At 40.5% G+C, this 144,179-nt stretch overlaps 1 protein-coding gene and 1 non-coding gene across 3 annotated transcripts; both read left to right on the plus strand.

Moving 5' to 3' along the window:
* Positions 1-18,784: 18,784 nt before the first annotated feature.
* Positions 18,785-91,249, plus strand: Smad1 (SMAD family member 1). 2 transcript variants are annotated; one of them, XM_047566539.1, is made up of 7 exons: positions 18,785-19,062; positions 48,704-49,285; positions 73,686-73,943; positions 77,084-77,200; positions 80,492-80,713; positions 86,133-86,389; positions 89,891-91,249. In XM_047566539.1, the coding sequence occupies exons 2-7, from the start codon at positions 48,886-48,888 to the stop codon at positions 90,032-90,034; spliced, it is 1,398 nt and encodes a 465-aa protein (XP_047422495.1). In that variant the 5' UTR covers positions 18,785-19,062; positions 48,704-48,885; the 3' UTR covers positions 90,035-91,249. The 2 variants fall into 2 exon arrangements, with proteins under 2 accessions (XP_047422495.1, XP_047422493.1); XM_047566537.1 differs by lacking the exon at positions 18,785-19,062 and adding an exon at positions 19,843-20,100.
* On the plus strand, positions 76,446-76,575 carry LOC124995166 (small nucleolar RNA SNORA33). The gene has a single exon (XR_007110641.1). It is a non-coding gene; the product is annotated as a small nucleolar RNA SNORA33 (small nucleolar RNA).
* Positions 91,250-144,179: the final 52,930 nt, after the last annotated feature.

The raw sequence follows: 144,179 nt of genomic DNA on the forward strand, positions 1-144,179 counted from the left end.
GCCAAGTTTTAGAAAGATTGTTGCACAGAGAAGGACTTGAACAGAGAGAGTTCCAGATGCCTGCAAAGGATTCCCCTGGAGTCTTCATGTACATTTTGATCAGTGCAGGCATATGCTGACAGCCAGAGAAAGCATAACCAGGAAGGAACAGAAGGATAATCCCCAGAGATCACGTGCGAGACTAAGGCAGCCGGATGGGAAAACCTTTCACTACATAGGGCAGCAGATAGAGTTCTCTGAAAAGCACCGCTTCAGTAACGGGCCATAGTAACACTGGACTAAACGCTACTCTGGTCCTACCTACACAAGCATAAAAGCAAGCTTTAAAAGGGTCACCCATTCCCAAGTTGTTCGACTGCATTCCAGAACAAAGTCCAAGAATATTTAAGGAAATAAAGAAATATCCAGCATGCAACAATATGAATTTCAGTGCCTGGTATACAATTAAAATTTCTAGGAGAAAAATATGCCAAAGAAAAAGCAAAATAGGATCTACGATGTGGAGGAATACAATGAAATTGATTATAGAATTAGTGGATAAGGATGTTAATCCATTATTACAAATATCCTCCAGATGAAGAAGATAGTGAAAAACAAACATGTTAAGAAGAGACTCAAAAGAGATTAAAAAAAAAACTACTAGAGATGAATAACACAATGACTGAGGTTAAAAAATACACTTGAGAATAGTAGAAGAGCTGACTGTGCAGAAAACTCTGAAAACATCTCAGTGCAACGTATTCCAACAGAAACACAAAGGTAAAAATGTTAAGACAAATGAACAAGAAGAATGGGTCATTTAATATGTGATGATTCATTAAAGACCCTGAAAAAAGAGATATGACTAAAAATTTTCTATACTTCATGAAATGTATTAGAAATGTATTCCAAAATTAAACAAAACTACCTACTGACTCAAGAGACTCAAGAAAGGTCTAGTGGGTTTTTTCTCAAAACCATTTCAAGACTGCAGAGAACCTGATTTGTATGCACTCACAAGAAGGTAGCAGTTTATGGTTAACTTAGAGGGAGATAGAGAGAAAATATAAAAGATTGTAAGTGACAAGTATAAGTATTTCCTACTTCTTCAGAATAGATGACAAGTGATTTAATTCCAACTCCCTGGTGGTTTTAGAGCTGGAACAATTCCCTGAAAACATTGTATTTATTTATTTATTTATTTATTGTAAACAAATGGGATACATGTAACATTGTATTTAATTTCTTCTGCTTATAAATACAAGCACCAAGAACCAAGACATTAAATGATTTGTCCAAGGTAGCATAAAAAGTTAGTTATGGAATTATCATTAAGCATTTGAGTTCCTTGATTCACAGTGCTGACTACTTTCTGGTAAATCAGAGGAAATTTCTCATTTTTTTTTCCCACTAAATTTCTATGTCCTGGACATACCATACTGAACTCCCAATATACAAGTAGAATTGTTTGATTGTGGTACTTAATTCATAGGATAGCTATGAAAATGTGAATATGCTAATGGGATAGATATCTAAAAAGCGATAGGTGGTCTGATTTAATTGGAGTGTGAAGTTTGTAAGGAGCATTGAGAGAGAAGGGTATAGCAGTAATTCTCAAGAGGTGGAATCCTTTCAAAGGCTCCATGTGATCAAAACTATTTACCCAATAATTGGAAGACATTCTTTGACTTTTTGTTCTCCTTCTCTTGTAAACATACAAGGGAATTTTTCTAGGGGTTACAAAGCATGTAATTTCACAGTGAATTGAGTACAGATGCAGATAAAAGCTATGTAGCTGTCTTCTATTAAGTCACAGGGAGAGATTTCTAAAAGTGCAAAGCCATGGCAACTCCTGACTGAATTTTTTTTGGAAAATAGTAATTTTCTTCATAAAATATTGTATTTATCTTCACATGCAATTGGTCTGTTACTTTATTTTAATATACATAAATATATATTTTTAAGGTTTCCTCAGTCTTAAGTTCTAACAGAGTGATAGGTATAGCCCATATAAATAAAATCTCTCAATTTCTTTCTTTCTTTCTTTCTTTCTTTCTTTCTTTCTTTCTTTCTTTCTTTCTTTCTTTCTTTCTTTCTTCTTTTTTTGCAGTATTGGGGATTGAAAGGATGCAATATCACTGACTAATATTCCCAGTTCTTCTTATTTTTTATTTTGAGATAGAATCTTGCTAAGTTGCTGAGGGTCTCACTAAGTTCCTGAGGCTGGCCTCAAACTTGCAATCCTCCTGCTTCAGCCTCCCAACTCACTGGGATTGCAGGTTTACCCTACCATGCTCAGCTTCCTTACTAATTTTTGAAAGTAAACATGGATCCTAACCAAAAACTGTTTAAGAATGGTTGTATAAGGGTTTCCAAAACCATGTCATGGAATTTGTCTGTCACTCCCATACAGGGTCTTGTCACTGGAGAATTTGAGCAGGGAAATAATCATGGTAAGAGCCAGGCTTTGTGGAAGACTTACCTGGAGATTTGCAGGTGTATAGACAATGAAGGGGAATGAAGATGAGAGAAGTGGAATGAAGATGAGTGAAGTGGAGGGCTATAAAAGCGTGATCAAGAAGCTGGAAGCTGGATGGAACTAGATAGACCAAGGAAGAAAACACGAGGTGGCAGTAGAATTCAAAGAGCGATGGAGAGAAAAATGACCCATACACTGCCCTGTTGGGCCAAAGAGTGGCAGTGCCATTAGAAATAAAGATGTGAGGAGGATGTCTGTTGAGTTTTGTCATCTTGCCTGTGCAGTAACATTGTGAAAATGTCCAGCAGATAGTTGGAAGTGGGAAACTGGCTTTGAGCAAGGTTGGTTCATGTTGGACAGTTGGAGTTAGAGGTATCCAAGGGCAAGACAGAGGCAGGGAACAAAGGACCCTGGAGGGCAGCAGTGGGGTAGGGGAGGTGCTGATCCTAAAGACAGGAAGAGTTAGGAGTTTGCAATGTCTCTAAGTCCAGGAAGAGAGTGACTTTTGAAGAAAAGAAATTTCATGGTACCAACAGCTCAGACGGTAGAGGGCTAAGGGAATTTCTGCGATGAAGGGATGCCTCAGGAATTTTAAATGTAATTTTATTGGAATGGTGGGTGTGTGTCAGATCACAACAGGCTAAGGAATGAGTGTGGGTTGAGAAATTCAAAAAAGAAGTTTGAAAGCAAGAGGTAGAGTCTAGGGAAGATGGCGGCCCACTTAGAGAATGAATCAACTTTTTGAAGATGAAAAGATTTAGAGGGAAAAAAACTCAGAAATTTCAGATATGTCACTGTTTGGGGTTAGAAAGAAAAAACCTAAAAAAGAAGAAAGTGATTGGTTAGTGTCTAGAAAACAAGGTTAGCTAGAATGTGGAAAAAAAGAATGGCAGCATCAAAGGCAGTAGAGGTCTAGGAATACCTGGGCACTTCAGGCCACAAAGTAGGCCAAGAGTCTACTTCTGCCACAAACAAACAAAAGTTGAGAAAACTTCTCCAGGTTTTGTAACTTTCACAGAGGTTTCTTCTAGGAAGGGGACCTTAGTGAGGTTCTATTTTTGTATTTATTCTTCTGTGTTATGGTGTGGATGTGAGGCATCCCCCAAAAGCTCACGTGTGAGACAATGCAAGAAGGTTCAGGGGAGGAATGATTGGGTTGTGAGAGTTTTAACCCAATCAGTGATAATCTCCTGATAGGGATTAACTGAGTGGTAACTGAAATGGTAGGGTGTGGCAGGAGGAGGTGGGAATTGGGACGTGGATTTGGGGTATATATTTTGTATCTGGAGAGTGGAGACTCTCTCTGCTTCCTGATGATGTGAGCTGCTTCCCTCTGCCACACTCTTCCGCCATGATATTCAGCCTCACCTCGAGCCCTGAGGAATGGAGCCAGCCTTCTATGGATTAGGTCCTCTGAAACTGGGAGCCCTCAAATACACTTTTCCTCCTTCAAAATTGTTCTGGTCAGATCTTTTTGTCACAACCGTGAAAAAGCTGACTGAACATTCTGCATAATTGGAAAGTTTTAAAATTTGTTGTTGCTTTGTTTTGTTTGAACTTGGGTCTCACTGTGTTACCCAGGCTGATCTTGAACTCCTGGGTTCAAGTAGTCATCAAGCCTCAGCCTCCTGAGCAGCTGGGACTACAGGCATGCAACAATGCACCCAATTTTCAGCTGAAAACTTTTAAAATCATGAATCTTATATTTTGTTTTATAATTAAAAGTATTTATAATTTTAAATATTCTATGCCAGGGCCACATTTTAAAGCAATCTGTCCTTGAGGAATGGGTAGGAAAAAAAATAAAAGAAGGTGTTTTTCACTTTACATATTTATGTTTGAATTTCTTAATGAGCATAAACTTCTTTTATAATTTAAAAAAATTTTGGCCATCAATGGAAACAACCTAAGTGTCCACCAACTGATGATTGGATAAAGAAAATGTTTTACAGGTACACAGTGGAACACTATTCAGTTTTTAAAAAGGATGAAATCCTGACATTAGCAACAAATGGATGGAATTGGAGGGCATTATAGGGAGTAAAGTCAATTACGGAAAGACTAGTATTACATGAGCTTACTAATGTGGAATGTAATTACTAAAAGTAATGATCTCCTAGAATTTGAAGGTAGAATACTGGTTGCCAGAGACCCTGGTTTGAATATTACACAAAGTATACATGCATCAAAATATCATAGTACCCCATCAATATATACAAATTTTATGTGTCAATTTAAGTAAATAAAAATGTCAGACTTTGAAAATACCATCACAAAGAGAAAAACAATAATGGTTGTTGTGTTCTATAATGTTCAAGTTTTAATGCTCAGCACAAGGATGCAAAGTCCCTGCCAACAGAAAGAAGAGAGAAAGGACACAATGAAAAATAGCTTCCAAATCCCAAACCGATGTACAGAGTAAAAATGTCACAGGACAAATTATAAGGACAATGGAACTGGTAAGAAGAAAGTAATTGAAACTTTCAAGAATGGTATCAGTGGAGCCGGAGAGGTTGTGCATGCCTATATTCCCAGCAGCTCGGGAAGCTGAGGCAAGAGGATCCCAAGTTCAAGGCCAGTCTCAGCAACTTAGTGAGGCCCTGTCTCAAAATAAAACATAAAAAGGACTGGGGATGTGGCTTAATTAAGTGCACCTGGGTCAATCTCTGGTACCAAAAAAAAAAAAAGAATGGCATCTTTTGGCTACTGGGGATACTAGGTATTCAGCGTTAAAGACAGGCTAGATTGTATTGAATGGAGGCCGCGAGTGTAGACTAATGACTTGAAATCTCTGCTGGGGCAAAAAGCACTTTGTGTAGTAAAGGAATTTGTGTGCTCTGGAGTCATAATGCTTGAGTAGGATCTCTGGGTTCAACTCTTTCTTATTGTGTAGTCTTGGGCAAATGACTTACCCTAAATGGGGCTCATTGTAATATTTGCCATGTAAAATTTCAAAAGAATCAGCTACAGTGCTACATGTAATATGTCTGACATATGGTAGATGCTCAATAAATATTTGTTATTATAACTTGTCAAGTTATATTTATATTTCTTTTGTTATAAACCATAAATGTGGTTACCTTGGGCCCCTATGATTCAATGAATAGTTCTAGAACTTTGTGCCAGGGATAAGAAAATGAATGAGGGATTATCTTTTCCTTAAGAGATAATTGGAAAACAAATATAAACAAGGTACATAATAATGCAGGTCAGTGTATGCCACACTCCAAATATATGATCCAGACCAGAGTGCTCTGGGGTTTAAAGATCAGAGAACACACTGAGGACAGGAACAAGACACTGCAGAGACGTGGCACAATGGACTTTGGAGAATAGGTCAGAAAAGGAAGGAGCACCTGGGGGCTGGGACAATGTGATGACAAGGACTAGAAATAGATGGTACCTGGTCTAACTGCAGTGTGGTACCCTGGGTTGGATCCCGGAACATCATTGAACATCAATGATGTTTTCTTAATTGTAACAAATGTGCCCTGATCATATAAGATGCTAACATTAGGGGAAACTGTGTGAAGAGGTATTCTAGGAACTCTGTATCATCTTTGCAGCTTTTCTGTAAGTCTGAAATTATTCTGAAATAAAGTTTTTCATTAAAAATGTGCATGTGGGGCTGGGGTTGTGGCTCATTGGGAGAGCGCTTGCCTAGCATGGGCGAGGCACTGGGTTCGATTCTCAGCACTGCATATTAATAAATGAATAAAATAAAGGTCCATCAACAACTGAAAAAATATTTTTAAAAATGTGCAATATTTTAAAAATGTTCATGAAATGAGGAATGAAAAAACTATAGCAGAAAGAAAATATGGTTCAAAAAAACCAGGTGGATAAGGCCCAGAGAGTGGAAGACTTTGAATGCCTGTCTAAGGATTTTAGATTTAATTCTGCAGTCCATATAGTGTTGAAACTAGAACCGTTGAGGTATGCGGAGGAGAAAGGAGCAGAGCTGAGCCTTCAGATGAGTGCTGCACCACCAGAGAGTATGGAATGCCACCAACACCACTGCTTTGTATTTGTTCAACCACGCTCCCTTACGAGCGACTCAGATGACTCACTAACATATTCACTCTAGTATTTTCCTTAGTTATTAAGATGAGGCTACTCCTCCTACCAGATGAGAGGAGGAAAAGCAAACAACCTGCCTACGAGTTCTTGACCTCCCTTAAAACTAATAGTCCTAGAAGTGGAGCTTTCTTTATGACAAGTCAGAGTTGTAATGAATGAGCTACCACTTCTTTTATCACTTAGCCCGAAACAGTCCTTTCAAGGATATCAAACAATCTTCATTGTAAGGAATCATCTCAAAGACCCTCTAAGTTCTGAAAATCCTTTCCTACGAGTTTGCGTAGGTACAGGTGTCCCTGTATGTGTGTAAAATAGGCCTGTGTGTTGCTTGGCAACATCTACCCTTTACCTTTGCATGCAACAGGGAGATTTCTGGTTGGGATGTGCCAAGGTGGTCTAACAGCAGGAAAAGACGCTAAGGCTTTATGGGAGTACTTATTCTAGCATGACAGGCACTGGGGCTGAGTTCTTTCCTAGCCTGGGCACAGATGGCACAGTACTAGATGACTTAGTACCGTGTACATTGAGGAATGACTGAGGGTATGAATGCAATCTAAAATAGATGTGGCCTCAGAGCGCAGGGGTGGGAAAGGATGCTGCTGGGATGATGGGAAGAGACGGGCAGAATCCAAGGCAGTATCATAGTGACCACCAGCAAATGTCCTGTGATCAGAATGTACAGGGTTCATCTTTAACTTCCTGTGGCGCAAACCCAAGCCGAGCTGCTAGTGGACCCGTCATGCTTCCCAGTTCTCTCTCTTTTCCCGCCTTTGGCAGTGGGACTGGTCTCCTTTGAACTGGATGAGTCCTTGATGGTCTTACCAAACGAGGGAGGTTGGGGGAGGTATCAGGAAATAAGTAAATTTCCTGTCACTTAGGGCAGGTGGGTGCTCAAGTAATAAATGGAATGAATAAAAGTGGGGTGATTGTGTTTGCACTCCAAACTAGTAAAAGGGATCATTCCAGATACACTATTGAAGTGAATTTCTCCAAAGTGAGTCATTTCCCTTCTGGTCGTTCTTAAAATTTCTTACATGTATTCCCACAACACCTGCAGTTAGTTCAGTGCATATTTTCTGGGAATATGAGAAACAGAGCACACAGCTTATCTATGAGAAAAATGGACCCAGAGGACAGGAGCCAGAGCTCTAGAAGAAATCTGCCTGCAGGAGTCTGGTTCTTTGTGCTGCTTCTTCCCAACACTAGCAGGCTGCCTGTTTGGAGATACCTCACCAGATATTTCCCGTATTCTCTAGAACATCAGTTCCATGGAAGCAGGAGCAAGTCTTGCATTACTTATTAGTCTCTAACAGGGCCTGGTAATGCTCAGTCAATATTGATTGGACAAACAGATGAATCTAGTGAGCTAACGGACATGAGTATCCAATTATGACAAAGTAGGATTGAAGATTGATACTGGTTAATGTCTATCCATTGAAAACACTACTAGGAAGGGAGATGTAATCTGGGAGAAGTCTGGAGAGAGAAAGCAACATAGAGTACTCATTCTCTGGGGAGAAAGCTTGTGTGAGGGAGGAATTCACTCTAGGTTCCTTAGAGCTCAGTTGAGAACATTTCCTTGGTGAAAGTAACCCTACCTAGAGGAAACAGAGAGCTTCGAAAGAAGTGGAAGTAAATCTCAGTTTTCTGGGTCTGATGCCATGTATTCTGGCACATTAAAGATGACAGATAAAAGAGATGATACCTTATCAAGACTTATTCCAGATCACATTCCTCCTCTGTGAGTTAGCCAGTATTGTCTGGGAAGTAATAGAGAAATGTAGGGAAAGTTTTTTATTTTTGTTTTATTTATTTATATTTTTGTCTTTTTTGTTTGTTTTCTGTTCTCTTTTTAATTTTAGGAGCCAGGCTATCAGGGAGACTTGAGGTCTACTACTGTGATGTCCACACTAAGTGAGAGGAAATGAATGTATGTCCAGGTAAAGGAAGGTGGTAAGATGGCGAGATTTCTGCTTGAAGATTCCTGTGATTGACCATGCACTTACAGTTTGCTTTCACCAAAAAGTAACTTAAAAGAGTCAGGGTAGTTCTACTACCCGGAAAGAGAATTGTTTTCTATTCTATTAAAAAAACAAGTTGTTGTACTATCAGAGAACTCTATTGATACAGATTTTGGGGGATCCCATACCACATTTCTCATACATTTCTCTCAATATCTTAATATTGAGAACCATCTATTATACCAACCATATTTTGCTACCTCAACAGAGTGGGAAGAGTTTTAAAAACATAGAATTTGAAAAACAACACAGGGTCTGTCTGGACTAAAAATATTTAGACCTAATTTTTTTGAAAATGGAGATTTTCTGCAATTTTCTTGTGTGAGAAAATAAACTCAATTACTCCTGCAGGTCTGGGTTCTCACTATGTGGAAAGTAGAGGTTAAATTTAGTAGGTTATAAGGTTTCACAATTTGTGTGCATTTCCTTGTCAGTGGAAGGACCTTTTAGGTGTCCGAAAAGCAATTTTGCCAAAGGAATAAGCAGGTAGTAAGATTGTTTTACATCATAGCATAATTGACATTAAGAAAAATGTAGACAGGTAGGAAAAAAGTCAACTAAATTACAACATGTGCTTAGCTCACTTATTTGTATGTAATTGTATACAGATATAATATATAAACAATATAAAACTTATAAACTTATTATAATTATATTTTATTATTATAACAGTGTAACTTATATAAACAATATCATTAAGTTCTTTACAACAGAAACGTAGTCACAACTATTTGAATGTATTTGAATTAAAATTAACATGAAGGAAATTAATTCATTTAAAAATATTTACTGAACACTTCATATGTGGCAGAAATTGTGTTAGGCATTTTGAACACATGACCACCCTTCATCAGCTCTTGTGAGGAGGAGGTACACATAGAGATCATTCATAAAAGTAGTTCACGGTGAGCTCTGTCCAAGAGCCAGCACTACATGAACTGCATGACATGTAATTCTCAAAAGCTTAAGATATAGGGACTCTTAATCTTTTTCTATAGATGAGGAAGCAGTAGGAGTTGGTTGGTCAAATTCACATGGCTAATCTGGCTCCAGAGCCCTGGGACTATTCCAATCTTGGTTGTAACAATGTTAAAAGAATTACTTTTTTTTAACATATATTTGATAATTTCAAATTTAAAATGCTATATTAATAATAACATGACTACTGAAACAGCTTCTTTTCTCACTCTCTCTCTCTTTTTTTTAAAGTACTTTCTGTCCTTAAATGATATCCTATTAGGGCTTGATAGTCAGATCACTGCCTTTTTAAAGACATTTGAAATTATTCTTCTCTGGGTTACTGACCTGATTCACAGTTAGGTTGATTTGGTTCATTTTTATTTTAGTTTGTATTGATTCTTATTAAAAATAACTTTTTCTTTATAATTAGGTCAAATATATCCATGATTCCAAGTCAAATCCACAAAACTTTGTTTATTCAGAAAATTCGAGTCTCCATCCTGTTTTCTCTACCTCACTCTCTTCAACATGGACTTTTAAAAAAAGTTTTAGTTTATCCTTCTATTGTCATTTTGTTACAAGTGAGTATGTACATATTCATATCCCTCCACCATTTAAAATAAGTTAAAACATACATGTTTTTCTCCACTTAATATATCCTGGAGATTATTCCCTGGAGCATATAGAAAACAGTCCTAATTCCTTATTCAAGCTCAAAAATACTCCGTTTTAGCTAGTCCTCTAGGAGGTTGATTTGATCCCAGTTGTTTAGAGAGTCCACCTTTTTGAGAATGGAAGACTGACTGGTGGTGTCCAGTGAATCTGTGGCACCCCACAGAAGGAAAACAGGAAGGTACTCATTACATTCCGCAACGAGGTCAATGAATTTTTATAACCAGGGATAAATCACATATACACAACCTACACAGCAGTGTGCAGTGGTCCTGGCTGAGCCAATGACTGGGTGCAAGCAGAAGTTGGATGAAGCAGAGTGGGTGTTGTGGCCAATGGGATTTATGCAAATGAGATAGCCAGGGGTGCAGCTACTCTTTGGGGGAAATGCAGATGATAGAGGTACCGAGAAAATGGATGTAACTAGAGAAACATTTAGGGCCAGGAGTGGCTCTATTTTTGTGTCTCTATATGTTTATGAATATTCATGTGTACTTTTAGGATGGAAGATATTGGAGCAAATTCGTCGTTTGGGTGACAAAACCAACTGTAGTTAGGACCACAGGAAACAAAGGTACTGCTGATGGAGAAATTCCGCGATTCTTCATTTTTGAAGATTCCTGCCATTGTTGAGAGCAGCGTCGAGAAATGTAAACGCGAGACAAGCATGTTTTAAAATACATGTTTCCCGAAATTCACGGGAGCTCAGTACTATAGGAAGGGGACCACCCTTCCCTTGGCCAATCCCCTTGAAACTCACGGCCAAAGAATCGTCCTTTCCTCTTTGTTCATCCTCTCACTACCAGCTCTGTCCAAGTCGCCGTCTTCTCTTGTGACCACTGTAGCCACCTCCTCCCTGGTCCACCTGCTTTCCCTCTAGATCCTTCTGTAGCTCCCACTTTTCCACTGAGAAGCGAGGAAAAGATAACCCCCATCCTGTCTTTGCCCCACTTCCATTCAATGACTTTCTATTGCACTTAGAATAAAATGTGAAGTCCTGGAGAGAGTTACAAATGGGACCTAATCCTCAGCATCCTTCCTATTGTCCTCATCTCAGCTCAAAGGCTTCCTCAGAGATGCCGTCTGTGGCCATCTGGTCTAAAACAGAACCCTGCCAGGTCCCTACCATCCCTGTCACCTTTCCCTATTTTACTGTTTTCACAGCTTCAATGATCACATGTTATCCTGCGCTCCTGTGTTCATTGTCTCCCCAATGAAAATGTAAATACTAACCTAAAATGAAAGGTCCTATTGGCTACAGTCATCTTAGTCCCAAGAACTGTGCCCAGCACACTGTAGGTGCTCAATAAATACTGGCTAAGTTAATATTTTTTTTCCACTTGTCAATACCTTGTGTAGCTACTGTTCCATGTTCTCGGTCCTGTGGTTTTTCAGGAAGTACTCTCATTTAATAACCATGGGTTGGGGGAGCAGGGTGTCAACATAACTGCAAATTTGAAATGAATAAAACTTAGTTTCTGCTGGGCACAGTGGTGCATGCCTGTAATCCCAGTAGCTCGAGAGGCTGAGGCTGGAGGATCATGAGTTCAAAGCTAGTTTCAGCAAAAGTGAGGTGCTAAGCAACTTGGTGAGATCCTGTCTCTAAATAAAGTATAAAGTAGGGCAGGGGATGTGGTTCAGTGGTCGAGTACCCCTGAGTTCAATCCCTGGTACCTCGCCCCCCCCCCAAAAGTTTTAACTCCTTAAAAACATAATACAAACTTGAGGGGAGTTTTATTAGGCAAAGTGACGCATCCCTTTGTTAACTAGGGGAGAAGAGAAAACCTGATCACCTTGTCTCCAGTGGACAAGTGCAACATTAGCTTTGCTTTTGAAAGATGAGCTAACTTAGGGCACATGCTGATGCAGAGTGGAAGAATCCTTCAGGAAACCAGAAGGACATTCTCTTGAGAGTGAGATGTTCTGTTTTTTGTTTTTTGTTTTTTTAAAGAGGGACTGAATCCAGGGGTGCTTTACCACTGAGCCACATCCCCAGCCCTTTTTTACATTTTATTTAGAGACAGGGTCTTGCTGAGTTGCTTAGGGCCTTGCTAAGTTGCTGAGGCTGGCTTTGAACTCACCATCCTCTAGCCTCAGCTTCCCAAGCCGCTAGAATTACAGGCGGGCACCACTGCACCCTGGGAGATGTCCTGTTTGATCCACAGTTAAACAAGTAAATTGCAGCTGTGACTCTTCCTTTATACTAGTGCCAGCAAGTTTCAGAGGGTTGCTAATTTGTATTGTATTTGCAAGTACAATATTGGCAAGCTAATTTGGCCACAGATCTAAGACCAAACCTTCCAATACACTTTATAGCTAATAAAGATCATATTTAGACTTCCATCTCTCTGATTTCTAATTGGTTCTTATATGATCTCGTACTTAGGAGAAGAAGTAGATGTTATTTATTGACCATCCTCCAAAAACCCCCAACAGACGTGCAGGAGTCAGTTGGATAGCTAAACCTTTTAGGCTGGTCACTATTGATCATTGCTTTATTTTCAAATAAGAATCTTCATCATTATGGTTAAAGTCTGATAACATTAACAGTCAGTCACACAGAGCAAGATTTTTAAAAGAAAGTACATGTTGCAACTCTGATCCGTGTGGCTTGGTTTCAGGCGCTCATTTCTAAATACCCTAAGTACACTTTTAGTTTGGGAGCGGAACCTTCTAGGTGGAGTTGGACCGTGTTCACAGAACCTGGAGGCCTACTTCTTAGTTTCTGGTTCAGCTCCTGAAATCACTCGTATTGCCTCTTCTCAAGCTGAAGGGAAGACATTCTTTGTCCTTGTCAGCGCTGTGTCTGAAGCACATGTTTGTATCCCAAAGGGAAAGGGGAAAGAACTCTCTCCTTGAGCGACAATCCAGCAGGCAGAGGTGGCCCAGTGGTAGAACACCTGCTTTTTCCAGAATAAAGCTATTTCAAAGGATGTTTTATATTTTTATTAAAATTACATCTTAGAAAAGTTGATTGTTGCAGCAACAGCTTGAAGTAACAATTGCTTCAAACTCAAACCGAGAAGTTGTTTATGGGCATGTCTGATTCTTACTAGGACAGATATTTTTCCTAATGTTTAAAAATAAAAAAAATTTTACATCTTGAAAAGAAATTTACAGTAGTTTCATGGCACTCCTAACTTATCACCAAAGAACTTGTACATTCTCTAAAGAAAGAAGAGCTAATATAAATGGATATCCTAGCACCTTTCTATAATTAAAAGAGGGAGATTTTTATTACACCAGGTACTTCAAAAGATATCTGCTTCATTGTTAATAAGTCTCACCGATTACAGTCAGAAATAACCAACAGAATGTAATAAGACTAAATGAAAAGCCTTCTGTAGCAAGGACAACCTTACCTATCCAGTATTCAGTGGTATGCTGGTAATGTTAAACTGGTTACTTATGGTACTCATCAGTTTTTGTGTTGTAGGTACACCCACCGTGGCCAATTTTTAAAAGAAAGTACATGTTGCAACTCTGATCCGTGTGGCTTGGTTTCAGGCGCTCATTTCTAAATACCCTACCAACCGTTGGTCAGGAGACCAACGTGTTGAACAGCAAGCTTTCAGAAACCCTGAGGATTAAGCCATTAGCTCTCCCAAGCCAGGGCTAGCCGGCTGGAGCACACTACTGTACTCAGCCTTTCCCTTCTTCCTCACTGCCTCATTTTGTCAGAATGACATTTGTTGGGGTGACAGTTTGTCCATATTAAACAATTTACAATGATATTTCCCAGCCATCCTTGCAAATAGGAAAGACTGCAGGAGTGTTTTCACCCATGAAACAGATGTGGGCAGATGTGGTAGTAGTGGTCAACGCTTGCCACAGGTGGTGAGGTGAGTGGTACCTTCCTCCCAGGGGCTTCAGACTATTCGCTTCTTTGGCCTTACCCTTTTCTTTTTTCTATCTGGAATGCAGATAGGACAACTGAAGCTGCAGCAGGCATTTTATAATCAACAATGAGGTAGAAGCAAAGAGAATAGCACAGACCTTGGCCCTTGGTGTTATCTTATCACCCCTGGAATGATCATTTCTGACCTTCTTTTTATAAGAGATTAAATAAGTTCCTATTTTGCTTAATCAATATTATTTAGGTTCTATATTAAATGCAGCCAAAGCCAGTCCTTCACTGTGAGAGATTTGCCAATGGATGCCTGTCTAGCAGGGAGAACTTGCTACTGGAAGCAAAACAACTGAAGAATTTTTTTTCCTGGAAATCATGTAGTCACTTTCAAAAACTGACAACCCCATTAATTATTCTGTTAGTATGAGTTTACCTAAGACATTTGACTTGAAAACAAATTGTATTCTCAGCATAGCACGACAAACATTCAGTGAGAAGAATATTGGTGACCTTCATGACACATACAAGATGCCAGGTACCACGTCCAGTACTGTATAGGCACCAGCATACTTGCTGTGCGACCTTGGGCAAGTCAATTAGCATGTTGGTGCTTCCATTTCTGCATCTATAGAGAAAACAGTGTCTATCTCATAGTGTTTTTTTTTTATCAGTGTATATTAATTATACAGAATAATGGGTTTCATGGTGGCATATCTGTACATGCATATAACATACTTTGATTATATCCATGCCCTCCCAATGACTCTCCCTTAGTCTCCCCTCCCTCTCCCCAGGTTCTCCCTCTTTTCTAATCCCTCATAGGATTGTTTTGAAGGATAAAGAGGTTAATTTTATATATATATATAAAATACCAGCACCACCACCACCACCACCATCCCATAGAAGCCCTAATTCAATAGGCATTACTATCGTCTAAAGATGAGGATGATGGTGTCTACCTTACTGAAAGGTTCTGAGACTATAAGCAGAAGATGCCTCTCAGGTGTTTAGCATTGTGCCAGGTAAATGCTTAGTAAACTCAAGTCATTGTGAATTTCAAGTATCCCATTCATAGATTGCTCCCCAGCTTTTGGGAATGGCTCCCAACTCTACCAATTCAGGGACTGTACTAGGACCTTCAACCCCTTGGATCCTGCCATCTTTTCAACATCTCGCATTCCTTTATGTCCTCACCTCTCTCCTTATCACCATCTCCCACAGTCACAACCTTCCATTCCCTGACACTCTTTCCCTCCACCACACTCACCTGCAAAACCCAAGCCCCAGGTAGACCCAGCTCTGACCCCTCAGTCTGACTGAGGCTGGAGAACAATTCACAGCCACGCTGGTTGGGCTGGCTTTACGTTCGTGACTGCTAACCTCACACGGGCACTTCATAGGTGGCCTGACTGGAGTCCAGCCCTTTCCCTGATTCATGTGCTCTCAAACCCTCCCAGAGGATAACTGCTTCACAGTGCCCTGCTCTCTTCCAGCTTCCAACATCTCTTCACCCTCTGCGGTTCTCCGGAAGCAGGTCCTTGGTTGTTTCTTCCCGACTGGAGAGCAGTGAGAAGAGACCACCCTGGGGTCCCGCCCCAGGCCCATGGCCTGTGTGCATCTGGGCCCCACACCCGGCCTTCCCTCCAGGAACTCACTTCTCCTGGCAGCACTGCAATGGCCCTTGGGTCTTTCACAAACAGATGAAGTCCACTCAGCAATCTGGACTCTGCACTGGCTCTGTTCTTTGCTTAGGAAGTCAGAAACCTATCCCTCAGATTGCGTACTGGGCTTCCTTTTCTTTCTGAATAACCTCCTGCCAGGGGTTTTCCCCTGCCCCTGTAGAGAGAACCACCACCCCCACTTTTCCAGATCCCCCTTACTTTGCTTTTTCTGTCCCTTTATTATGTCTCCCTTGATGAGGGCAGGGATTTTCATCTGTCTTGTTTGCCATCATGTCCCCTGAAACTAACAAGGCTTGATTGATTGATTCATTCACTCCATTCATTCGTTCATCCAGCAGATGTTTAATGAAGTTCTGTTATGTGCCAGGCACAGTTTCAGGCACTGAGGCAATAGTAATGAACATAACAGGCCAAGAATTTAGCTTTTTTAGATAAGTAATTAGGCCATGCTAGAGTTGGAATTTGGAATATCCCCCAAAGACCTCAGTGACTTGGGAAGTGTAGGAAACTTTAACAGGTGGGTCCTGGTGGGAGGTTTTAGGTCATTGGGGGCATGCTCTCAATGCAATTGTGGGTAGTTAGTCTCTCTCTCTCTCTCTCTCTCTCGCTCTCTCTTCTCCCCTTCCCCACCTTCCTCACTTTCAGCTCTCATGGGGTGAGCAACTTGCTCCACCACAGACCTCCTGCCATGATGTGCTGCCTCACCAACAGGTCCAAAAACGATAGGGCCAACCAACCGCGGACTGAACCCTCTGAATCTGTGAGCCAAAATGAACTTTTTCTCTTTATAAGCTGATTATCTCAGGTAATTGTTGCAGTAATGGAAAGCTAACCAATGCAGGTACATATTGCCTCAAGAAATAGATATAACTAAATATGGAGAGAGGATATAAGGTGTATGTGTAAGAGAAATTGTAAATGGTGGCCTTGTTGAGATGCAGATTAAAGACATGAGAGAGGAATGGAGTGAGTCATGTGGACCTCCTTCCAAAGCGGGAATGCCTAATACATAAGAACTGAGGTGGGAATGTGCCTGGATTGTTCCAGAAGAGTGATGAGGCCAGGGCAACTTGAGGAAGGAAGGAAGAGAGAATGTGGGAGACTAAGTTGGAGTGGTAGAAGAGGGTGGGCAGGGAAGATCATGTAGGGTCTCCACACATTGGGAGAACTTTTATTCTGAATGAAATGGGGAGTTAAAGAAGGATAATTTTACTACTTTAAAACAATGATATTAACATATAGTCCATATTCAGGTTCTTATAACTGTCTCAATGATATTTTAAAAAGAACATCCAAATTTTTATTACCATTTAAAGAAATAACTTGCACAAGGGGTGAAATCAAATTTCATAGTGTGTATAATATTAATAATTACCATTTGAGGCTACTAGGACTGCACTAAGAAAGACCACGTATAGATTTAGAAAAATTAACAGTTTTATAATGCCATTTTATAGCTTTTCTCTCATCAGGATCTAATCAAGGATCATATACCGCATTTAGTTATATCTTCCTTTTTTCCTTTAATGACTTTGTTGAGATAAAATTCACATGCCATATAATCTACTCATTTAAGGCATAAAATTCAATGGCTATACCTGCAAAGTTGTACAACCATTACTGGGAACTGTGTTAGAATAACTGCATCATCCCACAACCTTTGGCTATCACCCCCAGGTCCCTCCATCTCCCAATTACTTTCTATTTCTATAGATTTGTCTCCTCTGGACATTTCATATAAATGAAGCAAACAAAACGTGGTCTTTTATGTTTGCTTTCTTTCACTTGCATAATATTTAAAGGGTCATCCAAGTAGCATATGTCAGTATTTTGGTCCTTTTTATGACTGAATAATGTTCCCTTGTCTGGATATATATCTTATGTCATTTATCAAAGGAGGGTTCTGAACAGGAGAGTGACTTGATCTTAATGACATTTTACAAGGTTAACTCCAGGTTTTGCTCCAAGAGGCAGAAAATGAGAGACTCTGATAAATGTTACTTTTAGGAAAAATAAGATGAGGTCCAAGAATTGACCAGTAAGTGCTCAAATAGCTTAACAAAGAAGGGATTTAATTAGCAGAAATATTCTGATATATAACTTATAAATGACATTTTATGGGTTTTATGAGATTTGTTGCATTTCCTTTAAATAACTAAATATGAAATATATAATAATTAATTAATAAGCAGGAATTTTAAATGGGATGCTTGATGCATAAAGGTGCAGGAATAATTGCAGTACCATTCATTTTCCATGGTTTTTGATGTTAATGTTGCTGGCCATGATTCTTTTGGTTCATATGAAAACTACTCCTCAGAATAATTCTTCTCTAAACACAACTCAACATTATGGTAATCATTCGCGATTCCATTCCAGCTTTCAGAGACTGGCCAAGAAAAAAGTTGATTCTTGGAAAAACATGTTTTCAATGTCTATGCAAATCAGGTAGAAATAAGTTGTTTGTTTTTGTTTTGAGGACGTTTGTGACATCTAAAAGATTGTAAAAATTGGACCAAAAACTAGAGTATAAAGAGCTATCTCCTTGTGGCTTCTGTCATTATTTGGAGCAACAGGGCCCTATTCAAATCACTGAATTCTGAGTTGGAAATGCATCTTTGGACTCGCGGTTTGCAATAGTTAATAGAAATCCAATTCTGGACACAAGCAACTTTTGGGGCTGCAAATCTTTGTGGAGAGAATGAGCGGCAATGAAAATTAGACATAAAAAGGTGAGTCAAAAAATGCGCTCTGCGTTCTAAGGACGATCCCGTGCGTGCAGTGGATGTGTTAATGAACGTGCCAGAAATAAACACACAGCACGGCGAACCTGACTTACAATAATGCACCAGGCCTGCTCCACCGGGACTAGAGGCAGGGCTGGGAAAGCCAGAAAGCCGGTGTGCTTTTTCTCCTGCTTCGAACGAACTGGGCGTGGGGCTGGGGACTGGGGGCGGTGGCTCGCGCCGCTCCCCTGCGCTGTCCGCCGGCTGGGCCCGGAATTTGGAGAGGATCCCTGGTCGCGCGGCGGCGGCGGCGGCGCGCGCGAGTGCGCGTGTGAACGAGCGGGCGGGCGAGCGAGTGCGCCGGGTATTGGCAGCCGAGGAGTGGAGGCTGGGCGGCTCCGACTCCCTGACGCCAGCGCGACCAGATCAATCCAGGCTCCGGGAGCGAGCGGGCGGAGGAAGGAGAGGCCGCGCGGCGGAGCCCGGGCCGAGGCGCGGGGAGGGACCCTGCGAGCGGAGCGCGGCGCCGCGCCCGGCCGGCCGCACTGGGGCCGCGGGACCCCGCTCGCCCGGCCACTCGTGCGTCCGCGCGGATGGGCGCGCCGCCAAGCCGGTAAAACGAAACAGACCCGCACCCAACTTTCCCCTGCGCGCGTCCCCGCCCTCTGCTCGGCGGCCCGGGTTGCCCAGCGCCGCGGTCTCCGCCCGGGCGGGCGCGGGCTGCGCGGGAGGGGGGCTTCCCCGCGTGGGGCCGCGGACCCCCCCCATGATGGCGCCTCCCGGCCGCTCCGGGTGCGAACCTGCCGGCTCGTCCTCCCCTCGTGCCCGCCGGCCGGCTCCCCGCGCCGCTTTGTTGGGTGTGCGGCGCGCAGCCTCGCCCCCGGCCGCCCTCCCGCTCCGCGTTTCTCTTTCCCTTTCCGCAGCCCGGCAGAGGCCCGTGCGCGCGGCCCGCGGGCCCATTGTGTCCCGCGCCGGCCGGGCGACCCTCGCGGTGGTCGGAGGACCGCCGCGGGCGCTGCCCTTTCCGCACCCGGCCGAGCGGGGCGCCCAGGAGGGGGACGCCCGTCGCCCCGGGCCCCCGGGCATCCTGCGCGGGCTCCCTTCCGCGCCCCACCGGCCTCTTTGGGGTCGAGGTCAGGGAAAGTTCGCACCGAAATTCCCTCTTGATTTATTCAAAGGGTTGGCGGCGGCGCGTAGTTTTTCCCCCCTCTTCCGCCTACACCCCCTGCGTCTCCGAGAGTCGTCTCATTCCTTTCCCTTTACCGGATTCCATTGCCTCACTGCATGTGTATTCGGGAGTTCTCCGGGAACAACTGTTCCTTCACTCTGCGCCCTGTCTTTGTTAGTGTTTCTCGGGGGTGTTTCGGGAGGAAGGTGGGGGCGGTGGGTGTGAGACCGACGTGGGCTTGTTTTTCTAGTTGCTGAATGCATGTGCAGGCTTAAAGGGAGGACGCTTCCTTGACGTCCTTCGGGGAGGCAGCAGGAACAAATGCCGGCCAGATCTCACAACTGCTGTAGCGGAGGCTTTTGTTTATTTTGAGGCACATGCGATTTTTAAAAAATACTCCTTGCAAGGTAACTAGCGAGGCGCTTTCCGTCTCTGAAAATCGAGGCGGTTCAGAGCAGCATCTCCCGAGAAAGCATCATTTTCGTGAGTACTGACAGCCTGCCTTTTCTCTCTCTCCTTGGTCCCACCCGCCCCCCAAAGTATGGAATGGTACAAAAGTTGTGCAGGATTTCTGTTCTGGCTCCCTGTTGCGGAAGCTCTCAGCGGCTACACAGAATGCCCTTTTTTCAGAACGAACATCTTTGGCTCAGATTGCCTGTCGTGGATAAGGTACCCACACCCCAGGAACAACAGGAGAAAACTGTTCCTGGCCCACGTTGATTTTACGTGATTATAACTACAACTTGACATTGTTTTGGAGGCAGGTGAGCTGTATTGGAACGAGTGTTTTTACAGAAATCGAGGCAGAGCCTGTGTTCACTGCCCCCAGCATTTTCAATGGGTGTAAATGTTTTTTGCATCAGCATTGCTCTGATGTAGGTGCCAGGCCTAAATATGCTGTACTGATTAAAGTGTTTGTCCTCCACTCTCCCTCCCTCGGCCCCATTTGCAGTTATTTGATATTTCTGTGCAGGTGGTGTACCATTTGTGTAATAGTGCAATTCTTAGGAAACTGTAACCAGGGTCTTGAGAGATGATTTTCTGGAGATGGTGATGCCAAAGCCTCCAGAGGATCTAGACAGGATCAGGTTTCTTCTGAGGGTAGGGATTTGTCCTTGATTTAGTTTTGACCCCTACTACCATAGGTATGTAACCAGATACATTTTTCCTTTTGCATTATCCTTTCCTTGCAGAGCTGATGACCTTTGTGTTTTAGAGAAATGACAGTTTTTAGGCAATTAAGAATGTTAACCTCTCATACCTCTTGGGATATAAGTAAATTTTTTTCCTGCTAAGTTCATTAAAGCATTAAGAGGAAGTAAGCCTCATTTTTCCAGCTACATTTACTACATTTTTTAGTTAAAAACAAAAATTCAGTGTGTAATTTTATTTTTAGCAATTCTAGGTTCGAGATAAAATTTAATAACTTGGTAGATTGGAAAAAGAATAAATTTGAGTGTAATTAGAGGAGCATATTTAAGCTGCAGTAGCCTACATAATTAAGGCCAAGTTGTGTGTGTATAAAAGAACTCATTTGTGTAGTCTTACAAGGCTAATGGAGGCTTCGCTGAGGCTTTATAAATAATGTAAGTTGTGTATAATGTAGAGTCTCCAGAGATGGCAGAGAAAGCATCATTACCAGCCTTTTCAACCTGCTCGAGATCTTAAATTGATTTACAGCACTGAACTGGTGCAAAATGATACATCAGGATGACATGGGGTCAGCCTGTAAAAGTCTATGATGTCAGCCTATTAGTTCAGTCATCATAATTAAACCATATTACAGGGGCAGCTAAGCAGAAGTCTGGCGTTATACTTCAGATATGGGTGGTACATGGATTTTGTTCAGAGTGGAAAGACCAAGATAGTCAAGAACACTAGTGTTTCTAAAGCAGGGAAAGCCTTTCAGAACTATGAATTTCTGAGGGAAAAAAATTGATAAATGCAGAGATGTTCAGTGTGCGTTGACCAAGTAGCTTCCCACATGGTAGCGTAGAAACAAGTGCTTTGGTGCTGGCCCTTTGCACATCTGGTCTGTGTATTGACTCATGCTTCACATGAACTTGAATTTAACTTGGCCTTACGGACCTTCTAAAATATCAGAGGACCACATACTTCTTTATCTCTGATCCTTTCATTAGCACTGAATTTGCACTGTATTGATGTGTGAGTTGACATGTTATTCCTTTGGTCAGTTACCAGATTTCCACTAAACACAAAAGATATTTGCATTGAACATATGAGCAATTCAGGAAAAGAAGACCCTTGATTTTGCTTAAATTTCTTAGGTTCATTTTTTAGTTTATGGATCATCTGTGACCATGTAGTCCAGTAAAGTAGCCCTATAGCCACATCTGGCTATTTGTTTAAATGAATTAAAATTAAATTAGACATTTTTTTCTCAGCACTGCCCACATTTTCAGTGCTCAATAGCCTCACGTGGCTAGTGGCTTCCATATTGAACAGTGTGTATATAGAACAGTTCCATCATCCTAGAAAGGTCTAGATAGTGCTGCCCCAGGACCTTCTCCCTCTTCTCACTTGTCTCTTCTACTAGTGAATTTGGGAGGTCAAAGAGAGGCATACATATATTGGTTAATTTTACAACTTACTGCCCTAGTTAAAATGTAGTTTGGAAGTGACAGTCGAAGCTATTGGATAAAATGAGGTTGACTTTTCTGTAGATCTTATTTGTCATTAATGTCATGGATTCTAATTTGGTTTACAGCATGGTGTAAGAGAAATAATTGTACCTTTTTTTCCCAGAATTTTTACCATGTGTCAGGCATTATTTGTAATACTTTTTAAGTCTCAAAACTTTCCTAAGGACTGTTGTCACATTTTACAGGTAAACTGAGGCCGGAGTGGTTGTCTTCCCTTGGGCTCAAAACTAGTGAGTGAGTGATTATGATCGTAGCTGGGATACTAACAGACCTGCATTCTTAGCTGTGCTTTTTGGTTTTCATCTAGAGCACCCAGACAGGCATTGTGTGGTGGTGCTTTACTATGCCAGTGTAGACATGACTTGACTTACTTTTTAGGCCTTTAGACATAGTTGCCTTCTGTTCTTTATTGGGGCTGTCTTCTATTGTCCCCTTGTAAATGTTTAAAAGGGAAAAGTACTGCTAATACATATACTTATCTAAGCAGCACATAATTTGAAGAGTAAATCTGACATAGAAGTAATACATTTCAAAGCCCAATTAGTTTTATCTCAGCTTTTCTATATAATTCCTGCCACTTTTCTTGTGTTTTATTGTATAATCACAAGATAATGGGTACTGATGAAGAAAGTTCTAATAGTTCAGTTTATCTCATCAAATTACTCTGTTTTCCCCAAGTGGTTAAACACGCATCTTGAGATAAGATTAGTTCATTGCAAATTCCTTGGGGATTTTTTTTTTTTTTTTTTTTTTTTTTGGGTAAATGTTTGAGTATTCTTTTGTATAATGACTTCCCTTTTCACTTGTTCTCAACTTTTTGAATGGAGTAATGGTCTGTTTAAGAATCTGATAAAACCATGGGTCCTGTATCTTCTCTTCTATCCTCCCATCCAAAAATGTTTCTGTGTCCTGGTGAGTTTGTGAGTACGCTTACGCAGCCCCAGTGCGTGATCCTTCAGGTGAAGTACGTCCATGGGACTGCTTGCCAGGCGCTTTCATAAACACTGACTTGTGACTGCCTATTTAGAAATGTTTAATGTTTAAAGCTGCTTAAAGGCTTTGTAATACAGATGGTTCATGTCGAGATGAGCAGTGTGAGATGACCTGCTTGTCTGAAGTACCCACCAAGGGATTGCAAGTGGGAAAGCCAGCCCTGCATCCTCCTAGTGTAGTTGAGTGTTCTTTATTATTATTAGTATTATTTACATGACAGTAGAGTATATTTTGAAATATTATACATACGTAGAATAACTTGTTCCAGGTAGGGTTCCATGATTGCAGTTGTATGATATGGAGTTAAATTGGTGGTGTATTTATATATGAAGATAGTGTATTCTTTTGTTTGTTTTTTCCTTCTCACTACATTTCTGAAGCTTTGGGTTGAGCCTGTCCAGTAGAGTTTGAGGGGAGGGAGGGGAGATGAGTTTTTTTGGCATGATACTGACATTTTATATCTAATGTTTGAGCAAAATAGGAATCAAGTCTGACAACCATAGAGAGATGTTTGTTTTCTCCAGGTTGAAATTGATTTTTTTCTTTCATTCTAGAAATGGAAAGGAAAAACCCTATGTCTAATTTAATCAGTGGGACCTTATTAGAAAATGGGAGATCCAAGATTGTACAAAGTTCAGATTAAACCCGACAGTTCTGACATAGGAGTACACAAAACTCCTGTTGTGACCCTCAAAAGCAGATCATATTCTTCACCAAAAGCTGATCTTTAGAGAAGGACTAGGGAGAGAGTTAGAAATGTCTGAGAAGAAAAGGGATAATTTAAATGTAAAATGGTGGAGAAAATTGGTATTAAGTCCTAAAGCAACTCTGAGGCAGAAGAGCTCTGGTATTTCTGTATGTGATTGTAATTGTTGGCACCACGATGGCAGGATGTGCTTGGGAAACAGGGGCATTGCTTCTGGGCCTCAAACTGAAATCTCTTGACTCTACTATCTTCCTTTTCTACTGTTATCTGGTAGACAAATACTCAGTCTAACATGGTGATCTCTTATTTGATTTGCAGCAAAGATACCTGAAGTATTTAACACTTAACACTTATAGCATCCTTTAAAAAGAAAAGAAAGGTAAAGCTAAATAGCATGTACTACTTAAAAATCTAAGTTAAACTCTTCATTGATGTCTGCATTAAGGTAATGTCAGTTTTATAGCAGTTAGTTTTATTGGCTAAAAGGTAGCAGTTACCTTTGTTCCTAGCTGACTTGCAGAAATGAGCAGGCTCTAGGACAGTCCTTTGCATAAGGGACTGATTTCTTTTGGATAGAAAAAACAAAAACTTTCATAAATGGTTCCACTCCAGTGACTACCTTGGAGTTTTAGGAAGGCACTAGAAGTGCAGTGTTCCAAAAGTTTAGCATCTCTTCCATTTTTGTCATCAGTTAAAAACAACTTTAGAGAAGACTCTCTTGAAAATAAAGCTTCCCTATCCTCTTAACATCTGAGGAGTCTTTACCTGGTATGATTTTCCCAAAGCTCTTCTGCTTGGTTCTTGGTGTTTGGAAAAGGAACCTTATTCTTTTATAAGAACCCAGGTCTGTGGTGTGGTGGATTGATTTCTTAACTTTTTTTGGACAACAAACTTGAATTTAAAGAAAAAACACATATGCATACAACTATAAATTATGCATGTATAAGTTTTTGAGCTCAAGATGTAAGTGAATATTCACTGTCATGTTTGAGAAGTGGGATGTAAGGGTCTGCCTATTGATTTGAAAATATATTTTTACACATAATTTTTAAAGCTTTATTTGTAGTTTCCCCTAATTTTAGGGCTGCTCTACTATAGACATTTTTTCCTACAATCTCAGATTGTTAGGGTATAGTTACTCAGACTATTCATTCATTTTCCTGTCCTTGTCTATCTTTTGTGGTTTCTTTGTGGTACACTTATGCAAAGTGGAAGTATTTCAGACCTTGTATAACTTTTTCCTTTCAATTTCAAACACCACAAAGAAAAAAAAAAGGGAACTAATTATCTGAACTCTTATAATTAGGCATTAAATTAAGTCATTCATCTAGCTAAATGCAAGATCTTTTGTAAGTTTAGATCGAAAGAAAACATCTTTTTTAATGGAGGATGAATATTAAATACACCCATACTTGGTAATTTTGGTGTGGTATTGTAAAAAGTACATGTTCTTCATTTATTCCATGAGTATGTGTTAGTTCTAAGAGGCACAATAATTTAAGACACAATAATGAAAAATTAAATGCAACAACATTATAAGGATTATAACCAGGTAACATAGGAGTAAGCTGTGCTGGCGGCTCCTGAGAAGACCTCTGTAGGATGGAGGGACACACTACTGGGCATGGGTGCTTGAGAGATCAGCACCAGTGTTAAATAGTAGCTCTGGAGCAGCACTGCCCGATAGAAGCTGATGTTCTGTGCCTGTGCTAACCCAACAGCCATAGCTACAGGCGGCTACCAAGCACTTAAAAAGTGGCCAGGACATCTGAGAGCTGTGTATTTTTTGTCCTAACTTCTGTTTCAGTAGCCACAATGGCTGGCATGGAGCAGCACAGGTCTGGTGACTGGTGAGCATCTCCACCTGACCCCTGTGGTGTTCCCAGTGGAACCCAGCAGGGTGAGGCGGAGGAGATGTTCAGAAAGGATAGGTTGGGGTGACAATTTGAAGGGCTTGGTGTGTTTGAATAGGAAGCACTGGAGAGTCACTGAAGCTGTTTGGGCATGCAGTTGGGATTGGAGGGGGCAGAAAGATGCCAGGAGATACATAAGAAAGCTGTTGAATTATCTGTGTGATGGTAAATTTCTAGTGAAAGTAGAAGTGGAAAAAGAAGGAGTTTTGCAGGCAAAATGCCAGAGACGCACGACTGGCTGTAGAGTAACAAGAGAAGTCAGAGGTGAATCTTAAATTTCCAGCCTTAGTAGTGGAGATAATGGTTGGAGAAGGAGAAAAGATTGTATGAATGGTAAGTTAGGGTTGGCTAGACATGTTGAATTTAAGGTAGAGTGTCTGAGTGTTCTACAGGTACATTGCAGGGCCATACCTGAAGTTTAGGGAAGAGTTTAGTTCTGAGCTTTGCATGCATACCCTAGCAGATGCTTCCTATTCTGAGGGACCCAGGAAGAGAGCACTGGCTAGTGATTTGGCTGCATTGGAGCCCTCAGTTAGGAGAAGGAAGAGGCATGTTTGAAATAGACAAAAGAAGTAACTGGAAGAAAGGTAGAGGGGTCAGAGGAGAGGTGAAACCAGGAAGCTGTGGGAAGAAAATCCAGAAGTAGGTCTGGAGAGGGAAATTTGAGGTTCTGGGTGAAAGAGAGAAGGTCACATGATCGAATGAATGCATTGGCAGTCTGCAAAAGCAGCAGAATGGGGGTCCAGGTTAGAGGAAAGCGCACTGTGGGACTCACGCCAGCTACTACTATCCTAGGAGGCAAGTCGGTCCCTGTGTCAGGGTGGTGAGGTGAGGCAATCAGCAAAAGGCAGGGGAGGTTTAAGAATACTGGAGAAGTCTAGAAGAACCATTGTAGATAGTATGCCAGAGAGTTGATAGAGGATTCAAATTCTCAATGGAGGATGAAAATCCTGGGGTGAGCAGAGGTAATCACTACCTTCTAGTATGACTCTGACATGGTGGGCCTGGGGATAGCAAACAGGCTAGAGGTGGGGCCCTGCAGCCAGGTTGCCTGGTTTTAATCCAAGCCCAGCACTGATTTGCTTTTGCAAAACTCCGATTAACTTTTGATTCTCCCTTAGTGATTATTACCTTAGAGATAATAGTATCAGTCTCAGGATTGCTACAGAGAGGAAATGAGTTATTCTCCCATTTTTCATCTAATCTGAGATGGTGCGAATTGTGAGACATTATTTCCTATACCACTGAGGAGAAAAACTGTCAGTAAACACGAGTGTACCATGAATTACAAGCTTTCCTGGCCTCGGTGTTGTTAAAGTGTAAGAGGTGCATCTCACAGTCAGGTGCAGAATACATAAAGACTTAGCATAGATCTTGGCACATGATAAGCATTCACATATGTTAACTATTTTAAAAATCAATGTTTTTTAGAGTGTAGAATGTTAATGAAGGCAATATTGAGTCCACCTAGATAAGGGAGCCTAATGGACTAAATGAATTGAGAGGAGTTACACAGTGGGTGTCCTGGTAATGAAACTGAGATATCAAGTTTGGGAATTTGTAGCTAGAGCATTTCCCTGAAAGTTCTAGATAAAGGTCTTAAAGAAAAGTATAGTAATTGAACTAAGGGAAGAATCCCTTTTATGATTTAAAGAAATTATTTAAATTTTCAGGGCTTTTAAAATAAGTATTTCAAATTTTTTTATTGCTTTTCTTGCTGTATTAATTTTTTTTTCATTATAGCAATACATGCTTAGTGCAGGAAAATCCTGATGTGAATTCTTACCCTAGTGGGAGATGGAAAGGTTGATTTCCGTCAGTTTGTGGCATTATCATTATTATTATTATTATTATTATTATTATTATTATTATTAGTGGTGCTGGGGATTGAACTCAGGGCCTTGTGCATGCTAGGCAAGCACTCTACCAACTGAGCTATCCCCCCAGCCCCTGGGGGGTATCATTGATAGCCAGCTACAGAGCACTTCTGTGTGGCTCCAAGGGCAGAAACCATAAAGGAAAATTTTTATAGATTTGACAACTTTTATTTGACCAGACGCTCAAACACAGCCTGAAAGATAGCAGATTTCAACCAGTTAATTGTTCTTTGGAAGAAACTTTTTAAATTAATAGGAAATACCACCCTAATAGAAAAATATAGGAAAGGGATACCAAGTAATTCAAGAATAAATAAAATGCAAACTAATAAACATAAATTGTTCTGCTGTGTTCCGGATAAGACTGGAATGGGAATGATATCTTCTCTTTTATTGAGTTTTTCTTTATGGACCAGAAGGTGTCAATCTGGGAACGCTGGGCTTTCCTCATTGAAGAAAAGGAGAATCCTAAGAGATTCTGGAATTACAAGGAGGGACAAGACATATCTATATCTATACCTATCTAACCACGTATCTATATCCATATGTATGCATGTACACACACACACACAGATTGTGTATATAGTTGTGTGCATGTATACATATTGGACTTACATAATTCTGAGAAGCAGGACTTCTCCATCTCGTTTCCTTGATATTACCCTGCTTCCCTCATGACATGATTTTGGACTTGAAATGTCCTTATTAGAATGCGAGGTGTTTCTAGCCCTTTCTGGGCTATCAGTTATATGCATATTTCTCAATCAGCCGGCATTATTGATGAGCCTTAAAGACACCAGTCCTCCCTAGAGCATTTTGAAACATGTCTCTTTCCCATTTACCTGTGTTGCAGTATGAGATTTTATGGTGGCTTTTTCTGATTCATGTGAGACACGGCGCTGTCTTGGAATATGGTTTTGATTATTGAGATGGACTAGGTTTATGAGGTATTAAAATAAAGTGAGAAAAGTTCCCCCATGCAGTAAAACCTCTTATAAAGTTAAAGAAAGTTAGGCATCAGCATTTAATTTTCCAGATTTTTCTCTCATGGGTAATAGTTAGTGGTCATGGGTTTAAAAGTCTTTTCATGTGCTGCCCATAGGAAGAAGTCTGCTGGTGACTAGTAGGGTCCTTACCTGAGTCACTTTGTCTTACCTCAGCATTAAGTGGTCTCTTAGCTCACTACTAGACAGAATCGGAATTTGTCTGCATCTTCAGCCTCACCACTTCGCCTTTCTTTTAAATGACCTGCAAATATTTTAAAGTTGTGGGGATGGTGGGTAGGGGAGCTTGAAAATCTCACCTACTGGCTCATCACTGCCGCTACCGAACTTCAGTGTTTCCTGAGCGATGAGTGGCAGGGAGTGCAGGCCCTGAACTGGTGTGCACTGGTCCAGCCTGTCACTCAAACTCTTAAAGCCCAGTTGGAGAGGGAGGGTAGGTGTTAGGATCTGAAGTTTATTATAGACAGTAACTTTGTGTGAAAGGGAGTAACAGTGCAGGGAATGTGGCCGTAGAAATCGCACATTTAGCCCTTATTGAAACTCAGGACAGCTGATGGTGTATAGCTCACCACGTCCTCTGTTACAGCTTCCTGTTTTGCTTTTTGCCCGCTGCTGGCTTTGCAGTCTGGCATAATTAATAACAACCTCCTTATTTTCCCTGTATTCAGGTTCGTGTGCTCAGGACTTTAGTTAGTTCAAGCTTGAAGGAACATTTGATTGATTTTAAATGTTTTTCTGCTAACTGAACAGAATTGATTATCATTTGAATGATTGGCACCAAAAGAAAAAAAAAAATGGTATAGCATTTATTTGCATTTAAATAGTGGCTAGTGGTCAAATGGTGTGGCCCACATGTCGCTCTGTGTTCTAGGAAAGTCTTTAAAAAGAGCACATCCTGAGCGGGGTCTTGGTTTTGCAGCCAGTAGTAAACAATTCAGCATGTGTTTGTACCATGCAGGACTGTGGTTGCAGAGGGAAGGACACCATGATGCTAGCTTCTACTTTAAAGATGCATTCTAACTGGTAGGAAGAGATGACAGCAATATAAAAGGTAAATAGCAAACCTTTGTTGTAATGGTACTTAATCTTAGACTGAAGGTAAATCCCTTGCGGGTGGGATAGCGTCTCCAGATCGAGGGACTGGGAAATAGGTTTGATATAATTGGTAGAACTTTCTCTTCCTGCCTACTTTTTTACCTTAGTTCATTCTCAGCCCATTTTTGAGGGTCTGAATTTGTATTTATACCTGTATTCATAGTGTATTGAGCATACAGCTTGATAAAGTTGGGATCCGGGATTGTAAACGTAGGATCTTGTAACTTTGAGGAACAGTACAAACCTGCTTGTCTAGTCTGGCTTCTGTTGGGACACCTTGATTTCAGTTATCTCACTAACTCTGGACTGAGTCCCTTGAGGGTATGGGCAGCGTCTTCTGACCCTGGCGTTGGCACTGCGTGGAGCACAGTGCTGCCCACATCTGCACGTCAGAGTCTCATGAACAGTTCTCCCCCACCCAGGGGACCCTATTCCAGGGTTATATTGGGAAACTTTTAATAAGTACCCCCAGGACTCCACTACCGTAGGTGCCCATGGAGTGCATTTTTCCATTTTGATGTTTTTAAAAATATGCCGGGAAATGTGCTCTGGTGCCTTGTGAGTGCCCATGGGTACGAGCCGCTCAGGTCTTTTGCTCACGGTAGCACTTGACAGACAGAGGAGCCTGTCGTAGGTGCCATCTGAAAGCCAGGACTGACTTTTGCTCCCCTTTTTTCCTTTGAGGAGAAAAGAGAACAGATGTGTGTCTTTGACATGTCCCCCTTTTCCCTTGAAGCCACCAGCAGTTCTTTGATTCTGAGAGTCTAGAGGTGCAGCTACATAAAGCTGCTGAGGTTCCAAAGAGAGGAGGTGAGGGAGCGTGTGGAGTAGAGCGGTGTTTCGCAGCAGAGCCTGGGAAAGTTACTGGCTGTCACACCTGGGGGGTGAGTGGGTGGGAGGAGGGGCCCCGCAACTGGCATCTGGTAGGTAGAGGCCCATGAGGCTCATAATGCTGAAGCTGGGGTGGAGGGTGGAGAAGGGACGGGGAGGCAGATGGACAGCCGGACGTCGTGGCTGTCGTACCTTACAGGTTTGCTTTCTCTCCCTTCCGCTCCTTACCCCTCAACCTCCATCCTCCAGAGTCCCAGGAGCACCGGGCATGGCAGTGAATGTTGTGGTGTTTTACTTTATTGAAACAGAATATTTGATAAGTATTACCCAAAGGAAAGAAATGAACCATTAATTTTTTGGGGTATTATTTTGTTTGTTTTCTGTAAAGGACCTTAAAAATAATCAGGGAGAATGTAAAGAAATTGAATTTCTTTCTTTCTTTCTTTTTTTCTTTTTTTAATCTTTTACCCACTGAATTATTTTTATTTTCTTTATTTTTTAAATTTTATTTTTACGGACTGCAGTTTGATTCATTGTACACAAATGGGGTACACCATGTAGATGCACACCGTTCACGTAATCACACATGTACATGGGGTCATCGTGTCTGTCTCATTCCACCGTCTTTCCTTCAAGAAATTGAACTTCTTAAAAGGAGTGTAGTTTTAGTATTCCACAGACTCATCATAAGAAAAGGATATTAAGAGTTGAACACATGCATGGGCTGTTGATGTGAAGTCATGGTCTAATTTGGAATTAAGTTTAGTCTGAGCTCTTTAGATGAAAATGAATTTAATTTTGTCATTACTGCCCAAGTAAAACTCTTCGTTTTTACATGTTCAACCATGTGGAACATGGAAAGTGGGAAGGTATCAAAGAAGGAAAGCAATAAAAAATAAAAATGAGTTGGAAAGGGAAGCACTGGAGGGATGAAAAGAAAATGAGAAGTGAATCTTTGCTCGTGGACCCTTCAACTTATCTGTCCCTCACTTTTGTCATTCTAAAATAGTGCTTACGCCTCATCAGGATGGAGAGAGTTGGTCCAGGTCAAGGGCTTGCATGTAGTGGCGATGGTGGTGATGACGTGGGGGCATTTTTCATTCTTTTTGAATACTCGAACTGTGTTGAAGGTTGATGGGGTCCGTCACTGGCCCTCATGGTGTTTCCTGTAGATCCATCTGCACTTTCCCTTTGAAATTGGTGGCAAGAGTGACTAAAGTGTTTTGTTAAGCTGGGATATTTCATGTGTCCTCTAGAAAGGCTTGTTTCTTGCTGATACTTTAAATTCTGAGAGGAGGATAGAGTGATTCACGTGTTAAAAGTTTTCATAGTATGTGAAAACTGTGATGTTGGTTAACTGTCATCCGCTTACATATTTTCCACAGCAAGTTTTGAATCTCCAATAGGCAGTTCTTTCAAATTTACTATGTTCTCAGGCTACGTAATAGCTTTATCATCATTCTAAGAAAAATAGAAGGAATTAAAAGATTTCTTGGTTAAATCATAAGGCATTCCAAAGCAGCATTTGATTTTTACTAAGACTGCTTTCGAATATCCTTCCATTTTTCATGTCCCATGGGGTGACTGGTTGACAATTAATTGAACTCATTTAGCTTTCCATTGCAAGGTGAGCAACGTGAAGCTTGGGATGCATAGGACATGCAGTGGTGGCAAAGAAAATGGTGCAGTTGGTCATTGTACCTGAACATGTGTTCTTCCTTGGATGAGCAGCCCAGTCATACTGCCCTGTGAGTCTTACCACAGTGCTCCCTATTAGATGTTTCCCCAGCCCTCTCACGCGTACTTTGTTTCTGTAAGCGTGGTGGTGGTGGTGCATTCTGCTGCATCTTTATGTTGGTAGTAAGTACTTAAGGAACGTTTTCAGTTGTAGTTGGTATCTTTCAACTACAAGGGGAGAACTTGGGTTCTCAGGCCTTTGCGGAGCAGTCCGTTGGTTTTTCAGTTCTGATTGGTAAGTCTGTCTCTGTAGGGAAGTTGTGGGATAGGATTGGACTGAACTTTTCATCAAAGGCACAGAAGACCTAGATTTCTGGTACAGGTCCACCTGGTTCCGTGGACAGTGCTTACCTATATCTGAAGTGTTAGTTCTCTAAAAACCGAGGAGAATTTTCTTCTTTTAGTTCTTAGCTGGAGGGAGCTCTTGCTGTCCGGGAAGAGGGCTGCTGTTTTTCCAGTTGCGCCTTGGCAGTGGCCAAGTGAACAATTGTTAGTCCACTCCAGTTTTTGGCAGGTTGAAAACAGGCTGTCATTGATTGTCACGTAGGGTAATATTTGGCTGATCTTAATGTCTTTTTTCCCCCAGTAGTTATATAAATGTTGATTTCTAGACACTTTATTTTTCCAAATAGCAGATTTGTATACTAGAAAAGAATCAGGACCAAATTACTCTTGAAGATATCTGAATAATACAGAACTTCATTTGTAACAAATTTATGCATTAAAGATTTCGATGGACATTTGAAGTTTTAGCAGAAAGGGGACTTGAATGAGAAGGAAACTTTCCTTTTAAGTGAAGTTTTTGATCATGTAACTGAACTGCTTAATGAAAGAGTACGCTTCCCATTCACTTCCCATTATCCCATTCACTCAGAATTGGGTCCCATGTTTCCACTCTTGGATGTAGGATGCATTCCTCTGAAAATCCCCATTCAATGGTATTCCATTCTGTGAAGATACCCTTTTAATTCTTTAAAAAAAAAAAAAAAAAATCTTGCAACCTCTTGGTCACAATGCTGTCTTCTGGAGCTCTGCAGAATAAATCCTTCGCCTCCTTTTCATTTTTTATTTTTATTGGGTTTTAAACTTGCAAATCGTCATTGGTGTAAGTAGCAGTGATGGGCTCTGCACTCACCTGCTTCCAGCTCGCTGCGGCAGGAAGCCACTTGCTTTCGGGTTTTTCTTTTGTTCCCCCCATGCCTGTAAAAGTGCATGTGTTTGCACACACAGTTTTGTTTGTGTTTTTGAAAAGGATTCGTAGTTGATCGGTAGCTTCTTTTAACTAAAAACTTTGATAGGGGTTTTTTCTCCCCACACACTATGTGAATGAACATTTTTTTCTTGTCATTTTTAGTAGTTACATCAAAATTGAATGCACCCAAACTTATGTAATGATCCCGCTGTTGTTAGCTGGGTTACTTGGAGCGTGACCGTCCTTGAACACAGGTCTCCGTGTGTGCTCATCTGAGGATGCTGGCTCCCTGGAGCACTCGGGTCTTAGCTCTTTCCTTTTCCACCCTCCACACTTCTCCACTGTCGCCTGCAGACCATCCTCAGCAGCTTTGGCTCTCCTGAGGTTTGTGCCTCTCGCTGCCCTTCCCTGTTGTCCACGCTGTGCCTCATGCCCATTGATCACCCCGTTTCCTACAAGAGTTTGGATGCCAGTCATGCTGTCTGCATATACTGCAGTCCAAATTCTTATACTGCTTCTCTCTCACCGTCCCCACAATTAGGGTTTCACACTTCTAAAAATCCAACAGACTCGTCCAGCTTTGTGCTGAATCACATTCTTTATGTAAGCAGTGCGCGCTACTTGTTCGTGGCGGTACCTTCGCGGTACATCCAGAATCTTGACTGTCTGCCATGCCGTGTTGGTCCAGCACTTGAACGTCTTGGACCTTCATAGTGGCCACAGTGTCCCAGTGGCCCTCCCACTCACTGTGTCGTCCTGCATCCTCTCAGCTTGTCTCAACACAGTGCATCTTGGTTGTCCAGTGAAGCTGAAAGCGGACGGTGGCTCTGCTGTGCCCACATCTCCCCGTGGTCCCCATCTTAATTTGGAGTGGAAGCTGTCAAGCCCATTCCACCTGCGTGAGCCTGCTTGCTTGCTGTCGCTAGGAGGTCCCCTGCACATTCTTGCTGAGGGCCTTGCTCCTGCTTGTGCTGCTCCTCCCTAGGGCCCTCAGCTGGCTCCTGCGCCCTCAGGAGGCCCCCTTTTTGTCTTCAGGACTGTGTTCCAGTGCTGGCATTGGGTCCCAGCACACAGTAGGTGTTTTTTGAGTGAAGTGAATAACAGTAGTGGTTGTCATGTCTCATTTTCCTTAAAAAAAAAAAAAAAGTTAGAACTTGATTGAGCAGATGGAAGAATTGAACAGATTTCTTCTTTTAACAAAGAATTAAAGTCAGGTTTATTTGGAATATTGCTCAGTTGATAAAATGCTTTACAGTTTTTGAGCTTAATTTCCAAATCAGCCTTACATATTCATATTTAATCCCTGTAACCACACCCGGGGGTAAGAGGTAGTGTCACAGAATTTGTGGAAAAGCAAATTGAAGTTCAGAGAGGTTTGTTCAAGTACAGCCCTGAAGAGGAAAGCTGCACTCAAACCCTTTCAAGTTAAGGACTTTTGTTTTCTAATTTAGAAACCATCTTAAAATGGCGAAAAATTGCCGGTGGTGGTGGTGGTGGGGGGGGGTTATTTGAAAGCCTTGAAAATGGGCCCTGATTTCTTGTTCTGGGTTTAGTCTGCCTTTTGTTTCCATCTTCAAAATATGTAAAATAAATGGTTAAGGATACAATTCCTGACAATGACAGATCAACAAGTTTTATTTCTCTCACCTGTGGAGGAAGCGGCCTCCACCCAGTTTTACTGAATTAGGAGGGAAGTGATTTTTTCAAGTGATAAAAAGAAATAAAATTCCATGCTCTTCCCAGAGGAGGGGTTCAGCAGTTGGGAGAGCGGCTGGGGCCGCGTGTGAGTTTGCAAAAGGATGTGACTTGTAAAGATGTTTCCTTTGATGCCTGTGATGAATATGGATGTGTTTCCCTTCCAGAGGGTCCTGATTAAATGATGCAATTAAGAGCTGAGTTGAAGGATCTAAATATAGGGAAAGGGTTCAGGCTGTCCCTTGGCGTCAGTGAGCTCACCCTACAGATGGGCATGTTTGTTGTCATGGACAGCACCTGCAGGACCTGGGGAGCGAGAGACTGTGTTCCAAGATGAAGCGAAGCAGGGCCTTTTAGAAAAAAATAAAAGGGATAGTTTTTCCTCCTGTAATTGATTCAAGTTTCATCTATGAATTTGAGTTTTTAGTATTTTTTGACATGAGTAATGAACTTTAGTATCAGCATGGGTTTAAACTGTAGAGTATGGTAAAATTGAGACACTGATACATACCTTGGAGGATTGCTCTGAGGAGTCAGTAAGATAATGTTTGTAAAAACAAAACAGTATAATGCTTGCATAAGCTAGTAGCTCAGTTAAACATTTGTCCTCCACAACTGACCGCTTATGGAAATTCATCACATTTAGCCTTTCGTGCAGTCTGTGAAATTGCTATTCTAGGATAACCATGACTCAGAGAACAGTTTTTTTCTACGATAGACTCTTTCCTGGGTTAGTTAATAAAATCAAATTTTAAAACCGAAGGTCTAGGTGTCCGTCCTGCATTTGAGGAGTGATCAAATGAGTCTGTACGTGAAGTGAATATGGATGAGTTTTATGGGGGGTGGGGGTCGTGAGAACCTGGATCCCTTGCAAGGTTACTATGTCCTGGAGGACAGCTTTCCATTACAGCATGATTCAAGAGTGGGGATTTAGTGGGGTTAGGAATATTCTAGGACTTTTAGAGGAAATGGTGAGAAGATGTAGAAAAGCCAAGTTTGTTGACGTTGGTAACAGTAAAAACTTACCTAAACAAGTTATCTTATGAGACAGAACAGATCCAGCACTTGCTTAGGGGATCTCTGTGACTAAAAAAAACCAACCAGGCACCCCATAAGCAGCCTAGATTGTCAGGATGGAAGGCTTTGTGTGTGCACAGCGTAGCCAGAAGAGAATCATTCTCTTATAGGATTTTTTTTAATATAATGAAGATATTCTGAGATGCATACTTCATACACCTACACAGACTCGGGTAATTGTGCCATTCAAAACCTTTTGCTTCTTTTCCATCAAGGGAATGCTCCTTTTGAATAGTTTGTCTGAAATGTCACAGCTTGCAGTGAGTTTCTGTGGTAAGTTGGAATTCAAAGTCTTTATGTTATTCCTTTTCTTTTTGATTTCCTAGGGCTCCCACTTAGCACTGTGCTGACAGACCACATTGCAGCTCTTGCTAGCTTGTCATTTAAATCACACCTGAGACTGGAAGGCAGGCTGTTATGCCTGTGCTTTAAAAGTATTGCTGTAAAAGGGAAATAGGCTTTCAAGAGCTTAACCCCCCCATTTCTCCAACTTTGGAAGGTCAAGCTCTAGAAAAAACTTTTTTATTTTTTCCAAAATAGTAACTTAACCAACTAGATAGTCTGCATTGTGTTTAGAAGGTTGGAAAATTTGGAAGTGACCAAAGCTCCGGTAGGTAAGAAGTTCAGTAAGGAGCATTTGATCTCAGCCTATTTGTGACTGTAGGACTTTCCTGCTGTTGTTACCAAGACAGAATTCTTCTGTGAACTCAGTGGATCTTCATATGGCTGTCTTGGGTAGGAATTTTGCTTACATACATTTTCTGGGAATTCGATTGAAAAGTTCATTTTAACCTAACTTTGTCGAAATGAATGCATTTTAAAAGTTGCCTTAGAATCAGTAGAAGAAATAGAGGTTTTGTCTATCTTCATTTTTCTTTTTGTTCTAGGAATTTTTGTTTTCTTACTTTGGTTGACTGCATTTCCTTTAGCAGTAGTTTATGGGTTGAGATGGAGAAACGTTGAAAGTCGACTTCTACTTTAAAATAGGATGACAAAGTGCAAGTTTGCTTCACGTGTTTCCTCCTTCAGTACATGTAGCTCAAACTGAGTTCCTAACTCGAGTGACGGGGAAAACAGCATTTGAGCCAGATTCTTTGTTGAACTTAAATCACTGAACTCCTACTTTAGGGCATTTTTCTGAAACTGAAATGGATCCATCTCTGTTTTTTCTGAGACCCATCTGTTTTTATATTCATGTAATGGCAAAATATATAGCAAATTTTCACTTCTTTTTCCTGCTTGCCTTCTTGAGTCAAGGTTTATCATTTTCCTTAAGGTGTTACACAGTGTCTTTTTGCCTTTTTGTTTATTAGAACTGGGTAGGTCAGTACTGTGCACAGCTGTCTTCTGCTTGTTCCATGCCCCTTCCTTGGTCACTTGGTCGCAGTGGGCTGCTCCTCTCTCTAGACATGAATGGAAGCCAGTTTCTGCACAGCCCTCCTGCTGGGCCAGTCTCTGGGGGTCTTTTGTTCACTTTTAAGTAATAGGTATGTTAGCTTTATCAAATGTGTCAGGCTCTCAGTTCTTATGAACTTCTGATTAATTCAGTAGCCTAATTTTAAGTAGGTCTTAAAGGTTACGATGTTTGCCCCAGTTTTCTGAATTCTCTGTTATTAACAAAGCAATTCCAATTCTTGGCTTAGTAATGAATTGCTTTCTGTGTTTTAAATATTTAATGGCATTGTCTCTCTCTTATTTTTTGCAGCCTCTTTTTAAGTATTTTTAACCCTGATCTCTAGTGTCTAGTCTTCTGTTAGTTTGTGGTTTCTATGAGTGTCAGGAATTTTAGGATGTCTCTGGGAAAAAACCTCCTTGGGAATCATAATCTGTTTTGACAATTCTGCCTTTGTTAGAATTACACAGCTGACTTCAGTACCTAAGTGAAATCAAGCAGTAATGAAAGTTGCATTACGGGTCCCTTGGTATATTCCACTTTGACCCTTTTTGATGTTTTAATTTAAGTATCTCAGGAGGTAAGAGTTAACTTAATCAGTCCTTGAACCCTATCTAAAATTGGATGTTAGGCTAGATCGCGCGTACTTTTCCACTGTGCTAATTAATATCGCCACTGATCACTTTGTGCCACTTCCCCCTGAGGTGTTTTACATCTCCATGGCCTCTAGTGAGTATATGGCAGGATGGTTTTGTAACGTAAAAACACTGAGCTACAAAATTCGGTAGTCGGCTCATTAGCACTGTGAAGCCCCTCTTACATCTGCTTTGGGAGCTCAGGTCTTGCTCTTTCTAGACAGTCATGAGATCAGTCCATCTGTTTAAGAAGGCAGCTTCCTGGCATAAGCCTGGACATATGTGTACAGTTGGTTTATTGAGTTACTATGAAGTTGTCTGTTTTTCCTTGAATAACTTAACCAGCTGTTAAACCATTTCAAAGTAAAGTTAATCAATAACCTGTGTTTTTGTTTCTTAATTCTTCTGATCTTTATGCCATGATATTTTACCATTTCTTAAGACAGAGTAGTGAACCAAAGAACAAGTAAGGGGAAAACGTGAGTCCCTGGCCTCAGTGACCGTAGGCCATTTATCTTCAGTCAGTTCCCTGTTTTTTAAGGTAGGAGTCTGATTTTTGTTCCCTAGTCGTATTTTGGATCCATATTTTATCTTACTGAATGATTATTTCCTCAGTATTTAATGGGCTCATTCATTTTGCCTACTCGACTGCTTTCCATGCCAGTGCAAGAATCCAGCAACAGCTTCTCGCTGAAGCCGGTGGGGCTTTGGCCTCCCCTCATCTCTGTCTTAAAGCTGTAGGCGTCCCCTGGCATCTGTGGTGGTTGGTTCCAGGGTCCCCAAGGATACCGAAGTATGCATGCCTGAGTCCCTTGTATAAAATGGCGTGGAATTTGTATGTAACCTATGTACCTCGTTCCCTATGCTTTAAATCATCTCTGTGACACCTCGTTCAGTTAAGTGCTGTGTAATTAGTTGTATTGTTTAGGGAAAATATAAATGTTCAACACAGGTACAGTTTTTTTCTCTTCTTTTCTATCTGCCATTGGTTGAATCCACAGGTACAGAACCCATGGGTATGGAAGGGCCAAGTGTATCTTCAGACACAAATTAGAATCATTTTCTTGTAGCCCTTCCTGTGGGAAGCTGGGATCTGTCAGGTGTGGAGAGGCAGAGAGAGTACTGTTGACACTCACACCTTGGATAATTACATGCTTCTGTACCAGAGGAGGTTGCGGTGGAGAGGATGCCCCTGGCTCATTAGGTTTCCTTTAAATATGAAGCGGGTTGCGCAGCACTTAGAAGTGTTTAAACATTCCTTGCTTGTTTCTTTTTAACAAGAAGGGATACAGTAGCTAAGGAGGAGTATTATAAAGATGTCTTCTGAAGGTAGACCTAAGAATCCTCCTCTTGGGTGAGACTCCATGGGAAAGGCTTCTGATTAGAACCCAACTTTAAACCGCATCGTTATTGCTTCCAGAACTGGAGCACAGGGGAAGTCCACCTGACTTCTAAGTAGCGTGTATGTGACTTAAGCTCATGAATTGCTGAGTGTGTGTGTGTTTTAACAAATGTTGGCATAGAAAGACTTGAAAATTTTAAGATTTATAATTTTTCACTAAAAAACTGAAAAGTTTAGAAAAAATATGTAGAGGGAATTGATCTTCCAAACTCAGCCATTATAATTTTGGTATATACATAGTTGTTCATGTCATGTATGCCATTTTGTTTTGCTTGTAGTTTTTTCCAAGTTATTCATTTTAATATTTTGATACTGGGGATTGAACTCCAGGGGTGCTTTACCACTGAGCTACACCCCTAGTTCTTTTCTTTTTATTTATTTCAAAGGGGAGGAGAAGGTCTTATTCAATTGCTGAGGCTGGCCCCAAACTTGTGATTCTTCTGCCTTAGCCTCCCTCATTGTAGGGGTTACAGGTGTGCACTGCCAAGCCCGGCTACAAAGGACTTTTTTTTGTTTGTTTGTTTGTGTGGTGCTGGGGATGGAAACCAGGGTCTAACCTGCTAGGCAAGCGCTTTACCACTAAGCTACACCCCCACCCCTTTTCAAAGTTATTTTGTAGTTTTGTGAACATAATTTTAAGGGCTACATAGTATTCCGTGGAGTGGATGCATGTAGTTGACAGCTATTTTCTGATTGTTAGAATTTCTCTTTTCCTCTGTTGTAAATCGTTCTCTCTTGAAAATCTTTGTGTGAAGCATTCTCTTCTTTCCAGTTTAGAATATTCCTTTAGAGTAAATTTCTTCTGGAACAAAGTTCCCTACATTTTTAAAAGCCATGGGGGTGGGGAGGTGGCGGTTCTTTGCTGGACGGGTGCTTTTTTTTTTTCCATCAGCATGAAATGTTTGTATTTGGACAAGAGGGAAGGAAATCTCTGTTTGCTGACTCATGTTTTTATTTTGCACTTTAGACTGATAAGGCCACTTAACTTTTGACATAAACTAAGGCAGGAAGTATAAAAAGGGGCAGAAAAAAAATGAGCTATCTTGCCAAGGCCATAGTATGGACTCATTTGAGCCCCTTATTCGAGGTAGGTTACATGTTTGATTTGTGTCTGAAATGTGCTTAAGTCAAGTAAGTAAAAATCAGTCATCAGCCTGAATTTTGTCTGTGTACGTTTATATAAAGGTTTATATGCAGGTTCATAATCTTTTCACTTTAATTTTTTTTTTTTTGGGGTGCTGGGGATCGAACCCAGGGCCTTATGTTTACAAGGCAAGCACTCTACCGACTGAGCTATCTCCCCAGCCCCTTCACTTTAATTTTTGCAAATGGCACCTACAGTTTTTGAAGGTGGCAGTTTTAAATTTTTTGTTTTCCTCCTTGTGTGGAGAAGTCTTCCTGTATTGAGGACGTTACCTTAGCTGTCTTTCTAAAACAGATTGAATCGTACTGTCCACCGATTTAAGATCTCCACTTGTCCACAGGACAAGACGTATCACCGACCCTTTCCAGTCTTGCGCCTGACCTTCTTCATATTAGCCTTGTATCATCTCCACCCAGATTAAGCCCTGTCGTTTTTATGGCCTGTCTGCTAGAAGTAGTGGGTTAGTAAGGTGTTTTAAAAACCCAGGTTCCGTAGTCAGGCAAAATGGAATCAGATATTGGCTCTCCCACTTACAACTGTGTATGTAACTTTGAACAAGCTGTTTAACTTTTTAACATTTCACTTTCTTTACCTATAAAATGGGGACAATGGCTACTTTACTTCAGAGTTTATTGGTGAAGCCAAACTAGTCAGTAGAGGTGACGTACGAGACAGTGTCCGCCATAGAGTGGACACTCACGCTGCGAGTGCTGTCGTTTTTGCAAGATTCTGCTCATCACTTAAGGCCTGATGTTTCCTCTTTGGAAAAACTTCCAAGAATTAATTGTTCTTTTCTTTTCTGCACTGTATTAGATTTGTCTGAGTCCATGTGGGCCACCGTAACTAAACACCGTAGACCGGGTGGCTCGCAAGCAACGAACCTTTACTTCTTGCAGTTCTTGAAGCGGAAGTCCAAGATCAAGGCTCTGACAGAGTAGGTGTCTGGTGAGGGCCCACTTCCTTCTAGTCAGATGACCTCTTCTCCTTGTAACCTCACCAGGTGGAAGAGAGAGACATGTCTCTGGGGTCTTTTGTAAGGGCAGTCATCCTGTCTAAGAGGCTGTCTTCCTTCGTGACCTAATCAGCTCCCGGAGACCCCACCTCCCTAGCCTGTCACCTTGGGAGTTGGAATTTCAGCACATTCAGACCTCAGCATTGCTCGTACTTGTTTTACAGCATTTATCATGCTGTATTACGGTGAGCAGTGTACACATGCACAGTACATGGGCCTTCTTTTCTGTTTCTGTGCCCGTGGTCGACCTTGGTACAGTCCCGCCTTCTGGCCGAGGTCCCGAGATGGCCTGATAAAACATCTCCGCACAGTGCTTGGGAGTCAGCAGGCAAGCTTCGCAGTTTGCTTTGTGGGAGTTGACTGTTCACACAACCGGCTCCTCTACTGGATGTTAGTTAGCTCCTTTAGAATGTTGAACCTCTTTGTCTACGTCCCCCCCTGTGTCCAGCAGGCACTTAGCATAGCTTTGTGATTGACTGTCAGTTAGAGTAGTTGAAACAAAGGTCTGAAATAATGGTTCTTATTACATCTCCCCTCTCCCTCACTCCCCTTTTATAATAACAAACTCCCATCAGAATTTGACATTGCTCCAAGTGATTTTGACAATTTACCCCTTCTATTTGAAAACCATTGGTTAAAAAACTGTTTGGGGAATAAAAGATGAGGTATGGAACAGGAAGAAATATAGTTCCTCTATCAGTTATTACTGGAGGCTAGAGAGAAGTTGTCTTTCTGGTTCTTTTGCAAAACTAATCTTTAGTAAAAAGTAAATTACCATACCAATAGGTACACTCTGACCGAGTGTGACTTTTGATAGTAGCCTGGTTTTGTTTTCTCTTTCCTGTTAAAAGCAGAATAACTAGTAAATTTGACGAAGCTCTTTTCATTAAAATAGAAAACTCCTGTAACCTACGAATAAAGTTGAACTGCCACATTTGACTTTTAAGTTCTTTAGAGAGCTAAATAATTCGCCAAGCATTTATTGAGAATCTGCTTTGTGCCAGGTACACTTCCAGGCTCCAAAGAAAGGGGAATTGGAAGAGTTCCTCAGTCACCTTCTCTAGCGAGGAAGGTGGATGTGTAGATGGTCATCCTGCAACAGACACGCGGATGCACAGCTACCCAGTCGTGCAATTTACAGTTGTGCATAGTCATCATCTTGTTAGATTTGGAGACCAATAATGATTTCCCCCATTTTATTCCCGTTATTGGTAATCTGTGCCTTCTCTTTTATTGCTTAGTCTTGCTGAGTATTTGTCCAATTTTATTAGTATTTTCAAAGAACCAACTTTGATTTTAGCAGGGTTTTTTCGTAGTCTACCTTAAAAGTTTCTGTTTTCATTTCCTTTTACTTTCTTTAGACTTGATTTACTATTCCCTTTTCCCCCCCTTGTGGATACATAGAATACTGAAAAGCTTTTTTTTTCTAATGTGTGCATTTAAGCTGTACATTTCCCTCTAATTACAGCTTGATTCACATCCTACAGTTTTTGATGTGTCATTTTATACTAAGTCAGTTAAAAAAATATTTTGTCTCCACTGTAATTTTTTCTTTGATTCATGGGTTAAAAAGCATGGTTATTTTTGATGACAGTATTTTTGTTCATTTCTTAAATTAAGATTAAAGGAGGGCTGGGGATATAGCTCAGTTGGTAGAGTGCTTGCCTTGCAAGCACAAGGCCCTGGGTTCAATACCCAGCACCGCGCAAAAAAAAAAAAAAAAAAAAGATTACAGGAGCCTGGTGCAGTGGTACACACCTGTAATCCCAGCAGCTCAGGCTGAGGCAGGATTGCGAGTTCAAAACCAGCCTTGGCCACTTAGGGAACCCCTAAGCAACTTGGTGAAACTCTGTCTCTAAAAAAACTCTGTCTCTATAAACTCTGTCTATATAAAAAAGGACTGGGGATGTGGCTCAGTGGTTAAGTACCCCTGGGCTCAATCCCTGGTACCCCCCCCAAAAAAAAAAAAAATTAAAGAATCTTAGTAGTTATGCGATTTTACTACTTTGATGCATGTTGAGATTCACTTGACTATGTGGTCAGCTTGGGTACGTATTCCATGTGTATTTGAAAATATTTTGTATTTTACAGTTTTGGGGTACATTGATTGTTTTAGTCAACTTTTTTTTATCACTGTTACCAAAATACTTGACAAAAACAATTTTAGAGGAGGAAAAGTTTATTTGGGTTTCAAGAGGTCTCAGTTCACAGATGGCTAACTCTGTTGCTCTGGGCCTTAGGTGATGCAGAACATCATGGTGGAAAGGTGTGGAGGAGGAAAGCAACTCAAAACATGACAGCCAGGAAGAGAGGGGCTAAGCTTGCTCACCAGGGACAAAATATATACCTCAGAGAAACACCCCCAGGGACCCACCTCCTCCGGCCACACCCTACCTGCCTACAGTTCCCACCCAGTTGATCCCTGTGGGCAGGTTAATGCACTCATTAGGTTAAGACTTCATACCCCAGTCATTTCACCTCTCAACTTTCTTGCATTGCCTCACACATCAGCTTTTGGGGGACACCTAATACCTAAACCCTAACAGTGACCTATGTACATGAAGTTGATCAAGTTTGCAAGCATGTCACTCTTATATATGTATCAATTTTTGTTTGCTTGTTTTATCAGTTAACATGTTAATCTCCCTCTAGGATTGTGGTTTGTTCCTCATTTTAAATCTTTCAGGTTTTGTCTTATGTCTATGGAGGCCATTATCACTTGCATATAAATTGGAGATTGTGGTGTTCGTGGGGGATCAGCTCTTAACGTGTGAACTGTCGTATCCTTCCCCCTTTTAATCTTGGGTGAGATTTCTTAAAGTCTTATTTTCTCTGAATGGAAAATGGAAAAGTTGGCTATGCCAACTTTTTGGTTAGAATATACATTGTGTATCTTTTTCCATCCTTTTGCTTTTAATCTTCCTGCGTCCTTAAGTTTAATCTTGTCTCTTGAAGTGGTGTTCCCCACACCTAGCTTCATCTTGTAGTTGCCTTAGTTTAGTCTGTTTGTGTTTAAGTAATTACTGATACTTTGGGAATTAGATCTAAGTCTTATTATTTTCTATTTGTCTTATCATTTGTTCTCTTTTTTTCCTTATGTGCTTTCGATTATTATTATTGGTACTGGGAATTGAACCCAGAGATACTTTGCCACTGAACCACATCCCTAGCTCCCTCCTTTTTATATTTTTTTAATTAAAAAATTTTTTTCCAGTTGTTGATGGACCTTTATTTTATTCATTTATTTATATGTGGAGCTAAGAGTCGAACCCAGTGCTTTACACGTTAGGCAAGCGCTCTCCCCCTGAGCCACAACCCAGCCCTCCCTTCTTTTTATTGACTCTTTTTAGTTACACATGACAGTAGAATTCATTTTGATATAATTTTACATGTATGGACTATATTTTATTCTAATTAGGACCCCATTTGTACAGACGTACACAGTGGTGAGATCCACTGTGGTGCATCATATACGTACATAGGAAGGTTATGTCAGATTTAGTTCACTGTCTTCCCTTTTCCTATCCTCCCTCCCATCCCTTCATTCCCCTCTGTCTAATGTACTGAATTTCTCTTCTCTCCCCTCCATACTGTGGTTTAGCTTCAAAGCAAAAACATTCAACCTTTGACCTTTTGGGACTGGCTTATTTCACTTAGCATGATAGTCCCCAGATCCATCCAGTAACTGGCAAATGTCATAAAGTCATTCTTCTTAATGGCTGAATAATACTCCATTGTGTATATATACCACATTTTCTTTATCCATTCATCTATTGAAAGGCACTAGCTTGGCTCTATAGCTTAGCTATTGTGAATTGGGCTATAAATATTGATGTGACTGTGTCACTGTGATAGTCTGGCACTTTTTATTTTTTATTTTGAGATGGTCTAAGTTGCTGAGGCTGGTCTCGAATTTGTGATCCTCCCTCAGCCTCCCAAGTTGCTGGAATTAGAGGTTTGCGCCACCATATCCAGCAAAAACAGTATTTTTAAAAGTTCTATATTTTTGTTTTTACTATTAGCTTGTGCTTTTTAGCTACTCTTTCAGTTGTTGCTGTATTATGACATGAACTGTAACCTTTAAAGGCAGTAATAAATAGTGCTTAACCATGGCCTAGGTAATACAAGGACTTAGAACACTGACTTTACTTCCCCTTTTTTGCTTTCTTGTTTCTTTTGCTTTTTTGCATTTTAATTCTACATCTATTTTAACTTTACATTATTGTTGTGTGAAATCAGTATTCCTTTAGACTCCTTTTACCCTTCTGGAACCCCTCATTCTTTTCAGTAGTTCCTTTCTTCTTTCTGAATTCTTTTTCCTTCTGCCCAAATAATTTCTGTTTTAAGTCACCTACTGTTTATTTACATTTGCCATCTAAAGATGTCATTTCATTGTCTTCTTGTTTCCATTGTTTCTGTTGAAATGATAGCTGTCAACCTTATTTGAAATGTAATATGTCTTTTTAAAGAGTTTTATCTTAGATTTTTAGGTATTTTACTGTGAGATGACAATTGAAACATGGACTTCTTTGTATTTTTGTTCCATGAATCCATGGCTAGAGTCTACTATCAATTTTGGAAAATCCTCGGAATGCCAGACCTTTTTACTGTATCCAGAATGTCTTTTTATTTTCTTATTTTCCCTCCTAAACTCAGGCATTTTTTTTAACTGATCTCTCAGATCACCAATCTTTTTTTCTTCGGTAACTAATCTTATGTTAAGTCTACCTATCTGAAGTCTTCACTAGCTATTTTTCAGTTCTACAATTTTTAATTGATTGTTTTTTATGAATTCAGGTTCTCTGTTAAAATCCTCACTCTTGTCTTCTATTTCCTCAGCACATCAGTAAGTAATTATTGATATTTTGAAGTCTGTATTTGACACTATCCACTATCTGGAATTTGTTTGTTGACCTCTGAGGTCCGTTTCTGCTCCGTTTTGTTTTGATCGTTTGTTCCTGCCTCCTGCACGCCTGGGTAGCTTTTGGTTGATGCTGTACATTGAGAATAAAACCTTGCAGAAGCGAACGATGATGTTCTCTCCCTCAGGAGGGTGTATTGCATTTCTCTTGGCAAACTGTTAGAGGGTGACGTCCATCACCTTGACCCAGTCAGGGATGAGGATCATTCCGGTCTTTCGGTGCTGTACAGACTGCTCCTTTGCAGTTTTGGCTTTGTACTGAGCCTACACCTGCAGGAGGCTCCACTGGAAACCAGAGTATTCACCAGGACTCCTCTTTCTTGGGGGACACTCAGCTCCAGGCTTTTTAATCTTCTCAGCACTGCTGGGCTTTGCGGGGCCCTTAGTGTTCCTAGCTTCTTCGTAGCTGCTTTCTGCCTCCTGCTAGATCTCTAGCATGTTTTGGCAAATGCCTGGAGAGGAAACCTCGAAGAATGTATTTCACTTTGCTTATTCCTTCCCTCTAGGATCTTAACTCTTTAAACTTTTTTTTTCAAATTTTTGGTTTTTTTCTTAGTTGCTCTGTGGAACCTTTAAAAAGCTGGACTTTTTGCTTTCTGATTTGGTGGGTTTTTGGGAAAAGGTGAGTCTGGTACTAGCTGCTACTCCATCTTAGCCAAAGTGAGTCTCTTAACCTTTCTTAACTTTTCTGTTTTCATCTGGTGCATTGTAGATGGAAAGTTTAATGAGATAATTTGACTAAAGACTTTGGCATAATATGTCTGCATGTGCTTCATTCTGTCATGTCAATGAGAAGAATTTTTAAAGCAAGGAATAATTTCCTACCTTACTTGCCTATTGCCCATAGACAGAGGCTTATTTACTGAAAAAGTAGCCTAAAAGGTTAAGTTTGTATAGCAGAAGTATAACTACCTTCTCTTTTAGCATAAGAAATAAATCAGAGGTATAAAGAGTGGTATATTTTTCCTATTTTCTGTTAATTTCAGTTTTTGCTGATTAAGGTATATTTTAAAAGATACTTTTAGAGGTTATAAATGAATCTCAATAGAAACATCACAGTATCAGTTGAGAATTTGGACTTATTTACACTAAGGTGTTATTTCTTTCTATCCTGATGCTTACATAAAGAATTGATTTACTAGTCTTGAACTGTCTCAGTTTACTCATTTGTAAAATGGCAGTAATTGTATTACCTATCTCAAAGGATTGTTAAAAGGATTAAGTATTGGGTATTGTTCTGCTTTGGCCACTATACCTTAAACTGGGCAGTTTAAACAGAAATTTATTTCCTCACATCTCTGGAGGCTGGGAAGTCCAGGATCAGGGTTCTGGACAGTTTCCTGGCGAGGGCTGTCTACCTGGCTTGCAGATGGCTGCCTTCTTGCTGTTTGCTCACCTGGCCCTCCCACAGTTCCTGGGCACAGGTGTTGGGGATCTCCCTCTTCCTCTTATAAGACCATCAGTCCTTTTGGATTAGCATGCCACCCTTATGACTTTATTTGCCCCTAAATATTTCCGTAAAGGCCTGTATGCAGAGTGCCAGGGCTTTCATATGTGAATTTCAGGGCAGTACCATTCGGGCCTCAGCAAATGGGGACAGATGCTCTCTGACTTCGGCTGGGGCTCTGTCCCAGTGAAACCGTCATGTAGTAGAAAAGTGGTGAAGTTGAGCCACTCACTGTAAGCCAGGGGCCTTCTGTACATAAGAGCACTTAGAGTAGTCACCTGTCACATAGTGGTTAAATTAATTATGGTTGTTGATTCTAAACATTTGTCCCCCTTTTATTCTTTTCTAGGTGCTGACTTTGGCTTACATTTTAGAACTCCAGGAATAGTAATTTTTAGTTGTCAGGACTGCAAACTAAGAAGCTGCAGAGAATCCTTTATAAATCAACTGTTGATCTCCTTTGCCACCTGTTTACGCTGGAGATCCCTTTATTTCACCACATCCGAGGAGTATATATCTAGCACAGTCATTATGAATGTGACAAGTTTGTTTTCCTTCACAAGTCCAGCTGTGAAGAGACTTCTCGGATGGAAACAGGGTGACGAAGAAGAAAAATGGGCGGAGAAGGCTGTTGATGCATTGGTGAAAAAACTGAAGAAGAAGAAGGGAGCCATGGAGGAGCTGGAGAAGGCCCTGAGCTGCCCCGGGCAGCCCAGTAACTGTGTCACCATCCCCCGCTCCCTGGACGGCAGGCTGCAGGTCTCCCACCGGAAGGGACTGCCTCATGTCATTTACTGCCGCGTGTGGCGCTGGCCAGATCTTCAGAGCCACCATGAACTGAAGCCACTGGAATGCTGTGAGTTTCCTTTTGGCTCCAAGCAGAAGGAAGTCTGCATCAATCCCTACCACTATAAGCGAGTAGAAAGCCCTGGTGAGTGCGTCTTTCTGTGCTGATTGCTTTATGTGCCAAGCAGCAGATTCATAGTCTTTGAAACAACAGAATATTTCTGTCTTCCATTGTAATTCCAAAGTATTGGGGCGACTTAGGTGCGTGTGAGTGTGAGAGAAAGCTCATGTGTTAGCTCGCACTCTCACTGAAACGAAGACCTGAGATAGTCAACTAGTAAGGAGGAAAGTTCTGTTTGGGCCACAGTTTGTGGGGTTTAATCCATGATCAGCTGGATCCCTTGCTGTTGGGTCTGTGGCAAGGCAGCACATCATGGTGTGGCATGCAGGGCAGACCAGAGCTCATCTCAAGAGTGAAGGCATCTCGGGTCCCCCCACCTGCCAATAATGCCACTCTGGGGAACAAACCTTTAACACGTGGCCTTTGGGGGTACGTTCAAATCCAAACCACAGCAGCCCGTGAGTATTTCATACATTTTAACCACTTAAGACCTCTTTGATTAGCTTTATTTCTTGGAAAGACTATGAAATTGTCACTGCAGTACCAGTACCTCTAATTTTTAGTAAATGTTGCGTTTCCGAATTTATTTTTTTTGTTTCGCTTTGGCTCTATACATTTCTATAGACAAATTTAGCTATGGCAAGGGAAGAAAATTAGGAAGGACCGTGCTGTTGCTTGCCATCTACGTCCACAAGGGAAGTACATCATGAGGGCAGTGGTGACTTACCACTTGGCGTTTAGGAACAGCACTTCTCATCATCTCTAGGGGAGGATATGAAGGAATTATGCTATGAAATAATGTGTTACTATAATAAGATATTCCTAATTTTTACACATATGACCTTTTGGGAGGTAAAGAACATACAACTGACCTTCATCCCTGTGGATTCTGCATTCACATAGAACTGCCGGGGATTGAAAATCGCAGAAAAAAATTGCATCTGTACTGAACATGTACAGTTTATTTTCTTCCCATTATTCTCTGAGCAGTAGAGAATAACAATATCTACATAGCATTTACATTGTATTAGATTTTATAATTAATTCAGAGATGATGTACAGTGTGGAGGAGGATCCATGTAAGTTATACGCAAATCCTACACCATTTTATATAAGGGACTTGAGCATCCACAGATTATAGAATCTGAGGAAAATCCTGGCAACAGTCTCCCATGGACACATGACTATCTTTTTAAATTATAGTTTTGCCCTCAAGTTAGAATGCATATTCTGGACAATAGGGTCAATTGAAAGAGATTTGATATTGAAGGATTTAAGCATCTCATTGTCAGATTGGGGCCAGTTTTGTTGATAGAATGGCTATTAATAGCTAATGGTCAGGAACAGTTCTCAAAGGCGAATGTGCATTAGAATCACAGGGTTCCCCTCCCAGAAATCCTGACCCTGGGATAGCTGGTAATCTTTTTAACAAGTACCTGGGGTATTGCTGACATAGCCATTGGATTGGTGTTCAGAAACTACTGAGCCAAATCATGTAATAACATTGTTTTCAAATAAAATATATTAAAAATATTTTTTTTTAAAAAAAGGCATGCAAAAAGTATTTAAAGACTAGGGAATAATTTATAAACTCCTTTGTATTCACCGCCCAGTTTGATAACAGACTACACATGACTGAAACCCTTGTCTTTGTTTCCCTGACCACTATTCTGAATTTGATATTTATCATTCTTGTGCATATTTTGTACTGTTATGATATATGTATGAATCCATGACAGTTTATACTATTGTGAACTATTGTGTACTTTAGAATGCTATGTAATATTAGTATTTCCTTTTGTAACAACTTGTTATCTTCATTCAACATTATGTTTTTGTGACTCTTGATGATACATTTTAGGATTACCTTCTCTAATTCTATGAGGAACCCTCTGAGTACTTATTGAAATTTCATTGATACCATCTGGGGAGGATTGACATAATTATGCTCTGTAGCATATTGTTATTTAATATTTAAGTTTTCTTCATATCTTTTCCTAGTTGAGTCTCTAGATGACTTTTTATTATATCTTTAAAAGTTACATTGTTACAGTTGTTCTTTGCTAAGAAGGCAGTTGTTTTTTTCCAAACAACCTCACCAAATTCTCCCTATTATGTAGACATTCTTCACTGCTCTTTATACCAGATATGCTGGAATTTTTTAAAGTCACAAAGATTAACATAGAGGCACATAGTCCTCTTTGGCCAGGAATTTAAATGGAGCTAAGTTTTGGAGAATGAAACGCAGGGTCTAAGTAAGATGTACCAACAAGGTGTTTAGGTCAATGGTGTTTTGATTCCTATGGTGACTTTCAGGGCTACTGAGGGAAGATTTTAATCATGCACAAGCCATGAAACTGAGACCTTCGTAGATCAAGCGACCTGTGTGTCAGACATCTGGGAAGGAGAGGTGTTTTGACAAGAGAAGTGTTCTGAAGCCAGGATCCACCGCTAGACAGCACTGGGTGTGTCCCCCTGCCCCCTCCCTGCGCCAGCCTCCAGCTTTCACCTAGCACTGCAGGAGGTGGTCGCCTCCCTCCTGCTGGTCACCCTCAGGTCCCATGCTCTAGGGAAGGTAGTCCTTTAAGATGCAGGTAGGATCCAGGCACCCTCCTGCTCCCCAGTCTTGCTGGAGCTCTGCACAGTGGGTCCTGCCTTCCCTCCCAGCTTCCTTTCCCACTCTTCATGCCTGTGTACGGGATGTTCTGTGGGGACACCTGGTGCCCTTTATGTCCACCTTCTCGCCTCCTCCTCCTTCTGTTCACTCACTCTGTCCTTGGCGTCTGAACTTAATGGATGGCGGTTCCTTGGGGCAGCCTCTTAATACTTCTCTGCCACCAGATAGGTTACTCCGGTGCCTCGGCAGCTTGGGTTTCCTCCTGGTGCTCTGCACTGCTGTGGTCCTCCTTGGGCTTCTCTACGAGACAGTGATTAAAGCCTCATGAGGGCAGAGGCCACGAGAACATCTGTTTTCAGCCACTTGCATTGTTCAATAGATATTTGCTGTAAAATGAAAATGCTGGTTCTAATTTAAATCTGTATGATCATTTGTCCATCTTTTTAGAGATGAATTTTCAAATTATCTATGTGGTTTTACCATCCACTGCCCTTCTTTGGTCATTTCATTGCTGACATAAGATAAAAAGTAAAACCAATACCGAGATGATTTTGTTACTCCTAGTAGTTTACATGCTATTATAAAAGATTTGATAAGGAGGAGGTGGGAAACTGGCTAAAATAGGCATTTCGAGATTCCACAAATGTCACTTGAGCCTCTCTTTACCTAAAAGTGTTGTGAGTCATGTATAAAAACAGTTCTAGAAAAGTTTTTGAGGCTGAGGCTAAGATCTGTTTAACTCAAACGTATCAGAATTTTACTTATTTGTCATACTGTGGAGTCCCTGGTGTGAAACTTGGAACAGATGGCTTTTTTCCAGAGACTGCTATGAAGCAACCCCTGAACCTGGTGGTTAGAAGCCAGGCTAGATCCACCCCTTCCTCTCAGAATTGAATAGGCATTTTCTCTCTGTCAACCACCTGGAGCACACCTGGGTATTGTTTTTGTAAAACAGGAAAAAGGGGGTGTGGAATTCTAAGCTGTAAATACACAGCTCTACAATGAAATTACTTGAAAACCTATTTTACCTCAGATGAAGCATTTTGAAGAGCAGGCTAGCAATTTAAGCATAAGATACTTAGCTTTAGTCTCTCAAACTTGTTTTCTGGAGAGTTTCCAGCAGCTCTTGAGAAAAGCCCAACAGAAATCTTGAGTATCTAGAAAGTTTAGAGTAGTCATTTTCAAATTGTGGTCCGCTTACTGGTAGCATTAGCATCATCTCAGAATTTGTTAAAAAAAGCAAATTCTTAAATCAATAAATAATAATTGCATATCTTTATGGGGTACACTGTCCTGTTTCCACACATGTATGCATTGTGGAATAATCGCATCCTAATTAACATATCTGTCACTTCCCATCATTGTCATATTTTTGTGGTGAGATCTAAATTCCACTTCATTAGCGACTTTGAAATGTACATTATTAACTGTGGTCATGATGCTGTGCAGGAGATCACAGAACTGTTCTTCCCGTCCAGAGAAATCTCTCTTCTTCACCTGGCCCCTCTTTAGCCTGTGGTACCCTCCACTACTTTCTCCCTCCTTGAGGTCAACTTTCTTAGATTCCACGGGTGGATCATGCAGTACAGTCATGCACTGCTGTGATTCTGACATCCCCTGGCCAAGTGTCCAGGCAAGCTGTCAGGCCCAGCTGTCTGGGTGAGGTTGTCCAGTACTGAAAAGAAGTACTATTGAATTGGTCATGCAGCATTTTGAATTTTGCATGTTCTGAGACAAATACAAAATTGACTTGTTCTTTCCAGATTTTTCCTTCTGCCAATATTCATTAAGATTAGCATGCTGATCTTATAATGCATCTTCAGGTGGGTAGGAAGTGGGGGAGAAAGACAAACATACTTCTTTGACCCAAATACAAGTTTTGCCATTGTTCTTTTGGGTATCTTTGCCCTCAGTTTTTTTGACCAAAAATCATTATACTGATTTGAGCAATTGTAGTTTTTTCTCAATCTATGCCATTTATTTTGTTATAAATAAGATAGGGTAAAAATTATCACGGGGGAAAACTGAGTTATGGGAACACTTTGCGGAGGCTCGAGTTCATGGCTGTTAGTAACAGTGGCAGAACGTGAGGAGTGATTGAAAGGTGCCTCTTTGACCATCACTGACAGTACATCTTTGGGAAAGTGGAAGATGTTAGGCGTTTTGTTTTCTGTGTGTGTGTGTGTGTGTGGACACTTGGAGGACACAGAAAGTTCCAGGAGTGTCTGAAGACTCTGACCCTGCTGTGGTGTGGCAGGTGGCCGTTCTCCTGGGCTTTAACTAGCTTTGGGGACCAAGGCTGCTTATTAGTGGTTGAATTAATTGGAGGTTTTCTTTTTCTTTACCAAAGTAAATGCCAGCAGTGGTTAAGTCAGTCCTCTGACTGGTGTTGAGAAGACCTTTCTGTTGCTGTCTCTGCTACTAAAGTGCCTTAATGGAGACTTCCTACCATTGGCCTTTTTTTTTTTTTTAATGTTCTCCACATGGTTCTTGACCATTGTCTTTTGCACTTTGAACTTAATCAGCTCGAAAGGCTGTATTAAGCCTGAGTTTAACATTCTGTGATTTCAGTTTCCATCTTACAGTAACACCCTGGAGTTGGCTTCCAGGTGCCTTTCTTTTCAACATGACAACTGCCAACCGTTTAAAATTAGGACACACCTGACAGCCTCCTCACCTGTTGACCAAGTGCAGGTGGTGAATTTGAATACTCCAGGTCACCCTGTAATTCATGACTTGGCAAATTTTATCTTGAAGAGAAAGTCTTGAAATTATAGAAATGGAGAACAGATTGGTTGTTGCCAGGGGCAGGAGAAGGAAGTGGGTGTGGCCGAAAGGGGCGTGCCGAGGGGGACATCTCTGTTTCCGTGGCACTGTTCAGACCGTGGTGTAAAGGTGAGCTGAGTTTCTCCATTCTCGAAACTGCATGCGAGTCTGGTTATCTCAATTTAAAAAGATGACGTTACATGAAAAGGCAGCTAGCTCGGCTCACAGCCCAGCCACCTGGGCTTTCCTTATGACAGGTTGTACCTTTATGTTGGTGCAAAGGCAGTACACTTTCAGCAAAACTACTTCTGATGTTTGGTTTTGATATTTTCCTTTGCTGGTGATGTGCAGTAGGACACACTCCTGGTTCTGGGCAGGTCACAGAGCCTCAGCTCCCAGTGGGCCACGTGGTCATGGGGGAGACTGTCCAGCACTCTGCAGGGTCTGTGTCGCTGAGCTAGGATGTTAGGTAGGTTAGGATATTAAATGCATTTCAACTCCCGGGGTTGATCAGGCAAGTCGAGGACTCTATGTACATTTGGAGGGTAGGGAGATGATGTTGACTTTTCCATAAAGTTTGAGCGCTGGCAGCTACGGGTCCCGATCATTGATACTGTAAGCCAGATGGTAACATGAGTTCATTAAAAGTATTTTGAAAATTTGGGATTAATTAACAGCAGCATTAACTATAAAAATTAAAACGACATATGTATTTGCATACATCAAAATTTCTCTTTATTATTCAGACATTGATACCACATAGATGACTCCTCATAGATGACTTCCTGTTTAAGGAAGCCTGGCTGTGTCTCCAGCAGTGCGCCATGTTGAGAACAGAGGTGTGGACAGAGGTGCCCCAAACTCGCAAGCCCGGGAGCACCAACAGAGCTCTCCATCTCACAGCTGGGCTTGTGTGTTCCATCCTACATGGTGTTCGTGTGTATATATTTTGCTGTACCAAGGATTTAAATCAATTTATAGGCAGAGATAGAAAGTAGAAAAGTGTTATTAATAAAGTAGACCAAGGAAAATAAGTGGAAATGAAAAGGTTGACTAAGGAAAATGGGCAGATTTGGGCTCCTTAGCAGTTACTGGGTTAGAGTCCTGTGCACAGTTGGCCCTCCATGGACCACTGACAGAAAACTTTTGAAAAAGATAAGTGCTGGCCCTGACTGAGTGCAGTAGTTTGGATGCTGACTGACACCTAAAGGCCCATGTTGCTGTTCTTGGGAGGTGCTGGAGCCTTGAAGAGGTGAGGCCTGGTAGGATGTCTTCAGGTCATTCCCCTTTTGTGCCCTTGAAGGAGATCCTGGGACAGCCCCCTCCTTGCTCACTGTGACCCCCAGCTCCTCGGGCAAGGGCTCTGGTCAGCCATGCATTCCTCCTCAGCAGAGGCACAAGGGCCTCCCGATCATGGACTGTAACTGCAGAGGAAACCCACAAGCCAAAATAGACCTTTTCTTTTGTAAGTTAATTGTCTGGTATTTTGCTCATAGGACTGAATACACCAGCCAACTAGCAACTATTATAAATTAAAAATATGACTGAAGACGAGGAGCAGTTTTGGAAATCATAGAAAAACATTTTTTTGTAATAAATGAAAGTAGTATGTGTACTGATTGCAGTTGTATGAAAATAGTTTTTGTTGTTGCTGTTGTTTTAAACAAGTAACCTGGCTGGGAGCTGTGGCACGCTCCTCTAATCCCAGGTAATCAGGAGACTCAGGCCAGAGGATCACAAGTTCAAGACCAGCCTAGGTGACTTAACAAGACACTGTCAAAACAAAGGCTGGGGTGTAGCTCAGTGGTGGAGCACCCCTGGGTTCAACCCTCAGTACCAATCATCGTCGTCGTCGTCGTCGTCGTCATCATCATCATCATCATCATCATCATCATCATCATTATTTAGCTGAATTGTCCAAGACTAGGTTTGGGTGAAATAATATTTGGGACTTTTAGGTTATGGGTTTTGGCTTATTAATCTCACATGTGGATTTAAACAGTGATTTATTTGCAGGTTTGAGGAGGTTTTATGTGTGGTTGCGGGTGGTAGAGAAGTCACAGGTGACTTGCCTCATGTGGGGAGTGCCCTGTGACCTTGATGGACACTTGCAAAAGGGAAAGAAAGAGATGGGGTGTGATCTTATGTAATGATCTCAGACTGCTTGTCTTGGTTTTACTTTCAGCCTCCTTGGTACTGAGTTTCGAAAGGCTCAGAGAAAAAACCGGAGACTTCTTTCCCCCAAATGTATGCCCTACCCTCTTGCCATTTTTCACTTTAGAGTGAAATGTCAAAGACTCAGAATCATGACTAATAATCATGAATTAGCCAAATCAGCAGACCTTTGCCCAGATCTGGGGGAAAATGAGATTTGTTTGGGGAAGAGATGGGGAAGTTAAAAGAGGATGTTCATTTTAAAAAGCATAGCTGGGGGACTTGGAGCAGCTATGGGACAGATCCCGTGAGCACTGTGTTAAAAATCGAAGTGGATTTGAAGAATCCCCAGTTTCGGTGGTAGGCCAGCCTAGCTGGGATTAGTATAGTTGTTAGATCCTGGTGTTGACTAGTTTGAAAAACCACAGGCTCGCCTCCCCTGCACTTGGCATGCTCAGGAGTCCGTGGCTTAGCAGCTCCTCCCTGTGTTTGGGAGGTGGACCCAGAAACCTTGCTGCTTGCCCATTCCTCCCTCCTAATCTTCATTGCCCTCCTGTGACCTTTAGCCCTGAAGCCGGACTGCAAAACCCCAGTGCAGTTCTGAGGTCATCAAACTGCTGTGAGCCAGACTTAACCATAACTTCCTCCATAAAAGAGAGTCTGGAAATGCGTTCTCTGGTTTAAAATAAAAAGATTGAGGTCAACGAAGGAGTGGCAGCCCCCCCCCCCCCCCCCCCCCCCCCCCCCCCCGCTTCTTTAAATGGTACTTTTCTGCTCTGGAATCTGAGCAGATGTTCTGGATGGAAGCTCAGGTTTATTTCTGCTGCAGCACTGCCTCAGGCTAGGGCAGCTCTGCAGGAGACGCTGCAGTTCTTAGTTCAAGTTCACTGTCGCATCTTAGCAGGTTGCAACCTGGTGCCTGCAGTCACACAGCACCTTCACCGCTTACTATCTGCCCACCTCTCTGGAGTCTGCACTTGGAATAAGGCAAAAGAAGAGTACGATTTTATGAGGGGGGTTTGGGCAGCTTCTTGTAAATTAAAATTAAACGTACATACCTGTATATGTATACGTATATGTATGTGTGTGTGTGTGTGTGTGTATAAAAACAGTGAAACTGGCCTTTTCTTTATATTTCTCTATCAACATTAAGGATATATGCCCTGTCTCCTCTCTCTCTCCAAATTTATATTGTGTGTGTAGACACACACACGCACACATACATACATATGTCCTGTTTCAGTCACATCATTGATACATGTGTGTGCGTGTGTGGGCCCTGTGTACTCATGCCTTCTTGAAACACCAAGTGACTGAAACAGGTCATATATATAGATAGCCAGCTTTGTAGCCAGCGATGTTTTTTCTGTGAGCACCTGGAAAGTTCCCCCAGTGGATGGTGGTATACTGGATGGATTTTTTTAAGTTAAGATAGTCAAGTTTGGAAATGGTTATGGATAAATGTTTTTGAAATATAAACCCTATGGCTTTGAAATAGGAAAAAGAACAGCTAATTTTAAAGTGAGGTATTTAAGAGACAGCTGATGGGAACCTGTCACACAGTCCCTGGCCAAATCTGAGATTGATCAGCAGAATAATTAAGGACAGTAGATCACTGATAGTGACTGGGACAGGAATCCAGGAACCCGGCTGATGATGAATAAATGGGCGAGCAGTTTCTACTAGAAGGCTGATTGCCAGCTGTAAATGTGGAGTGGAGTTCTTGAAGAAATTCAGTACAGATGAGGCCAGTTAAAGGAGATACTTATTTCCATTTAGTAGTAGGATCAAAATATGATAGGGGAGAAGGGAAAGTTAGAAGACCTTGGCTCAGTTTTGGCACTTGGTGACTTTGACCTTGGGCTGCTCACTTGTCCTCTCTGGACTTGGACCCAGGAAGTGGGAGAGCAACCTTGCCTCTCTTTCCAGGGTTGTAGTGAGGACCACACAATTAACTACTGCGTGTAAAAAGGCTCCGAGCACTTAGTGCACTCTGGAAACTCGATGTGACTGACACAGGACAGGGAACATGATCTCTCTGTACGTCTTCCTTAGAATAAGAACGAAATTGTAACATGAGCAAGTCTCCACCAGGCCAACAGCAGAAAACGAATGGCAGCCATTGCAGTAAGAACAGGGGCAGGCAGTTAACCCAGCTGCTTACGTGTGGCGGCACTGTGCTGCCACCTCACACGCAGGGCCCTTGAGTCCTGACCACAGCTGTAGGAAGTCGGTACCAACAAGGCAGCCAAACTGCAGAGTTTGTGGAAATTGTCACACAGCTTGAAACTGGGGAGCCAGGATTCAAATCAGAGGCTATCTCCAAAATCCATGCTGCTAACCACCGCGTCGGCCTGCTTCTCAAAAGAAGTGCTTCCCCGCCCCCTCCCGCTTTAATCAGTTTTCCCTCATTACCGAGGGGGACCAGTGTCTGAAGTCTGGCCGGGCTGAGCGTGTGCTCTGCAGTATGAGGTGCGCACCAGCCGTGCCTGTCCTGGGTGGGTGATGGTAAATCGAGGGCAGCCAGACCTGTACATCAGATGTTTATGGAACTGTGTTTGTGTTTGTTTCCATTGGCCATTCGTCATCATTAGATAACAGGTGTCTCCGTTCCATGGAACATATTTAACAGAATCACATTTGAGCTCAGAATGAGCTGAATATAATTAATTCAGCTGTAATTACAAATTAAGCAGAGCTGCCTGGTGTGAGCCTGGGGATTGTCATTTACATATCAGTGGGTGATTAGGTAGCCAGGCCAACTGTTTGTGTGGTGGTGACAGTCCCTTACTAGTGCTTACCAGGGCTCAGAACTTCCTTCAGGCTAACCTGTGCAGATGCTGGTGACACCCTGGTGCAGGGGTGAAGAGCTTGCAGTGTGGGGCCAGGCTGCCCACAGCCCATCCTGTTTCCCCTGGTAACTTCCTGGGCAAGTTACTTCATCTCACTGTCCCTCCATTTCCACCTTTGTAAGGTAGAGGTAACGATATGCCCAGGAACAGAGCTGCTACGAGGATTGACTACGTTAGCCTTGGTGCAGCTTGATACGGCACTTGGCATAGATAAGCACCATGTAAATGTTAAAAGTACTGTTATTCCCGTTTTAGTAATAAAAGTGAGGTGTAGTGATTAGCTGACACAGTAAACTGCCCCTATTAATTCGTCAGTAAATAATTGAGCAGAATTTCCCAGTTTGGAAATCTGAAACTAAAACCCACTTCTCTGTGTTGTATCCCTCCTGTGTGCCCTGTGAAGGACTCCCCCCACCTTTTTTTGTTCATACCCTGAAGTTTGTCATTGTCGTCGTTTTTTACCTCTAAGAACTTTTGCTGTCATTGATAAAACAGTGCCTGCTCTGCGGAAGCTAAGCAAGAAACATTTGGCAAAGGAAAGGACGCTGGAGTGAGGGCGGGAAGAGCAGAGGCCGAGAGGGAGCTGGCTTTTGAGAGACTGTGGTGATCCACCCCTCCTGATCTCAAGGTGCAGGTCCCAGGGACGCTCGCTCACCTTATCCCTGCTCGCCTTATCCCTGCGTGGAAACAAGGCAAGAACTTGTGCTGCCTGAAGTGATTCAGCTGGGAGCCTGAGCTGTCTCAATCCAGAGCCAGTTCTTCCATGACGCTGTGCTGCATGACCAGGGTAAACGTGGACTCTATGCATTCTCCTGTCAGCTTCATGCAAGGCCATGCCAGCCTTTGCCATAGCATTCTGATTTTTTTTGTGTGTGTGTGGCAATACTGGGGGTTGAACTCAGGGGCACTCTATCTCTGAGCTCCATTCCCACCCCCTTTTATTTTGAGATAGAAAATAGCCAGGTTGTCCTCAAACTTGTGATCTCTTGCGCCACCACACCCTGCTTCCATATCCTTCTGACATAAATCCGTGTGCTACCCAAGAGTCAGGGCTGACACTGTGTAGTCTTAACGGTGAAAGGGTTCATCTCTAAAAATTTGGTGTGAGTGAGAAAATGGAAGTTCACATTCTGCTGGAGCTAGAGCCATGGCTAGGGCAGGAAACCTGGTCCTCTGGTGCTGGTGCCTTCACCCAGGCTGTAGCCACCCAAACCTCCAGAGGTTCTGATTTCTCACATCTGTAACAAATCTACATTTTTAAAAGAAGTATCTTGCTAATTCAAATGCAGGGAGTCAGATCTATACATTGAGAAAGAGTGGTCTGTGTTAGCTGCTTATATAACATCATTCACTGACATATTAATTGAAAAATACTTATGAAGGACCTATCAGATGTCAGATACTGGACAAATCAAAAGAAAAAACCAGTTCTACCGTCAAGGGCATTGTGGTCTACTAGGGGAGGTAAAGTCGAATTAGCAATAATATGTTGCAGGTCCTAAGATGGAAATCTGTTAAGCCAGAGAGGGGCACAAAGAGGAATTTGTTCCTATTGGGGTGGAGAGAAAGACCAGGAAGGGCGCTATAAAAGAAATGATGTCAGAGCTGAGACTTGGAGGCGAGCAAAGTGCAGAAACCCAAAACTAGCAAAGGAAACTTAAGAAAGTGTGGGTTGGGGGAAGAGTGTGATGCTACCCCAGAAGGTAGGTTGCAGAAGGAACCTCAGCTGGGTCACAAGTCTTGTGCATGTGCTGTGGGCACAAGGTCTCTCCGATGGGTGGCACATTTCAAGGAAATTGCCATTGGTGGTACGCAAAAGAGAATCACTGGCCTGGCGCTAGCTACAAAGTTGAATTCTCAGGAGTTGAATTAAATTGAGGCCCTTTTAAAGTACATTTAATGTTTGTTTTAAGCCTGATAATGTTGCTGACTCTAACTCATTTTTCTCTGTTCAAGTCATTTGCATATTTGTTTTCTATTAACATATTCTTACTTAAGAGTCATTAATGAATTCCCAGAAAGAAAACACTACAGTGTTGCTGTCTTTAGGCAAAACTGTCTTGTCTTTTAAAAACATGTTTCCCCAAGAGAACCACACAGAAGAATGGAAAGAGAATTTTAAAAATGACTTTCACACTCTCCTTCCAGTTTTGTAGTACTTGGTGTGGTCTAGTGCTGGCCAGCAGACCCTGATTCAGATCCTGGCCCTCTGGTCAGCAGCTGTGTGTTAAAAGTTGCGGGATTGGCTAGTCTGAACCCTTCCTGGGCTGTGAAGTGTAAATGTCTGTCCTTATGACTTTTACAGTGACCGTAGTGCTCAGCAAGCCTTATGTCAGACACAACTAAGAAGCAAACAAGAAGATCAAGTGCCACCGTGCAGGGATTTGGGCTGTTCTATGTTTTCATTAAACTGAACCTTGATTAAGGTGCTGTGAATCATTTCTTCTGTTTCCCAAAGGTATCCTGAGGTGAGGAATTTTATTTCATAGTGAGCATACTGTTCACTTTTAAGTGGCCTTATCCTCTTCACCACGTCCTGTGGGAAACATTTCTGTCTCCAGGCCAGGGAACACACACTGTTGGGACTTCTCTCTAAGGTGGACAGTGCATTGGGCCCAGCAGCTTTGACAGCCTGCCCTCCCCTTCCCCTGAGGATTGCTGCTGCTGGACAGGCTCTCAAGCCATTCTTCCATTAGCCCTGGGCCACCTCTCTGCTCTCAGGTGACCTCACCAGTGTCCTGAAACGTCATCTGGGAATAAGCTCTGGACCCAGTGGCGCTCCAGGTGTACACAAGCAACGTTCTCATGAGTCAGAAGACGTGTAATTTCACATGGGAAGGCCCTTGGAGCAAGCCCCTTGCCCTTTTTGCATGAGGAAATTGAAGCCTGGAGAAGTCGGGTGACTCGTTCAGAGTCACAAAGATACTTATTGTCCTGGCCAGCACTAGAACCCAGGTGTCTAGCTCATAGCTAAATGCCTTCTCTAACCCTGCAAAGCCAGGAAACATTTATATATGCCAGGTGGCAGGTAGCTTGTCGCCATCACGTCTCTGAGAACAGACACAGGCGAAGGTCTGGCAGGCTCATCATCGGAACTCCTGGGTGTTAATAAGAAAGGGGGAAAGAAAAGACTGCTTCTCCAGAACGGCTGGTGGGTTACAGCCCAGGTGGGGATTTGTCAGATTAAACTCAATTACTAGACTATTTCTCCACTGGCCGCTTGGTGACAGAACCTCAAGCCATACTCACATCTTGACAAAGCTCAAATCCAGAGTGCACAGGCTCGCTTTCCAGCACCCGCTCAGCCCCTCCTGAGTTGAGCTGTTCCTTTTCATTCCTCTCCCCTGTGCCTTGGCAACGCAGAAAAGCTGTGTGCATGGCAGATCACAAAGGTCTCCTGGCACTTCCGCTTCCTGAGTGTTCTGAGTTTGGTTTGCCTGTTGACTGGAAAAGGAGATTCTATTTTTCTAACCAAAAGAGATGCACAGTTTGAAAAGCAGTTACATCACTGATTACGGGCAGAAATCGGACCTTGTCCTGAGAGATCAGGGAAAGGAGAGAAGCCAGCATCCTCCCCTTAGATGGAAAGCAGTTAAGAGATTTTCAGGCCAGTAGAGGGAAGGTGCAGGGTCACTAGGTGCCTTTTTCAGAACACACTTGAGGGGGAGCTGGTGAGACCAGGTCAGGACATACCAGGGCTAGAGCTCCTAGAAAACAGGACCAGTCCACCCTCTCAGATCGTAAATGACTTAAAAAGAAAGGTGTTTCAACACTGCATTCCTTTTTAAAAGGAGATTCTTATAATTCAAATTAACCCGTGGAACAGCCTTTCCTAAAAGGGAAGCCACATTCTTGGAAGTTGCCAGGTAGGAGTGACCTCATTGCTCTAAGATAATAGCGCTCTAAGAGGCTGAAAATGGTTCCCAGAAAAGTCATCGCCCTGATGTGTCTGTTTCCTATAACAGAGGAATAGCCTGAAAAACAGAAAGGTATAGTGCAAGGAAGGCGTTCCCGCACCCTCTTCTTTCCCAGTTCTGACCTGAGTCAGGCCCAGTTGGCAAATCCTGATTCTTTAGGTTGGTTAATCTCTCACCCAGAAATTGAGAGTCACACAAAGAAAGTGCTTCACCACGGATAGTCCGGATGTTTTCTCTTTCCTTTCTCCACAATAGGAAACAGATATATTGCCAAAATGAAAGGAGCTGCGTCGGGGGAAGGGGTCGCCCAGGAGAGCGCCGGCTTCGCCCTTCAGGATTCCAGCAGGAAGAGGTGCCTGGCCTGTTAGCCCAGCATGCCAGCTTCTAGGTGCCATCCTGTAGCACACTCATACTTCTTTCTAGGCTGGCAGCTCTTCCAGACCCGTCTCTTTCCTGAATTTCATCCGCTATAGCTTTTATTTTAGAATGACCATATTATTTATTGTCCAAGTCGGGGCACTTTTGAGATTGAGAAGGGTTCCCTATTACTAATGAAACCAGAGAACAGGTACAAATTGGGACTGCCCCAGACAAACATCCTACTTATAAAATATCTTCAAATGGCACAAATTTCTGTAATGATTCATGTATCATGCAGCACCAGGGAGACAGGTACTTGTCATAATGGAACTTATTAAACTAGGCTGGACTTTTTTCCTTTAAAATGAATGACCTTAACTTTAATTTGTCCAGAGACATTCTGGAATTTATTCTGTTCATCCGTTACTTAGAAGACCACAAAAAATATCATAATGCTGAGACTCCAAGACGAGGTCCTGATCTTAGTCTCCTAGGTCTCCCTGAGACTCCTGTTGAGAGCACCCATCACCTTCCCCTGAAGCCTAGCCTGACCTTCCTGTGTGGCCCCAGGGGAGGAAGTCAGCCCTCTGAGCACTCCAGTCTGCAGCCTGGTGTCCTGTGCTCCGTGTGCTTTGGGCTGGTAGGTAATACTTGTGGTGGTAGAACATCAATGTGGCTCTTGTGGGACTTAGTCATCCCCTGAACATCGACTTGAGATACCGTCTTCTCACTTCTAAATAGGTCTTCTTGTTTCTAGAGTATAGTTTTATATTTTATCTGTCCTCATTTTCTGAGAAGTTTATATCTTTGTTAGAATAGTATGTGACACTCAGTCACGTTCACACTAGGGTGCTACCCACCCAGCCCCCTGTGCCACACTGGGTACTCAGAATAAAAATAACATGCACGTTTTCCTGGAGTTCCAGTGTCAGTTTGTTGTTATTTAAGGTGTCACTTTACATTTGATAACTTCTGAGGAGTAGGACATATGCATATGAATTAGTGAGATAAAGCACAATTTCTGTGTAATTTCACAACTCCGGTGGAGCTGCTTGGACCTGAGATGAATTTACTGAGGTTTGCCGTCCTGGAAAATGTTAAGAAATGCTAGGAAAATGCTGCAGAAGATTCTGAGGGTGGTTGAAGTGGATTTCAAGTGCTGGTTGCCACTCTTTGAACTTCAGAGAGACTTGACAGAAAAGTCCTCTGCAGAGAGTGTAGGGTATCTGTTTTATTTTTGTTTTCTTTGCACTTTGCTTTTGAACTGGAGCATCTCATACAAGATAGCGTGTGTCTGAAATGTTGCTACTACTCTGTAGCTCTTTACTTCCAAGTCTTCAGTTGATTTTCACTGTAACACTGTCTCTGGGATAGTGATAGAGACAGGAGAAGAAAACTAATTGAGTCAGGAATGGAGTAGTGTAGTGGTGAGAGCCCAGAGTAATGATTCCCAGCTCTTAAAGATGGGAGTAGGAAAGAAGTAGACAATAGCAAAATTTGAGCTTTCTAAAAAAATTGGTATAGGACAAATTAAAATTGCTTCTTCATATTTATTTTTGGAATGGCTTTCTTAAGAAATAGAATTGGTGTAGAATAAACTGTACATGTTTTAGAATGTACGGTTTGATTACTTTTTGACCTAAGAACATCAGTAAGAGCAGCAGTACAGGAGAGTGAGCGTGCGTGTCACGTGTAACGCCCCACTCAGCGCCCACCCTCTTCCAGGCAATCAGTCACCAATCTGCTGTCACTGTACAGAATTGTCGATGCTAGATTGTGTATGCATGGAATACATAGCAGACATCCCTTTTCTGTCTTCCTTGTTACAACATAATTGAGATTCATACATGTTGTCATGTGAAGCAACATTTCATCCCTTGTTATTGCTGAGAGGTATCCCACTGCATGGATACGCTGTGATTTGTGTAGTCACTGATCCATCGACAGCCACTTGGTTTGTTCCCAGTTTTTGACTATCACAAATAAAACGTACAAGTCTTTGTGCGGAATGTTTTGATTTCACTTGCTTAACTATTTAGGTATGGGATCCTGGGTCATATGGAAGTTTCATGTTTGACAAACCATAAGAAACTGCTGAAATGTTGTCTGAAGTGGTTGTATCATTTAATCTTCCCAACCAGCAGTGTCTGAGAATCCCTGTTGTTCAACATTCTTGCCTGCACTTGGTGTGGTCGATCCTTTTAATTTAAAAATAAATGTTAGCATGATAAGATAAACATAAAATACTTAACCATTTTAACCATTTGTAAGTATACTTTGGTGGCATTAAATATATTCACAATATAGCATAACTATTCCTACTACCCAAACCCCAAACTTTTTCATCATCTCCAATGAAAACTCCGTATGCATCATAAAACAATGCCTCCCCTTTCCCATTCTCCCTGAACTCTGATAACCTCTTTCTACTTTCAGCCTATATGATGAATTTGCTTGTTCACAAAAGTGAAATCACAAATTATTGGCATTGCTTCTGGCTTATTTCCCTGAGCATGTTTTGAAGGTACACCTTTGGAGAAGAGGCTATTTAAATATATTGCCTAATTTTTTATTGTACTTTTAGTCTTTAATGAATGACTGTTGGGGGTTCTTATATATTCAGGACACACAAGTCCTTTATCAGATATGTGATTTCCTTCAGGTCTGTGACTTGAATTTGCTTAAGTATAAAACAATACTTCAAAATAAATGTCCTTAAGTGAGCATTTGGGGAAATAAAAAATTCAGACAATATATTATAGGTCATAAGATGTCAAGTTCAATGAAGTAGAAATAATAAAATCAACATTCTTATCACAGTGCTATAAGCCCTTTTCTGTTAAATAACTTGTAGGTGAATGAGAAAATATAAACAAAAATTGTTATTTCTGCAAAAACCTGTAGACTGGTATCAGTGGGATACATTTAAACCAGTGATGAGAAGGCAATTCGTAACGTTGAACACCTCTATCAGTAAAAGTGAAAGAATAAAAATGAGTTTTGCATTCCCAATCAAAAAGGCAGGAAAGGAACATCAAGGTAAATCAAAGCAAGTTCAGCGATGAGATAATAAAAAGCAAAAAATTACTGAGGTAGAGATTAGGAAAAAATGGATCAAATCCAAACCCAGTTTTGAAAAAGAAACAAAAACAGACCAGGTAATTTAATCAAGAAAAATAGTGGGGATGGAGGGGGAGCACAAACATAAATAAGAAGCAGGCGGGGAAGAGCTATTGATATGGAAGGAAAAAAAACAAGATTTTGTTTCATACGTGCATGCAAATAAATTTGAAAACCAAGATGAAATGGTTAGTTTTTCTAGGAAAAAAATTATTAAAATTCATCTTAGTCGGGATAGCTAAAGCAAACTTATTTCCCTAGAAGAACACAGAAAGTTATCTAGGAACAAGACCACAGGAAAGCACCAAACCCAGATGGCTTCACAGAGTCGGTCAGCTGAACGTCGAGGGACTGGAAACAGACTGCCTCAGAGCCTGCGAACACGGATGCGGCAGACATGACATCAATACCAACACCCAGTAAAGGTCGCACACAGGAACGCAGACCAATGCCCATTTATTCACGTTTTTGTGAAAATCCTAAATAAAATGTTGCAGTCAGCCTCTAATATTAGGAAAATAGTACACCATGTCCAAGTAGCTGTTAAGCCAGGGCAGCAGCCAATGTATTAGAAGGTCAAAGAAGAAAAATACCAGTTGACCAGAAATGCTGAGAAAGCCTCTGACAAAAATTCAGCAGTCACTCCTAATAAAAATACTCAACCGTGGAATGGGTAGATACACCTCCATCCTAAAGTCAGCATCTCTTTTTAAGGGTGAAACGCTACAGCATCCCACCAAGTCAAGACTCGTCAGGGAAGTTTGCTTTCTGCTGCTTTTTAACATTCTGCTGATACAATTAGCCAGTGCAGTCAGACAAGAGAAGACAATGGAAAGGAAAAAAATTAAGCTGGCCATTTGTCAGTGATGTGGTCATATACCTGAACATCTCTATAAAAGTCAGTGATAAAACTAAGTCCTCAAGATAATCCAGGCAGATAGTAGACTATGAAAACATCAGTAATCTTTGTATGTATAATTACTATTTAGAAGATATAATGGAGAAACATTTTCAAAAATAGAAGAAAATATAAAATACTTAGTAAACTTAACAAGGAGTGAACAAATCGTGTATGTGGTATGATGGACTGAATTGTTTAGTCCTCCAAAATTCATGTTGAAGCCCAACCCCAAGTGCCACATAAGGTAACTGCCTGTTTTTAGAGGTAGAGTCTTTAAGGAAGATTAAGTAAAAATGAGGTCATGAGGGGAAAGCTGTAATGCAATCTGTCTAGTGTCCTTATAAGAAGGAGGGTTAGGACATGCAGAGAAATACAAGGAAAAAAGGGCATTTGAATATGACCTGAGAAGGTGGCCATCAGAAAGCCAAGTAGAGAGGCCTCAGGTGAAACCAGCTTGCCAACATCTTCATCTTGGACTTTCAGTCCAGAACAATGAGAAAATAAATTTGTTGTTTAAGGCACTGAACTGTGGTGTTTTTGTTATAGCAGCCTTAGCAAACTAATACTGATGGTACCTATAGAACACAAAAGGCACAGCAGTAGACTACAGCAGACCTTCCTAGTTCTTGAATAGGCCTTTTACCATCCTCAGGATGTTGATTTTTACTATCAAATTATGAAGATAATGTGATCCCAGTAAAAGTACCAATAACCTCTTTTTCAGTTAGTAAACAAGGTGATAATGAAAGTGATGTGGAAAAGTAAGCATACAAATAAAACACTATCAGGAACTGTGAGAGGGGCCACCCCTGTCAGAGACCAAAACTGCTGTAATTGGAACAGACGGTACTGGGCACAGACCCAAAGAAAGTGAAGCAGAATGAAATATCTTAAAATGGGCTCAAACGTGTAGAAAGTATGAGAAAAGTGGTGTCTCCAATTAGTAGGCCAAAGATGAGCCTTTTAATAAATGGTGTTGGCTAACAATTTGGAGGAAGGTAAAATTAGATTCTCCATAAGTAAAACCAAACTCCAAACACATCGGAAAACAAATCAACCAATGTGAGACTTTGTGTGCACCAAAGAATGCATAGATGGATTCCTCCTTGTGGTGTGCGTATAAATGACATTGTATGATGCAGACGTCCATATACAATGAAATGTTGATATTTGACTAGCAAAAATTAACATTGGCATATAAGTCAAAAGACCTGTGACGGGTGTGCGAAATGCCTGCAACATATGTCACAGGCTAATATGGACATCTCTGGGACATAGGTACATGTGTTTTAAATGAAGGATGAAAAAAGAAACAGGCAAAAAGGCGCAAGCAGATGCTTGACAGGAGATATTAACACTCTGTGGAATACACGGAGAGATCATAATCTTTTACAACAGGAAGTGTAAATTAAAATTGGCCCTAGAAAACATTTTTCACCCACGAGATTATCAAAAACATCCAAAGCTTGACCAAGTCTCTGGAAAATGGTGGGGGAAGGGTGCTCATGAGTTACTGGAGGCAGTGGGAAATGACAGCCCCTCTAAGGGGTGCTTAACAGTCATAGTCACAAGTGTGTTTACCCCTTCACCTGTGGGAATTTAGCAGCACGTGCATACGCACAGTCAGTGCAGCCTTACAGGTAAAGTAATGTGAACTACTTAAACAACCGGGCATGGACAGGCTCAGCAAACTGAGGTGCTGACTTCAAAAACAAATGAGAAAGATCTCTATAACATGAAGTTATTACTAGGATGTGGAAAAAGCAAAGTGCAGATGATAACAGTAGGCTGCCTTTCTGTGTTAGTATTAAAGAGGAAGTGAGAAATCAGATGTTTTCCCCTACTCCCAAGAAGAAACACAGGAAAGAAAAACCTGGAAAAAAAAAATTAAGGTTGGTTATCCTAGGAAGAGGTTAGAATGTGGGGGTTGAGTAAAAGACACAGGCTAAGGAATATATCATTTTGACTTTCAGAATCATATTAACATTCTCTGTATTTAAAAAGTAAAATTTTAAATCAAAATTGCAAAGCAAAACTCTTAAAACAGCAACAAACTTATTCAAATAAATAAACTTACCAAAAGAAGAGAAAGAAAATTTCAAATTAATAAAATAACCCAGGGGCTGGGGGAGTATACTGTGGATGAATTGGAATGAATCCAAGTATTTCGTATGTATTTTAAAAAAATAAGAAAATAAGCCCAAGTTCATCTTAGGTTTACTTATAAGATAGTATAAATATAATGGTTCTGAAAACTTTTCAAGTGTTTTAGAATTGAGGAAGTGATTCCTAAATGATACTGGTGGTCCTGAGTCTTGCTACTGAAGTATGGCTTTACTGATTGGAACTAAAGGAGGGCAAATGAAAACCCTGTGAGGTTGAATTGGACTTGGAGCTAACAGTGTAAACTTGGGATTCATAAGACACACACACCCACACACCCCTAGAATCTATGTGACTCCAGTAGACTTTCAGTACGCAGAGCCCAGATTTTGGTTTCAAAATCTCATTCCTAACTGAAAGGGACTAGGCATTTGAGAGCTGGAAAGAAGGCAAGAGTTAAGCCTGAAATATCTTGTTCCAGAAATAAAATAAATACTCAAAAAATTGTGGTATGTTAAAAAGACATAGGAACCAGCTTGAGTGGGCTCTCGATGGCCAGTTCTCAGACCATGGGAACATCAAAGTAGATAAGAACAGTGATATTATAGCCCGTTGACTAAGAATCCATGACTCCATACGGATGATTGATTGTCATAAATGGGCAGATAAATGGAGGTGAAGGGGAAGTGCTTATGTTAGGATTCTGACAAGGGGTAATGGAGTTAAATATCACTGTTTTGCAGTCATTATAGCAAAAATGGATTCAAGCAAAAATGGATGCTTCACATGGGGTAAAGTTGATGAGAAACGGTATTTACATAGTCTTAAGGTATCTCCCACTGATTTTTTTTTTATTAATTACAGAAGGAAGAATTGTAACTGTAGATGATGTCAGTCACCAGCAGATGTGGTGGGTTCTAGCTGTTGATCCTCAGAAGGAAGGAATATCACCTCCCTTCAAAAACCTCTTGAGTTTAATCATCAGGAAATGCAGGAGAAACCCAAATTGAGAGACAGCCTGTAAAACAACTCAAATGTCTGTAGCATGAAACTGAAAAGAGCTATTTTGCTAATCCTGTATGTGGAAGTTAATATTCCTTTTAGGAATTGAGGGGATATGTGCTACCTGCTCTCAGGTGACTCAGGAGGAGTGCATGTGTAAGGGGACAGGAAAAGGGAGGAGAGAGTAACTGATATTAGAAGTTGTTGAATCTTAATAAAGGACCTGTAAGAGTTCTTTATACTATTCTTGTAGTTTTTCTGTGAATTTGAAATTATTTCAAAATAAGTTAAATAAAGGAATGATTATAGTAGCTTCATTATAATTACTCCAAACTGGAAACAGTTCATTGGCAGAAGATAAAATTGTATCATCAAATAAATTGTAATACATACACATGGTAAAATGGAACACAGCCTTAGATGGATCTCACAGGCAAAGAAGCCAGATGGGGGATTGTATGTTCTGTTTATGTGAAGATCTGTGCGTCTTACTATAGATATCTAATAATTCAGTACTTAGAGTTTATGAAAAAGTGCCTGCACCAGCAATGACAAAATCATCTTAATAATCACAGGTGAGGACCTGGGGGTCAAGTTCAGTGCTTATCACCTGCACAGCCCTGGGTCCAGTCCCCAGCACCACACCAAAATTAAACAGAGGTGAGGGGAGAAGCTACTTTCCTTGTCAAGTTCATCTGAAGCTTGCTGCTTTGCTGTCCTTGGTGGTTCATTTCCCAGGTCATCTAAAAGCTGATTGAGCTCATCTGTGGCTGAGGACAGCTCTGTGCCTGAGCAGATCACCACACAACAGGGTTATTGCAGGAACAGAAATACATTGTCCTTTGCTGGGGCAAAGGTTAATTCTTCCCCCCTGGCTGCCCTGGCTGCCCAGCCTACAGGCAGTAGGAACAGGAAGTCTTCAGTCTATGACTCCTGGGCAAAATAAGAGGTGGTTTTCAGGGCAGGGGGTGTCCTGAAAGGTAGAGAGGAGAATTGATTCAGATTGCAGCCTGGTTCTGCATTTGTGGAAAGTGGTTTGGGGATTAGAGTGAAAATCGTAACAAACTGTAGCTAGATGATAATTTAAAGTTATTGGACCGGCACAGCTTATATTTGTTTTGTAAGCTTTCTGTCGGCATTGCGGAAGTCTTTATCAGTAATTTCTTTGACAAAACAAAGTAGTTTGTACTTCAGGTGATATTGAAAGGTAGGAGAAAAGAATCAGGCCTTTAGTGGCTTGGTTTGGGCAGATTCTATCACAGTGGTAGGAAAAAAAAAAAACTGTAATATGCTAGAAGCTTTGTTTCTAAAGGACCAAATAATAGGGAAATCAACAACTCTGCCACAGGATTATATAGGAACTTAAAAGAGACTGCATGAGAAACTTTAATACTTGTAAAAGTCTATTTTTACTTCAGATTTTTCAGCTCATAAATATGTGATAACACAAGTGTTACGAGCTTATTTTCCCAAAAAACAAATCATGGATAGGTTCCCTGGAAAGCCCTCAAAAGTCAACCTGATTCCTAAGGCCACCAACTATTATTCTTTTAGGAAAATACATTGAGTTTTAACTACCAACAATAATAGATTTTAAATCTTGTCTCTTTGCTCATGCAGTTTGAAAATGGGGTTTTCTCCTCTCCACTGCGGCTACAAGAGCAGGAGGGCTTCCAACGGCCTTTGCCATTAGGAGGAGCCATCTGGTGACCCTGGTGGGAAACTTGGGGTGGGGCCTGGTTAGGGCTCTATAACTGACCATTACCCCGCCCTTCCCTTCTAGGATGGCTGGCTGATAGCGACTTTGCCTGGAGGTTTCTAGAAGTTGATGAGCATGCTGACTCACAGCTCCTTGGGTTCCTAGTGTTATATAGAGCTTTGGGGAGTGGCATGGTTATCTTCGCTCCTTCCAGGAGCCTGCCTTTTGGGCCTTCACACCTTGAGTTTTTAATTAGCAGAATGTAGTTTTCCTCCCGTCCTCCTTGAGCTATGGGGTGCCAGGGATTGTGGGTAAATTCACTAAGCTCTTAGAAAAGAGATGTTCGTGGAGGGCTGCCCCTGGGACGGGACAGCGTGAGTTCTGCCCCACAGAGCGTCACCCTCTGTGTGATCCATTTCTTCACCAGCCTCGGGTGTTTTCTCGCTCACTATGTCTACTTCCTCAGCTGTATTTACTCTGTTCTTCATTTTAAAGCCAGTTTGTGTGTCACTTAAAACATTCGTGGTGAATAATTCATATCATTCGATAAACACTAAAATCTTACCGACTGGGCTGAGAAGTGGACTTGTCAATGGTGACATATTCCTAATTGTGTTTGATTTTTACTGGGTGGAAAAATTAAGAACGAGAACCTTAACAATTTTTAACCTAAGAGAATATATTTTACAAACTTTCCTTGGGCATTTTGTCCGTGTGGCAGATCTCAGGCATATGTCATCTGTGGGTCTAAAGAGACTGTATTTGTTCCTGAGTATAAAATGGCTTTTCATTTGAATGGTGCTTTTGAGTCCACAGCAGGGCCGGGTTCAGATCATTTGTTGTCACTTACAGATAATGTTTTAGCTTCATATTGAGGGGCTTATTGATCTTTGCCGTTCTCATTTTCTCTTTTTTCCCTCTCCCTGTTTCCAGTTCTTCCTCCAGTGCTGGTTCCGAGACACAGTGAATATAATCCTCAGCACAGCCTCCTAGCTCAGTTCCGCAACTTGGGGCAGAATGAGCCTCACATGCCACTCAACGCCACCTTTCCAGATTCTTTCCAGCAGCCTAACAGCCACCCGTTCCCGCATTCTCCCAACAGCAGTTACCCGAACTCTCCTGGAAGCAGCAGCAGCACCTATCCTCACTCTCCCACCAGCTCAGACCCGGGCAGCCCTTTCCAGATGCCAGGTAGGACAGAATGGTCCCAGGGAGATGGGCCGCCTGGCAGGGAGGAGGCCGCATCCCGGCATCTGGGCCCAAGCATGGGTGCTTCCCAGTGCCACTCGCAGAGGAAGAGGCTCCAGCCAAGGAAGCAAATGTCTTGCTTTATTTGTCAGGCACAGATGCTCGAATAAACTGTTTTTCCCTTGTTTTAAAAAAGTTTTGAAACAGCTGCATCCTTCTGGGAGTGGCATAATTATTACAGTCTATGCTCTTGATTTAAAAAAAAGAGAAACCGTGCGGTACACACATTGCTGTTATGAAAAACAGCCTCGATCAACATCATTTCAGACATGGAAAAACCCCTGTTGCCAGTGCAACCGCAGAAAAGATATTTCCTAAGGGATCACACCCCCCCCCATTTAATTAAATTCATTTAACTGGTGATGTAATCCCAAGAAACATATACTTTAGCAACAAAGGGATTGCAGCAGAAGTACTGGAAACCATCTGCTTGTTTAAGCACAGACAAAAAACAATTATTTTCCTCTTAGACAATAACTGATGGTGTAATGCTTATCAAAATAAATGATTAATTAGGACATTGTATTTTTCAAATTATAAATTAATAAACAAGAATCTCAGAAAAAAAATGAGTACCAAATTTCTGGCCAGTAGACCTCAAGAAGAGTCAAAGACACACTTGAAGTCCATTAACATTTTGGAAAGGGAAAATGGGCAAACATGTTTTTGGGGCCACTTAAAATGTTTTTAAGTAAATTTAAATTCAACATCAGTCCTGGACCTTCAGAAATTGGAAGGCAAGCCAGTGCAGTCGCACACATCCAGAATTCCAGCTACTCGGGAGGCTGAGACAGGAGAATCACAATTTCAAAACCAGCCTCTACAACTTGGTAAAATAAAAAGGTTTGGGGACGTAGCTCTGTGGTAAAGTGTCCCTACATCCCCAGTACTGGGGGCAGGGGGAGGAAAGTGTGTCATACTTTATATTGCTCATATTGCTTCCATGTTTATGTATTTGTTACTCCCCTATTTTTTTAACCTTTTATATATATATTTAGTTTAGTTGTAGGTGGACACAATACCTTTATTTTACTTTTGTGTGGTGCTGAGGATCAAACCCAGGGCCTCAGGCATGCTAGGCGAGCGCTCTACCACTGAGCCACAACCCCAGCCCATTACTCCCCTATTTTTTAAGCCTGTTTATTTTGCATTATGGTTTTTCAATCCAAAACCATTGGAATGAAGGTGGTTTGTTAGTTTAAAGATCAAACTGAAAACATTTGGTGATTCCCTGTCCACACCAGTCCCTCACCAACCTGTTGGGTTTGATGGGCAGGTGAGTGGAAAGGAGCTGCATTTCAGAGCGCTTTAGTGGTGGCAACTGGGGCGAGCCTGAAAGAAAACAACTGAAGATGATTGCCTGAGTTCATACTTTGTCCTTGTCTGTCCCGGATTAAGGCACAGGCCAAGTAGAGGAAACACAGGAAAAAGAAAGGAGGAATCCTAGACCACCAGCAGTAAAGAGCTGCTCCCTCTTAGCCGCACTGATGCTGTAGGTTGCCAGTGAAATTGTCACCAGCTTGGTAGCAGAAATTCACAGGATTCAGGCTCAGAGGAGGCTGGCTTGACTCCTGGTGTGAGGCAGAACAGTCAGCTATAGAGCTACAGGGAAAAAGCTAAATTGAAAAGAGAGGGAGAAACAGGGAAAGGCTTCCAGATGCAACCCCCCGTAAGCCTGTCTTGGGACATTGAGTCACTGCTCTTCTGCAGCTGGGTGGTGGAAGCATTGGGCTGATTCAGCAGGAGCCTCGTTAGCATCCCCAAGAACCCCGGAAGGAGCGGTGCTGGTCATTGGTGTTGGGCAGTTGCCCCAAGTACTTCTCAAGGCATGCGTGATTCCCTCAGGTCCAGGTTGGTTCCCAAGGCTCTGTCATGGGTGCTAGGTGGTCGGCTCCCCAGAGCCAGTGAGGAGCTTGGCTTAGGACCGCAAAGAGCTGTTTGTGGGAAACCACAGTGCCCTTTATTTTACAGTAAGAAAACACCAGACTTGGACCAGTGTTGTCATTTCAGAAATCGCATTGTTTGCCCTGGTTTGCCTGCTGGCGGTGGGCTTTTCAGGAGAGTGCATATGTAGATTCTGAAACAGAAGATTTTAGAATTAAAACTGTGATAAGCTGATTTATTTCCAATTATTTTATTATTAGAGATTTTAAAACTAGTGCTTATTTAAGTAGTAGGGAGAAGGTAATCCTAATAGGTTGCTCAAAGTCATGGAAAGTTAAAAGTTTTAAATCCATAGACTATAATGAAACTTGACTGGTAAATTCCTAAAAGCCCATAGGTTTAATGCAAGAGATTCTGAAACCTCCTTTCTTACTAATTCTCCTGTAGCTTTCAGATGTTTCGCATCCTGTAGTGAAATTGAAATGTGCAGGTCCCCTTCGGGCAGCCAGTATGGGAGTGGGCCTAAGTGCTGTTCTGATTGTTTTTAAAATGGCGTGGTCCAAGCCAGCTAGTGGCTCTGCTTACCTAGATGTGTTTCTGCAGAAGTTTAGAAAAAGCTGCCAGTAGTAATGCCGTGTTATGAGCCTTAAGGACTCTGAAGTCATTAAGGTTCCCGGAAATGACTGCAACAAATATTAGTGATAGAAAGCATTTTTCATAAGACTTTTAATTATTAAGACTTCTGGGGATTGGGGTTGTGGCTCAGTGGCAGAGCGCTTACCTAGCACATGTGAGGCACTACATAAATAAATAAAATAAAGGTGTCGTGTCCATCTACAACTAAAAATTTTTTTTTTTCAAAAAGACTTCTATATAATTAGTGCTAAAAACTTGGGTGAAACTTCTGAATGTTAACAAGATATTGCATGTAATGTTTAATAAATAAATAAAATGGTGTGGTACTGGATGGGCTGACCACTCCTGGAACCTGGCATGTAGTGGGTGCTTCTCCTCCCACTGAATTGTCATTAAAAATGGAGAAGGTTTTCGGAAGGTAATAATCTTCAGAAATTGTACATCCAGACTGGTGTCTGTAGTATCTAGTCTTTTGATGTGGAGGTTAAATGGCAACTTGACGTCTTAGTCTGAGCACAGAAGAGAATGTGTTTTAAGCATGTAATTTTTTTGAAACTTTGTAGCTGATACTCCCCCACCTGCTTACCTGCCTCCCGAGGACCCCATGACCCAGGATGGCTCTCAGCCAATGGACACAAATATGATGGCGCCTTCGCTGCCCTCAGAAATCAGCAGAGGAGGTAAAATGAGTTGCTGCTTACTCCCCTTTTAGAGTTTAAAGTTGATACATCCAAATGTTACTTTCTCTCACAAATTTTATTAATCTTTAAAAAGATAGCTGCTAGAGAAAGGCAGAGCACAGGAAGAGAAGTTGGATGGAAAGCATTCTGTGGATAACACAGGTGCCTCTTATTTAAAGAGCAAACACTGACTTTTTAACTAATGGAGGCCCGAGTGTGGCTGTGCACTCGTCTCTTCAGATCCAGTACTTTGTCGTTTAGAACTGGCGATGAAAGGAATGCTTCTGCGTGGACAGGAGCTGAGCCACAGTGGTGCAGCACCACCAAAGCAGAGTTCCACAGGCGATGTTCAGAATGGAGAGTCCACGCGTGCAATTGGCCTTCCCCAAGGTTTCTTCTGTGGTTAGAATGGATATTCATAAACCCCATCTGTTTTCTAGACTGTATTTATGTCTCTCTGAAACCGAAACTAATAGTATTTGCTATTAGTAAATTCTTGCTAAATTTATTTTTGACTTTATTACCAAAAGAAATGGAGGCACATGTATTTCCTCTTCTCACCCTGAAGAGCTAAGCAGAACTGGACATTTCTTTCCTTCCTTGGTGAAGGGTGGGTCTCTACTTCCAGCTCTGTGTTATTCTTGGCAGTTACTGAGGGGACGGTGCCATCCTTCTTCCAGTTTGACAGTGGCAAGCTGAGTAGGCTTCAAAGAGCAGAGCTCAGGTAAATAAGTGTGGGAGGACCCTGAGCATCTGTCATAAGCCACAGCCACGCTGCTGGATAGAAAGAACCCTTCCCAGGGTCATCTCCAGAAGGGCTTCACTGGCGCACCCACATACCCACAGATTGTTCAGTCTGTATAACATTTATGCAAATGGAAGTTAAAATGCAACTTGATTGCTAGATTTTAATTGAAGTTAAAATGCAACTCGATTGCTTATTTCATTAGCACTTTTTTTTTAAAGTAGGAGATACCTCAGACTTTGTCAGAGTTGCATGTATTTTTTAAGGACTTAAAAGTTTGATGATATCTGTATAATACTAGGATGATAGCTGTGTGTTGCTATACATTTACCCAGACCCATACAATGAGCAACACCAAGACTGAACTCTTAAGAGTTAGAAGTGTAGCCAAATGGTAGAGCGCTTATCTAGATTGCTCAAGGCAATCAAGGTTCCGTCTCCAGTACCACACACTCCCCCATATAAATGTTAAGACTGGGCTTTGGGTGATAATTATGTGTCAAAAAAGATTCATAGGATATAACAAATATACCATAGTGTGGGAAGCAATGCATAGGGTCAGGGTCATATGGAAAATCTCTGGACCTTGTATTCAATTTTTCTGTGAACCTTAGATGTGCAGTGTAATTATTTGGGATGTACTACTTTTAAGCAGTAAAAATTTTTAATCATTTTCTTTTTTTTTTACTGATTCTGTGTTTTATGGTACCTGATCCTCTCTAGGACATCCTATCAAACATATAATTATAAGTCAACAAATAAACACTCTGATTTGAAAAATATACTTTATCTCACACGGTTTTGAAATTTGGAGAATAGGATAGAAGGAGAGAATGGGCATAGTAGTACATACTAACAGGATCCCGTGGGCCCTGTGCCCATTGTGGATAATTTCAGGAAATAGACACAGGTTTAAGAATGTTCCTTTTACATAACTAAAAAATTTTTCCCCATTGGCATAAGTCTACAATCGGTTAATGTTTTCATAAGGAAGGGATATTGGTCTTTTTCTTGCTGTCCTCTTTGGTGGGTTTCCTGGAGCAGGAGTCAGCAGACTGCAGCCCACGTCCCATTGAACCTACTCCTGCTTTTGTAAATAAAGCTTTATTGGAGTGCAGCTGTGCCATTCATTACCTGTTATCGAGGACTGTTTTTGCACTACAAGGGCAGAGTGGAATTGTTGTAATAAAGATTGTACGGCTCACAAAATATTCTGGTATTTTTATAGAAAAATGAATTCATCCGCCTCTGGTCTAGATGAATAGTATTTTGAACAATCCTGGAAGCTGACAAAAAGAACTGGACATTGGAACCATCTTTTAGATTGGGCACTTGTAAATCACTAAAATTTTGCTCCATGAAATTAGGCAAATTGACATGGCAGTGTTGCTTAGCAAACAGGGAAGAGAGTGTCTATTTTCCGCTGATCTGTATAAGCACATAAAGCAACTAATGTGTAGGGTTTTTAGCGATCATTTTGCTTGTTTCCTTTACCAGAGTCTAAAATAAAGTGCATTTTAATATGTGTGGAGGCTGATGGTAAGAACACAGAGGTTCTTTTCCCTTAATAGTTATAGCCCATGCCTCTGATGTGGATTTTCTTTCAATGTTTTATGATTACACACCCAAGACTTCATAAACCTCAGATCATTATTTATTGGTATGCTGGAAATACTATGGTTTTGTATTCCTGGAATCTCTAAAGCAGTTGTACAAGAGGCTTTACTACAGAAGGAACTTATCTTTAAAACCTTTTAGTTGCAAGTGTTTAGAAGTGTGTTCTGTTGGGAGACTTGTTAGTCTTAGGAGATTTGACTTAACAAGCTGCATCCTGTCAGTAAAGTTGGGTAATTTCCATTGTTGGCCCATTCTGGGAATGGAGAGACAAAACACACCTGCTCTGCAGGACTTAAAGCAAATATAAGGAAGTTAGCATGAAATCTGGATGCGAGAGATATGATTCATTGTGTAAGAATGGCCAGCTGGCAGGATTTCTTCCTGAGTTTGAGAACTGGAGCAAAACTGGAGCTGTGATCATAATTGGCAACTTAATACGAAATAAAGTCACTTCTTATCAATAATTAAAAACTGATTTTCATTGCTTTGACAAAGCATAGGTACCCAAGGCTTTGCCAAAAGTGAGCCCTTTGTATGCGGCACTCTTGGCATGTCTCCGGGCCTCTGCTATTCCTGCCTCCTTGTTTTTTCACTGGCCTCTTGTTGCACTTCTTTAGATGGGGAACCAGGGGCCAGTGGTGGGATGATTTCCATTTCTGCATATTAAAGAGCAAGTAGCATATTGTTAGTATTCAGCAAATGCTGGTGCTAGGCTTTCTTTCTGATAGTAATTGGAGGAAATGTGTTTTCCTTTTAAAGGAGAACATCACACTAACTAAGAAGTACCTGCTTTAGACCTCAGGGAATACCTTCCTGCAGTAGGACCACAGTCGCTCTTCCACGATCCCGAGCCAGGTTTCTGATGCAGTTTCAGTTTTTGAGAGCCCAAGGCACAAACTTGGGTTGATGGAACCTTTTCTGTTTTACAGATGTTCAGGCAGTTGCTTATGAGGAACCAAAACACTGGTGCTCCATTGTCTACTATGAGCTCAACAATCGTGTGGGCGAAGCGTTCCATGCCTCCTCCACAAGTGTGTTGGTGGACGGTTTCACTGATCCTTCCAACAATAAGAACCGTTTCTGCCTTGGGCTGCTCTCCAATGTTAACCGGAATTCCACTATTGAAAACACCAGGCGGCACATTGGAAAAGGTGAGTCTTCGCTTGAGCCCTGCAGATGTTTATCTTTCCTATCACTGTTCTCCGTTCTCCCGGAGGAGACTTGGTCGTTCATTCCCGTAGCAAACACCAGGTCATGTTCAGGTGCTGCAATTTGAAAATATTTTTAAAATCTGTATTACCTGGAAGTTCTTGCATTTAAAGACTGTGTGGTCTCCTGACTGCCATTCTGTTGACATGAATTAGCCAAAATCATGATATGCTGTTTTAGGGCACTGTGCTATCTTGTTTTGCTATAGAGTAAAATGCCTTTTTATTTTAAAAGATTCAATTATTTAGTGGTGATATGAGTGAGACAGTTCTGTAACTTTTAGATGTATGATAAGATTAAGCGAATGACTAATGATATGTGGCTATTAGGGGGCCTGGTTTTCACTGTGGAATGAGGGACACACATATCATAACCTTAATAATATGAACATGGACACACACTCATGTATTTATGTTCTCATTCATTTGGAAATCTGTGGATATGTGTCTACACACATGTGCTTTCTGATGTGTGTGACTGGAAGGGCCAGGAAATAGACATCAAGTAGCAACAAGTGCATCTCTGGCCCCAACTGTAACCTTTAATGCCATTTCCCAAAAAACTGGGGCTCCTTGGAGAAATGGTCAGCTCCCAGCCAGATACAATGAGCCTCAAGCATCTCATTATGGCAGAAACTAAAGAATGCTTATGGGGCGCATCACAGGAGTCAGTTTGAAGGGGCTTCTACTGCACAGCTCTCAGGGTGAGCCCCAAATGCAGTCGCCCCTTGCTATATCTTGTTCAGGATCCTCGAAGGTACTAAAGCCCATAGGTGCTCAATTATCTTGTATAGGTTGGTGTAGTATTTGTAACCTACACAATCCTCCTGTATACTTTAAATCAAATGCAACATAATGCTGTGTAAGTAGCTGTTATGCTGGTTGTTCAAGAAATCATAACAAGAAAGGAAAGTCTGTACATGTTCAGTATAGGCACAGTTTTAAAAAATATATATATTTTTCAGCCTGTAAATTCAGAACCAACAGATACCTGGGGGCAACATAATTAGGTACACTAGGGAATTTTAAACCACCTAAAAACAATACTGACATATGTTCTTGCCAATAATAAATAGATGAACTAGTGAATTAGGAAGGCTCTTTGGTATAGAGAGCTAAAGTTGGAGAAATAGCAATTTGCAAGCATCCTAGTGAGGATCAAGCAAGAATCCTCAATGAAGGCTAAATACAAAGAGAATTTTTTATGAGAATCAGGATATTTGCATGATCTTTCAAGTGTCTCCCCACAAACAACCTACTAGTCACAAAGGACACTAGAAGGCAGTAATTACACAGTGGAAAAACTATATAACTTGTATTTATAATTACATAATTGATCCCCCATCTTGAGTGGGGAATCAAAATTGTCATCAGCAGTAAAGACAACAGATACCTCCACATACCTCCAAATGTGATACCCTGACAAGGCCATAGCAATCGCCAGTGCAGGATTCCAGTGGCCCATTCTGCAGGAACATCAGGGAACCCCCAAATGATGAGCATTCTATATTTAAGAGAGTAAGGAGTGACTTTATTCTCCCAAAATATTTGTGGGGGAGGAGGGAACAAGTGTAGAAATGATCCAGATTAAAAGAAGTTAAAAGACATGGCCACTGTGTATAACACCTGATGGCAGACAGGATCCTGTACTGGCAGGGGGAAATTATTATAAATGACGGTATTGAGAACAGCAGACAAAACTGGAATAAGAATGGTAGATGAAAGTATCATATCAATGTTAAATTTACTGGCATTGCTAACAATTGGTGAAGCTGTCTTGCTTGGGAAATACATACTTTTAAGTACTTAAGGGTAAAGGATCATGATGCAATAGTTCAGAAAGACATTATGTACATGTGAAGATATCTGTCATCTCTCCATCTGCCTATATCTAAAGCAGTCCTGTGTCATTGTGTGGTGGGGCAGGGAGGATGGTGGAGAGGGAGAGTGCAAACGATAAAGGAAATGAAGCAGATTGTCACAATCGGTTACTCTGGGTGATGGTTATGTGGTTGCTCCTTATTATCTTTTTGATCTTTTTCAGACTTTAATATAAATTTGAAATTATTTTCAGAGTTAAAATGTGTAAAAAGAATGATCTATGAAATTTAAAACAGTAGATCAGATAGAAAGATTATGCAATGGATATTTGAAAGGCATTTAAGACAAAGTTTTAACATTCTAGAGGCAGGGGAACCCAGAAGTCCTTAAATAGAAACTGATAAATATCTCCTTAATATGATTAAAAGGGGGGAAAAAACTAAACATTTTTAATGATGAAATGCTAGAAGCTAAATTCATAACATCCATAGATAACTGTGTATGGTCTGTAAACCCTTGTAATTTTCTATAAACACATTCTGCATTTGGGATGGAAGGATTTAATATTCATTAAATTCTAAGGTGACTAGTCCCCCAAAGTAGTAAAAAGCCATTGTACAATTTCCTCTTAGAAAATTAGGAAGAAAATAAGGATTCTGGGAATGTCATTACTTAAAGTTCTTCCAGAAGCCCTGAGTAGTGTGCTCAGAATTTCAGATGATGGAAGTAAACCAAGATTATCATGATTTGCAGATGATATGATTGATTTAGATAACATTCATGAGATACATTCTTGAAGTAATGGGTAGGCCAAAAGCTCTTGATGTATCTTGTCAAATGATTTCCAGAAAGCCTAAATTCATAGTCCCGCCAGAAGCACACTAGCCTTCTCCCTCACCTGCGCCTGTATCATGGGTGAGCTGTGTCTGTTCACATGAAACTGTTTACCTAGAAGCCCCTGGAGAGCCTATTTTTTTTTTATTGTTTATTTCCCTTAATCTGGTAATATCCAGTTAGAAAGTGTAAGGGACGGAAAACTCCCAGTCCTACTAGATACAGAAAAAATAAATTTCTTGAAAATAATCTGAACTGTAGAGAATAATATTATATAACTTTACAGAGCGAGAAAGAAAATTCGAATAAACAGGCAGTCTGTGTTCCTTAAAGGGACTTAATATTGTGGAAGCATTTTAGGATATTTGCTCTTCCTACCTTAATTTGTAGTTTAAAGCAAACTAAACTATAATGTGATGTTTTTCTGAGATTTGAATAAAGCATTCTGATTACTACCTGGAAGTATAAAATATGAGAGTAGCTAAAAGATTTAATGGAAAATAAAAAATTGTTGACATCGGGGTTAATAAAATGTTACCAAACAATATGTAAGTCATAAACTAAACAGGAGAATAAACTCAGGCTGTATAAAAATTTAAGTTTGTTAAGAAGCGTAACTAATCAGGAGAATCTTCTAGCAGTCCTCAATTACACAGTCAGCTGTGGGAAGTGGGGAGGGTCTCGACCTCATACCATATATGCAAATGGATTATTGAATATTGTTTCAAAGGCAAATAATAAAAAACTAGAAGAAAATGTATTTGATCAAAGAGATAAAAAAATTTTCTAAGCATAAAAAAAGCAACCTAAGAGATTTGAAAAGGATTTCAAACTTCTTTAGGTTAAAAAATATATCATGAACCCAATTAAAAAACAAAGAACTAACAGGGAAATAAGATATAAATTATTTATATTCTACCTCTATATGCACAGCTCACAAAAAAATAATAAGAAAGCTAGAACCACAGTAGGATAAATAGGTAAGGACATGGACAGTGAGTTCAGGGGAGAAACGCAGAGGGTGAATGGACTCAGCGACATATCCAACCTCACACACAGATTAAAACAGTTACACTATTTTTCAGCAGTACATTAGAAAATTTTTGCTTTTGTTTAAACTCAGATTCAGTTCTGCGTGGGTCAAATGAGGAAGGCACTTACACACTGCTGGTGAGGGTGTAAATTGATCCAAGCATTCTGGAAAGTCGTTTGGCAAAGTGAGTCAAAGCCTTCGATCCAGTGCTTTAACTTCCAGGAATCTCTCCTAAGGATATTATTAAAAATCGCCCAGAGACATTTATCATGGCATTGTTACAGCAGCAGAAAATCAGCACCAACACAACCGTCTGCTAATGGGAGAACTGTAAAATAAATGTTTAGATCCATACAGTCATGCAGGTACTTTAAATGTTTGCAAAGAAAGCTTAACGATACCCAAAACTGAATATGGTGTTTCAGACTATTAACAATTATATCCTCTGTCGCTAATGAAGTGACATTTTCTGCTTATATTTTGTGTTTACTTTCTAAATTTTACAAGATGAAATTTATTATTTTTCTCATCAGGCATGAAAGTCTTTCTCTGAAGTTTTTAGTACATCAGATGAAAGATGGGCTTCCGCCTCAGCAGCTCTTTGTTACAGAAGTCTTCTGCGTTGAGTGTACATGTAAACACAACACTTAATATTTCGGATGGGACAGTCACATTAGCAGTGACTAAGCCGTGCAGCTACCTGAAAGATGGATTGTTCAAAGCCACACAGGCTGTGACTGCTGGGTGGCTTGTGTAATCTCCCTTAATGGCATGGGACTTTGTCCGGGGGACCCTTTTCCCCCTATTCCTTCTTTTAAAGACTGAGTAGTGTCAATTTCCTACACTTCTACTACTCTGGGTCTCACAGGAAGAAGTTTGCAGCAGTTGGAAGAAGTTTGTGGCAGTTTGGTGAGCTATTATTTCACACAGGATGACATTTTTTTTTTTAAATTTTTTTACTAGACCTTGTATCTCAGCTGTCAGCAATGCTCCTTCTACCACTCGTTTTCTAGTCCTACTTTTCTTGATCTCCCTTCTCTGTACTCTGCTGCAAGATAAATGCAAGAGACACATGGTGAATACCTAGAAGATACCACAACAGAGCCCAAGTTTTATTGTACTATATTTTTAGAGTGAGAATACATGTTCAGCCATGGCCAACTAAGGCATTAATGACTTATCAAAAGGAACTGTGTACAGTGGCACCTGCCTGTCCACCCCAGTGACTCGGGACCCTGAAGCATGAAGATTGCAAGTTCAAGGCCAGCTTCAGCAACTTAGCCAGGCCCTATGCCACTTAATGAGACCCCATCTCAAAATTAAAAAAAAAAAAAAAAGGACAGGAGTGGGGTAGACTGAGGACTTGGCTCAATAATAAAGCAGCTTGGATTCAATCCCCAGTACCCAAAAAAAAAAAAAAAAATCCAAAATGAAATTTTTATACTTCATTATATTTTTATACTTGTTCTATTTCCTAGAAACCGCCTCACTGTGCTTATTGACACGTGAACATTGTATTAACTAAGATGTTATCAGTTGCACCAGACTTAGAGAATATCTGCCTGTGTTGCCAAAGTTGAAATCCATATCAGTGTACACTTTTAGGTCCAGGTTGCACATGTGCCTCTCAGCTGTGAAAAGATGGCGGTAACTCAATGGTCTGTCCTCCCACAGGAGTGCATCTTTACTATGTTGGAGGGGAGGTGTATGCCGAATGCCTCAGCGACAGTAGTATCTTCGTGCAAAGTCGGAACTGCAACTACCATCACGGATTCCACCCCACGACTGTCTGCAAGATCCCTAGTGGGTGCAGCTTGAAAATTTTTAACAACCAGGAATTTGCTCAGCTGTTGGCACAGTCTGTGAACCACGGTTTCGAGACCGTTTACGAGCTCACAAAAATGTGTACTATACGCATGAGCTTTGTGAAGGTGAGTGAGCTGGGGTTGCTCCAGGTTGGGGGTGACATCTTGCTGTGCCTCGTGGCAGTGTCTCATGTGTCTTCCCTCCTGATACGTGTCAGTCATAGCGGGCTTACTGATCTAGGGATTTTGAAACCTTAACCGGAATGTGAATTTCTAAGAAAATATCATTGGGACCTAGGAGTGCTTGTGTTAAAAGTCAAATAGCTACTGCTATTTGACTTATACCGATAGTACTATTTTAGTTACTTTAATGTCATTAGAATATATTATAATTTAATCATATCATTTAAATATGTGGTTGTCTTATAAGAGCCATTGAATACATATGTCCATCTTTCCTTCTTAGTACTTTTATGATTATTTTAGTACTTTAATGATAGTAACACTTGTTACTTTTGGTTCAATAATAAGCATGTGATCTTTTTGTAAAAATAAAGAGTTCGTCACGCTGGAAATCATTTTTGATTGGCCAGGTTTTTTTTTGTTTTAGTGGTTCTAGTCTACCTTGTACTTTTCATATAGTTCAAAGTTTAGTTAGGCTCTTGCTCAAAGATAGATACCTTAGCTTTGAGTGTGTATTATAAATTCGAGGAGAAGATTAAAGACATGCTTGTAATAACTGGTTAGTCTGCTGCCTCATCTTCTGCCTCTGAGAAATGAAAGTTTTTAAGATGCCATGGAAATGTGTAAAAAAAAAAAAATCAAATTTCTGATTAGATTTCATGAGTTCGTGACTTATTCTAGAAACTGACTGACTTGTCTCTGAATTCTCAAAGACAAACATTTATTCCATGTCACTCTGAGAAACAAACTAATTACAGACTGGGGTGAGGCAGTCACCCTCTGTGTTGTCTCTTCACCTAGCTAGTTGTTAAACCGGTTTTGTAATGCATTTATTACTGAGGATAATTTTGGAACCTTACTTTGTTCATCATCCTTTACATGAAACATATATTTTCCCAAATATCATTTTTTCCTACCTTGAGTCATCTTAGCAGACTTTCAATATGCTTTCTCAAAATACAGTTCAGTGGGTCTTTGCAACCCAAGCTTGGTACCTCTTTAATATTAAAAGGGGGGTTTGTTTGTTTCTTTTTACACTTCTCAGAGGTTGACCTATAGGTCATGTATATTTAAGACTACAAAGACCTTTTTGGTTCATTTTTAACATTCACTGTTTAAATTTTTGACTTGGCATTTTGGCTCAGGTGATTTTTAAAATAAGGACAGGGTCTTGCCGTTTTTGTTTGTTTCTTTTTATTGTTTTGGAGCAAAGAACAGCTCTCAAGTGAAGGGATACAGGTTCTCCTTCTAGCTGCCTTTGACTTTTTTTTTTTTTTTTCAGCGCTGGAGATCAAACACTCTACCAACTGAGCTATCTCCCCAGCACCCCTTTTTTTTTTAAATTTTGAGATGGGCTCTTGCTAAGTTGCTAAGGCTGGCCCTAAACTTGTGATCCTCCTGCCTCAGCTTCCCAACTTGCTGAGATTACAAGTGTGTGCCACCCTACTTGACCTCTAGCTGCCATTGTAACTGTGTGACTAAGGTGCAGGGACTCTTCTCTGGGCCTCATGTTCCTTACCTGTAAAATGAAGGTGGATGGAGCAGGGACTGTGGTAATTATTCTACAATCCCTTGTGAGTCTATTATTATTGAAGGACCGCTCTGGAAGAATTTATGACTCTAATACCCCAATTAACTGCCTCTTCTGATTCATTTCATATTAATTACCCAATCAATTTTAACTATTTCACTTTTACAATTGTAATAATGTACTTTTACACAAGAAAAAAACCTTCTACACTAATAGAAGGTATTTATAATGTACAGCTATACATTCTAAATTTTTCAGATTTCAGCCAGAATTCTACCACTATTCCAGAGAAGGAATACAAAGATGAAAACAACCTACAGTCTCTAGCTTCAGGATGACTGTGGGCTCACACATGTAATTAATACAGCATACAATGTGCACAGCACCAAAGGGTTCACACCACGTAATGGACGTAGCTGGAAAGCTGGATTTAGAGAGTTGAGGATGCACAAATCTTACTAAAAGCTCTTGCTGACATTGTAAGGGATCCTCATATATTAGCAACAAAACCATTGCAGATTGTTCTTTTTTTGTTGTTGTTCTTTATTATCACAGTCACTGGACACTTCACCCTCTTCCACTCAGCATCTTGGAGAAATGCTGTGGAACATTAATATAACCAACATTAATAGCCAATCTTGCACCATTTTTAAGTTGACCATTTTAGAATGGTCATGTAAGGCATATATTTCATAAATTATTTGCACCTCAACCTCTCCCATATCTAAAATCCAGATCCATTCGGTTGAATACTTCTTTATAGAGCTTCTGCTTTGTGCCAGTAACTGTGCTGGATATTGTCCCTGCCCTCTCAGAACCTGCTGTCTGATGGAGACAAACCAGCTCATTACATTTAGCAGTATTTTGATGTAGGTTCAAGTTCAGGCACAGAGAGTTCACATATTAGTATGGTCTCCTGAAAGTCCTCAGACTCAGATGTACTCCTCAAAACTGCTGGATAGGCAGGTAGCAGAGGGGAACCCAGCCTTTTCGGGTACGCCTCAGGAAACAGGGATCTAGCAGAACTTCATGCTGTGTTATCCACTCACACCAGCAAGTTTGTGAGCTCTGAAGCGGCAGTATTGCTTTTCTCTTTATCTTCTGTGGACTTTCAAGTCCTGATTCAGTAATTTCAAAGTTGTCTGGCAAGCTGCCTTCTTATACAAATGAATAATTAAATGTTTAGTGACTAGGTGTCAGTCATAACTTTGGGGATATCCTTACGAGCATGCCTGCCAGTTTTGCTTAGAGTTTGAAAGATCAAGAGGTCTATGTTGATAGGTGGACAGGTAAGAAATGGTGTCAGTGTCTGAGGAAGGCTTTTTCTTATTTTATTATTGATAAAGTGAGAATTTAATAATAGCTATGGCCGCCAGGTGCAGTGGTGAATGCCTGTAATCCCTGCCACTAGGGAGGCTGAGGCAGGAGAATCAAGAGTTCAAAGCCAGCCTCAGCAAAAGTGAGGTACTAAGAAATTCAACTCAGTGAGACCCTGTCTCTAAGTAAAATACATAATAGGACTGGGGATGTGGCTCAGTGGTTGAGTGCCCCTGAGTTCAATCCCCATTACCCCCCACTTCCACCCCCCAAAAAATTGCTATTACCTTCCTACTAGAATGGAATAGGAAATGAAAATGAAACTTACAAAGTGTCTTTATTAAGATAACCTTATAATGTCTTTTAAAACTTTCATTCCCCAAGACCAGTAATCCTTAATCTGGAGTCCGTGGATGGACTTCAGGTAGCCAGCACCATTTCCCACAGCTTGCCGGCCAGATGGTGTGTACGTGTGTGCATCTTCTCGTGGGGACAGTCTGTCGCTTCAGTCAGCCCCTGATTAGGTGAACTCCTTTCACTTAATAAGTTGAGCACTGAGTTAAACAAGTCAAATGACCCTGCTGTGTTTTTTCCAGGGCTGGGGAGCAGAATACCACCGCCAGGATGTCACTAGCACCCCCTGCTGGATTGAGATACATCTGCATGGTCCCCTCCAGTGGCTGGATAAAGTTCTCACCCAGATGGGTTCACCTCATAATCCTATTTCATCGGTGTCTTAAATGGCCTCAGGCTTCTGCCTCTTGAGAACTATTGAGCCTTGCATGTACTTGAAGGATGGATGAGTCAGACCCGATGGAGAGCTGACAAAGGAGCCTTGATAATACTTGACCTCTGTGACCAACTGTTGGATTCAGAAATTTAAAAACCCTTGGTAACATACTGTTGATATCAAGAACCTGTCTAGTTTACATTGTAACATTCTCTTGTAAAATCAACTAAAATGCAGACTTTTAGCAGGACTCTGTGTATAGTTAAAGAAGAGATGGCCAAGCCAGGGACAAATTATCTATTAGAAAAAAATGATCCTAAGAGATTCTTTTGTGTTTGGCACTTTAGGGTCATCGTTGGGCAGAAGTTTAGCATTAACGGTTAGTCATTCTGAAGTGTGTTTTTATCAGGTTTAGAGCCCATGTTGAATCTTCTTTTCATGGGTTTTCATAATTTTTAAAACTATTTGTTTAGTCATGGTTTTTGTTTGTTTGTTTTTAAGTAAAGATTAATCTTTATGATATACATAGTAATCTTTCTAAAATTGTATGCTGACCATACTGCTGTCAGAATAATGTTAGGCATATGCTCTTTGCTAAATATATATGTACAGAATATTTGAAAGTTAAGAATTGATTAGACTAGTGAATTTAGGAGTATTTGAGGGGTGGGGGGAAAGGGGAAATGACAATGGCAGATGTAGAATATACTGTAAAAATTCAGTTTGTTGCCTTAAAGAAACAAACTGATGTCTGAATTTTTGCTGTGTTTCAATTTTTTAGAGATTTTATCTTTTTTTTTTCTTTCTTCTATTCATCCTCTCCCAAAAAAAGCATTATGCAGCTGGTTAATTCATATTACTGTGAGAGCAAATGAATAATTCCTGCTATTCTGAAATTGACTGCCTATGTATTTCAATACCAATTGTATGGAGTGTTTGAATTTAATAAGCAGTTTTTATGGAGTTTACAGTACAGAAATAGGCTTTAATTTTCAAAATGAATTGTTTGCCAAACCTAGTAACTGTTAAATATTTGGAGGATTTAAGAACATCCCTGTTTAAATCCATTTCAAACTTTTTTAATTTTTTTGTACTATGTTTGGTTTTATTTTCTTCTGTTATCTTTTGTATTCACTTATGCTCTCGTACATTGAGTACTTTTATTCCAAAACTAGTGGGTTTTCTCTACTGGAAATTTTAAATAAACCTGTCATTATTGCTTACTTTGATTAAAAATTGGTGATTTCCATTCTTTACATATTAGATTTTAGGGTAAGATTTGCTATTCTTTTGAAAGTTTTTTTTCTCAGATATCCTCTGCCAATTAAAACAAATCAACCAAATTACTAATAAAGAGGAATCATGCAAAGAGCAGTAAGTCAGAAAAGAAAGAACAGGTAGAACTCAAAAAATTGAGAGAAAATAGCAGAATCTAAATGTGCACAACTTGCCATGTGCAGAAATGCAGCAGCGAGAGTTATTGATTGGTGCCATTCAGTCAACCGAAAGAACCGGTTTCTAACCTCAGATAAATCTAAGGGTGACCGGAGGCTGTTATGGAGGGCCGGCGGGGGGAGGGGGTGCGAGAACTCACAGTAACAGGAGAAAATTCCTACTTTTGCAGTTCTCTTGGCTTTGGGATGACTCCAGCCTCCTCCCAAAGGAAAAAAAGAGAATGATTTTGTCCATGAGGGACACAGATTTTGTGGATGCTTACATTCTTTCCTGACTAGGTAGATGCCACTCTTTCTTCTTCACATTTTCTTCCTTTCCTGGAGGTGGACCAGCCCTAAAATTTTAAGATTCTTTCTCTTCCCATTTTAAAAGCAGCTTAAAAGAAAAAAACAGCCCCCACATCCCCATACTATGACCAAACAAGAATTTCTATTCATTGTTGTCTCCCAAATCACCAGAGGACAAGCAGAGAAAGCCTGGCCTGAAGAGCCGGGTGACAGCAAACCCGTGCCCATCTTTGCTGAGCCACTTCTGGGAACCTGTTTCCTCATCTGTTAAGCAGAGATAATATAGTTACATCCTTATCACAAAATTGAGGTGAGGATCATTCAAATAAAAATATGTATAAAAATATCTTAGAAATATAGCTGCCAGGCCAGGCATAGTGGCACACACCTGCAATCCCAGCATCTTGGGAGACTGAGGAAAGAGGATCAAAAGTTCAAGGCCAGCCTAGGCAACTTAGTGAGATCCTGTCTGAAAATTAAAAATAAAAGGACTGGGACTGTAACTCAGCGACAAAGCTCAGGAGTTCAATCCCCTGGCACACACACACACAAAATGGCAGTCCCTAGAACTACAGCCTCGCTTTAATAGAATTTGACCTCCAACAATTTTCTCCATCTTTCTGCACCTGCTTCCTCGGGTGTGAAATGGAGGCAAAGAGTTTACAAAATGGAGTTCTGAAGATTTAGGTCCATCCATGCAAACCACTTAGAACCCCTCTCATTAAATCTGGCTGGGGCCGCTGGGGTTGTGCTCAGTGGTAGAGCACTTGCCTAGCATCTGTGAGACACTGGGTTCAATTCTCAGCACCACATAAATGAATAAAATAAAGATCTATCCACATCTAAAAAAATATTTTAAAAAGAGAAAGTTAAAAATCTGGCTGGGAAGACAACTCAAAGGAACTTGTTTCAACAAACATTTGATGATGGTCCAACTACCTTCAAAGTATTTAATCAACACAGTGGGAAATCTTGTCACCCAGGAGCTTTTAAAAGGAAGGAAGAAAACAGCGATTGCTGGGTGCCCGCAGGGCTGCAGGCAGGAGCACGGGGTTGCCAACACTGTCTCTCACCCTCACAGGAACGTATGGGAGACTCTTCTGACCTCCACTCCTCTTAGTCAGCTTTCTGTTACTGCAACAAATACCTCAGACAATCAGTTGACAAAGAGGAAAGTTGTGTTCTGACTCACAGTTTTGGAGGTTGCAGTCCAGGATCAGGCAGGCCCTTTGTTTGGGGCCCCTGGTCCGGGGAGAGGCATGTATCATGGCAAGAGCGCTCACCGCATGGCCAGGCAGCAAAGGGGAAGTGGAAGTGAAAGGAGCCCCACTGTCCCCTTCCAGTGCACACCCCCAGTGACATAGAGACACTCACGAGGTCACACCTCCAAGATGGCACCCCCTTCTGAAAGCACCAGCCTGGGGACCAACTCTTATCAACTCTTAGTAGGGGGAACATTAAGATCCCAACTGTAACAAGGCCTCTGGATTTTTGTTTTTTTTTTTAAATAAATATAACTGAGAAGGTGACTAACTTTTCCAAACTCATTATTTGGGAATCAGAATTTCATTTAGGATCTGATTTTAAAATCCAGGGTTAATTTTATATCCTACTTTTCTCTTATTAGTGTGCAACCATAGAAACTTACAAAATAAGACAGAATAAAGAACAGAGGAAAGAAGAAATAGTCCCGACTTTGGTTGAGTGGAGATCAGTGAAGTTTTACAAAGGAAGAGGCATTACGGTTGAGCTTTGAAGGATGGGAAGCATTTTGATAATGGGAGAAACTTCTGGGCAAGAGAAGGATCTGAGTAAAAGCGTTTGCTTTTGCTCAGACAGTATTTTGTTTGCTATTGTTTGCTGTGTCCCAGTATCTACACCCCAATTTCTAAAGACTGGTCTCCAATCTGAGATTTATCATACCGTATAACATGATGTCCCCTCTGGCCCCTGTTGGGTGATCAAAGCAGGCGCTGGCTCTTTGGAAATTGGGATTGGAAATGAGGGAGAAAGTTTTGTCTCCGCACCGCTGAAGATATGATAAAACTTGGGAACTGTCCCCTGCCACCTCTTTTTATGCCTAGACAGAAGGAAGAAGAGACAGGGGTCTTAGGGCAATCAGGTTCCTAGGTCTAAGATTTAAAAAGCCCTCCCTCTTGTCTCTTTTTCACTATGCACAGATATACCAGAATCTTCATTGATAATCCCCTGTTGCTTAAAGTAGTTTGATTTAGGTTTTTATCTGTAGCAAATGAGGTTTAAGTAATAAAATATGAAAATATTTGACTTTTTTTAAAAGATAGGCTCTTTTAAATAGATCATTTCCTTTTAACCAAAACCATACTTGTTCCCTAAAAATTTTTCAAAGTACCAGATTAACAAAAAGAACTTAAAGTTGCCTGCCTTATCCCCTAGATAAATGGATTTATCCTTGAGCTGAGCTATTATGACAACCTGGCACAAGGACAGTGTGTTGGGGGAAATGCAGGCCTAGAAGTTCCTGTCATCTCGTTAGCACAGGGTGGTTGCTCCCTTCATTAAATACCGATCCTGTGAGCCACCATGGTAGATGATAAAAGGGAACAATTCTCTGGTCCTGCCTTCCAGCAGCCTGCACTCTGATGGGAGAAGCAGACAAGAGAATGATGTTACAATGCCATGCTAACCAAGGCCACAGAGGGTGCATAACCCAGTCGGGAAGAGCAACTCGCCAAACAGCTTACTAGGTGTTGTGCAGGCCAAGGACTTGTGGGAGAAATGTCTACCAGGCAGAAAATGCAAAGGCCCAACCAGGAGACCCAGGTGCGGTTGGGTAATTCAGTGTAGCTGGAGCGTTGGGCAGTGGAGAAGGGGCCAGGTCGTTAGGGATCTTAGGAGTGTTATGCTAAGGAATGGGATTTTTTATTTCCCCAATGATTTTTAGCTCCTAGATGGTTGAACAGGGCCTAGGAGAGAGCCTATAGTGAAGCCATCACATAAGAAGCAGGAGGCGACTGACAGAGCAAGAGTCATACCAGAAACCAAGGGAATAGTTTCCACAGGAAGGTTTGATCAGCAGCATGACCAGCACAGCACAGAGAAGAATGAGAATCTAGCAAAGGTTTCAAATTGATAACTAGAACATTTTTAAGGACCTTTAAAGTTTTTGAGGGGTGGTTCCCAAAGGCAAAGGACAAAGGTTCAAAAGTCTGGGCTGAAAGAAACGGAAGCAGGGAATTTTGATCTCGAAGTTTAATGGTGAGAAGATGGAGGATACTCTGTGGTGTCTGCAGAGATGTGTGGAGAGGAAGGAAAACCGTGTTAGAACCAGGGCCTGTGAACACCCCTTCAGCCCCCTGGTAACAAGCCAAAGCACTGCCCAGCATCTGTGAGTGCATCTGAGGTCAGGTGATGGACCTTGAAGTGGATCCAATCCCCAGAGTCATATAGGCTGAAATTGGGGATCAGAGAAGAGGAAAATGGTCAAGTCCCTAGGGTTGAGGATGGACAACGTAGTCCTGGGGAAATTCTGTCAAGACTATTGCCCGTCATTGCAATGGTGGTCCATTGGCCCAGGCTAAAAATCAAAGTAGGGACTCCAAGGCAGAAGGGATGAGAGCAAAGGGCATGTTCACTGTGAGCAGCCACAACCGTCCACTGCGATTTCCCCCAGAGAAATCTGGGAATGCAGGAACCTCAAAGATGACCAGTTGTAAGCCAGATCTTCACAAGGTGTGCTGGTAGGTAGCAGCGACTTGTGAAAGTCCTCGGAGGAGAGAAAATTCAAGGAACCTAGGGCAGCTGGGAGTAGAGTGTTGATGGTCATCACTGCACCACTAGATGGCGCTCAGTGAAGAATGAATGAATGAATGAATGAATGAATGAATGGGTGCATGAATGATATGGTGTAGCCTGATGGACACTGAAGCCCTTGAGGGCAATACAGAAGACACTGCGAAGGTTACGGTAGAAGTGGGGTAAGGGAGGGACAGCACCACAGTAGTAAAGAGACAAAAATTAAACCATCCAAGAATCCAAAAGAACTTGGGTCTGAAAAGGAAGATGAACAGGAAAGAAAGCCAGGGAGTGTCCATGACAGCCATCAGTTCATCCTGGGGTCGGACAGAGGGCAATGGGAAATTCCTTCATTGATCTTCTATCATCTGTGTCTTTTAAAAATTCCCTATACCCAAGGATTTGGAAGGATTTCTGAAGAATTTCTAGTTTAGTTCACTGGGGTTGTAGTAGTGTTAAATGAAAGGAAGTCAGGAAAAAGGAAACAGGTGTGGGGAGAGACAAATGAGCTGGATGAAGCACCCTGATGAAGAATTTCCAGGGTGGGGCTGGGGCTGGGGTTCAGTGGTGGAGCACTCGTATGAGGCACTGGGTTCTATCCTCAGCACCACATAAAATAAATAAATAAAATAAAGGTATTGTGTCCATCTACAATTTAAAAAGAAAAAAAATTTTTTCCAGGCTGTCCAGGCTGGGACAAAGGATGTGGCTCAGTGGTAGAGCACTCACATGAGACCGTGGATTCCCTCCCAACACTTCAAAACAAAGCAAACCAAAAGCCCTCCTTAGTTGCTTCCCCAGATATTACCATGTCCATAATGACACCCTGAATAAGAACACACTGAGCAAGAAGGATGAACGGGAGACAGTAAGAGCTTCCGGGGAAAATAGCAGGAGAGACATGGTGACAGCAGACAAGACCTCTTCAGCTTAGCAGCTCTGGGATGCAGGAACAGACCCCTGCTCCTCCAAAGCTCGCTGGGTTTCTCGCAGCTATTGAAAGGACCATAAAGCTCTGAAGAGCTAGTTGCCCACTGCCAGCTCCAGGGGCACTTGGAATACTTGGTATTTCTTGGGTGGTATAATACCAGTAGAGTCCCTTAGAGCCATAGATATTTCTTAAAACACTGTGTTTTATTTATTGCCTACATTTTCTTCTACTAGCAGGACTTAGTAAACAAATAATTGTGCCAAGCACCTTGCAAACGTCCCACACTGAGGTTGCATTACCACACCCTGTCACCCAGCACAGAAGAGGGGCTGCTGACCACAAGGTCAACTGGCTTCTTTGTTGCATATACATCTCTTTTTCTTCTGGGAAATTTGGATTATATGAACTGTAGACAGTTTTCTAAAAAGGTGACTATTTTACTGAGTCTGATAATTGTGTACTAGGTACAGTTTTGAAATTCTTAAGTGGCTTTTAAGGCCACAGTTACCAAAAGGAAACATGTGTTCTACAGTTTCCAAGCACTGGAACTGAAGAATCTCTTTGGAGATCTGAAAGCTCAGTGTTGGTAACAGAATAGGAAAGGCCATAATCCATTCAGTGTAAATGTAGCATGATAATTAAAAGACAGGGACCTGTTATGTTTAAAAGCTTGGGAGTGATTTTTCTAGGGAATACTTTGTGAAAAACTGACAATCTGAAAAAACAACAACAACAACAAAGAAAGAAAGAAAAAATCTTGCCGCATGCAGTGGCCCACACCTGTAATCCCCAGAGACTCGGGAGGCTGAGACAGGAGGATCACCAGTTCAAAGCCAGTCTCAACAAAATCGAGGTGCTAAGCAACTCAGTGAGACCCTTTCTCTAAAGAAAATACAAAAAAGGGCTGGAGATGTGGCTCAGTGGTCGAGTGCCCCTGAGTTCAATCCCCACTACAAAAACAAAACAAAACAAAACAAAAAACCTTGATCCAAAAGACAAAGTGTCATCACTGTCTTTATTCCCATAGACTAAGTTTCAAAAATGGAAGAGAGAGGGAATCTCAAAGAAAAGAAGTTGCACTGGGGCTCCTTGTCGTTCTAGAGCTAGCTTAAGAGCATTTCATCCTTCCCTCGGGCTTGTGTCAGATGAAGACTGAAGAACACTGGCCTACACCTGGCTTCCACCCCAGCCCATGGATTTATAATTATGTTGCAGATGTGATGATTCACAGTGGGCACTTCAATTATAGACACTAACTTTTTAATGCCAGTTCTACCACTTTCTAGCTGCACCATCTCAGGCAAATGCCTGTGCTTCAGCCTCATTGTCTGTAAAATGGAAAAATAATCGTCACCCTCTCATGGGTCATTGTGCAACTGGACTGGTATGAGGAGCATGGAATACCTGGCCATAAGCCACAGGATGAGCGCTTAATAGTGGTTTGGCTACAGTGGTGACAATGTCCTAGAGGCCTAGTGAGCACTCAGTAGATGGAGGTACTGGGTTCTCAGTATCTGTGGGACGGGGTAGACGATTTGGAACACAGCCCCCCTACACCCTCAGTAGAACTTTCTAAATTGCAACAATAGCAGTAAAAAAGTGTTATTGTGAAGGGAGGGAGGGGCACACGCAGTGTTTTGCTAAATAATTAATTCTTCCAGGGTGCTTACAAATATTGATTTTCATGTACACTAAGTCCTACAGCACCTCTAACTTACAGACCAGCTGCTCATTAGGACATCTCTTACCCTTGTGCTTTCCAATATTAAAATCTTTTCTTGGTTCAGGATGCAGCTCAGTGGTTCAGCATTTTCCTGGTGGGCTCCAGGCCCTGAGTTCCATCCCCAACTCCACAAAAAAAAAGAAAATCCTAAAAATATTTCTTTATTCCGGGTTTGGTCCTGGGTTGTTCTCAAGTGAGTAGATGCCACACCTGGTCTCACACCCACAACTCCCACCGTCAGCTCCACAGGATTCAAGCTGCTTTTCAGTTCCGTCCCCCACCTTCCACGTCATCTGCTCCAAGGACGTGCCAGGAATCCTGTCACCCCACTGGGAATTGGCAGCCGGTATGTGCCTTCACCGTGACTTAGGGCCTTCTCTTTCTGTGTGTTCCCCACCCCAAATTCCTGTTTATCCCTTTGTAGGCGAGGATTTATTTTGGTGGTGTCATTTTATCTCCGCTGGTTAGGACATGGAAGCCTATTCTACTTCTGGAAGTGCATGATCCGTAACTGGGTGAACTGGCAGCCACTTTGCCCTGGGTGGCTGCCTAAATACACAGCACATTCTACCTCCCTAGTCATTGCGTATTAATAACTCTCTGGTATCTAGTAAAATCCATTAACTCACGTCCCTACCAACTTTCCTACCCCACCCCCACACTTACCTAAATATATTTAGAAACTTAAATTAGCACAGGTCCTTTTCAGAGGAGGGAGACAAGAGAAGCCAATTTAACATTTGTAAGATGTGTAATTCTACTTAAGCATAAGGCATTAAATGTAACACCACTAAGACATTTCTTTGAAGCTAATCCTCATGTGACAGTAAAACGTTGTAACGTTTGAATTAGCAAGACTCTAATACTGATGAGTTGTGACATGGATCTAGCTTTAAAATGGGGGCAGGTTCCACATTTATTCTAGACGTCACTTTCTGTCACTCGGGATGCTCAAGTTAGAGACAGAGAGATGGCTTTGAGTCCAAGAGATCTGTGTTCAAATGCTGCCTCCTGTACTTCCTCCCTGGGGAATTTTAGGAAAGTTTTCCTGAAACTTTGAGTCCAGACATATATATGTGTGTATACACACACACACATAAATATATGTATTTGAAAATTCACTGTAACCCCCTTCATATTCAAAAATACTAGAAGTAGAATATAAAGAATATCCTACAATAAACCTGTTTTTTATTTTAAAATGAAATCTAATTACCTTAGAAAACATGAAAATGATTTCTAAGCAAAAATCTCAGTGCCTATGCTGTAGGTGACCAATAAAAATTGATTAATGAACTTATCTGTCATTTTTCTTGAGAACATGAGCCCAAGGCCTCCCTTATGTAGTCTGCCCTTAATCCAAACATTAATTCCTACATTTGTATTATAAGATTATTATGATACCTGTATTCCTCATTGGGAAATAATTTGAAACTCATAAAGAAGTCCATCTTCATGCTTTGATAAATGAGTATAATTAATTCCAAAATTTTTGCTTATAAGCCAAAACCAGAGTCATCAATCATTAACTTTTCCCATTAAAATTAATGTAAAAACTTTAGTGTTTCTCTTAATGGAATCATTAATAGAGAAAAGTGTCCCATTTAATAGTCTTGGAGGTCCCCAAGGCTCTGTCCTGACTACCCTTCTCTCCTCCACCCACCCGCTCTTCCAAGGTGACCACTCTTCTTCAGTCAACCCCATGACTTGGAAGTCTCCCATGTACCATTGCTTTCCAGATGTGTCTCCATCCAGAGCATCTCTCGGGATCTCACGCATCTAACTTGTCAACCCCTCATCTCGAACTTAACATGGGCAAAACTGAACTCACGATTCCCATGCTACTCCCCACGCATCATGTTTCTTCCCCTTCTTGGTCACCACTGACCACCACCATTCACCCAGTTGCCAAAGCCAAACATCTTTTCTCAGACCACATCAATGCCTTCAATAAATCCTATCGCCTCTACCCTCAACGCATCCCAAGTCTACCCATTTATTTCATCTCTGCTCCTTCCACCTGCCCTGTAGGCTCCACGATCTCTTACCGAGACTCTGACCATAATTTCCTGTCTGGTCTCTTGCTGCCACACTATCTCTCTCTCTCTTTTTTTATTTTGTTTAATAAATATATTTAATATATTTAAACCAATACAGACAGTATCATTCCAGTTAGTAACCCATACAAAATTATTTTTCAAGTCTTTTGTATATTTTCATACTAAGTCTTTGAAATTTATTGTGCATTAAACATTCAAAACACATCTCAATTTGGACCAGTCATATTAAATGTGCTTGGTAGCATCATGTGTTACCTGCTGGAACAGTCAGCATGGTACTGGACACGAACTTGGTCTCAATTGGAATTAGGGCAATACTTTTTTGCTATACCTTATTCGATTATATAGTAAAACCATTGCCGTTATTTTAATAGAATGTGATAAAGTGTGATTTGTTTGTTTTTGTGTTTGCTGTATTTATAAATATTTTTTCATCACTCACAAAAAAAAAGTTCTTCTGATTTAGACTGACCACCTACATTAAAATATTTCTGATGTTTTCAGGAATAATTTTCTGGTGTATCACAGAACATTTATAGATTCTTCCCATTTCAGAATTATTCCAAACAGACTTAACTGATGTTCCTTCATGTTTCACAAGATAGTACTACAATGCTTCGTGAATCTAATAAGTGGTTCATCATATATACAATAATATTGTCAAAGGAATATTAGTCACTGTACAGAATGCAAAGATTTGCAGAACTAGCAATACGCGTTTGGATTAAATGATTCAATCTGATATCTGTGCGTGTGTGTGAGAGGAAGAGTGAGTGACTCTCTTGTTCTAGCTCTTTGGAGTCTCATCTGCTGCTGTCTGGGGGTCAATGCAACTGCTTGCAATGTCCCTGCCACCACTCTCGGCTCTGCTACAATTTGTACATGGTAAACTTAAAAATGTAAATCAGTTTATGTTATTTCCCAGAATAAGATCTTTCTGTGGCTTTCCATGGAACTTGGAATAGAATCCAAACTCCTCCCTGTGTCTCATAAAGCCCTGCCTCATGGTCCTCATTCCTAGGGCAGGCTTGAACTTTACAGGGGATTTTTTTATTGTCATAATTATTGGGAAGGGGAGCTGCCATTGGTATTTAGCAAGCAGGATAGAGAATGCTAGACATCCCGTGCTGTGGGTGATCCTTCATTCTGCCTGTTGATTGTTATCTAAGCCTGGTCCTTAACTCAATATCATATATCCAATGCAAAGCATCTACATGGCATCTTCCAGGAATGCAAATACTGTATTGCAAATACTGTATAAACTTAGAAAAAGATGCATTTTGGCTGGGTGTGGTGGTGCACACCTGTAATCCTGGAACTCAGGAGTCTGAAGCAGGAGGATTGCAAGTTCGAGGCCAGGCTCAGCAACTTGGCAAAAACTCTAAGGGACTTAGCAAGATTTTGTCTTAAATAAAAAAATGGAAAGGACTGAGGATGTAGCTCAGTGGTTAAAGTACCCTGGTTAAAATAAAAAAAGAAAGAAAGAAAGAAAAGAAAAGAGAAAGAAAAAGACAACCGTAGAAATGAAAAGTTGTACCCCATTTGTGTACAATGAATCAAAATGCAGTCTGTAAAAATAAAAAAAATACAATAGCATCAAACTCCATTTATGTATAATCTATCAAAATGTATAAATGTATTCTACTGTCATGTACAACTAATTAGAACAAATAAAATAATTAAATAAGAAAAAGAAAAAAAGAAAAACACACTTTTTGTTTTGTTCCAAGCTTTATCTAGAAATACCATTTCAGAAGATCGCCCACCTCATCCTTAGAGAAGCCACTGGCTCTGAGTCACTGTTGCAACGTCCCTTGACCCTTGCACACTTGTTCCACCTAAATGGGAATCAGCTGATCACTCCTGATGTTTTCTAGTGGAGTCATGCCTGAGCATTTACATGTGGAAATGCAAAATATTTCCTTATAAATTGCTTTTAAAATTACTCCTTTAACAAAAATGAATGACTGATTCATTTATAATACCAGTTCAGGCTTATAAGCAAAAATTTTAGACTAATAATACTCATCCATTGATGGATGAAGGCACAGATTATTTCCCAAGAACATAGGGTATGGTTGTCGTAACACTCTCAGGACAAAATGAACACCCAGGAGAGATCTTATCCTTATGAACCCATCAGTTTGTTGGCTACCTCCAAGGGAGGGACTGGAATTTCAGTCTTAATATCACCTTTGTGTTTCCTAGGGGAATGAGATAGATGTTTTTTACATTTAAAACCCAGGAGAATATAGCATATCATGTAGGAATTTCATTTTAGGGCAGTTGGAGGGCCACCACAAAATGTTCTGTTTTAAGATGGCATTGGGGAGATTGGTAGAGCAGAGGAAGGAGATTGAAGGGGAGAAGGATGAATGGGTAAAGAGAGGAACCCTGGAATGAAATTAACCAAACTATGCTATGTATATACATGAACAGTGAAGTTCATCTTTTTTTTTGGGGGGGGGGGTACTGGGGATTGAACCCAGAGGCGCTTAACCAGTGAGTCACATCCCTAGCCTTTCTTAATAAATTCTTTTTAGAGACAGGGCCTTGCTAAGTTGCTGAGGCTGGTTTTGAGCTCGTGATCCTCCTGCCTCCACCCCCCCAGCTGCTGGGATTACAGGTGTGGGCTACCACGCCTGGCGAATTTCATCTTTATGTATATCTAGTAAGCACTGATTTAAAATATATATATATATATATATATATATATATATATAAATAGAAGGAAAACAGTAGAACAGAGGAAGGGGAACGGAAGAAAGGAGGAAAAGAGGAAGAAGTACTGGGGACAAAAGCGGAGCAAAGTTTACCCCATACTTGTACGATTGTATCATAACGAACCCCACTATTATGCATTACCACGCTGCACTAATTTAAAATCGGGGGTGGGTGGGGGGAGGCACTGGGTCCCATGAGTTTGAGAACCGCTCTCCTGGGTGCTGTGGCTCCTGACTATCTCTCCTGTCTTGCTTCAAGCCACCCAAGTCCTCAGACACCCACGGGGGTTCCGCCTTCCGCACTTTGGTTTCGGCACCAGCCGCTATTTCCCTTTCTGCGAGCCTCCCTCCTGCACCTGCTTGGCCCTTGCTAACCAACCAGCAGGCGTAGTTCTGAGACTTTCTCTCTCACACCGCCTCCTTGAATCCTCTCGAGCAAGTGTCACCTGATCCAAGTCTTTTCTGTCTTATACAGCAGTGCATCCTCTCTGCCTCCGACATTGGAATATGGAAGGGGCCCCCAGAGATTTGTGGAATGAAAGAATGAACAGGCAAGGTAAAGCATCCTGCTGGCGATCTGTAAATGGCATCCCTAATTCTATAACATACAGAACTGTAAAGGGTTTTGGTCGTTGTTGTTTTAATGGGTCCTGCTACGTTTCCCAGGATGGCCCTAAATTCCTGGGCTCAAGCGATCTTCTCGCTTTGGACTCCCATGGCTAGTTCTGCAGGCATGCTACTGCAACTGGCTTGTGAAATTTTGCATTATAAAATAAGAAGTTAAAACATTTGAACCCACCCACAGCATCTGTGGTGCCCATGTGTGCCATTTTGGGGGTGGCAGATCAGAGCTCACCAAAAATAACCTTCACAGTGTACTTACAAGCTCTTTTCTGCCTATTAGATGTTTATTTCTTAGATAAGAACCTATTTATGGGTCTGAACATGGAGTAAAAGTTTACATTTGTGATTTCTTCTTCAGACTGGGATTCAACACAAATCACAATGGCTGGAGGGATCCCAGCAAACTGTGGTTTCCAATTAAGCAATAAAAATTGTCAACATCAACAATTGTTGTATGGCAGGGTGTGTGGCTCAGTACTAGAACATGTGGTTAGCACGTTTGAGGTCCTGAATTTAATCCCAGCACTAAAAAATAAAATTTAAATAAAATTGATGTATAAACATAGGGCTCTGGCAGGTAGAAACTTCCATCAAGAGAGCTCACAAACGACTGAGTACAGTGGCGCAGGCTTGTAATCCCAGTGGCTCAGGAGGCTGAGGCAGGAGGATGGCGGGTTCAAAGCCAGCCTCAGCAAAAGCCAGGTGCTAAGCAACTCAGTGAGACCCTGTCTCTAAATAAAATACAGAACAAGGCTGGGGATGTGATTCAGTGGTTGAGTGCCCCTGGGTTCAATCCCTGGTACCAAAAAAAACAAAAGAAGAAGAAGAAGAAAGTCACCCTGGTAAACTTGTCCACACTGGCCTTTCGACATCCATTGCTCTTATGCAGCCTTTTAAGAGGTCCTGCTGCTGCCTGGAAAATTCTAACTCATCCTTCAAGATATGCTCACAAGGGTTGGGAGTGTAGCTCAGTGGTAGAGTTACATGTGCCTTGCTTGTGAAAGACCCTGGGTTCCATCCCCAGCATCCCCAGCATGGCAAAATAAAAAGCATCTGCGGCATGACCCTTCCTGTGGCCTCCCTGTCACTACCTTGGGAGCCCCTCCATTGCGGTCCCACAGCACAGCACTCTGACATACACCATCTCAGGCAATAAACATTCCTCGTGTGATTTCCTCTTCATGCTCTCCCACTCTGCTAGTGGCTGTTTGAATCCAGGACCCCATCTCCTTTCCCTCACGATCCTTAGTACTACTCCAGTGCTCAATAAATGAACTCACCTAAAGTCTAATGACTCTTTCTGGAGGAGTAAACAGATGTCCCAGAAACAACTACTTTCAATCTTGACTTTTATCCTTGCAGAGTTGAACCTGCCCCACTTTTTCCATTGGAAAGGCTCGTTGGGACTGAATGTGCAGCCTGAACTGTTTTCCCTTGGGATTTTTGGTTCTACCTCTTTAGGGTACAGTTTAGTAAAAATGCAGGTGATGTGTGAAGGAATCAGCATGCATGTTAAATGCAGCAGAATTTTATCGAGGATATCTGTGACCCTAACACTGAAATGAGGTTTCCAAAACAGTGGAGGAGGCAGCCTAGTCTGGTTCATGATTAACCTGAGGCAGCCCAGCATGCAGGAATAGCAGCTCATATAGCCCAAGGGCCCTTGGGTCCATATGTGCTGTTAGGGTCAGGAGAGGAGACCCTGAGATTGCATGTAAAACATTCTGGGTGTGTATTTCCCTGAAAGTGTGGGAGCGAGTGGGCCTGCTAAATTCTCAAAACCATCCGTGCCCTATAAAAAGCTAAGATCTAGTACAATATCCAGCTTTCCCCCAATGAAGAACTGCAACCTGCCTGGTTAGGGCATTTATAAGTCCTCATAGCACCTTAGCACACATCTGTGTCTAGAACCCAGTATTCAGTGACCTGTCCACTTCTTAGCCATATTCTCATCCCATCAAGAAGTCTGATACCAGGGCTGGGGTTGTGGCTCAGTGGTAGAGCATTCGCCTAGCACATGCGAGGCACTGGCTTTGATCCTCAGCACTACAAAAAAATAAATAAATAAGATAAATATATTTTTTAAAAAAAGAAGTCTGATACCTCTGGCAATTCCATTGGAAAAGCTTCACATTTATCCTAAGTTAAATATAATATCAAAGGATACCACTTTATTTTTTTATTTTTTAATTTTTTACAGAAAGAAAACAGTTTTATTATTGAATAAACCTTAAGCTTGAATGTGAGGTACATCACAGGCAAAAATGTGCTTAGATATTGCAAAGAGAACAATTTCACATTTTATATAGTCAAGCAGATGCAATTTATTACATAATCTGTTTTAAAGACAAACAATAACTCACTCTCAACTAAGAGAACTCAGCAGCACCATCAGTCACACACAAACTTCCATCCAAACTTTACCTGATAACAGGAATGACCATTCAGAGATGGAAGATGGGGGACATGGGGAAAATTCAAATCTTCATGACAAGGGGTAGCCATAAGGAACATGGGCAAAAATATAGCAGAAGATTCACCAAACAAAAATATTAACAATAAACATAAATACATTTTTTAAATGTGAAGAGATGCTGTAAGCCAACTTTCTGTCACCATGAAGAACACCTGAGCTACTCAACTTATAAAAGGGAAAAGCAGGCTGGGGTTGTAGTTCAGTGGTAGAGCACTTGCTTAGCATGTGTAAGGTGCTGGATTTGATCCTCAGCACCACATAAAATAGAATAAAGGTATTGTGTCCATCTACAACTAAAAACATTTCTTAAAAAGAGAAAAGGTAAGCCCGGCCTGTAATCCCAGCAGCTTGGGAGGCTTAGGCAGAAGGATCACGATTTCTGAGCCAGACTCAGCAACTTGACAAGGCTCTAAGCAACTCAGCAAGACCCTGTCTCTAAATAAAATATTTTTTAAAAAGGGCTGGGGATGTGGCTCAGTGGTTAAGTGTCCCTGTGTTCAAGATACCTAATAAACAAAAAGTTTGTTTTGACTCACAGTTTTGGAGGTTTCAGTCTGTGATTGATAGGTCTGTTGCTTTTGGGGCCTGTAGCGAGGCAGTACATCATGGTGGCAGTGTATGGTGGAGCAGAAGTGCTTCTCTTATGGCCAGGAAGCAAAAGAGAGGGAGAGGAAGGGACTAGGAGCCCACTATCCCTATGAGGGCATATCCCAGTGACCTGAAGATCTCACCACTAGACCCCACCTCCTCAAAGTTCCACTGACTGGCAATCACACCAGTCAGAGCACCAACTATCATGGGACATGGATAAGTGTCAACTGAACCTAACATGAAAAATGCAGTAGAAAAGACACTGACTGAGAATCAAAGAATGCCTACACATAGGTTACTTTTCTGAAGAAATCTATTTTATTTGCAAGACACTAAATCTACAAGAGAATGATTGTTAAATCATTGCAGTGCTTGTTAATGTGCCAGAAAATAATATGGTAAAAATCATACATGTATTGCTATTGAAAGGTACTCAATTCACGTGAATACATTTTAATATAAAATTCTATAAATAACATCAAAACACCATCAGAGATGCCTTCAAAAGAATTTTTGGATAGAAAACCAGAAACTGTATGTTGACAAACTAGACAAAAATGTAATATGTCCCCTACATGCTTGAATTTCTCAATTACTGAGTTACATAAGACTAATTCAACATATATAGAAAAAGAAGAAAGAAAAACATGAGTAAAAAATGATACCACTTTAAAACTGAAGGCAAATAACATTTATTACATTTGATCTCTGTTTTACACCAAACACTGTAACTGTTCTATGACACTTGAATCCCTCCACCTCCAAACACACTTTGGATACACTTTTAAATTCCTTTTAAATTCATAGTACAGATCAGAATGTAATTTTATAATAAAATTACTGAGCGGTATTTGAGTTTTTAAAACTGTGGTTTCATAGGCTCTTAGTTTCTAAAATACTGATGGATTTGCTGTATTTATACATGAGCTCAAGGCATTTAACTCTTTTAAAAGGATTATACACTTTATTGCTTGGTTTTCTCTCTAGGAAATGACCATCACACGTTCCCTGGGAAATTCTTGTCTCGACTCCATCTTTTTGCTTTGGGAAAGAGAGGCATCCCTGCTTCTTGGTTTGGCATAGGAAAAAAAAAAAAAAAAAAAGGCTGTTTGCCTCTCTGTTGCTCATGGACTCTATGCCCCTCCTTGGGAGCTATCGCCTTGGGGCCTCGGCTGACACAAGTGAGGAGAACAGTCCATCATCCTATATCCAGTATCCACTTTCTTGGTTTTAAGCAATACTGAAGGAGAACAGGTTGCACTCTACCTGCGGAGATTCTGCTTCAAGCCTGCTTTCCTTGCTGAAAGAGGGCAAGGCAGGCAGTAAAAGCCCCCAACTGCAGCCGATCTCAAGGAGCTCTCTCATCATCATTATGAAATAGAAAATAGATGGAGGGGGTTCTCTCTCTCTGGGAATTAAAAAAGAAAAAAGAAAAAGGAGGAGGAGAAAAGTGCGCAGGAAAAGCCAGAAGGAAAGAAGATAGGAGCATTATGCAAATATATTAAAATAAAGCATTAGCCTTATGCACAGAGGAGGGACAAATGTATGTAAATGGCAAATGCAGAAGAGAACAGAGACCAGAGCAGTAGGGCCGACCATGAAAGAGGCACGACCACCCTGGCATCAGGCAAAGGAAGACGAGAAAGAAGAGAAGAGAAGAGGAGGGCTAATGGCTGATCACAGGATGAAAGAAGAGTGCAGAGGAGGAGAGGAAAGAACCAGCCATCTCCCCCAGGTCCACCTGCGACGGCTGACCTGCTGGTTTTCAAGTCCCTCTTGGGAGCCGACTCCTCAGCTGCTAGTCGCTCATTCATGTACGCAAGCACTTCTTCAGCACATATTTATCGAGAACGGCTCTAGCCACGGTCAAGATTTCTTGCAGGCTTGCAGCAGGGCTGTCAGGAAATTGCAATGAAGAAGTAAAAGCTGGGAGGGTTCCGTCAGACCTGAGTCCCCTGTGAGCCTGGTAACACTCACATAGAACCCTTTTCCCTAGCTTCCCTCACACAGCAGGCCGGTTGACATTCCAATTGTGCTGAGTGTGACTGGGAAGGCAGACTGAGAAGCCTGGTAATTGGAGATGGGCTCTCTGGTGCTGATCGGGAGTCAAGGTCATGTTATTACCACAGTACACTTGACTTGTCTCTACTGCTTTTCCCCAATGTCCAGAGTAGCTGGTGTATTACCATGCTGAACTGCTACACTGGTCCCCAAATATGAAACTTGGGGAGGTTCTTTGCAGACGTAGGCATAGAAGACTGAATTCCCATTGTAAATGTTACTACAGGACACTCTTTTGTCTACCTTTCATCTTTTTTTTTTTTTTTGGTGGGGTAGGGGTACTGGGGATTAAACCCAGGGCGCTCAACCACTGAGTCACATCCCCAGCCCTTTTTATTTCTTATTTTGAGACAGAGTCTCGCTAAGTTGCTGAGGTTGGCCTCAAACTTGCAATCCTCCTGTCTCGGCCTCCAGAGCCACTGGGATTACAGGTATGCACCACCTTGCCTGGCCTAACTTTCATCTTTTACAGATCCCACACTTCTGTTTTTGTTATTGTTGTTGTTGTTCTTCTTCTTCTTCTTTATCTTCTTCAAATACAATTTAAGGTTTTGATAAAGATACCATGCATTTGACTAATAAACATTCAAATAGTACAGTTTCAACTTACGATTGCAAAGCAACAATCCTGGACTCTACTCTCTCCTTTCTTAATTCTGCTGCCCTAATCCGACCTTTGCTAACATTTGTTGTTGTTATTCTTTTGGTTGCCATCTCTGCGGTTCTAAATTATAAGCTTCTATTTCTATTTCTAGGTTTTATTAACTCCAGACCTTCTTTATGGATTTCCTCCTGTGATGGAGAGTTAGTTAGCTTACATGGCTTCCCCTTCCTTCCTGCCTACGCCCAGTACAATTTTGTGATTCTCATGTCCTTCCCTGGCCTTCTTCATATCTGCAAACCTTAACTCTCCATTCCTCCATCAATTCTATGAATATCTGACCACTCTCTGAGACTAAGACATAAGGTTCTTAGCTTGCCTTCAACCTCGATATCATACAAATAGAAGTTCATTCACACTGTGTTTTTAAACTCACTTGAGTCTCCTGTCAACAGGTTGATTTCAAACATTCCAAGCCAACAAACAGCAGTTACCTCATCAGAACGGTGTCAAGTATCTACCTAGAGCCAAGTGGTGAGCTCCGATTGCCCTCCTTTCTCTGTGGTTGCCCCTCAATAGCAACTGTTTCCAGAGTCAAGTTCAAATGCATTTCCCTTTTGTGTTTTACCATGTAATAATGCTAACATTCATTTTATTTTGCTTTGTAGTTAGACCACGACTTTCTGATAATGGGATTTTTTTTTCTTTTTTACTTATACTTTCTGATTTCTGGTCCTTTGCCTGCATATGAGGACTTTTTCAGTATATTAACTTGGCTTAACTAGAGTCATTATTCAATATTAATCTAGGTGTTGCTGGGAAGATGGAAAGTCCCTATTCAAATAATTCTAAGCAAAGGAGATTACAATGCATGAACCTAATTTAATCTGTTAGAAAACTTTAAAAACCAAGCTGAAGTTTCTCTAAGAAAGAAAAAAAAAAAAAAATTCCACCTATGGACAATAGCTTCAACCTTGTCCATAGCTTGAAGTCTTCCATGATCTTCCCTTTCTTTCAGCATAGCCTATATATTTCAAACTTGCATACCAGTTCCCACAATCACAGAAGCCAATCCCTTATATTAACTCTACATGCCTGCCTACTTACCTATGTTCATCAGCTTTCTGTTACTATAACAAAATACCTGAGATAACTTTTAAAAGGTTTGGTTTACCTCTCAGTTTTAGAGGTTTCAGTCCACAGTCCTTTGGGTCTACAGCAAGGAAGCACATCATGGCCAGAAGGACATGATGGAAGAAGTGGCTCACCTCATGGTGGCCCGGAAGAAAAGAGAGAAAGTTCGAGACCAAATGTCCCCTTCAAGGGCACTCCCCCAGTGACCTAGCTTCTTCCCACTAGGGCCCACCTCTTAAAGGTTCTACCACCTCCCAATAATGCCACAGATTAGAGACCAAATCTTTAACACAGGGTCGTTGGAGGGACATTCATGATCCAAACTATTGTCACCTATCAGTCTTCCATCATCCTCTACTGATTCTGCTTTTCTCTCTAACCTTGACGGATATACTTCCCTTCTGTTCCTTTATTGCATCCTGGAGTTTTACCAATGTCTTTGTCATACTATTGAGCCTTCCAAATTGCTCTTTGTTCTGGAACTCTCTCTCCTTCCTCCTCCCTGTCTACACAAGGTGCTCTCTGGGCCTGCATAGCTGCCTTCCCAGGACTTCCCTTCTCTGCACTCTCAAGCTGAACTTGTGTTTCTGGATGCCACAACATCATCTGTTGGTTTACTTCCTCATTTTGTTGAAATTTGACTGAAAGTCAGTTCCTAAAATAAAATAAAACAAACAAATAAAATTCCATGGAGGTAAACTTTGAGAAACTTTCTAAACTTTGCTCTCTCCTTTGATTGGTAGTTTGAACACAGAATTCCAGGCTGAAAATAAATTCCCTCTAAGAACTTCGAAGGCACCGGTAGAGTTTTCCCTTGTTCCCTGGGCTTGCTGGATGGCTGAAGAGAAACCCATGCCAGTCTGATAATCGGTCTTTTTTTGATGACCTATTGTTTGTTTCCACTGAAAGCTTTTAGGATCTTTTCTTTACCCTTGGCATGCTGAAATTCCTGATGATAGTTCCAGCTACAGCTCCTTATTTCACCAATCGTGCTATGCATGTTCAAACACCTAGAATCTGTGAATATGTTACTTTGTGTGACAATGATGGACTTTGTAAGTGTGACTAGTCTAAAGAGCTTGAGATGGAGAGATTATCCAGATGGGCCCCATGTGATCACAAGGGTCTTCTGGAGGAAAAGAGAAAGGCAAGAAAGTCTGAAGCACAGGAGAAAGAGAAGACAAAGTCTAAAGATGCTACACTGTTGGCTTTGAAAATGAAGGAAGGAGTCACAAATCAATAGATGCAGGTGACTTTTAGCAACTGACAGACAAGAAAACCAGGAAAGAGTCTTCCCTAGAGTCTCCAGAAGGAACACAGATCTGCCAACACTCTGATCTTAGCTCAATAAGACCCATTTTGGATTTCTGACCTACTGAGCTGTAAGACAATATATTTAATATATTCGTGTTTTAAGCCACCAAGTCTGGGATAATTTCTTATAGCAGCAATATGAAACTAATACAGTTTTTGTGTGTGTGTGTGTGAGAGATTTACCTATCCCCCACATTTTTTTTTTTTTTGGTAGTACTGAGGATTGAACCTAAAGGTGCTGTACAACTCGGCTACATCCCCAGCCCTTTAAAAAATCATTTTTATATTTTTTGAGACAGAGTCTCACTAAGTTACCCAGGTTGGCCTTGAACTTGCAATCTTCCAACCTCAGCCTCCAGATTAGCTGTGATTATAGGTGTGCAATACTGTGAGATCTTCACTTCCCACAAAGCATTATTTCTTGATTCTTTTTTTTTATAGCATCATCCAGTTCTTATTTTATAGATATAGTAGCTTATTTTATTCTAAGAATTTTTTTAAGTTATATTTTTATTTGATTTTTTTCCTCCACTGCAAATTCTTCTCTTATGTTGCTGTTATTTTTATCTTGAACTTTCCATATCATGGTGCTTGTTTCACCTCAAATGTCTGTGGAATTCTTAGTCATTTTGCCATTATGTCAGGACCCTATGTGTCAAAATGAGCAGGGTTTTACTCTGGGGTTCCAAGACCTACAATGTCTGTCTTAGTTCTTCCAGGAGAGTTTGTTGGGGAAGAATTCTCATCTTGGAGTATTTGCTGGGCTGCGGCCCTTCTTGAGAGCCAGAGTCGTGAGGGAGAGGGAAAGACTTCTGCACCGAGCCCTTCTGTCCTCTCCTGGCTTCTCATCCCTTTGCTGTGATATCTGTACTTTGTCCCCTCCTGAGGCAGCAGCCCTCGCCTCTTCTGTTCTGCACTGCTGCTGCCTCCTGGCTCTCTCCTGGTCAGTGCTCACCACTCTCCTCACACATTCTAGAAACGTGCTAAGCCTCTAATCTGCCGATGGTTCCTTTGCCATTTTTAAAATTATTGCTATTGCTGGTTCTTTTTCCCTTACATTTTGAATTGCTTGCTCTGATACTGATGGGATCTCAAAGGGACATGCAGATCCACACGTGGACTTCGATCTGCCATCTTGAGTAAAGGCTGGAAAATTCTCACACACCTGGACTTGGTTCTATATGTGCGAAAAGGAAAATCCAGAAGTACATGAGGCAGATGGAACTTGACTGTGCCTTGAAGGACAGGAACCACAGCCACTGGCAAAAACATGAGGTCCGTATAAGCAGATACAGAATAGTTGATATTAAGAACAGTCTTGGGGTTTGGGGCTGTAGCTCGGTGATAAAGCTGTGCTTAGCCGGCCTGAGTCCCTGGGGTCAATCCCCAGTGCCCAAAATAAATAAATAAATAAATAATAAATAAGAAAGAACCATTTTTATTGAGTCAGTTGCACACGTCCCCCCACCTCCTTTGATGTGCATGATGACAGTCACAAGCCACAGGACAGTTTCCCATGTCCCAAACACAGAAAAAAATGGTTAACGTGAATTTTTCTCATTCACTGACACCAGTGATCACCATTCATTTAACTCATGATTAATTAAACATCTATTTTATGCCAGACACTGTGCCGAGGGCTTGAGATCTCTTTCCTGCCCTCGTAGAGTTGAGTCTTGTGATCACACAATTCAGTGTAACGTTGCATCTGGGATCAATGCTTTGCGTGAACCATACTTCAGTCTCTGAGAGCTCACAAGGGCTCATCAATTGAGTGTGAAGGGTGAAAGTTTCTGCAAGGAACTGACTTAAGAGGAGCATCATTTTCAATGAATGCCATTGTATATTTTATGGGCATGTGTGGATATTATCACTGCATAGAGAGATCTGATCGGACATGAGAGATAGAAGAGAGAGGCCCCCTGAGAGATCAGGAGACCCCGAGGTCTGGGGTCTTTTCATTTCAGCTTTGCCAACAGGTAGATGGCTTTCTGACCCTGGGCAGCTCTACTCAGCTTCCCTGGGTGGGATATTTTTTGTGTCATATGTAAAATGAAGCAGTCAGATAAATGATCGGCACTGTCATTTCCAGATCTAAAAGTGTCTCTCACCCTAGGGTATGTCTGTTCTAGAAGTTTTGTTTCCCTCAAGTACCTTGACTTAAGAAAAACTTGTGCTCAGCCATCCAACTGTACCTCCCAACTCTAAAAAGGGATCAATCTTTCAGGATACTTAATTACCTAGTTTTGTGTGGAGAGTGAGTAACTGGGCATATGCAAGATATTTGTTTTCTCTTAGAATAACATTGTAGTTTAGTATATTGCTGCTTTCACTTAAAGTGGCCTCCCATTGACAAATACACATTTTCTTATTTCTGGGAGATTTGTCAACTACAGAACTGGGGTTTGAACAACAATTAAATATTAGCTATTCCTTTGGGTCTTTTTACTCCTGGTTTTATTTTAAAAATGTGTAAGTTTTAAAAATGTTTACTTATAATACGGTTAACTAGTGCTCTTGAAATGTTATTCATGGGTGGAAGTTCATGGGTCTGATTCTTTTTGTGTGGTGTTTATTGGCTACAAAAATCCTCTTTGGGGCTTATATGACTATATTCTCTGCCCATGGAAGTATCCTTAGAAATAGTAAGGTATCTCAGGTTACCTCAATGATCTGGCAAATTGAAAGAGGAAACTTGTTTTTATGTGACCAAATGTTTTTTTAGAATTAGGCTAGCTTTGTTTCTTGAGTTGTGTGATCTTAAACTCTTTGTTTATCAATTTGTATTTATTCTTGCACTTGATTAGAAATATTTATCATTTGGAAACAATATCTCTAAGTGAATTAGTTGCCTCTATATTTTTAAGATAAAAAATAAACTTCCATTTTTTTTATTTCTAAGATATATGTACTTATGCTCTTTATTTTTTATTTTATTTTATTTTATGTGTATGTAGGGGGGGCGTGCTAGGACTTGAACCCAGGGCCTTATGCATGTGGGGCAAGACTCTCCCACTGAGCTACACCCCTAGTTCCTCTCATAATATTAATACCCAACCTTGATCCTCAATTTTAAGTGAGTCCTTTGTTTCACTAGAGTGGGGGATGGGTATCCTCTGAACAAAGAGTCTAATAGAGGTGCTCCTTACCTAACCCCATGGAAAATGCGACTTTGCTATGGTTTATTTGGGTGGTATTGGCAGAAAGTAAAGCTGAGACGTGGCTACCAAGGTGAAGGAACAATCTCCTTTGGGTCATTGAAAAAGGGCAAAGGAGAGAAAGGCCTCCTTCCACCAGGACTCTTCCTTCCTGAGAAGCAGTGGTTCCACCAGCAGAGTCCATTACTCCATCGCTCTTGATCTCCAAGGGTCTTTGAAATACGATGGTGATTACAGAGGGATTTGGGGTGGCACATGGAAACACCAGATGGCGTCACCTTTGGGGAAGTGGCAGGGCTCTCCACAGAGTTCCATTCAGAAGCCAAATTCCTTTCCTGGAAGAAGTTTTGTGTTTTTCCCACTGTGTACTGAGCTCTGTTTCAGTTGCTAATCACCATTTATGGTCACAAGAGGGCAATGAGGCCACAATCAATGCATAAGTAAACACGTATGAACTGCCAGCAAGGGGTCTCAGAAATGAGTCATTTTAAAGCATTTTGTCAAACTTTATCTTATAGGCAAATATGTCTTCAACACACAGAATCTCGCTCCACTGTCGCTATATCTAATTAGCCAAGCCGGCATGGTGGCACACACCTGTAATCCCAGCAACTCAGGAGGCTGAGGCAGGAGGATCATCATGTTCAAAACCAGCCTCAGCAACTTAGAGAAGCCCTAAGTAACTTATCAGGACCCTGTCTCAAAATGAAACATAAAAACATAAAGTCTAGCACCCCTAGGTTCAATCCCTGGCATCAAAAATAAATACATAAATAAATATATCTATATGTATATATAATTAGTCAAAATGCAGCTGTGGAGGGATTTAGGAAGATCTGACCAAATCCTTCCTTTAAAAAGAGATAAAAAGAATGAAGGTCATTTCTGCATTTCTTAAACCTACAAGGTCTATGAAGATAGTTCAGACTTGCATGTTACTATTGTACATATATATTCCCTAATATGGGATTTTGAGCGATGAAAAATTATACCGTGGATGAATATTTACTGACACAGAAGTTTGTGGTAGATTAGTAATCAAAATTAAATAAAAACAATATGTGCTGAATGTGTCATTATAGTGAATAACTTTTAATAAGAAGAGAACTGAATTGATTTATGGAACAATGCAATGACTACTTCTACAAAGTGGGACCATGAGTGTCATATTTTATTCTTTTTGCTGATCTATATTTTCCTCTTTTCTTCAATAAGATTGCATTGAATTTAACATTTATTTATTTATTTATTTTTTGGTACTGGAGATTGAACCCATGCATTGCCTTTTTATTTATTTATTTATTTATTTATTTATTTATTTATTTTTCACTTAAGGGCACCTTTATTTTTATTTTTATTTTTTTATTGTAAACAAATGGGATACATGTTGTTTCTCTGTTTGTACATGGCGTAAAGGCATACCATTTGTGTAATCAATCATAAATCTACATAGGGTAATGTTGTTTGATTCATTCTGTTATTTTTCCCTTCCCCCCACCCCTCCCACCCCTCTTTTCCCTCTATACAGTCCTTTCTTCCTCCATTCTTCCCCCCCTCCCTAACCCTAACTCTAACCCTAACACTAACCCCTCCCACCCCCCCATTATGTGTCATCATCCACTCATTAGCGATATCATTCGTCCTTTGGTTTTTTGAGATTGGTTTATCTCACTTAGCATGATATTCTCCAATTTCATCCATTTGCCTGCAAATGCCATGATTTTATTGCATTGCCTTTTTAATAAGAAAAGAAACATTAAACACACTATAACTGAAGTGTTAAGACCACGTGACAGCAACTGAGCCACTGGTATTTGCAGTGATCACATAAAACATGAGCAAAAAACTCACAAATAACAATATAAATGATTTTTTTTTAGGGCTAATCTTTCTCAAAGTGTGTTCCCTAGAACATATGTCTGTAAAATGCTCTGTGAAAAACAAGGAGTTTCATTTTAAAACCTCTGACAATGTTGGTAACTTTTTTTTTTTTAATCAACGCTTTCTGCCGATTCAGAATGCACGCTGGAAGGTTCCACAGTGGAGAACCTGTCACATCGATGACTTACCCACAGACCTCTTTTTTCAGGGAACACCTGTTAATATCCTACAGCCCCCACTTAGGAAATGCGGGCTTCTAGTGAAGTCCCAAAGGCCTTTTATTTTGATTACTTCGCTTGAAGAAGGAATCCCCACAACCAAAGGCATTTGTTCCCTTTCATATACCTAATGAATTACAGCCCAGCATAGGAACAAACTCTGCAAGTAGCCAGGTGCTTCTGTTGACACTGGCCACGCCGGCCACGCCTTCCACGGAGTACTCTGTAGGCAATTAGCTGTTTTTCTCTTGCGCTCTTTCTCAGCAGGTAAGAGGGGAGTGGACCCTCCAGAGCAAACCACAGAAGGAACAGCTTTCACCTCAGGGTCAGTCCTTCCCGGATCCTTTCCAGTCTACTCTCATTTCCTCCATTTTACAGGAATCGTGCTTCAAAGTCCCTAATGAGAACAGCCAGTTTGGTTTCCAGCAGAGACCAGACGCTGGGTGTTTGGCACAGCCAAGGATAAACATTTGGTATGTATAAATGCATCTTTATTACAATTGAGAATTGCAATTAAAATAAAAACTTTTTAAAACTGTAGTAAAATATATACAACAAAATTTGCTATTTTAACTATTTTTAAGAATACAATTGAGTGGTGTTGAGATTTACATCGTCATCACCAGCATCCACTTCTAGAAATTTTTCATCTCTCCAATTAAGAACTGTGCACCTATAACACATTAACTCCACACTCAGCCTCCTGCCGATCCCTGGTGGCCTCAATTTTACTTTCTGTTTCTGTGAACTTACTATTCTAGGTCCCTTACAAAAGGGGGATGATATATTTGTCTTGTTGTGTCTAACTCATTGCATTTAGCATAATATCTTTAATGTTTGTGCAAAACATAATAGTTTTAAATTAATAATAATTATTTTGTATCAGTAAAAGGCACAATATTGTTTGTAATCTTTCACCAAAGTTCTCTGATGCTACACAAGATGAAAAGCTTAAGGAATTGAGTTGAAGTCCACATGAGGTCAGTTTTTTTTCTCATTCTATCTCTACTGAAATAGAAAGTTCTGACCACAATTAGTCATTGGGATTGGCAAAATAGTTCAGAACCTCTGTCTGATAACTCTAAATACATTGTTCAAACCTGTACTAGAGAGTATGCTATAATTTCTTTTTCAGTAGTGTCAAGCACTAGGACAAAATCATCCTATTCAATACCTGGAAGGTTCTGGGTTTTTACTCCAAGGCGATGGTTAATGGAGTTCTCCAGTTTGATTTCATGTGGCTCTACATGCTTAGGGCCCCGTGTTCCATTCCCAGGGCCGAAAAGAAAAGAAAAGAAATAAAAATAAATATTATTTCATTATGGCTCTGGAAAGTACTTCTCCAGGTTTGGAAAGAGCATTGGATATCTTTTTATTTATCTTATTTTTTGGATATGACATATAAATCTGTCCCATAATGTCATTGATTTCTCTGATGAATTGTGTGTGTGGTGGGGGAGGAACCAAGTGTCAAAATCAAATTTAAGCTACTTATACCATAGATTAATCGTCTTAAGAAATCTTAATAACTCCAGTAGTTAAAATGGTAAAATTTACACTGACATGATAGACTGCGGACACTGAAAAGTGGACTATATCATGGAGAGATATGCCATTTGAATACATTAGTTTTTTTAAAAACTGACATTACTGGTGTCGTGGTGTCGTGAAGAAAGGCTTTTTATTTCTTCCTTCTTGTCAAAAACACAACTTTCACCTCAATGAACAGCTTCCTTGTGGGTGGGAAAGGAGGCTCGTACTTGCAGTTTCTTCACAGAGCACACTTAAACGACAAACGCTCGGTGGTCACAGCCAATCTATGCATTGCACTCATCCACAGTTCTCTGGGAATGAAGTAACGGATAAAGGGACAACCATTCTATCCACGTAGTGAACACTTCCTCGCTCGGGGCCGTGGTGTCAGTGTCTCCCAGTCTCTGTCTTGGCTCACGTGGTGATGGCAGAGGACTTGAGTGACCTCTTGCCTGGGGCGGGGACCACAAACTAGCCACTGAGCATTTCTCTGTCATAGTTTTCTTTTTCTTCTGGAGTGGAATTTCTAGATTTAACAAGAATGAGGCCCCTGACCAGAAATGTCATAATGAAAGGAGAAACTGCTTCCTGGGCCAACATCTTCATTCACAGGTCGGGGTACCAAAGCATGCAGACTATGGAGACAGGAGGAGGTGATGGATGGATTCATGGCATTGAAGGTGGTAATTGATGTCTTGCTTCTGTCTCTGCAAGTGCCACCAAGTGCTGACTGATGCTCTATGATTCTTTCCAAATGTAAGTCAAATATCTCCAAGTGCATACTCCTGCTAAACATTGCTTTTCTGTGCAGCATGCCATTAATTTTATATTATGTATGACAATCCATTTGGATTATGTAATTCTCAGCAGCTAATTAAAATTTCTTCCTGAGCATAGTCATTATCTTTAATCTTATAGTTGATTTTATAAACCTCTTAGACTTAGTGGGATTTCTCTGTCTACATATATAGAGATATATAAATATTTGGTATGAAAAAATATATATACACACATATGTATACATGTATATAGAGTAATAATTATCTCATTCTACACATATGCGTGTATATGTATATATATTTGGTGTTTAATAACTTCGAATAACATTTCTTTAGTTTTGGTCTCTTCTCCACCTTTAAATGACAAAATTAATCAGTTTCACATTTGAAAGCATTATTTTGTGCTTGTTCAGGCAAAACTCAATTGGTTTATCAGAAAGGTCAGGGTACTTTGAAAGCAATGCAAAGCTTCGGTGGCTTCTTGCCATTCTTTAACAAAGTTTCAAAACAGACAATGCAATAGATGCTACAGGCAAATTGATTGCTGGTCTGATACAATCCAATTTTCACATATTCATCAAGACTCCTTCTAGCGAATACAACTTCACATTCACATTGGATTTCTCTTCACCATTTACGTTTACAGTGTGGTCCTGTTTACATTACAATCCTCATCGTGACTTTTATACTTGACTTTTAAGCATCTGATGTATTTCTGTGGGTTGGCTATTACAGCATACACAAAAAAATGTAGAACTAATAAATTGAAAATAGCATTTAAATACACAGAAGTCGATAATCAAGGTCAAAGTGCACCAGTACCTGTTAGCAGAAATGAACAACTTTTAGGAACACAGTGATTATTAAGTATGTGACTAAATTTTCATAAAATATAAGTTAATCGAAACTTGTTCAGATTTACAAAACGACCATGAACTCAAGTAGGTCCTTGCTCTTTCCTTCTGTCCCCAGCCTTGGAGCATCAATTTTGCATAGTCCATTTGGAGTCACCATCTCCCTGTGGGGTGTGATTTCAGGAAACTGGAATGGCTGCCTGCCCTACAAAACAGCCCATTGTCCAAAGTCCCCAAGTCATTGTCTCCTCCTGTGCTTGTAGGACAGATCTGGCTCATGACACCCAAGATGAGGTTCATGAATACGGAGCCCATGGCATAAAGGGAGGCAACCTGCAGATAGAGGTTGTAAAAAACCAGACATAACCCAGCCTTCCCGGGGCACGTGATTCAGAGCTTTTATAAATAGACACAAATAAATTGCAAACGCCCATTTGTGGTCAGGACTGAAGGAAAAGACAGATCAGAGCGAATAGTAAAGTGTGTGGGTGGGGGTGTCTACATCAAATCAGCAGCTCAGGCGCTCCTTGCCTGGAGCTCCTCTGGGGAAGCACTCCGTCCATACTTACCACATATCCTTTTTCTTTTCTTTTTCTTTTCTCCTCCTTCTTCTTCTTCTCCTTTTCCTTCTCCTTCTCCTTCTCCTTCTTCTTCTTCTTCTTCTTCTTCTTCTTCTTCTTCTTCTTCTTCTTCTTCCTCTTCTTCTTCTTCCTTCTCCTCCTCCTCCTTCTTCTTCTTCTTTGGATTTTTAAAAATTCTTTTAAATGCACAGTCACACCAGTAGCTTAATCACACATGCTTATATAGGGTAAAATGTCTATCTCATTCTACTGCCCCACCCTTCCCCTCACTCCCCTCTACATAATCCAAAGCGCCTTCATTCTTCCCCACCCACCCCACAACTATGGATCAGCATCCACTTATCAGAGAAAACATTTGGCCTTCGGTTTTTTGGGATTGACTTATTTCACTTAGCATGATATTCTCCAGGTCCATCCATTTACCTACAAATGCCATAATTTCATTCTTCTTTAAGACAGTAATATTCCATTGTGTCTATGTACCACATTTTATTTATGCATTCATCTGTCGAAGGGTACCTAGGTTGGTTCCATAATTTAGCTATTGTGAATTGAGCTGCTATAAACACTGATGTGCCTGCATCACTGCAGTATGTTGATTTTAGGTCTTTTAGGTATAAACTGAGGAGTGGGATAACTGGGTCAAATGGTGGTTCTATTCTAAGTTTTCTTAGGAATCTCAATACTGCTTTCCATAGTGGTTGAACCAATCTGCCATCCCACCACCAAAGTATGAGTGTGCCTTTTCCCCACATCCTCACAGCACTTATTATTGCTTGTATTCTTTTTTTTTATTGTAAACAAATGGGATACATATTGTTTCTCTTTTTGCACATGGAGTAAAGGCACACCATTTGTGTAATCATAAATTTACATAGGGTAATGTTGTTTGATTTATTCTGTTATTTTTCCCTTTCCCCCCACCCCTCCCACTCCTCTTTTCCCTCTATACAGTCCTTCCTTCCTCCATTCTTGCCCCCCTCCCTAACCCTAACCCTAAACCTAACCCTAACCCTAACACTAACCCCTCCCACCCCCCATTATATGGCTCATCATCCGTTTATCAGCAAGATCATTTGTCCTTTGGTTTTTTGAGATTGGCTTATCTCACTTAGCATGATATTCTCCAATTTCATCCATTTGCCTGCAAATGCCATAATTTTATCATTCTTTATGGCTGAATAATATTCCATTGTATATATATACCACAGTTTCTTTATCCATTCATCAATTGAAGGACGTCTAGGTTGGTTGCACAATCTGGCTATTGTGAACTGAGCAGCTATGAACATTGATGTGGCTGTATCTCTGTAGTATGCTGATTTTAAGTCCTTTGGGTATAGGCCGAGGAGTGGGATGGCTGAGTCAAATGGTGGGTCCATTCCAAGCTTTCTGAGGAATCTCCACACTGCTTTCCAGAGTGGCTGCACTAATTTGCAGCAATGTATGAGTGTACCTTTTCCCCCACATCCTCACCAACACCTATTGTTGCTTGTGTTGTTGATAATCGCCATTCTAATTGGGGTGAGATGGAATCTTAGTGTAGTTTTGATTTGCATTTCTCTTATTACTAGAGATGTTGAACATTTTTTCATATATCTGTTGATTGCTTGTAGATCTTCTTCTGTGAAGTGTCTGTTCATTTCCTTAGCCCATTTGTTGATTGGATTATTTGCATTCTTGGTGTAGAGTTTTTTGAGTTCTTTATATATTCTGGAGATTAGCGCTCTATCTGAAGTATGAGTGGCAAAGATTTTCTCCCACTCTGTAGGCTCTTTCTTTGCATTGCTGATAGTTTCCTTTGCTGAGAGAAAGCTTTTTAGTTTGAATCTATCCCAGTTATTGATTCTTGCTTTTATTTCTTGTGCTATGGGAGTCCTGTTAAGGAAGTCTGATTCTAAGCCGAGATGTTGAAGATTTGGACCTACTTTTTCTTCTGTAAGATGAAGGGTCTCTGGTCTGATTCCAAGGTCCTTTATCCATTTTGAGTTGAGTTTTGTGCAGGCTGAGAGATAGGGGCTTAATTTCATTCTGTTGCATATGGTTTTCCAGTTTTCCCAGCACCATTTGTTGAAGAGGCTATCTTTTCTCCATTGCATATTGTTGGAACCTTTGTCTAGTATGAGAAAATTGTATTCATTTGGGTTTGTGTCCATGTCCTCCATTCTGTACCGTTGATCTACCTGTCTATTTTGGTACCAATACCTTGCCGTTTTTGTTACTATTGCTTTGTAGTAGAGTTGAAGATCTGGTATTGCAATACCCCCTGCTTCACTCTTTCTGCTAAGAATTGCTTTGGCTACTCTGGGTTTCTTATTCTTCCAGATGAATTTCATAATTGCTTGCTCTATTTCTGTGAGGTACGTCATTGGGATTTTAATTGGAATTGCATTGAATCTGTATAGCACTTTTGGTAGTATGGCCATTTTGACAATATTAATTCTGCCTATCCAAGAACATGGGAGATCTTTCCATCTTCTAAGGTTTTCTTTAATTTCTTTCTTTAGTGTTTCTGTAGTTCTCATTGTAGAGGTCTTTCACCTCTTTTGTGAGATTGATTTCCAGTATTTTATTTTTTTCGAGGCTATTGTGAATGGGGTAGTTTTCCTAACTTCTCTTTCTGAAGATTCATCACTTATGTATAAAATGCATTGGATTTATGAGCATTGATCTTGTAACCTGCCACTTTACTGAATTCACTTATGAGTTCTAAAAGTTTTCTGGTGGAATTTCCTGGTTCCTCTAAATATATAATCATATCATAAGCGAACAGGGATAGTTTGAGTTCTTCTTTTCCAATTCATATCCCTTTAATTTCTTTGGTTTGTCTAATTGCTCTGGCTAGAGTTTCAAGGACAATGTTGAATAGAAGTGGTAAAAGAGGGCATCCCTGCCTTGTTCCAGTTTTTAGGAGGAATGCTTTCAGTTTTTCACCATTTAGAATGATATTGGCCATGGGCTTAGCATAGATGGCCTTTACAATGTTAAGGAATGTTCCAACTATCCCTATTTTTTCTAGTGTTTTGAGCATGAAGGGATGCTATATTTATCGTATGCTTTTTCTGCTCTCGAAGTAATTATGTGATTCTTAACTTTAAGTCTGTTGATATGGTGAATGACATTTATTGATTTCCGGATGTTGAACCAACCTTGTATCCCTGGGATAAAACCCACTTGATCGTGGTGCACTATCTTTTTAATATATTTTTGTATGCGACTTGCTAAAATTTTGTTGAGAATTTTTGTATCGATGTTCATTAAGGATATTGGTCTGAAATTTTCTTTCCTCCATGTGTCTCTGTCTGTTTTAGGTATCAGGGTGATATTGGTTTCACAGAATGAGTTTGGGAGGATTCCCTCCTCTTCTATTTCATGGAATAGTTTGAGGAGTATTGGAATGATCTCTTCTTTAAAGGTTTTGTAGAACTCGGCTGAGAACCCATCTGGTCCAGGACTTTTCTTTGTTGGTAGGCTTTTGATGACCTCTTCTATTTCATTGTTTGAAATTGATTTATTTAAGTTGTGTATGTCCTCCTGGTTCAGTTTAGGTAATTCATATGTCTCTAGAAACTTGTTGATGTCTTCGAGGTTTTCCGTTTTGTTGGAGTGTAGATTTTCAAAATAGCTTCTAATTATATTTTGTATTTCACTCGTGTCTGTAGTGATATTTCCTTGTTCATTCTGAATTTTAGTAATTTGAGTTTTCTCTCTCTCTTTGTTAGTGTGGCTAAGGGTTTATCAATTTTGTTTATTTTTTCAAAGAACCAACTCTTTATTTTGTTAATTTTTTCAATTTTTTTTGTTTTAAATTTGTTGATTTTGGCTCTGATTTTAACTATTTCCTGTCTTCTACTACTTTTGGTGTTGCTCTGCTCTTCTTTTTCTAGGGTTTTGAGCTGTAGTGTTAAGTCGTTTATTTGTTGATTTTTACTTCTTTTGTTGAATGGGCTCCATGAAATAAATCTTCCTCTAAGTACGGTTTTCATAGTGTCTCAGAGATTTTGATGTGTCTTTGTTCTCTTTTACTTTTAAGAATTTTTTTATTTCCCTCCTGATGTCTTCTGTTATCCATTCATCATATAATAGCATATTATTTAATCTCCAGGTATTGGAGAAGTTTCTGTTGTTTATTCTGTCATTTATTTCTAATTTTAATCCATTATGATCTGATAGAATACAAGGTAGTATCTCTATCTTCTTGTATTTGTTAACAATAGCTTTGTGGCATAAAATATGGTCTATTTTAGAGAAGGATCCATGTGCTACTGAGAAGAAAGTGTATTCATTCTTTGTTGGATGGTATATTCTATATATGTTGGTTAAGTCTAAATTGTTGATTGTGTTATTGAGATCTATGGTTTATTTATTCAATTTTTGTTTGGAAGAGCTATCCAGTGGTGAGAGAGGTGTGTTAAAATCGCCTAGAATTATTGTGTTGTGGTCTATTTGATTTCTGGAATTGAGAAGGATTTGTTTGACATACATGGATGAGCCAATGTTCAGGGCATAGATATTTATGATTGTTATGTCTTGCTGATTTATACTTCCCTTAAGCAGTATGTAATGTCCTTCTTTATCCCTTCTGACTAGTTTTGACTTGAAGTCCACATTATCTGAAATGAGGATGGATACTCCAGCTTTTTTGCTGTGTCCGTGTGCATGGTATGTTTTTTCCCGTCCTTTCACCTTTAGTCTGTGGGTATCTCTTTCTGTGAGATGAGTTTCTTGCAGGCAGCATATTGTTGGATTTTTCTTTTTAATCCAATCTGCCAGTCTATGTCTTTTGATTGATGAGTTCAGACCATTAACATTCAGGGTTATTATTGTGATATGATTTGTATTCCCAGTCATTTGACTCATTTTTGTTTTTTGACATGATTTGGTTTCTCCTTTATTTGTCTATTCCTTTAGGCTAGTTCCTCCCGTTGCTGATTTGCATCGTTGTTTTTCATCTCTTCCTCATGGAATATTTTGCTGAGAATGTTCTGTAATGCCAGCTTTCTTTCTGTAAATTCTTTTAGCTTTTGTTTAACATTGAAGGATTTTATTTCGTCATCAAATCTGAAAGTAAGTTTTGCTGGGTATAAGATTCTTGGTTGGCATCCATTTTCTTTCAGGGCTTGGTAAATGTTGTTCCAGGCCCTTCTAGTTTTTAGGGTCTGGATTGAAAAATCTGCTGATATTCTTATTGGTTTCCCCCTGAATGTAATTTGATTTTTTTCTCTCGTGGCCTTTAAAATTCTGTCTTTATTTTGTGTGTTAGGTATTTTCATAATAATGTGCCTTGGTGTGGGTCTGTTGTAATTTTGTATATTTGGAGTCCTATAAACCTCTTGTACCTGGTTTTCCATTTCATTCTTCAGATTTGGGAAATTTTCTGATATTATTTCATTGAATAGATTGTTCATTCCTTTGGTTTGTTTCTCTCTAAGCCTTCCTCAATCCCAATAATTCTTAAATTTGGTCTTTTCATGATATCCCATAATTCTTGTAGATTCTGTTCATAATTTCTTACCATCTTCTCTGGTCAATTTTGTTTTCAAGATTAAATATTTTGTCTTCAATGTCTGAGGTTCTGTCTTCCAGGTGTTCTATCCTATCAGTTATGCTTTCTATGGAGTTTTTGACTTGGTTTATTGTTTCCTTCATTTCAAGGATTTCTGTGTTTTTTTTTCAGTATCTCTAACTCTTTATTGAAATGATCTTTTGCTTCCCGTAATTGCTCTTTTAACTGTTGATTGGTGCAATCATTTAATGCTTGCATTTGCTCTTTCATCTCTTCCTTCAATGCCTGCATTTGCTCTTTCATCTACTCGTTTGCTTCCCTGATTGTTTTAATTATGTACATTCTGAACTCCCTTTCTGACATTTCTTCTGCTGTGCTGTCATTGGGTTTTATTGATATAGTATATAGGTTTGTTTGGGGCATTTTCTTCCCGTGTTTTCTCATGTCGTTCAGGTATCAGTGGACTGCTGAGATGTTGCAGATTTCCTCTATTGACTTATAGTGTCCCTGTAGATTTCCAGTATATCACCTCCCAGCCTTCAGTATCCTGAAGGCTTTCTTTGGAAGCACTTGATAATGCAGTGCTTCCAAAGAAAGCTGCCCCTAGTCCGCTACTGGGTCTAGGACTGGGGGCTGGTTCTGCGTGGAAATCCTCTCACTGGGTGGGCCTGCTCCTAGAAGCTGGCTATAGACAGGGCCTGCCCCTGCCTGAGGGAGAAGGGTTGCTGGGGAAAGCCTCTCCCTGTCCTACCTTGGTCCCAGAAGCCGCCTGCGGGCCGGGGCCCTCCACTGGGTTTGGTGCTTGGGGTTGCCTCTGTGTGGAAAAGCTCTCACTGGGTGGCCTGCTCCAAGGAGCTGGCTATGGATTGCGTCTGCCGCTGGAGAGAGCAGGGCTGCTTGGGGAAGACTCTCGCTGCCCTGCCCTGCTCCAAGAAGCTGCCCCTGTCCGACCTGGCATCCGGGCAGAGCTTCACCCAGTGGGAGAGAGTCACCCCGCGGCTCTATGTTGGTTCGAGTCTCTCAATACCTCCACTTCTTGAATCCTGAGTTCTGGAACAATGGGAGATGCAGTCACCCTCTAGTCCGCCATCTTGGATCCCTATTGTTTGTATTCTTGATAATTGTCATTCTGACTGAAGTGAGATGAAATCTTAGAGTAGTTTTGATTTGCATTTCTCTAATTGCTAGAGATGATGAATGTTTTTTCATATGTTTGTTGATCAATTGTATTTCTTCTGTGAAGTGTCTGTTCAGTTCCTTAGCCCATTTATTGATAAGGTTATTTGGGGTTTTTTGGTGTTAAGTTTTTTGAGTTCTTTATATATCCTGGAGATTAGTGCTCTATCTGAGGTGCACTCTATCTGAGGTGCGTGTGGTAAAAATTTTCTCCCATTCTGTAGACTCTCTTCATGTTATTGTTTCCTTTGCTGAGAAGAAGCTTTTTAGTTTGAATCCATCCCATTTATTGATTCTTAATTTTACCTCTTGTACTCTAGAAGTCTTGTTAAGGAAGTCAGGTCCTAAGTCGACATGATAAAGATTTGGGCCTGCTTTTTCTTCTATTAGGTGCAGGGTCTCTGTTCTTGTGCCTAAGTCTTTGATCCACTTTCAGTTGATTTTTGTGCAGGGCAAAATACAGAGGTTTAATTTCATTTTGTTACATACAGATTTCCAGTTTTCCTAGCACCATTCTTTGAGTAGACTATCTTTTCTCCAATGTATGTTTTTGGCACCTTTGTCTAGTACAAGATAACTGTCTTTATGTGGGTTTGTCTCTGTTTCTTCTATTCTGTACCATTGGTCTACGTGTCTATTTTGGTGCCAGTACCATGCTATTTTTGTTACTATTGCTCTTATAGTTCAAGGTCTGCTAGTGTGATACCTCCTGCTTCGCTCTCCTTGCTAAGGATTGCCTTGGCTATTCTGGGTCTCTTATTTTTCCAAATGAATATCACGATTGATTTTTTTTATTTGTATGAAGAATGTCATTGGGATTTTAATAGGATTGTACTGAACCTATAACACTTTTGGTAGTATGGCCATTTTGACAATATTAATTCTGCCTATCCAAGAGCATGGGAGATTGTTCCATCTTCTAAGGTCTTCTTCAATTTCTTTCTTTAGTGTTCTGTAGTTTTCATTGTAGATGTCTTTCACCTCTTTTGCTAGATTTATTCCCAATTATTTTATTTTTGTTGAGGCTACTGTGATTGGGGTAGTTCTCCTAATTTCTCTTGCAGTGGATTTGTCACTTATGTATAGAAATGCATTTGATTTATGGGTATTGATTTTATATCTTGCTTCTTTGGTGAATTCATTTATGATTTCCACAAGTATTCTGGTGTAATTTTTTTGGATCTTTTAAATGTAGAATCATGTCTTTGGCAAACAGTGGTAGTTTGAGTTCTTCTTTTCCTATTCATATCCCTTTAATTTCTTTCATCTCTATGATTGCTCTGGCTAGGGTTTCAAGGATCATGTTAAATAGAAGTGGTGAAGCAGGGCATCTCTGTCTTGTTCCAGGTTTTAGAGAGAATGCTTTCAATTTTTCTCCATTTAGAATGATGTTGACCTTGGGTTTAACATAGATAGCTTTTAGAATATTGAAGTATGTTTTGAACATGCAGGGGTGCTGTATTTTATCAAATGCTTTCTGCATCTATTGAGATCATCATGATTCTCATCTTTAAGTCTATTCATGTGATGATGTATTATGTTTATTGATTTCTATATGTTGAACCAAACTTGCATCCCAGAATAAAACCCATTTGATCATGGTGCACTACCTTTTTAATATGTTTTTGTGTGCAATTTGCCAGAATTTTATTGAGAATTTTTGCATCTGTGTTCATTAAGAATATTGATCTGAAGTTTTCTTTCCTTTATGTGTCTTTGTCTGATTTTGGTATCAGGGTGATACTAACCTCATAGAATGAGTTTGGAAGAATTCACTCCTTTTCTAATTCATGGAATAATTTAAGGAGTATTGGTGTTAGTTCTTCTTCGAAGGTCTTATAGAACTTGGCTGAGAATCCTTTTGGTTCCAGGCTTTTCTTGGTTGGTAGGCTTTTGATGGCATCTTCAATCTCATTGCTCAAAATTGATCCAGCATGTCTTCCTGATTCAGTTTGAGTAGATCATATATCTCTAGAAATTTGTTGATGTCTTTGAGATTTTCTATTTTATTTGAATATAAATTTTCAAAATAGTTTCTAATTATCTTTGGTATTCAGTAGTGTCTGTTGTGATATTTCTTTTTTTATCATGAATTTTAGTAATTTGAGTTTTCTCTCTTTTTGTTAGTGTGGCTAGGGGTTTATCAATTTTATTGATTTTTTTGTCAATTTTTTCAATTATTTCTTTTGTTTCAATTTTATTGATTTCAGCTCTGATTTTAATTATTTCCTGTCTTCTACTGTTTTTGGTGTTGATCTGTTCTTATTTTTCTAGGGCTTCAAGATGTAATGTTAGGTCATTTATTTGTTGACTTTTGATTCTTTTAATGTATGAGTTCAATGCAATGAACTTTCCTCTTAGTACTGCCTTTATAGCATTCCAGAGATTTTGATATGTTGTATCAGTGTTCTCATTTATCTCTAAGCATTTTTAAAATTTCCTCTCTGATTTCTTTTGCTAACCATTTGTCATTCAATAACATGCTATTTAGTCTCCAGGTGTTGGAGTAGCTTCTATTTTTTATTTTATTGTTGATTTCTAGTTTCATTCCATTTTGATCAGCTAGAATGCAGGGTACTATTTCTATTTTTTTGCATTTGCTGAGAGTTGCTTTGTGGCATAACATATGGTCTATTTTAGAGAAGGACCCATGAGCTGCTGGGAAGAAAGTGTATATGCTCAATGATGGATGAAATACTCTATATATGTTTGTTAAGTCTAAATCATTGGTTGTACTATTTAATTCTATTGTTTCTTTGTTTAGTTTTTGTTTGGAAGATCTATCCAGTGGTGACAGAGGTGTGTTAAAGTCACCCAGTATTATTGTGTTGTGGTCTACTTGATTCTTGAAATTGAGAAGAGTTTGTTTGATGAACATAGATGCTCCATTGTTTGGGGCATATATATTTACAATTGTTATGTCTTGTTGATGTATGATTCCCTTAAGCAGTATGCAGTGTCCTTCTTTATCCCTTCTAACATTGGTTTGAAGTCCACTTTGTCTGATATCAGAATGGAAACCCCTGCTTGTTTATGCAGTCCATGTGAGTGATATGTTTTTCCCCAAACTTTCACCTTCAGTCTGTGGATGTCTATTCCTATGAGGTGAGTCTCTTAAAGAAAGCATATTGTTGGATCTTTTTTTTTTTTTTAATCCAATCTGCCAGTCTATGTCTTTTATTGATGAATTTAGGTCATTAATATTCAAGGATATTATTGAGATATGATTTGTATTCCTGGCCATTTTGGTTTATTTTTGGGTTTTAACTTGACTTAGTTTCTCCTTGGATTGATGTTTCCTTTAGTGTAGTTCCTCCCTTTGCTGGTCTTGTTTGTTTTTTCCATTTCCTCCTCATGGAATATTTTGCTGAGAATGTTCTGTAGTGCAGGCTTTCTAGTTGTGAATTCTTTTAATTTTTGTTTATCATGGAAGGTTTTTATTTCATCTTCAAAGCTGAAACAATTTTGCTGGATATAAAATTCTCAGTTGGTGTCCATTTTCTTTCAGAGCTTGATATATGTTATTCCAGGACCTCCTGGCTTTGAGGATCTGGGTTGAGAAATCAGCTGAAATTCAAATTGGTTTCCTCCTATATGTAATTTGATTTTTTTAATCTCACAGTCTTTAAAATTCTATCCTTATTTTGTATGTCAATCACTCTTATTATAATGTGCCTTGGTGTGGGTCTGCTGTAATTTTGTACATTTGGGGTCCTGTAAGCCTCTTGTAGTTGATGTTCCATTTCATTCTTTAGATTTGGGAAGTTTTCTGATATTATGTCATTGAAAAGATTGTGCATTCTTTTTGTTTGTATCTCCTTGCCTTCATCTATGCCAATAAATCTTAAATTTTGTCTTTTCATGTTATCCCATATTTCTTGGAAGTTCTGTTCATGGTTTATTACCATCTTCTCTGTGAGGTTGACTTTATTTTCAAGAGTATATATTTTGTCTTCATTGTCTGAGTTTCTGTCTTCTAAGTGGTCTAGTCTGTTGGTGATACTTTCCATTGAATTTTTAACTTGGTTTATTGTTTCCTTCATTTCAAGAATTTCTGCTTGATTCTTCTTTATAATCTCTTCCTCTTTATTGAAGTGATCTTTCACTTCTGGTATTTTCTCTCTGATATCATTCTTTATTTTGAAGATCAATCTAACTGCATTTTCTAAACTTCTCTGACATTTCTTCTGCTGTGTTGTCTATGGATTCTATTGTTAGAATATTTTGGTTTGTTTGTGGTGCTCTGTTCCCTTGTTTTTTCATATTGTTTGTGTGTCTTCTCATCTAGCGGAATGGAGCTGAGGCAGTACAGATTCTGTCCTGTATTCTTATAGTGTCCCTGAAGGCTTCCAGCTCCTCACCTTTAAGGGGGAGGCCAACATTAACAGCACCCAATGCAAACAATACGTCACCTTAAACCAAATGGCTCCTATTATGGCGTTTATAGTTTTGTCACAATAAACAGAAATGAAGTATTCAATTACTATCTATAGTATAAACAGTAAGCTTTCTAAAAGGGTTTACCTTTTCAAATGATGGACAATGAGGGAACGGAAGAAGTGAAAGATGTGATGTTTAAGAGGAAGAAGGTAGAGGTAAAAGTTTATAGTGAGGGCGAGGGAAGAATATATAGAGGTTGGCTGTTAGCATGAGAGAAGTGAGAAAGAGAATCCAGAGAGACAGGTGAGAGAAAAAATACACACAGAATTAAAAAAAAAAAAAAAGTAAAAATATAAGAACATACAATAAAACTGTAATATATTATTCAGACATCCCGTTCCTCAATAAATTGATGTATGAAAAATATTTGGCTTCAAAGATATTAGAAGTGTGAGAGAGAGGATGAAAAAAAAGAAAAAGAAAAGAAAGTCTCAGTGGAAAATTGAATTATTGCTCCCATTGACTTTTAAAATTTTTCTCAGTTTTCCTTTTCCACCAATAGGTGGGGTTGTCTGAAGTTTGATGTTAGCTCCATTCTAGTGGGTACTGGACCCATTGGGTGGGTCAACCCATGAGAACCCAGCTACAATCTGATGGACCTGGGCTTCAGCTTCCAGGCCCTACCTTTCTGCAGTCCCAAGATCTCAATGCCCTTTTAGCTGGCAGAGAGACCACCAGGAAAGTGCTCACACAGAGGATCGATCCTGCAAAGAGGCAGCCAAATGGCAGTCACTACCACACTGAGCAGAAAGAACTCAGATGCAACCAGACCTGCAGATACCCCAATATATCTCCAGGCCCTGGCATGAGTCCCCAGACGGAGGTGGCCACACCCCAAGATGGCAGTGGTGGCAGAGGCAAACCTGCAGGCCCTGGCTGGTGTCCCAAGATGGCAGTAGCTGTGTGTAACCAAACCTGTGGGTACTGTGACATGTCACTGGACTTCCAGGCAACAGTGGGCCACTGGAGATCTGATGGAGGTCTTTGGGTGGTCTGCAGACTACCTCCAGATGACTGGATGGTATGTCCTGCTGTGGGTGATGGGCAGGCAAGAGGCAGGCAAACAGGCAAATGGTGGACAATAGGCATTGGTCAGCAAGCTTTCTGCACTCAAGAGGCAGGCGATGTGCTGGCAGACAGTCGGCAATCATGGCAGACAAATGGGGAGTAAACTGCAGGGGATTTGTGGGTGGTGAAAAGTGCCTCACAGAGAAACAGTACATCCTCTGCTTGAATTCCAAAACATGGAGCGACAAAGAATGCAGCCACCCTCCAAGAATGGAGGAAGGAAGGACTATATAGAGGGAAAAGAGGGGTGGGGGGGGAGGGAAAAAAATAACAGAATGAATCAACCAACATTACCCTATGTTAATTTATGATTACACAAATGGTATGCCTTGACTCCATGTACAAACAGAGAAACGACATGTATCCCATTTGTTTACAATAAAAAAAAAAAAAGAAGAATACAGCCACCCTCTAGTCTGCCATCTTGGATCCTCCATATATCCTTTTTCTAATAATAGTTGTCTAGTATAGGAATACTGGTGATAATATTTGTTGGTTCTTCCATTCAATTCTTTATTTTCCTTTTTCTTTTAGTACTGCTTACTGTGTTACAGGCACTCTTCTGGGCCCTCAGGGATACTGGTGACCAAGGTAGATTTCTGTTCTCATGTAGCTTTTGTTTCAGAGGTGCAATGTTCTTCCTTAGGATACAGAAATAGAAAAATATGGCTAAACCTTGGACTATTGAAAACACTGTGAAGATCACCAAGGGAATATGGAAAGATACTATTGCCCAACAACATTCAACTACAGCATGATTGGATATTTAATAATATTTTTAAAAGGTACATATCATTTGGAACTGGTGATCAGCAATATACAAAATGACCCCTAATGAGCTGGTGAGTAGGTGTTACAGATGGATGACATGAGCCCTTGGTAGCATCTTACTCCTCTTGAGGGAAGTCTGGCCTCAAATGGAGATTGACCTGTGGGAGAGTTACTGATAAAGATGTGCTATTGTCATTCTGGTCACATACATGAGTGTCCATGAGTGTGCCTAACATGAGACTTTACCTCAGAAATTGTAAATGGAGTTGTGAGCCTGTGGGGCAAGAAACTGGTCTTGGATAGTATGGGGAAATTGTCCCCACAGAGAGACTCCAGTGACCCGATGGGGGTGGGTAGCAGACTTTGCACACGCGGTGGATGGCTTTAGGAAAGTTCTCTTTCCAATCAGGAACTTGAATTCATCAATAATCACAAGATATTTTGGAGACATTTCTTTAACTATCCATAGGAAGATATTAATGATTTAAGATGTCAGATAGGAAATGAACATTTCAAGGCTTACAAGAAATCATTTTTTTAAAACTGGCTGACATAGCTGTTAGAACAGACTGGAAATGTTCAGGAGAATCAAACCCCAACTTTTGATCCTCTTGTAAGTGCAGTTGCCTGTGGGAAGTTGTCCTTATTTAGCAGAATTAGACTAGGTTGAGCAATGGGATGCAGAGGCCTGGCTTCTAGGAACTGCCGGGAAGTATGTGGCGCTGCATGGGAGTGGTTCCCTGTCTCCTTCTGGAATTTTCCCTCAAACAGGATGACTCCCCCAACTCCACCCTATCCTGTCCATCAAGAAGAAGCTCCTCATAGTCCTTGCCCCCTTTTACCTCCATATTATAAATAAAGGACAGTTGGGCCACTCAGTTGTTATAAAGAGGTCAGAGTTGGTATGGCCCGACCCTGTCACACCCCCTCTCATAAAAAGACTGTTGGCTCTCATGTGTTTATTGAGTGGATACGTTTTTTGGGCAATAGATAGAAAAACCGCCAACATCCTCCTCTGGCAGTTAACCCTTTCCTCCTCCACGTTGGACTTGGCAGAGACGACCTGGACAGTTGCCCATGCTGTCAGCAGGAAGACAGGCCAGCACAGCCAATCAGTGGTTTTTGGGGTATTTTTTGTTACCAGGGACTGAACCCGGGGCACCTAACCATTGAGACACACCCAGCCCTTTTTATATTTTATTTTGAGACAGGGTGCTAAGTTGCTTGGAACCTCACTGGATTGTTGAGGCCGGCTTTGTACTTGCAATTCTCCTACCTCAACCTCCCAAGTCCCTGGGATTACAGGCTAGTGCCACCACTCCTGGCCCAATGGGGGTTTTTAAATTAAATCAACAGTCATTTCTCATTTATTCCATAAAGGTGAAATAGTGAGCAAGATCAAAACAGAAACACTCAGCTATTCGGTCTCGTCTACCTTTTTTGCAAAATTGAAAAGAAACCAGATAAGTACATTTGAATTTGGCATAAAGGGGATTTGGAATATTTATCATAGAGTGTTAAATATTAGTTATCTGAGAACAAAGCTAGCAACTCTTTCCAAGTTCAGCAAAAATATACAAAGCATTTGATAAATATTGAATTATCCTTCAGGGCCAATAGCTCATTTTTTAATAGAATCTTTGAAATTGAAGTCCATCACAAAGTACAATTTTTAAAATATGCTGTCTTGTTCTTCGTCTCAGCATAGGAAAGAACTTTTGCCTACTTTTATACCATAACCTTGAGCAATATTTCTGTTGAATGAGAAGGGAAAAAGTTTGAACATATCCAACGAAATGTAGTTTAAAACAATAGGCTGTCTATAAAATGGTGTGGTCCTGTCAGATATATTGTACATATTGCTCTCAAGTAAGGACAATGTGTCAAAGATGTTAAGTTAGATTATGGCAATTATTTTAGAAATTTGTAGCAAAATGGAGACTATTTAAGCATCTAAAAATATTGATGGTAGTTTTCCTAAACTTGACTGCATGTTAAGATCATGAGAGGGATGGTGAGGTCACTGTAAAAAATACTGAGTCCTGAGTTCATCCCTCAGATTCCAGCTGCCCACTTAATTATAATCTTTGATGGAGGTTAAAACCCACTGTCCTTCAGTAATTATGGAAATAAAATCATCAAAGTTCTAGAAAATCTCAGCTACTTAGTGAGACCCCGTCTCAAAATAAAAAATAAAAAAAGGGGCTGGGGATGTGGCTCAGTGGTTAAGTACCCCTGGATTCAACCCCTAGTACCCCCCACCCTGCCAAAAAAGTTCTAGAAAATTAAAATGCATTTAGGTTTAGATTAGGTTGCCAGATAAAATAGAGGATGCCTCACTAGATTTGAATTTCAGATAAACGACAAATACATTTTTAGTATAAATATGTCTCCAACATTCATAGGCACCCTATGGTTTTATTTGCCTAATCTGGCAATGCTAATTTATCATTTTTTAATTTAAAAATTATTATTACCTACTATTGGAGATAAACAAAGACATCTGTGATTTAAAGCAAAACAAATCAAAACAAACTATGTAGAGGTGTTAGAGGTTCTCTGGTCCTGGGGTCCCAAAGCAGCTCACTTGTCCTTCAGACTTTTGGAGTTCACCTTGTGTTCTATTTTGCCTCATTATGTTCAAGGTTTATATTGGTCCTTAACAGAGAAGATAGAGAAACTAGGCTCTGTCATCCTGCTTGGACTAGAAGCAGATTGTGCCTGTTATTATTTTTCAATATTTATGTTTTAAATCTGTATTTCTTAAAAAAATTTGTTTCTACATGTTTGTATACAATTTCATTAAAAAGTGTATAGTTTTTCTTCAACTTGATATGGTGAAGCACTCCTGAGAAGCAAGAACTTCATATGTACATGAATATTTTTACATATACATATAATTATCCCATAAATATACAATTGCATGCAGATTTAGGAAAATGTTTATAAAACCAGGCAACTTTTGTGGAGGGGGCCCTATTGTCTCAGCCTAGCATGGATGACATTAGAGATGCCTCTTGACCTTGCAGTGCCCTTGATCCAATGTCCCATTACTTTTTTTGACCAAAAAAATAAAAACATGCTGTTGGCATATTTGATTAAAATATGAAACTAGGAGATAGTTATTACTAGCATTGTATATTTCCTCCCAATCTGTAAATAAGTAAGTAAAGATAGGTGGTGATCTAGGAATCACACATTACTAGGAGGCTTGGTAATAAAAGCAGAACTCTCATATCTGCTTTCTTAGCCAGATACAGTGGTACATGCTTCTAATCATGGCTACCCAGAGGCTGAGGCAGGAGGATGGCAAGTTTGCAACTTAGGGAGATCCTAGGGTCTCAAAATTAAATAAAAAGGGCTAGGATGTTGTTCAGTGGTAGAGTATTTGCCTAGCATGCACAGGCCCTGGGTTCAACTTCTGGTAACCCACAAACACACACACACACACACACACACACACACACACACAAATACAAAAGCTACTTTGCCCTGATCTCAGCACCTAGGTGCTCAAAGGTAAGACCAATGACAATCCCAGATGCATATGATGTTGTTTCCTCACTTAAGTAACAATTTTCCTTAACCATTTATTAAATAATGTATCTTTTCCCATTCATTTGACCCCAACATTGCTCCTGCCCTCAAAAAATATGTTGTAAAATTTACCACCTATTATAATTTTTTCTTTGTTTATTTGTGTTTTTTTGAGACAGTCTCACTATGTTGTCCAGGCTGGCCTCAAACTCCTAGGATCAAGTCACCCTCCTGCTTCAGTGTCCTGAGGAGTTGGAATTACAGTCACTCACCACTGTACCTGGTTACTACCCATTCTAGATTAAATTAAAACATTTAGTGAACAAGAAATGAGATGCTATCCTAACATAATGAAGATTATATATCTTAAACTAATGGTGAACATTAAAATATCTTTGTATTTCTGAAATAAATTATAAGCTTTATGTCAGCCTCTAGTGCTTCACCTATAATTTGTTGTTATAAATTATGTTGATTTTCTAATGAAACCGTTACCAATCAGCTGAGGGTTGTTTTGTTCAATTTGGATAGAAATCACGAAAAGGCAACACGCAGCTAGTGCTAGAGGTTCCAAGTTCCTAGGACTAATGGTTCTCTGCTCTTAGTGTCACAGCTCTGAGCTTTGAATACCAACAGCTCCCAGCAGCTGGTGTTAATAGCTCTCACAGTTGCTCTTGGCAGCTCCTTAGCAGTCAGAGCTAGCAGCTCTCAGCAGCTTTCTGCAGCTTTCTGGATGTAACTCTCTGGAGCTCTTCTGCAGTTTCTGGCTGCTAAGTATTTTTGGAGCTAGCAGCCCTTGGTGTAACCAGTTCTTAGTGCAACCAGTTCAACCCACTATGCACAAGACAGAAATCACAAATAAGCAATAAAGTATTTAAACAAGTCTTCACTGGTGCCAATGCTACAGCATCTGGTGGAAGGAGCATTTGTCAGTGCACAGGACAGAAGTCCCAGGATGGGCCAATGAGGATGAGAGGTGTATTGTGTTTCACAGACAAAGAAGATTTGCTGCACATGTGCAGTCTGCATGGGGGAGGTTCTTCTATCAGAACCAAATAAAGACATCTGAAACAGCTGCTTAGGTGAGTAGGAACATCCAACTTGGCTGGGGAGGGAAGCAGAGTCATTCAGGGACATTCATGGAACATTCAAATCTTCTTCAGCCAAGAAAAATCATCTGGAACTATCTCAAAGCACCTGTACTGGCTATAGCTATCATGATAACAGCTCATCCAGACCCTGGTTTGCACAGAAATAGGAGATGTTGGGCTATGGGGAGGATTGGAGGGACTGAAGTCAGTTCTACTTCCCACTCCTAAAGGACTTCAGGAGCCCCTGGCAGTGTCAATCATAGCCTGGCTGAGCTCGGGGCTGTCAGGAGAACAGTAGTGGCCCCCACTCCTACCCAGCCTGGGGCAGTTGTTACCCCAGCGGCCAGGTGGGTGCATCAGTGAGCACAAAGGTCAGGAGCAACTGCAGACTCCCTGTGGCTATGTTTCCTCATCCTTCCAAGGTGTTTGGGGCTGGCATCCAGTATTGCCAGTGGTGCAGCCCCAGATCCGATTCCTGCTAGGTCCAGCTAAGCTGTCTGACTGCACCCCAGGGTGGCAAGAGCTGCAGGCAAGCAGCCAGCATCTGGGAGGGGCTTGACAGCTGTCAGTGCAGTGGCCAAGCCTCTGACTCCTGCTTCTGCCAATCTCTGAGAGCTTGGGCTATTAAAAATGAAATGGGAAAGTATCTTTAAAACATCCTCAAAGCAGTGATAGGAAGTGGAGTTTGCGTTAATGATGATCTAATTGCAAAGACCTTTGCTTGTTATGTATTGCCCACACAGAATAAAAACCATGATGCTTTAGAAAAACCAAGACCCAATATAAAGTTACCAAACTTCTCCAGCAAACTCAAGCAAGCACTTATTCCCTAGCCAACACTCTGACAAGAAAAGTATTTCCTTGGGGAGGGTTGGACCACAGCCAAGGGTTGTCTAATTTAGCAAATGCTTCTAGGGCATTTCTACAGTTTCAGCACTTGGCTAGCATCTCTGGGGACCCTTCTCCATTTAGATTTCATCCTGGAAATCCCTTACTATCTCATTAGATCTTTATGGCTTTAAAGAATTTGTTAGTATGTGCTACCAATCATTTCAAAGTCATTCTTCCTTTCAGCAGAAGGGGTTAGTTTGAAAAACCTAGCCCGCCATATTATTGGAAATGGAGGCCTGCTTTTTAATTAAAATATTACATCTAAGGGTTTTTATTCCCTTTCTCATTCCTTAAGTGTTAGGTATCTGTTGTGTGTTTCTTAATTAGAAATTTCCAGAGCATTCTTTTAAAAAAATTTTTTTTAGCTGTTGATGAATCTTTATTTTATATATTCATTTATATGTGGTGCTGAGGATCGAACCCAGTGCCTCACACATGCTAGGCAAGTGCTCTGCCACTGAGCTACAACCCAGCCCTCCCAGAGCATTCTTGTATTTTTTTTTTCCTCCAAAGAAAACAACACTTGGTCAACTTACAACTCAAATGGCTTTTACTTCATAATTCTTTAATTTTTACTTGTATATTTCTTATTTCCTTTCTCTTTTTTTGGGGGTAGGGGTTACTTTTCCTAACTTACTGAGTTGAATACTTGTTCAATTAAGGCTTTCCTTTTTAAACAATGGAAATATTTAAATAATGGATTTGGTTTTAAGTGCAATGAGTTTTATTATTTTAATCCTCTTTTTCTAGAATATTGGTAAGTACAATTTTTATTTCCTTTCTGTACTAAGACTTACATGAGGTAATGCCCCTCCCAAATTTTCAAATGATTGCTTTTTCCCCTTGTTTAATAATTTCTTATTAATTTGTATTACATTTTATTATTTTTAAAGAAAGTGGTTTGTTTTCAATTGTGTTTTTAAATGGCTGAGTTTTACATGCCCAAATACATTATCAATTTTACCACATATTCTGTAGATTCTTTTCAAAAAGAATCACATGTAGTTTCTAATTTTCAAGATAGACATAAACATAGGTAGATAGATAGATATTATTAATCTTTTAAAAGTATAGTCTTATAGCCAGTGGATCTGTCAGGCCATTAATCCAAATGACAGAGGTATAAAGTAAAAATCTTTCTTAGGAGTAATATATCTAAGCATATTATTTTCTAAATGTGAAGATATTTCCCTTACTTTAGGATGCTTAGTTTTTTTTTTTTCCCAATGGCTTGGATGGCTGAGGCAGGAGGATCACGAGTTCAAAGCCAGCCTCAGTAACTTGTTGAGACCCTAAGCAACGCAGTGAGAACTTGTCTCTAAATAAGAAAGGAAGGAAGGAAGAAAGAAAGGAAGGAAGGAAGGAAGGAAGGAAGGAAGGAAGGAAGGAAGGAAGGAAGGAAGGAAGAAAGAAAGAAAGAAAGAAAGAAAGAAAGAAAGAAAGAAAGAAAGAAAGAAAGAAAAATATATATATGGGCTGGGGATGTGGCTCAGTACTTAAACACCCCTGGATTCATTCCCTGGTACAAAAAAAAAAAAAAAAAAAGAATACATAATATTTTTACTAATGATACTTGAAAAAGTAAAGCATATGGTTGTTGTCTACAAGATTTTCTCTGTCAAATTTTTCTTCCCCACCCCCCTCCTACGCTAAATACATATTAACTATGTCTTTCTGTGCCTTGTCTCTCCGGTATGAATCAGGATGGGGGTGCTTTGTTTGTTTTTAAAGCTTTGGTCTGTCACTCATGTCAATTTCTTCCCAACCATCGTGTATTTAAGAAAAACAGGCAAGACTGTAGTTCTAAGTAGGACTTTGGAAATTGTCTCTGTCACTCTAATAAATCAAGAAATAATAAACAAGGTTAAAATAAAAGTAGAGGTGGTTTTTATCTGGGTACAGAATGGATTTTGCATACTGGGAGACACAGGTTCAGCTGAAAGTCAGTGTTCCACCAAGGGGAAGGAAGAATGGAGTTTGAAATGGAAAAAGGGAGACAATGGGGAGAGGTGAAGTAACTTAACTTTGAACCATTTTCTTTTGACACTGTTAGTTTTCAAGTTGTTGGAAACAAACACATTGGTGCTGGGGATGATTATACGTTAAACATGATTGTTGTGGCAAGGGTGGAGGGGGATCATTAGTAAGCAATAAATCTTTCCAGATCTCAGCGAGTCAGTAGGAGCCTTAGGATTGGAAACGTAAGATGGTTTCTCAGAAAATTTGAAAACAGTGTGTGTAAACAAGTGTGCGTGTAGTGGGGGTGGAGCACATAATTTCATCACTCCAAGACCAACCACTATTAGTTTTGTTTATTTTCTTTTCATATTTTTCTGTAATTGTTTTACATAAGTGAGGTAATTGACCTCACTTATATTCTAACGTTTACACTACAATATCATAGGTATTTTCTATTATTAAAAAGTATTCAGGGCTGGGGAGATAGCTCAGCTGGTAGAGTGCTTGCCTCGCAAGCACAAGGCCCAGTATGATCCCCAGTACCACGAAAAAAAAAAAAAATTCAACAAAATTACCTGTAAATGCTTGAATAATAATTTCTTTATACAATTTTTAAATTTTATTTTTTTAGTTATATGTGACAGTAGAATGTATTTTGACATATCCTACTTACATGGAATAGTATAACTTCCCATTCTTGTGGTTGCATATGGTACAGAGTTACACTGGTCTTTTGTTTGTATATGAACATAGGAAAGTTATGTCCGATTTCATTTTACTGTTGGATAATAATTTCATCACTTAATATTCTTTTAATATTAGATTGTAATTTCCTATATCTTTGTATTATTAATGATGCTTCAATGAGTTTTCTCATTACACAGTGTATCTTGAACTTTTGGGTGCATTTGACATACCTGGAATCCTGTTCCCTGTTTCTAATTCAGTAAGTCTGGTGGGGACCCAAAGAATTTGCATGTCTAACAATTTCAGGTGAAATTGACACTGCTGGTCCTGGGATCAAACTTTGAGCATTGCTGTAATAACAGAATGTGTAATGATTTGCTTCAATAATTTCTGAAAAGTAATGCTTCCTTCCCTAGTTACTCGATATTGCAGGGGAAGAGATAGTGCTTATTCTAGTTAGAAAAGTAAGTAGTGATATCTTTTGAAGTGTTCTCAAATCCTTTAGTCCCTGGTTTTTGCTCACCCATTTGCACTTACTGTGGAATCTTACTGGAGCACTTAGCCGTTTGACCCTGGGCTACATTCCTATACAGCTGGTCTCACTTTGTTTTTAAGTCACCTGCTGTCATTTAATTCATTTCCTTTGGTGTTTTCCTTCCTGTGGAAAGTCTTTGACATCTGTCCCATATGCTTCTTTATGAATACAAAGGCTCATCTTTTATCTTTTTAACTTTTATGAGTCAATTTCCTTTTTTGTAGTGGTGATCTTTTGTTTTTGAAAGACAGACTACAATTCCTTATGACTGCTTTTGAATTCTTATATTTTAAACACCTTTAATTACATTCTTTTGACATTTATATTCAGGCCTGAGCCTGAATATATAGTCAAATACTCTCAGCACACAGCTTCTCACTTCGTTGGCACCATCATGCGGTGAAATTGTGTATTGCATTGGAAAATTTGCCTAGGTGGTGCCATTATAGTATATGACATTGATAGATAATATTGAAGTTGGAGAAATTAGATTACATTGGGGGATCCAAAATACTCCTGTTACTTAGTAAATGCACAGATAAAATGGGAGATAGTAAACATCAGTGATTAAGCATAAGGACACTGGAGTCAAGCTGAGCTCAAAGCCAGACTCTAATTATCGCATGATCTCAGATACCCTGGTTAATCTCCTTCAGCCTTGGTTTCCTTGTATGTAAAGTGGGGGTTCCAGTAGCATCTATTTCACAGGGATATTGAGAGGAACAAACAGTAGTATGATATTCTTGTGAGCAAAGCAGGTGTCCAATGGTTCAATAATCTTAGCTGTAATAAACTGTTAACAAACCACCACATCTGGTTTTCCTTTTATGTTCAAACTAAAGTTTCAGAAAAGAAGACTTCCACTGAGATTTTAGGAAATTATGCCAAATTTGTATATTATTTTAATAATGATCAAAAGTAGCATAAAGTTTTAAAATTGCAAAACAGAGACTGAAAAAAATCAATTCAATAAAAATGCTTTTTTAGAAAAACAGGTCTTCTGAACTCTACTTACAAAGTTAAAGTTGAAAATTTGTCTTGTTAAATTAAGTATAATTGACTGTCAAAATACAGGGAAAAGTAACCTAAGAACTTCTCAAGTTTCAAAAATATTTTTAATATTAAAAAATGATTTAGAATTCCAAATCCTCCCGAAGGTCTATTAAAGAGAAACTTACACTTTGCCTAAATCCTTAGGGCAACTCTGGGTATTGGAAACTTTGCTATTACAATGAATTTTTATTGTTCTTATAATAGGATGAAATATTTAAAGTCAGAGAGGAAAGCATAGAGGTTCCCCCTCCCTTTCTTTAAAACCATGCATCTTCATTAAACAGAATGAGTCATCTTGCCAGAACCAGAATCTTACGTTCAGTTTCCCAACTGTAGTGTCCCCAGTTAGCATTGTTCAATGAATTTTTGTATGCCATTATGCAAATGTAGTCTACGTTCATTATCTTTCTACTTATTAAATTCATCAAAAGCTGTCCAGGAACAGATTTTTTGTTTTGTCAACTACACCCACCACCTTGTTCCCAGATTTTTTTTTTCATCAGTGTTTTCAGTCTGTGAGGGAAGCAAGAAATGGGAACAATTTCATGCATTTTAAATATGCTGTAACTGTTTCAGTACAATGTTCAAGGACAGAACAGCCGTCTGCAGTTGCTTCCAGCATAGTCCAATCACAGGGCAGTGCCAGGTTAGTGCAGCTGGTTAGAATGTGGCACTGATGTTTC

Source organism: Sciurus carolinensis, chromosome 10, assembly GCF_902686445.1.
Source record: "Sciurus carolinensis chromosome 10, mSciCar1.2, whole genome shotgun sequence".
NCBI classification, from domain to species: Eukaryota; Metazoa; Chordata; class Mammalia; order Rodentia; family Sciuridae; genus Sciurus; species Sciurus carolinensis.

What these genes read in the sequence shown, in the direction of transcription:
- Smad1 (XM_047566537.1), top strand. Translation starts at nt 19,995, where the DNA reads ATGCGATTTTTAAAAAATACTCCTTGCAAGGTAACTAGCGAGGCGCTT. An exon ending in CCCGAGAAAGCATCATTTTC is followed by an intron (nt 20,101 to 48,703) that starts GTGAGTACTGAC and finishes ATTCTTTTCTAG; the next exon opens with GTGCTGACTTTGGCTTACAT. An exon ending in CAGCCCTTTCCAGATGCCAG is followed by an intron (nt 73,944 to 77,083) that starts GTAGGACAGAAT and finishes GAAACTTTGTAG; the next exon opens with CTGATACTCCCCCACCTGCT.